This window comes from Marmota monax, unplaced genomic scaffold (assembly GCF_021218885.2).
Source record: "Marmota monax isolate L192 unplaced genomic scaffold, Marmota_monax_Labrador192_F-V1.1 WCK01_AAM20220418_F8-fsc00056, whole genome shotgun sequence".
NCBI classification, from domain to species: Eukaryota; Metazoa; Chordata; class Mammalia; order Rodentia; family Sciuridae; genus Marmota; species Marmota monax.
In genome coordinates this window covers 2,258,209-2,379,345 of record NW_026695212.1, presented here as the reverse complement: position 1 = coordinate 2,379,345, position 121,137 = coordinate 2,258,209, and the positions used below count along the sequence as shown (strand labels likewise).

The 121,137-nt window shown below is 37.8% G+C and overlaps 2 protein-coding genes and 1 pseudogene across 2 annotated transcripts; 1 reads left to right on the top strand and 2 right to left on the bottom strand.

The window, feature by feature from the left end:
* Window positions 1–15,823: 15,823 nt before the first annotated feature.
* On the bottom strand, window positions 15,824–21,357 carry LOC124083949 (heterogeneous nuclear ribonucleoprotein A1-like; annotated as a pseudogene).
* Window positions 21,358–41,643: 20,286 nt separating this feature from the next.
* Window positions 41,644–49,452, bottom strand: LOC131423683 (syncytin-1-like). The gene is made up of 2 exons (XM_058574640.1): window positions 49,342–49,452; window positions 41,644–44,238 (listed from the first exon to the last, which is right to left on the bottom strand). Exon 2 carries the CDS (start codon window positions 44,188–44,190, stop codon window positions 42,349–42,351), a length of 1,842 nt encoding a protein of 613 aa, XP_058430623.1. The 5' UTR covers window positions 44,191–44,238; window positions 49,342–49,452; the 3' UTR covers window positions 41,644–42,348.
* A 5,795-nt stretch (window positions 49,453–55,247) lies between these two features.
* On the top strand, window positions 55,248–120,130 carry Wif1 (WNT inhibitory factor 1). The gene is made up of 10 exons (XM_046430696.2): window positions 55,248–55,761; window positions 56,229–56,368; window positions 92,762–92,870; window positions 102,835–102,975; window positions 103,878–103,973; window positions 104,927–105,022; window positions 109,416–109,511; window positions 115,450–115,545; window positions 116,224–116,319; window positions 119,273–120,130. Exons 1-10 carry the CDS (start codon window positions 55,614–55,616, stop codon window positions 119,392–119,394), a joined length of 1,140 nt encoding a protein of 379 aa, XP_046286652.1. The 5' UTR covers window positions 55,248–55,613; the 3' UTR covers window positions 119,395–120,130.
* Window positions 120,131–121,137: the final 1,007 nt, after the last annotated feature.

The window sequence follows — 121,137 nt, the reverse complement described above, 5'->3', positions numbered from 1 at the left end:
AGGAATCTATTATGGGGTGAGGAAGAGGACAAACGCTTTTGCAGTTAACCTATTTCTTGGCCTGCTGCTACACACGAAGCAACTGGAAAGAAAACTCAAAAATAAAAAACTGATTTTATCACTTCAGTTTCTAGCAGATCAAACAAATGACATATTGATGCTATCACTTCACTTTTCTTAAAGTGCCTCAAGGACATGTTCCCTAGTTTTTTCTACAAAGTTCCTGGTGTTTACTTTTCTTTTTAATTGCTCAACTTCTATTCAACACTAACACTTCTTCAGCCAGAATAAACATTCTGAAAATACAACATAGTAGTGAGAAATATTGGACAAAATTTGTATCCCACATTACTGTGAAAATTAGCCAAGAAAGTTTTGTAGCAAGAGCATCTGTTTAATTTTTCTATATATAATTCAAACAGGTGAGGAGCAATCATAGAATTCAAGTAAACAACGTACATATGTTGTGATTGTTAATTATATTCTACTCTAAATATGCAAGCTAGTGAATTGCCTAAATCATATGCTAAAATCCATGGAGGACATTTCACATGAGTATATGATGGACAAGGGTCTCAAAATTAGGAGATTTGAGTTCCACTCTCAGCTCTGTAATTTATTCACTATGGTAATATTTAATATTTTTATATTGTCACATAGTCTAAAAGGATTTTTCGTAATTTCATTTGATCTTTGAATCTATCCTAACAGGAAGGTATTATTATCTGAATTCTATGGATAAGAAAACTAAAACTCAAGAAGTTTCTGTAATCGGTCCTTTGTGAGAACTAATAAAGATAGAAATTCAACACCACTCCTAGGTCTTCTGACCCTAAGTTCACTGTTCTTCTAGCCCACGTCACGACACTGCCTCACCTGAGTAGATTGTACTGTACAAAATCAATCATTCAACCTTTCATCTTTAATTTCTTCATATCTAAAACGTGGAGGTAGAGCTATTTCATTGACCATTATGTTCCCTTCTAAATCCGAACTTTGTGAAAGCACTTTCTTATAATACTTATTATTGTACTGATTATTATAATTATCTGCATACTTGCTTTATTTCTTATGTTCTTGAGAAAAGGGTTCGTCTCTTTTTAAAATTTTTATCCTTCCCATTTCCTACCTATTGTCTTAGACACAGTAGATAATCATTACAAATGTGTTGAAAGAACTATTTATAAATAGATATTACATGTCACAAAATGCAGTAGAAAGACTTTCAGGTGACACACAAAGAAGAAATATATTTGGGATGGGCCCTCTTGTAAGACTATCTAGAAATAGGGGAGGAATATGACTCTACAAATTAAGCATGAAAACTTAGAAATATTTCTTTTTATTTGGGTGCCTAATTAAAAAAAAAGATTAAGGAATATACCTACAAAGTGGATAATAGTTCAGGCTATTCTAGAAATTCAATTTCATTAAAAAGTGAAAGGTAGTTTGTTTTTGGTGTTTGGTTTTTGGTGCTGGGGATTTAACCCAGGGCTACTTTACCACTGAACCACATCCCCAGCCCTTTATTATTATTATTATTATTATTATTATTATTATTATTTCAGACAGGGTCTCCCTAATTTGCTGAGGGCCTTGCTAAGTTACTGAGGCTGGCATCAAACTTGCAATCTTCCTATTTTAGCCTCCTGAGTCACTATTACAGGTTACAGATGTTTGCCATTGCACCTGGCTTGAAAGGCGTTTTAATACCAAGATTTTCCTGTCCCACACGTGAGCAGTGGTGTAAACAAACAGAACTGAACATTCAGTTTATAATTATACATTCTTTTCAATGAAATCTTTTCTTTAAATGTCATTTCCTTTGTGGTTAAAAGATCTTTATATGAAACAGTCACAGAGAATCACCGCATTTAGGTTTTATAGTACTTTTTAAACTTCAGCTTATGTAGCGTTTGATGTTTCTTATCTGTTCCTCACAGAAGCTTAAGTATAGATAAAGGGGATGGCAGGGAAAGAGTCATTGTTAGTTTTTGCTGATGGGATAGAAATTTTCCTCTTCCCTAACTCATGACTGAGACCTTTCTGATAAGGTGACACTTAAATAGGCATCTGAAAAGAGTGAGGGAGAAAGCCAGGTGGATATCTAAGGAGAGAAGGGAATGGCAAGGGCAAAAGCCCAGAGCAGGACTGGGGATGGCCGGAGGATCATACTTGGAACAGAAAGGAACCAGAATAATTAGCATACAGAAGAGAGTGGGGCACAACCTGGGAAACCAGATCAGCCAATTGGTAGAGCAGGAGTGCAGATCTTGTAGTGTCTTTTAGGCCTCAACAGGACTTCGAATTTCACTCTGAGTGAGATGGGAAGACATTACAGGTTTTTTTTAGGAATGGAGCAATGTGATCTAATGTATGTTTCAAGACCTGTTGTGCTGAGTACAGACTTTAGGAGGGGAAAGAGGAAAACAAAGAAACAAGTTAGGAAATTATTAAAATAATCCAGGTGAAAAAGACTATGATTAAGAACAGGGTAGTGGGGCTGGAGAGAGAGCTCAGTTGGTAGAGTGCTTGCCTCACGTGCACAAGGCCCTTGGTTCAGTTCCCAGCAACAAACAGGCACACACACACACACACACACACACACTCACAAAACAGGGTGGTAATGGGAAAAGCACTGGGATTCTGAATATATTCAATTTTATTTTTAAAAATTTATTTTCAACTGATATATAAAAATATAAAAATTATGCATATTATTTATACATTGTATAATGTTTAAATCAGATTAAACATGCATTTCCTCAATATTTATCATTTCTCTATGATGAAATTTTTCAAAATCCTTTCCTCTTTGTGAAATTTCCAGTACGTCAGCATTATCTATAGTTATCCTATAGCACACCACAACTTCTTGCTTCTAACTGTAGCTGTGTTAAGATCTACCTGGATCTACCTTTCCCCATCCCCCACCCCCATTTTAAAGATAGAGCTTCCAAGAATTTGCTTACAAACTGGATCATGGAGATGAGAGAAAGGAATCAAGAATGATGGCAAGTTTTTAGGATAAGTATCTTAAAAAAAAAAGAAGAAGTTACTATTTACTGGGATATAGCAGCCTGGGACACAGTAAGTCTTTTGAAGACTCAAGAGGTTCATTTTGATATGTGATATTTGTAGCTTCCAAGTAAAGGAGTCTGGTAAGCAGATGTTCACATGAGTGTGGAGTTCAAGGGAGAAGCTCTGGACTAAAGTTATAAATGTGAAAATCAGCAACACATAGGTGGAATTTAAACTCATGAAAATTAGACTAGGAAAGAAAAAAAAAAAAAAAACCACCTGAGAACCAATCTCTGGTGTACTACAACATCTAGAGAAGAAGAAAAGAAGAAACTTGCAAAAAGAGACTGAAAACTAGCTGGCAGTGAGACAGAGGAAAACCAAGAGGTTGATGTTTTAGAAGAAGCCAAGTCAAATTCTGGAGACTTTTCTTAATCACATACTGTTCCTGTGCATAATGGATTGTCCCCATGAAGGCCTAAGGGTAATGATTCCCAAAAAGTTAAAGACCTCAAATAGACGCCTGTAAATTAACAAGTAATAAACAACAACAAAAAAATTAAATAGTTGCATTACAGTAGTGGGGTTATGAATAATGTATTTATTTTAATTGTCTAATTTAATTATAATTAATATAATTTAAATGTCTTAAATATTATCCATGTTTTCAATACAAATAAACTTCATAAAAAAGAATTAATGTCCCAGCTTGTCATTCTTTTCTACTGCTCATAATTTAGGTTCTCTTCTTAGTATTTTGATATTTTGCATAAAAGTCAAAATGGTGCATTTTTTCAAAACAAGAAATAACTGATTGCAACTATCTACATCCTCTAAATTTCATATAAAAAGTTAAACTATGTTTTTTTGAGCTAGATGCATTGTTGTTATTAAAGTCTTTAAAACCCATATGTTTGGTGTAGAGATCTGAGCTGCAAAGCTTTCTACAGTAAGTAGAATATATTTGCAGTTTGGCTCAAGTGGTTATTTTAATTACTTGAACTAAACCTTGTTGGTTTCAATTTGGTGTTTCAGAACTTGTTTAAAAGCCTTTAGCTGGGCTGGGGATGTGGCTCGCCTGGCATGCGTGCGGCCCAGGTTCTATCCTCAGCACCACATACAAACAAAGATGTTGTGTCCCCCGAAAACTAAAAAATAAATATTAAAAGAAAATTCTCTCGCTCACTCTCTCTTTAAAAAACAAAACAAAACAAAACAAAAAAACACAAAAGCCTTTAGCTCTTATACCTCTGCTTTTATTTGAAATGCAACATAAACACCTTAGCCATTATTAAAACCACCATACATGTACCTTGATGAAGACAAATGTGTAAATAAGACTTGTGTTATTCTTGAGTATGGCAGATTTTTAAAAATCCAAAGAGCAGAGAGCCATCTTAGAAAATATATAGGTAAATCCTATTTTCTATTTTTAGGTTAAGGAAATAAATCCTATCAATTTATATTATTTGTTAAGGGTCAATCAGTTAGTTAGTGAGAAAATTAGGGTTAGAACCAAGGTATCCTAGCTTCCAGATCAGTTCTCTACATGATGATGCTGTACTTACAAAGAAAGGAAGTACAGAATAAGAGACATCAGTCTGATTGTAATTCAACTTAGGTCTCTGTCCATTTGTTTGTTTTATATCAATACTCCTTCGGCCCTATCATGATCTCATTCAACTTTAAAACAATCCTATTGATAACAAATGCAAGTTCTCATTTTATATAGGTGATAAAATTGAGAAACAGAATTTAATTTGCTTCTCCAAGATCATAAAACTATTAGATGAGAAAGTACGGAGACCTTCCAAATCCTATTTAATTTTTCTTTCTACAATTATCTGTATTATGAAAAAAAATATTAAAATGACACATCAAAATAGCCTCAAGTTAAAAACAAAACAAAAACTTTTGTGTTACATACCAGTTAAAAAATAAAAGAGGCACGTTGATAGGAAATGTAACAGCTGAAATAATAGTAGCAAGTAAAAGTGTTGCCATAGTAACAAAACTGGCAATTAGAAGCATTGATGTAAGTTTCCTTGAACAAAAATAATCAAATTCTATGAAAGAAAATAATTTTCGGTCAGTTCTTACATAGTTTAAAAACACCAACTGCCTAAGTGCAGGGAATAATTTGAATTTACGTCAGTTTCTGGGTGAAGATGTGGGAATTTTTGTTAACTGGAAACAGAACGTGATCCAATATTATGACACAGCTGCCAAAAAAAAAAAAAAAGAAAGAAAGAAGCTAATGCTGTCCTGGGTTGCAGTGGTCAAAGCCTGTATTAGAGGAAACTTCACTGGATATGCAATGGGAGCATTATATTCACATTTTGGTGCCACATTTTAAGTACACTAAAAAGCTAAAACTCATTTAGCTGAACAGAATAAAAGTTCTAGAAGTCATATCCTCAAAGAAATTTATGTGAAGCTAGGGTTATTAATTTGAAAATAGGGGTTATTAAGTTGAAAATGATTCTTTAAATTTATTCACTCATTCAATAAAAACTAAAAGAACACACAGGATCACCTTGCGGTGATTCTAAGGACATTGGGTCAATGCCTGAGTGGGCTGGAAGGCATGTGGAAGGCTTGATGGTTCTCAAATGTCAATGAACTTCAAAGTCAACTAGAGAAAATGTTAAAAATATAGATGTCCAACCCCTTCACTCCTTCAAGCCCTGTAGACATGCCAATTCTGTAGATTTAGAGTTAATCCCAGCAAACTATCTTCATTCTAAACAATTTCTCAGGAGTTTCTACAGCATGTGGCCTACAGATATCACTTTGAGAAACCCTGGAATGACTGAGAGCCACTGAGGAAAGACTATAGATGTCTCCCAACCTCTCAGTGGGGGCAACAACTGTTAAGTGAAATCAGGATAACTACTTACAAGTAAGCAGCTTTTTTTGGTGAGAAAGATTATTCTTAGTGAGTAGGAAATCCTGTGTGGTTCTTAGAAAAGGATAACCAGTTACAAGTTTTCCAAACAGCTGATCTTTCAGGGATTATTCAAGAGCATACTGAACCAGTCGCTTTGGGTTATGGACAACTTTACCTTCTACCTTGATCTGCCCCACCCACTGACTCAAAAGGAATATACAATTAGCCTGCCCCTCCTTTTCCTTAGCTGATTTGACCAAGGGTGAATAGCAGCCAATCTACTACTTAGTCAGAAAACAAATTTGTCTCTTGATAATTAGAACTAAGAGACAAAAGAGTTATAAGTCACTTGATGGGAGATTGGGATAAAAGGTCATGAACAGTTAATATGAGGTGGTTAAACAGGGTTCAAGCAAAAATAGAGCACAGATATGTGTGTAGAAAACATCAGAAAAGCCACAAGAGAGATGAATGTGAAGAACATAGGACCTCTGAGAAGTCAAAAGAATAAGCTCACTGCCCAACTTCCCATTTCCCAGGTTTGTCTTCCTCAGATTCAGCTTCAATCCCTGTCCTTAGTGCCTTCAGGCTTCTTTGTGTTCTTTCAATGGAACTCTCATTTTCTGGGTCAGCTAGTGAGTTCTGTCCATTACAACCAATAAGATGAGCAGAGACTAGACCCTTCAGGAAAAGCATCTACTCAACCCATTTGAATACAGGATTTTTTACTAGAGATTTGAATTCCAAGCCAGAGTAACAAACTCTAAGCTCATTACACCCTTGGAAGGCTATTTGAGGTACTCAAAATTGAGATTGGCAAACTAGGTTCTGAAATAAACAGTACTGAGGTAGCACAGCCACTGTCTTCTGACTAGGATGTGCACTTTGCAATGGCTTCTATGCTGAATAACCTCCAGCTATCTCTTTCATTCAAGCCATGTTTTCTCAAGACTAAAAATCTCAAAAAAGTGTACAATTGTCCAAACTAAACCATGCACCTGGTTTTATGAGGGCATGGAAAGGAAAGATTTTGCCCCTTGTTTCCTAGTGGGAGGCCCCCACACAGATTCATAGATCTTCTCCTTTAAAAACAATACATGATGGAAGAGATGTCATCTCCTAACAGGAAATTGGTTTTGGTGTATGTATGTATGTATGTATGTATATGTATGTATTGTACCAGGGGTTGAACTCACTGGGCCACATCCCCAGCCCTATTTTATTTTGAGATAGGGCTAACTAAGTTGCTTAGGGCCTTGCTAATTTGCTGAGGATGGCTTGAATTTACAATCTTCCTGCCTCAGTCTCCCAAGTCCCTTGGATTACTGGCATGCACCACTGTGACCAGCTGAAGTTGGGGTATTTTTTTTGATTGGGAATAGATGACAGATACCAGAGATACTTTGAAACAGAGATAAGTAGCAAGAGAGCAGGTGTTTGCCCTCAGAAAGATGATTGGTATTCAACATAAAAAAAAAATGTTTTCTGTTGGTTAGAGAGATGGAATAGCTAGGTTGGTGAAATACTGAACAGCAGCTTTGCCGGGTATTTGTCTTCAAATAATTATTTTAAACTGTAAATTACCCTAAGAGTCCCAGAAGAGAGGTTTCCACCTCAACACAGGCTGCGTTGCAAACAACCCTGCTCTAAAATTGGTTTTATGGTGTCCTGATCACTAGGACAATGCCTTATTTACTTGTTATAGCACACTGGCACACCTGTCTCCCCAAAGAACACAATATCTTGTGCCTAAATCTTTCTGATTATTGGCTACTTAGGGTACTTAGGGTTCAATGCCAGAAAGAGAAGTTGTGTAAAGTATTTGAACAGAAATATATGAACTATTTTAAATAGACTTATTACAGAGATTTTGGGGTCATTACGAAGTCACGAGAAGGGTGAGAAAATTCGGTTCTAAGTTGAGATCCAAGAATGACTCCCAGAACTTCATGAAACTTTTCTCCAAGGGAGTTGACTCCTCCGCCATAATCAGGAAGATAGGCAATCAGGAATCATCCACTAGAACTATGTTAAAAACAAAACAAAGAAAATGCTAAAGTTGCCATCATTCTAGCCAAAATGGAAGCTGCTTCTGCCATTGCAACTGTGTCTTGGCAGCCATTAAACTGGAGACCAGATACTGAAGAACCCCACCCCCCACCCCACCCCACCCCCACCCCACCCCACCCCACACTTCTCTGTGACTGTGTTCGGCATCAGTAAACAACCAAAAGGAGCACATAAGAGGACCTTTGGTTTAGCACCACTTTCCCAAATATGTATAGGTGCAACTAATTGATGGAATCCAATCAACTGTAGAACCCTGGTGGCAAAGAAATGTGGGAAATTTAATATTTAGTTTTTCCATCTACTTTAGTACAAAAAGTTACACTGGAAACAAGAAGAAATAGAGGTTAAGTGTTATATCCAAAATATCATGGTCATATACTAGAAATACTAGCCAGCATATTAAAGCAAGAAAAATGAATAGAAAGCATATAGGGCAAAGAGGAAGAAATAACATGATATTGTATGTGGCAAATCATCAATAACCTACAAAGGAAAAGAAACTATTGAAAATATTAAGTAAACCATGATATAAGGTCTATATAAAAAATTGCTTTTCTCCATACAAGTAATGAACAACTAGAAATTAAATTTCAATTGGAATTTAAATTTTAAAAATGCCATTTATAATAGCAGTTAGAAAACATGAAATGCTCAGGATAAATTTCATAAAATAGATATAAGACCTGAACATTGAAAATTATTAAACATTGCTGAGAGAATTGAAAGAAGACCTGATTATATCAAGAGTTTTATCATCATCATTACCCTAAGTATATGTATGAAGACACCAATGGTGTGACTCTACTTTGTATACAACCAGAGACATGAAAAATTGCACTCTATGTGTGCACTTTGAATTGAAATGCATTCTGCTATTATGTACAACAATTAGAATAAATAATTTTTTAAAAAAAGAGTTTTATCATGCTCACAAATTGGAAGACTTATATTACTATCCATCTTTCCCAAATTGATCTTTAAATTCCATGAAAGTCCAATCAAAATCTCAGCAGGTTTTCTAAAATTAGTATTTATAATCTGATTCTAAATTTATATGAAAAATCAAATAATTTAGAGTAGTCAAAATCATGTTGGAAAAAAAACCCATAAAGCTGGATGGATTACACTACCTGAATTAAAGACATAGTCTACAGTTAAAAGAATCAATATAGTCTGGTATTGATGTATTAACAGAGAAATAAAGGTAAATGGAGCAGAATAGTGATTCTGGAAATAGAGCACAAATGTGTGTTAAATTGATTCTGTAGAGTAGCCAGGTGTGGTTGCAACGCCTGTAATTTCAGCTACTCAGGAAGCTTAGACAGGAGGATCACAGTTTAGGGTCAAACTTAGTGAGACCAGTCTCAAAATAAAATAAAAAAGTAAATTAATAAATAAAAAGCTCTGGGATGTATCTCAATGATAGGGCACTTGCTTAGCATGCATGTGGCCTTGGAATTGATCCCCAGTACAACAAAAAAGGAGAAGAAGAGGAAGAGGAACCGGGAGGATGATGAGAAGGTGGGCGAGAAGGAAGATTGATTTTCTAGAGAAGAGTCAAAGTAATTCAATGAGGAAAGATAATCTTTTTTGACAAATCATGTAGGAACCTATGATCAGGGTGGGGATGAACTTCAATTCTTTCTCACATCATACACAAAAATATGCACTCAAATGGGTAGCCGACCTAAAAACAAATAAAAAATAGTGCTGCTAGAAGAAAATATCTTTGTCACTTTCAGATATACAAAAATTTCTTAGAACACTGCATATCTTAACATTCAATGGGATTTGGAGTCCAGTAGATTCTAGCTTTGCCATTGATAATGTATAGATGTGTTTTTTACTTTATTACTCTAAGTTTTCTCTTTAGCAAGGCTTTTTGTAAGGATTTTAAATAAAATATTATATGTAAAGAATTTAGCAATCTGTTTATTACAGGGCAGATACCATCTAAAGGATAGCAGTTAATATAAACAAAAGTAGTTGTCACATTCTTGAATTTTTATAAGATTTGCCAGGACTCTAGCCTAATTCCACAATTTTAAAGCATCCAAAGGGTGTGACAGGTTGCAAACAAAAGCTGAGGCTTGTATTTTCTTAAAGTTGGAGTACTAAAGCTCTGGTCATTAAAAAAAAAAAAGTGAGAAATTGGATGTCATTAAAACTAAAAACTTCTACTCTTTGAAAACTACCTTTCATAAGATGAAAAGGGAAACCACAGACCGGGAATAACTATATCTGATAAAGAACCAGTATCTCAAACTCTTATAATTCGCTAGTAAGAGGGCAAACTATTTAATTTAAAAATAAGCAAAATATTTGAACCAACACTCCTCAAAAAAATGACGTGCAAATTGTCAATAAGCCAAAAAAGTACGCTCAACATTAGTAGTTATAAGAATAATGCAAATTAAAAACAGTGATATATACCACGCACTTGCTGGAATGGCTAAATTTTTTAAAACGACTGTATCAAAGATTTGGAACAATCAATAATCTCATATATTGTTGGTGGGACTCTAAAATGCTGTATCGACTTTGGATACAATTTTTGAAGTTTCTTATAAAGTTAAACATACAGTTACCATATAACCTGGCAATTCTGCTCCTGACTTTTTGCCCAAGAGAAATGCTACACATATTCACACAAAGATTTAACCATGATATTAGCAATAACTTTATACATAATAAGAAAAACTGGAAACAGAGTCTGCAAACAGGTTAATAAATAAATAGATTTAAGTGCAGCTACTAAAATTGAAACTATATTTGAACTACTCAGTAATAATAAGGCTTGACCTACTGTTGCACACCAATATGGATATATTTCTAAAGCATTTTTTAAGTTAAAGAAACTAGACACAAATAAATATATACCATATGAAAATGTAAACAGAAAAAAAATAATCCATAGATACAGGAGGAAGAATTATGTTTGCCTGGGTTGGGGGGCTGGGTACAAAAAGTGAGCGATAGAAAAAGGCACATGTTTTTGAGGTGATGAAAATTTTCTTTACCTTGATTAGGATAGTGGGAACCTGGGGCACATATGAAGATTTATCAAAATTCACCTAATAACACACTTCCATGACTCTATTTTTTGTAGTTTATATCCTGATAAAAGTTATTTAAACTGTAAAAAAAAAAACCCCTCAATCTATGCTTCTGATCATGAAACTAATTCCCAATTTATACCTTTACAGGAGTATATAACCATATCAACTTTTACTCTACACCAATAAAACCATGATGATAAATCGTTTCAAATTGTTTTCCTATTTGCTATACCAAAGAGGTATCTAATTGACTTGTATTGCCAAGATTTTAGTGAATTGTCTTAAGGACTAACTTTTAAAGAGACAAAAAAAAAAAAAGTGGAGAAACTGATGCATAAGGATGAGCAGAAACAATGAGAGGTAAGAAGATAACCTTTTTTTTTATAGAAGTGACCTTTCCAGTTTAGAGTTTCTCCCCCCCCCCCCACTTTCCCTCTCTTCCTCTCTTTCTCTCCTCTCTCCTCTCTCGTGCATCAAAACTTTATGAGCTATTGGTTCCTCTTCTACCCATTCATCATAATCACGAATGGGTCCACAGTTGTTCTTTGTGACAGTTCTGCATCAGTTCCCTCCTGTAAGCTGCAGCGGCCATTTCAGTCCTTATGACCTCTTTCTACTCTGTTGTAAGTAGTTCAGCTAGGTCCTTACCTCTGGGCTCTCTTTTGAATCCACCCTTCTCTTCGCTGCTAGCTTAATTTCCTTGAAGTAAATTTCTATGTTGGTATTTATACAAGATCAAAAACAAGAAATAACAGTGAAAATTTCAACAGACTGTTTGTTAAATAAAATTCCAATAGCAGTATTCAAAGTACTTCAAGATTGGGCTTGCAATTTGCATTTTTAGACATATAGTCCATTCTTCTTTTTTTTCCCTCTACTCAAACTGTACAGTATAGTGCTTGAAAACTATTATTATCTTTGTATTAACAAAGGCAACACAGAGAGTCAAGTACTTTCTATGTAACTGTATGCAATGGGCAACTTCTGGCACTTCATCAAATATTCAGAAAGACTTGTATTCATATGCCACAGCTGCTTTTGTGGTCTGGTTTCCTTCAAAGCACGTTTCCTTCAGTTCTGTCACCATAAGAATTGGTCTGTGCTTAAATTTATAAAAAGGTCTATGCCTTCTCTTGTTTATTCAGAGACAAATTTAACTAGTCCATTCTCCAAGCAAAGGTTCATGTATTTAAAAAAAATAGGCTTTTTATACTTAAGCAATTCTTTCCTTTACATAGTCTGTTTCAGAAACCTTAGTTATGTTTTCAGAATCATCTTTTTTCAGCTTTCTTGAGCTATCATTGACAAGTAAAAATTGTATATATTCAAGATGTACAACTTGATATTTTGAAATATACACATCATGAAATGATCACTAGCATGAAATAAATCAACATATCCATCATCTCACAATTATCTTTTATCTTTTTTTTTTAATATGGGACAAGAACACTTGAAGTCTACTCTCAGCAAATTCCAATTATACGATGTAGTATTGTTAACTGTGATTGCATTGCTTTATGTTAGGTCTCCAGAACTTATTCGTTTTGCATAACTGAAACTTTGTGCCCTTTGACCAACATCTCCCCGTTTCCCCTATCCACAATCCCTGATAAGCATCATTCTATTTGCTGTTTCCATGAGTCTGACGTGTTTAAATTACATATATGAATGAGATCATGCATTATTTATCTTTCTATGTCTGTTTTATTTCACTTACCATAATGTCCTATAGGTTCACCTATGATGTCTAAAATGGCAGGATTGATGTCTTCTTTAAAGCTGAATAATATCCCTTTGAATATATACACCACATTTTCTTTACCCATTCATTCTTCAATGGGTATTTAGATTATTTTCATATCATGGCTATTGTGAATAATACTGCCACAAATATGGGAGTGCAGATATCTCTTTGTATCACTAATTTCATTTCCTTTGGGATATATGCCCAGAAATAGAATTATTGGATCATACAGTGGTTCCATTTTTAATTTTTCTGGGAACTTCCATATTGTGTTTTCCATAGTAATTACACCATTTTACATTCCCAGAATATACAGGATTCCCATTTCTCTACATCCTCAGGAACACTGTTAGCTTTTGTAGTTTTTAAAATAGCCATTCTAACAAATATGAGATGATATCTCAGTGTGGTTTTGACTTGCATGTCCTTAATGATTAGTGATGTTAAGCACCTTTTCATATATTTGTGCGCTATTTGGAGTCTTCTTGTAAAAGATACTTCTACAAGTCATTTGCCCATTTTTAAATTGGGTTATTTGGTTTGGGGCCATTGAGTTGTTTGGTTTCCTTATAAGCTCCTTAACAGATGTATGACTATAAAATATTTTCTTCCATTTCACAGGTTATCTTTTGTGTTCTGTTGATTGCCTCTTTTGCTATGCAGAAGCTTTTTGGCTGGATGTAATCCCATTGTCTAATTTTGCTTTTGTTGCCTGTGCTTTGGGGGGGGGTCATATAAAAAAATAATCAGCCAGACCAATAGCAAGAAGATTTTTTCCTATTTTTTTTTTCTGGTAGTATGATGTCAGGTTTTATGGTTAAGTTTTTTTGGTTGATTCTTTTGTTTTCTTTGTATAGAGCTGGGATTTGAATGCAGGGGCCCATGCATACCAAGCAAGCACTTTACCACTGAGTTACATCCTCAGGCTTATGGTTAAGTTTTAAATCCTCCTTAAATAGATTTCTGCCGCAGTCTGGCTGGGCATAAAATCACGAGCCACTCACAGCCTTGTAGATTCAAACAGCAATTCTTTATTCCCGAACTCACACCGGCACTCTACACACGTTCTGGGGGGAATCCACGTTCTGGGCAAAATCCCAAATACTCTCTCAACGGGAACTCAAGGAGCAGGTGCGCCTGAGGCAGCAGGATACGTCCTATTCCCAGCAGGGTACACCTTAAACCTGGAACCGCCCTAAACCCGGATTGTCCTAAACCAGGAATGCCCTAAACCCCGATCCGCCCTAAACCCAGATCCGCCCTGGTCCTTGAGCAAGGTCACCTTACATGCAATGTCACTGCAAATGACCTGGGTCATGCCATGCGTCTTTCTTACTTAGCAATGGCCCTCAGCAGATTTCTGTGTATGATATGAGATAAGGGTCTAATTTTATTCTTATGCATGGAGATATCAGTTTTTCCAACATCATGTCTTGATAAAAGAATAATTGTTCTTTGTCTTAAAGTATACAATCTTTGTTAAATTCTACAAATATTTATTGAGTGCCAACTTTGTGAAATATGCTCTACTAATAAAAACCTACTAATTAAATGAAGAGTAGGACAAAAACTTTTTTACAGTCTGGTAAAAGATTAAGATATAAATCTTGAAAATGTAAATTAAAAAAAATTTCATCACTGTAAGAGACATACAAAATGTTGTAGTGACTTAAAGGTACTAGTCACGTGTGGTATGTGAATGAAAGTTTTATGACAAGGGTGATTTTTAAGGAGGTCCTGGAAGGATAGGTAAGATTTTGATAGGAAGAGATGGTTGAAGAAAGATTTCTGCTCAGAGAAATATCAAAGATCAAACCAAAGAATTCAGAGAGTGGGGCATTCAGGAAGGAATCAGTATGCCTATTTAACTAATTATAGTGTCCATAAAGGGGATAGAGTTGGTGATATAGATTAGAAAGCCTGGGGTAGCAGGCTGAGGAGTTGAGACTTGTGTTCAAGTCTATCTAGTAAGTAGCCTATTAGATAGGATATATCGAATGCATGATTTGCATTATGTTTGAGGGTGATTAATCTGCAAAGATGGTAGAAGGGAGAGGGATCCAAAAATAAGGCAGAAATCTGTGAGTTTTTTATTTATTTATTTATTTATTTTATTTTATTTTAGTTTTAGATGGACACATATCTTTATTTTACATTTATGTGGTGCTGACGATCAAACCCAGTGCCTCGTGCATGCTAGGCGAGCGCTCTACCACTGAGCCACAACCCCAGCCCGATATCTGTGAGTTTAACGAAATACTATGTTGAAAAAAAATAATGCACTGGGAGGAGGCAATACTAAGGAGGAAGATAAATAGAAGTAGCACTTTAAAAATTTTCTTGGGGCTTAGAAATGTGTTACAGTTCAAGGAGGAGAGGAATGAAGGCAGACATTAACTGAACACCTATATGACACAGGCACTGGGCTCTGCTGTCCTGCTAAGGGATGCAGGCAAGTTGAGAGGTGAAACAAAGATATCTCCAAGGCTCTCAGATCAGATGATGGGGAAAGTGCTTGTTTCGGGAACAGAAATGGAGAAGTTGGGAGATACTTTCATTTGGATGTGTTGAACTTGATATTTTGGTGGTGCTACGAAGTTTATGTAGGTGATGCTAGAAATTGAAAATAAAAGAAGCAAGCCCAGGAGCCATGCCTGAAAGCATCTAGGTAGTAGAGAGAGGATCATATCACCAAAAGACAGCTTGTAAAGAGAGAAGGATTCTGTGCAGAATGAGACTGTAGATAACCCTTATCATCTTCATTGCAGACACTTTTGAGTGATAAGCATGTACCAGGCTTCACACCAAACCATTTTCATGCATTAATTGTCACAATAAAGGACTATGTGAAAGTTATAAGTATGACTAATTAATTATTAATATACAATTAATAAAAATTAATTTTACAGAAATAAAATCCCACATGATTTCATGGTATGAAGTAAAATCATTTTTACTTAAAATTTTATGTATGAAATTTTATGAATGAAAATCTTATGTATAAAAATTTTATGGTATGAAGAGAGGGACAGAGAGAGTATGTAGGAAGAGCAGTACATGTTAACATCTTTTATTTTATTTTATTTTTTTAAAAAAGACACATTTATTCAGCGTCATGATCAGACTATTACATTTAGCAATCAACAGCATGAGTGCAAAAAAAAAAGTCTACATTAATACCTGTTATACAATTAGTCACAAATACAGTCCTTGAGTTTTTTTTTTTTGCCCATACACATGAGTATTGTCTAAAGCATGTCTTCTTTGTAGCAGCTAGGCCCTGCCACCACTGTGCTTGGCTGAGTTCACAAATCTGTTGTAACCTGTAGCTTCCCTGTTACTTCTCTGGCTCTCCTCTCCTGCTAAGCTTTGTTTCTTACCTGGCAGTATTAAAACCTTCTGCCACTGCCATAGCTACTGCTGCTGGAACCACCATAGCCACCTTGGTTTTTTGGTTTGGCAAAATATTGGCCTCCTCCACCGTAAGGTCCAGAGCTTCTGACTCCAAAGTTCATGGGTCCAAAATCTGATGACTGATTATTGTAACTGCCAAAATCATTGTAGCTTCCACCACCTCCAAAATTGCTTCCACTACCACCCCCAAAGCCTCCTCTGCCTCCTCCATTGTTATAGCTGTCATAGCTGCCACTCCTGCCATAGCCACTGCCTTGGTTTCCATAACCCTGTCCACCACTTCCATAGCCTCTGTTTCCTCCAGAGTAACCACCATAACCGTCATCATTACCAAATCTATTCTAGCCATCCCTGCTGCCACCATATCCACCACCATCACCACGGCTGCCACCAAAGCCACCATGACCACTGAAGTTCCCTCCACGACCAAAATTGTCATTTCCACCAAAACCACCTCCACGACCACCACCAAAGTTTCCAGAACCACTTCGACCTCTTTGGCTAGATGAGGCACTAGCCATCTCTTGCTTTGGCAGGGCTTTCCTCACTTCACAGTTGTGGCTATTCACAGTAAGGTATTTCTGAATGACATCTTATCCAAAGAGTCAGGTGATGTTCTTTGGTGTCTTCTTTTATGCCACCAACAAAGATCTTTTTCACAGTTAAGTGGGCCCCTGGTCTTTGAGAGTCTTCTCTTGAGACAGCTCTCTTTGGTTCCACAACTCTTCCATTCACCTTGTGTGGTCTTGCACTCATGGCTGCACCCACTTCCTCCACAGTGGCATAAGTGACACACCCAAAGCCCCTGGAGCATTTGGTGTTTGGGTCTCTCATTACCACACAGTCCGTGAGTGTTCCCCATTGCTCAAAATGGCTTCTCAGACTCTCATCAGTTGTTTCAAAGCTCAACTCTCTGATGAATAGCTTCCGCAGTTGTTCTGGCTCTTTAGGGGACTCTGATTTAGACATGACAGCAGCAGGAGGATGCTTTCTCTGCGGTGTCGACAGGCAGAAAGGAGTAAACTAACCAATGTATCCACCTGTTAACATCTTCTTCAGAGAAAACTGAGTTGCTCCAACTATTAATCATTAAAATAGAAATTCAGTGTGTATTAAAAATTTTTGAAGGGATATGGTATATCTTTTAATTCCTGGAAAGAAAAAGTGGAATGAAAAAAATAAGTAATAATACAGATATAACAGTTATGTATGTTTATAATCTAAAAACACAACTCCAAAATACATATTTTAAACTGTTAGCAATACATTGATGCTTGCAAATCCATATGCATAGTGAAATATAAACAAACCCTTATATAAACTTCCATATCAAATAAACAAAAATACAAGGATTTAAATGATATGATTTATTCATTTAATTAATACTGGGGATTGAACTTAGGGGCACTCGACCACTGAGCCACATCCCCAGCCCTATTTTGTATTTTATTTAGAGACAGGATCTCACTGAGTTGCTTAGTGCCTCACAGTTGCTGGCTTTGAACTCGTAATTCTCCTGTCTCAGAGTATGACATGACATGATTTAAAAGTGTGAACATATATATACACAGACACGTACATAATTGTAGATGAGTATTGTTTTCAAATGTCTCTGGAACATTATCAAATAAATGGATTTTGGATCAGAGAACAAAGATGATTTCAACAAAATTAAGGAGAAGAAGATGGCGGCAAGGGGAGTGCAGTCAGAGAAATGCAAATCAAAACCACCCTAAGATACCATCTCACTCCAGTAAGATTGGCAGCCATTAGGAAGTCAAACAACAACAAGTGCTGGCGAGGATGTGGGGAAAAGGGTACACTTGTACATTGCTGGTGGGACTGCAAATTGGTGCAGCCAATTTGGAAAGCAGTATGGAGATTTCTTGGAAAGCTGGGAATGGAGCCACCATTTGACCCAGCTATTCCCCTTCTCGGTCTATTCCCTAAAGACCTAAAAAGAGCATGCTACAGGGACACTGCTACATCGATGTTCATAGCAGCACAATTCACAATAGCAAGACTGTGGAACCAACCTAATGCCCTTCAATACACGAATGGATAAAAAAAAAATGTGGCATTTATACACAATGGAGTATTACTCTGCATTAAAAAATGACAAAATCATAGAATTTGCAGGGAAATGGATGGCATTAGAGCAGATTATGCTAAGTGAAGCTAGCCAATCCCTAAAAAACAAATGCCAAATGTCTTCTTTGATATAAGGAGAGTAACTAAGAACAGAGTAGGGACGAAGAGCAGGAGACGAAGATTAACATTAAACAGGGATGAGAGGTGGGAGGGAAAGGGAGAGAGAAGGGAAATTGCATGGAAATGGAAGGAGACCCTCAGGGTTATACAAAAGTACATACAAGAGGAAGTGAGGGGAAAGGGAAAAATAATACAAGGGGGAGAAATGAATGACAGTAGAGGGGGTAGAGAGAGAAGAGGGGAGGGGAGGGGAGGGGAGGGGGGATAGTAGAGGACAGGAAAGGCAGCAGAACACAACAGACACTAGTATGGCAATATGTAAATCAATGGATGTGTAACTGATGTGATTCTGCAATCTGTATATGGGGTAAAAATGGGAGTTCATAACCCACTTGAATCAAAGTGTGAAATATGATATATCAAGAAATATGTAATGTTTTGAACAACCAACAATAAAAAATTTAAAAAAACAACATTCACAAAGTCGTATTCTATAATCACATTGTAAAAAAAAAAAACAAAAAAAATTTAAAAATTTTAATAACTCTTAAAGAGGAAATTTAAACTAAAGTTACAAAGATCCATAAAACTGGTCTACAGACTCAACATAATCCCTGTCAAAATCTCAGTAACTTTTATTACAAAAAAAAAATCCCCCCAAAACAAAAAAAGCCCATCAAGCCAAACTTGAAGTTCTTTTAAAAATGCAAGGGACCAAGAATAGCCTAAACAATAGTGAAAAAGGAGAACTACGCACAGCATTCACACTTCCCAATTTCAAAACTCACTATAAAGCCACAGTCAGCAAAACAGTGTGGTCCTGACATTAAACACAGACATATAGGCCAATGGACTACGGCCAATTGATTTTCATCAGGGTGCCAGTATGTTCAATGGGAAAAGAACAATCTCTTTAACAAGTGGAGCTGGGACAACTGGATATCCATATGTAAGAGAATGAAGCACACAATATATACAAAAACATTAACTCAAAATGAACCAAAAGCCTCATGTAATCTGTGTATGGGGTGAAGGTGGGAGTTCATAACCCACTTGAATCAAAGTGTGGAATATGATATGTCAAGAAATTTGTAATGTTTTGAACAACCCACAATAAAAATTTAAAAAAAAAAAGCCTCATGTAAGAGGTAAGACTATAAAACTCTTAAAAGAAATCAAAGGCCTAGATCTTTGTGACTTTAGTTTAGGCATTGAGTCTTAGCTATGACATGAAAGCACAAACATAAGGAAAAAAAAAGATTTCGTTTAAAATTAAAACCTTTGTGCTTCAAAGGATACTATCAACAAAGTAAAAATACAACCCACAGAATGGGAGAAATATTTGTAAGTTGTATATCTGATAAGGAAACACACACACAAACATTTTATATACAACACACACATTGCTAGTGGGTATGTAAAATGATAGAGGCACTTTGGAGGAAGTTTGGCATTTCTTCAGAAGGTTAAACACAGGATATCAGAGCAATCAGTCAAAATTCTAACATTTCTTCAAACAGCTTGACAAGTTTAATCATTGAAAAAGTCTGGGTTGGAGGAAGTAGCTCATGTGTATGGCAGCCCATGACCCAGGATTAGGGTTACCCACCCATCACAGGCATGTCTGGGTAACAATGAATCTGATGCAGTAAAATGCCTCTGGCATAGTATGGCTGACCAAAATGTGTGTTTCTGGTAAAGAGGGGGTTGAAGAGAAAGAAGCAACTGAACTGTGTATGCCTGTTTATTACCCTAACCTCACTAAGCAGAGATGTCATTCTATATATTCCTTGGGAATGTTAAGACCAGAAGTTGAGCAAAGAGGCCAAGGGATGTTTAGGAAAGAGCTTTCACATGAAAACCAAAGGAGCATGGAAGTTGCATTTCCTCATTAATAACTGATGAAAGGACATAAAGATTTTGCAGGATCTAGATATATACTACCAAATTTCTTTCCAACGGGATTTTTACTAAGGAAGTGTGAGAATGGCCAGTTTATTAAACCTTCAACAGGCATGCCAGCCACTTCAAGTTGCCTGTGTAGTTTCCACTCATCTCTTTTTCAAGAATTATGATGTGTGGGGGGGGTGTGCCCTGTTTATAAATTCTCTTATAATTAGGGATGACGACATGGAACACTTTTTATCAAGGAGATTTGAAACAGAAGTTTGCCAGTGGTGTCTAGACAGTTTTTCTTTCTTATATGTCATCCCTTCTGCTTTCTCTCCCCCTTCTTTTTCCTGTCTGGAATACAGAAGTGATGTTTGATGTGGAAGCATCCATCTTGCAACCCAAAGAATGAGAACCACATGACAAAGATGGTGAGACAGAAACAGATAGGTTCCTTGAAGTCATTCTTAAGCAGCAACATCAGTCCTGCTCTATCTTATCTATGGCTCATGCTATTTATTCAGACAAAAAGCCAAAATTTGCCTATTTAGTGTTTTCAGCTTTGAATTATATTTTCTTATATATTTATCTGGTTTTATTTGCAAATTATCTTATTCGAATCTTTTCATAATCTTTGATTTTAGATGTGTTTCTTTTAAATAACTGGATTTTATTTTCCATATCAATCTGAGTCTTAGACTTTTTGCTAAGAGAATTAAGCTTAATTACATTCACCAGTACAAATTTTTGCACTTACATATTTAGTTCCAAGATGTAGGCATTTATCTTGAATTAGTTTATGCAAACTGGAAATGCCATTGGCTTCTGCAAGAGTGCTGCAAGAGACCCACTCAGCCGGAGATTTCCCACCACCAAACAGATTCTTTTGCTCTGCTTCCCATCCTTTCCTCTTAATAGTTTTCTTTATCCCCACATGTCCCATATGTCTCCCGGTTTTATGTCCAAAGAGAAAAACCACTTCTCTGTGGGTCCTGTTGAATAAACACAGGAGAAGACGTAAAATGTTCACAGCTTTTACTGAATATCCATGTGCCTGTGAGACGGACCAGCTTACAGAGCTGGATGGTTCATGGGTCAGGATGAGGTCCTACGATTGGGCCAGCTTAGGTCAGACAGTCATTTCTTCCAGGTAACTAAGATCATCTGTCAACAGTGATATCTCTATTTGGAGTCTATATTTAGAGTAGAATGAGGGGATGGTTGCTTTTCCCAGAGAAATGAAGGAGTGCTGGGCAGAAAAAGCAGCAAATGACCATTTTAATTGTTACAGAAATAAAAAGTCTATTTTATACTTCCTGAGTTTTAATCCCTTTCCTCTTCTTAGGTATGGACCGTTAGTTTGCTCGTTTTTCTCTGCACTAATTGAGAAGGGAAGCATCCTGTTTCAATTAAGTCATCCTTAGGCCGTTACCAGCTAATTACTAAAATCAAGAGAATACCCTTAAGGATGTGACACCCAGGGCTTTGGTTTTCTTTGGGGGAAGTTTCTTTTTTCTCTCTTCAGTTATTTTATTTTTTAAATTTATATTGTAGTCATAAACTGCATTATTATCTTTTGTTAAAAGACTTTATATAAAGTCTCTGCTTCGAGAAACTTCATTTTAAATTTATAGACCATTTGAACAAATTTAATTATCTATGTTTAACTTATTGATCACCCCAACCCCCTTTTAGCCAACACTTTTCTCGAGTCTAACTTTTGACTGGATTTCTCAAGCAGGACTTTAGTACTTTTATTTGAGAAGACAATCTTGTTTCTGAATCCTTGAGGACCTGAAAATGTCATTCATTCTACCTGATTATACATGACTCGGTAACTAAGGATGAGTGAAACCTCAATGACTTCAGTTACTGAAGCACTGTCAATGAGTAATGATCAAGTAGCAGGATTGCTATATTCTATCTTAATTCATAGGAGGTCAGGATTATTTTGTTTTTAACAGAAACTGATTGTATCTTTTATTTTACCATATATTTAGAGAAGATTTTCCTCATTTAATATGTTTTCCTGGCTATTTTTGAGGGAATTTGGAAAAGAACATCATTGTATCTTTTATCACTATTTTTAGCAGAAGTTGAAATTATCTCTGTGATTCTATAGCTGAGTGCAATGCCTTCAGAGTATAAGCAAAGAAAATATACACTAGGGGTTCCTGTGCTTAGATCTGGCCAACAGGCTCTGACATAAAGGATTGTACTGATCAGAGTCCAATGTAGTGGTCAAACAAGCACAAAGACAGACTAGATAGGAAGGCAAATAAAGTTGCAACAGGTAGACATTTCAAAAGAACAGAGAAAAGTAAGAAATTGAAAGTTAATATTTGAACAAAGATAAGTTCAGTAGGAGTGAAATGATGTGATAATTAGAATATCAAGATGCTGTGAAGAAAAGGGGAAATATCAGAATTGGAAATCACATTGTATCTTAGTAACCTATATTCAAATTTTATTGGAATCCTGTAGTCAACATCAATTTAATCTAATATTGTGCCATCTTTCTACCATGTAATTTTTCTTTCTTATTTATCTCTGACTTTTACCCATGTTACATTGCATTTTCCACTAACTAGACTCCTAAGCAACCTGGTTTTTGAATATTCATTTTCCATGTAAGCAATACTATAATGCTTTTGTAATTATGCAAATGCCGTGAGAACAATGTGCAAGTCTGTTCTGAATTGGAGAATTAAACGGATAGACTAATGTTAACTCTGACTTCGTAAACACTTGCTTTATGTATGCCACGGAGCATTCAGACTCTGATGAAAAAGCTTTTCATGATTCCCTGATTACATAATTGAGCTTTATAATTTATATCCTACTACATCCCCTGCAAAAGATTCCATGGGCTGCTTAATTGTGGTTATGACATAGCCCAGACTCAAATTCTGGTGTTGTAATTCCAAGTTGTGTACTTTGTACGATTCTGCATTGCATCTTACATGCTCTGCTAGACAGTAAATTCCTTGAGGGCAGACACTAAGTAAATATTTGTGGGATCCATATATTTAAAAGGAGTTGTATAAAATGGGGTTATGGCATGAAAAATTAATTCCACTGTTAGGATATAATTCCAAGTTTTCAGTATTTAAGTATATTCTTATTTATTATTAAAGGTACCATTAATACTGAAACCAACTGGAAATAAAGGATGAAAAATCAAAATAGGAATTACATGTGTGGTTCAAAAACATTCAATCAGAAAAATAAAAACATACCTGCAAGCCAAATCCTTCTCCATTAAACTGTGTATGTAGTCATTTTGAATTAAACTCCTCTCTTCAATTTTACCCCAATCTGAACTTGTGCAAGCCCATCTACATATAATTGCAAAATTGGGGACATTCTCTATGGATTTGTATCTTATTCTCATTAAACATTGCATCTTGAACATTCCCCAGGTTAGTCAATTTAGTTATATAATTAGTAATCCATAATTGCATAATATTTTATCTGCCCCCTACTGTTGAACATTTATCTTGTTTCTAATGGTTTTGCTCTTGTTAATATGCTGCAAAGAACATCCTTGCTCATAAGTGTTTGTCTGAATCTTTGATTATTTCCTTAGGATAAATCCTTACACCACCCATATTTTTAGCAGAAAACTAATGGCCTAGTCAAAGAGTTTAATCAAGATATATTAATGAAGGGATCAGTTATAAAACTCCACATCATTTTCGACCACAGAAATGGGATTCTAAATAGAATAAGTTATATGCCATGTGTGTATACTGTGTCAAAACACCTCTTTCATGTTGATTTTAGGATTATATCCTCTATATTTTAAAATATAGAGGATAAAAATTCCAAATATTTTATTATGTACCTATCTGTTGGGATGCCTTCAGTGGCAAATAAAAGAACATCTAACTTTAATAATAATAATAATTTTAAAAAAAGGTGAGAACAGGGTAAAGGGAATTAATAAGGAATAGTGAGACACTTAGGGAAAAGCTCTTCCCACAGCTATACCTGAAGGAGAAAGGGAAGGTTACAGCACCACCAGCACATAGAGAGAGCCTCAGCTACAGAACCAGGAAGGCTCTAAAGGGATCTGTGACCTCAGAGCAGTGCTTTTTCAGGTGTAGTCTTGGATCACCAGTATGAGCAACACTGTTAGAAATAGAAATTTGTGGGCCTACTCCGTCCTACTGAATCAGAAAAGAAGCTCCCAGAGGATTCTGATGTGCTGAAGGTTGAGAGTCATGAGCTTAGAGGAACAAAGCCACCACAAAACCATGGCTGCAGACAGGGAGCCCATGGGGGTAAGTACATTCAATCAGAAAAATACAGCCCGAATCTCCCTCTTTCTCCCTGTAGCTCCTTTCAGTGTCTTTCTTGGCTAAATCCAACTAGAAACTTCAGGGCAAAGGATCCCATGAATCTAACCCATAGAAGACATAAAGGAGGACAGAGGGTGGAGTAATGATGTGGAGGGACAAGAGAAGAATAACCAGTCCAGTCAGTAAGTGGAGAATTTCTGAGTTAAATATTGAACACATTTTAAATACCTTAATGCATGTTTTTCATAAAGAACTCATGAGTAGCTGGGTGTGGTAGTGCACACCTGTAATCCCAGCAACTCAGGAGGCTGAGGCAGGAGGATAATGAGTTCAAAGCTAGCCTTGGCAACTTAGCAAGGCCTTAAGCAACTTAGTGAGATCCTGTCTCAAAATAAAATATAAAAGTCTTCTTTGACTTCTTTCTTTAAGGTTCTGTCATTTTCATTATGTAGATCTTTCACCTCTTTCGTTGATTGCCAAGTATTTTATTTTTTGAGGCTATTATAAATGGGATAATTTACCTCATTTCCCTTTCTGAGGATTTGTGACTGATATATAGAAATGCCTTTGATTTATGGGTATTGATTTTATATCCTGCTACTTTGCTGAATTCATTTACTAGTTCTAGGAGTTTTCTGGTGGAACTTTTAGGGTCTTCCAGGTACAGAATCATATCATCAGCAAATAGTGCCAATTTGAGTTATTCTTTTCCTATGTGTATCCCTTTAATTTCTTTCATCTAATTGCTCGGGCCAGTATTTCAAGAATTATGTTAAATAGAAGTGGTGAAAGAGGGCATCCCTGTCTTGTTCCAGTTTTTAGAGAGAATGCCTTCAATTTTTCTCCATATAGAATGATGTTGGCCTGGGGCTTAGCATAGCCTTTATGATGTTGAAATATGTTCCTGTTATCCCTAGTTTTTCTAGTGTTTTGAGCATAAAGGGGAGCAGTATTTTGTCAAATGCTTTTTCTGCATCTATTGAGATGATCATATGATTCTTATCTTTAAGTCTGTTGATGTGATGAATGATACATATTGATTTCCATATGTTGAACCAACCTTGCATCCCTGGGATGAATTCCACTTGATTGTGGAAACTGGGAATGGAACCACCATTTGACCCAGCTATTCCTCTCCTCGGTCTATACCCAAAGGACTTAAAAACCGCATACCACAGGGACACAGCCACATCAATGTTTGTAGCAGCACAATTCACAATAGCTAAACTGAGGAACCAACCTAGATGCCCTTCAGTAGATGAATGGATAAAAAAATGTGGCAATGGAATATTACTCAGCAATAAAAGAGAATAAAATCATGGCATTTGCAAGTAAATGGATGGAGTTAGAGAAAGAATGCTAAGTGAAGTTAGCCAATCCCAAAAAGCCAAATGCTGAATGTTTTCTCTGATATAAGGAGGCTGATCCATAGTGGGGTAGAGAGAGGGAGCATGGAGGAATAGAGGAACTCTAGATAGGACAGAAGGGTTGGAGGGGAAGGGAGTGGGTAGGGGGTTAGACATTATGGTGGAATGTGATGATCATTATTATCCAAAGTACATATATGAGGACATGAATTGGTGTGAATATACTTTGTATACAACCAGAGATATGAAAAACTGTGCTCTATATGTGTAATAAGAATTGTAATGCATTCCACTGTCATATATAAAAATTTTTTGATCTTTTTATATTTAAACTATTTTTTTTAATGTTTATTTTTTAGTTTTCGGCAGACACAACATCTTTGTTTGTATGTGGTGCTGAGGATCGAACCCGGGCCGCACGCGTGCCAGGCAAGCGCGCTACCGCTTGAGCCACATCCCCAGTCCGTATATTTAAAAAATAAATAAAATAAAATATAAAAGGGCTGGGGATGTTGCTCAGTGGTTAAGAGCCTCTGGATTCAATCCCCAGTACCAAAAAAAAAAAAAAAAGAAGAAGACTCATGAATCAACACTTTTGCTTTTTTTTGTTGTTTTTTTTCACTTTCTTAATAACTTTTGAGTATGATTATTTTAAAATGTTTGTTTCAGTTTTGTAAAATAAAAATAGCATCTTGGTCTTATTTTAATTTGCATTTCTCCACTTAAACTGAGATTATATTTCAAACGTATGCTTATTGCCTTTGCATTCTTCCTATATATTATTTATTTATGTTCCTTGCTTATTTTGCCATTAGTGTGTTGTTTTATTTTTTTACTTTGGAAGAGCTCTTTACTTATATTTCTTCTCTCTGTCATACTTATTGCAGGTATTCTTCTCAGTTTGCCTCTTGTTTTTCATGTTAGATATATAAAAACTTTACATAGTCTAATATTTAACCTTACTCTTTGGAATGTATTCTTTTGCTTGTTCAGCCAATAGGAATAGGCTTTAAAAACTATTTCTTTGGACCATAATGATGATTGATAGGTTTGTATATCATTCCTACTGCTGCTATAACAACTTGTCACTCAATTAATGTCTTAAAACTAATACAAATTTATTATCTTATAATTCTTTAAGTATCTTACAAGGGAGCTGACAAGTCCAAAATGGTTCTCTCTGGAATAAAAACAAAGTGCTGGTGGGGGGTTCATGATGTGCTGTAGGGTTGGGGGTTGAGGAGAGAAACCCTGAACTTGCCTTTTTAGCTTCTGAAGGATGCCTATACTCAGCTTGTGGGTCTTTCATCTACTTTCAAAGCACTTCAACCCAGTCTCTGTTTCCGTTGTTACATCTCCTCTAACTCACTCTCCTGCTACCCTCTCACTGACAAATTCCCTTGTGATTAGTTGAACCCCTAAGGGTAATATCACCATTTCAATATCCTTACTGTAATCCCATTTGTCATATAAAATAACATATCCACAGGAAAGTAGGATGTGGACATGCATAACTGGGGGGCCATTATTTTGCTAACCAGAGCAATTACATCCATCCTAGCCACCTTGTCAGCATGGGTATAAAAGTCCACATAGGTGCCCTGCACTTACTCTCCATTTAATTTTTCTCCATTAAAAATGTTCAAGACCAGCCTCAGGAACTTATCCTCATGTTACAGCTTTTAAAATGTATAAAAATGAGCTGGGTGAAGTGGTGCACGCCTATAATCTTAGGGATTTGGGAGGCTGAGGCAGGAGGATCAAAAGATCTAGGCCAGCCTCAACAATTTAATGAGACCCTGCCTCAAAATGAAAAATAAAAATGGCTGGAGATGTGGCTCAGTTGTGGAAAACCAGTACTGAAAAAAAGGAGGAGGAAGAGGTGGAAGAAGAGGAAATTCTCCTTTATGGGAATGAATGAATGTTTGTTTGCTCTTTCACCTATAATGACTGTGCTTAATGGTGGATATACAAAGAAAAATAGGGTATCATCTTTTCTCTCAAGGTCAAGAAGAAACACAGTTCCTGTAATCATTGTCATGTTTTCAAAAATAAAAAAAAATACAATCAGAAGTTTGCTTGCTGGTCTTCTTTCTTAACATGTAAGCTCACTAAGAACTTGGATTCCATGTATGATATATGTATTTGTGTATGTTTATATGTGCACTACATATTCTGAAAAAAGCATTTGATACAATAAGCAAAACATAGTTTCAAATTTTGGCTCTACCATCAACTTGATGCATGACTTTTTGTGAGAAATTCAACATCTAAAAGGCTTAGTTTTCATATTTGTAAAATGTGGGTAATATTACTCACATCACCAGGACTTTGAAAGGACTAAATTGAGACAACGTATGTGCTCTTAATGTCCCTCAAAATACATGTAAGGAAATTTAGTCACCAATGTGACATTAAAAGGAGGGAGGTTTTAGGAATAACTAGGACATGAGGGCTCTTCCCTTATAAGTGGATTAGTGCCATTATAAAATGCTTTTAAGGAACTAGCCACATTTCCTTTGCCCTTTTTCCCTTCTACCAAATGAGTACACAGCATTTAAAGTGCCATTTTGAAAGCCAGAAGTAGACCTTACTAGAAACAATCTGCTAGCTGCTGGACCTTGGACTTCCCAGCCTTCAGAACTGTGAGAAAAAAGGTTCTGTTCTTTACAAAAGTGCCCAGTCTTAGGTATTCTGTTATAGCAGCAACATGGACTAATACCATGTGGAAATCACCAAGAATAGTCTGGTATGTAGTGAAGCCTCAAATGTGTGCTCAGAATTTAAAACAAAGACAGTGTCTTTATATTACAGGGGGATTAAGAGTATACACTATGAAGCCAGTCTACTTGGTTTAAAATTCCATCTCTACCATTTATTAGCTATATGACCTTGATTGTAAAATAGGAAAATAGTAACTCCCACTTCTTAAGATTGTGACAAAGGTTATATGAATTATATACTACAATATAGTTAGAATGCTTAGAACATGCCTGTCACCTGTTAATGCTATATAATTTTTGGCAGTAATTATGTGTCTCCTTAAAATTGTAGTTCCTCAAAAAGGGGCATTATACTTTATTAGTTATATTAACATAATACAATTATATTAACTAAGCTTATAGTTTTCAGTATAGGGTATTTCAGTCTCTGTTACAGTGTGATGCAGTGAAAGGACCTGAGTCCTTGGTTAACTCACGTTCATAAGCAAGACTGAACAAGGTGGGCTGGTATCTTCCTCTGTAAAAAGGCAACATTAATCTCTGCCTAGCCAGGATTTCTTGATAATCAACATATTAAACAGATATCACAGATTATCTAGGTTTGAATTCTGATTACTATATGTTTACCTTGGATATATTTTGTAGGAAGGGAAAGATAGACCTAGCCTCTATCTTTCCCTTCCTACAAAATAAATGTAGACTATTTATTTATTTAAGTACTGGAGATTGAACCCAGAGTTGTTCTATCACTGAGGTACATTCCAGGCCCTTTTTGTTTTATTTAATTGATCAATTTTTTTGAGACAGGGTCTTGCTAAGTTGCTGAGACAGGCCTTGAACTTCATATATAGATCTTTTTTAATGAAGAAAAATTATTTCTGTCACTATCACTATAGTTCTTAACTCTTATTTAAGATAAAATAGTCATTTTTATTTAGAAAAATATCTAAACAAAGAGTTGGAAGTGCAAGTAGGACCTAACAGCATGTGTAGAAAGGAGGTAATTCAACTAGAGAGATGGCTAAAATGTGTCTAGTGGGAAAATAAGCAGAAATTAAGGATGAGGGAGAACACACAAGAAGGAAGGGAGAATACAAGAGGTGAGTGAATATGTCAGGGACATGAAGCCTGTGGGGAAGGACAGCCAGTGGGAAGTTTAGGGTAAACCCATAAAAATCTTTTAGAAAAAACAAAGTCTAAAGTTCAAATCTATGTTTCCATTTCTTGGACATAAACTCCAGAGTTCACTGAAATGTGATGTGTCTGTACTTTTGTATAAGGGCACAATCCAGCAATGGGACAGGGTGGTCTACCCCACATTCCCCTCTTCCTGATATTTGTGTAGTGCTAAGAGCATCATATAACAATTTGGAATTGCAGGTGGCAATAAGAAGTAAAAATGCATGGTGGTGGCCTAGAGAAGTATCTCTTCTATATTAGAGGGAGTGATTTTAGAAGGAGGAAGATAAGAAAAAATTCCAATATATATTTCCCAGGATTGGAGTAAAGATGATGTGAAACATCTCATGCTATTTCTCTTTGTTTTGCTCTTAATTGATTCATCAAATAAGCATCCAGTACCAAATAAGTGCCAAGTACCATCTTAGGTCCTTAGTGAACAAACAAAAATAATTCTTTCTTGTTGAGGGCCACAGTTTAGTCGGAATGACACCTGGCATTTTGCTAGAGGGAATGGTTGAAAGGTGACCCTGCTCCAGGATTAGGGCGGCTCTGGGATTAGGGCGGATCCTGCTGGGATTAGGGTGGATCCTGCTGCCTTGGGCGCCCACTACTTTGGAGTTCCCCTTGAGTTCTTTCAGGTTCTGGGTTCCGGGAGAATTGGCGCGTGGAGCCCGGTGGAGGGAGTGTGTTCCCAGGAAGTGTGTGTAGAGTGCCGGTGAGAGTTCGGGAATAAAGAGTTGCTGTTTGAACCTACAAGGTTTTGTGGCGGCTCGGTTATTGTGTGCCCAGCCAGACTGCAGCACTTTCTCACAGAATTTAGTTTTGTAGAGGGATGAAGTGGAGACATTAGAAAGAAAGAAATGCATAAGTAAAAGACATATCACATCAGATGGTGATAAATGCTACTGATCAAAATAAAGCAGGGAAGGGAGAATCAGAGTAGGGTGGTAGGAGGTCATGGCTTAAAATAGTAGGGACAGGAAACACCTCACTCAAAAGACAAATTTGAGTCAAGATGTGAAGGAGGTGAGGGAGCAAGACCTGTGAATGCATAGCAGAAGAACAGTCCAGGTAGAGGGAATAGTCAATGCATTGGAAAATCCATTGTGGCTTGAGTGAAATGAGCTGTGGGGAAAGTCATGAGAATGTTTGGGGGGCTGGAGGGATGGATGTTGGGAGAGGAGCATATATGATGTGGAAAGCCTGATGGTACAGGGTGCAGTTCTAACACTGACTGCACATGTGAATCACCTGGGGGATCTGACATTTGATGCAGCCAACCCTGATTTAATGGGGCTGGAATAGGATCTTAGCATAGGTAGGTTTTAAAAGAGCAGCCAGTAATCCTTACATGTAGCAGGGCTGAGAACCACAAATACGAGCGATGTAAAGCATCTAGAAAGCTTTTTCCTGAGAGGGAAAGGAAGCTCTCAGAGTGTTCTGAGCAAAGGAGAGAATATCTTCTGACATAGACTCTAAGAGGATCCCTGGCTTGAAAATGGATGCAAATCCAGTTATGTCTTTCCAAACATGTTACTATTCCTGTTAAAACAAGTCTTAAAACAAATAGAACTGTTAGTTTTCATGAAAATGCCTGGTATATCCTAAATACATGTTAGTGTATTATTTCATAAAAATATGATATTAAAACTGAAGCAAAAATGCTGTGTTCAAGGTGTATGCTTGGTAAAGTTCTATTTAATGCTGTCCTTCAGCTTCTGATAGAAATTTATTGAGTGATACCTGGTGAATTAGGAAAGAACATGCATAGATATATTTTGTTTCTGGCTTCTAAATATGAGAGTAATAGCTTATTGCTTATCTATAAAACCTGGTCTGAGATTGGAAATAACATCTAACCATGATAAAATGTATGAAACCCTTGTGAGGCTTATAAATACCAATGAAGAGAAAGGAAGTTTAATGATAAAAATATTTTCTATACTGGGCCAAATGCCATTTATAACAATTCTCTTGTGAAGTGTTCATTGTCATGTAAATTATGTCCCTTTTTTTCTAATTGCTTCTCTATTTTGCAAAAAAGAAAAAGCATTCTGTTAATAATAGAAAGCATAGATTTCACTTCTGATGTATTTGAGAAAAATACATAAAATACAAAATACATTAAAATATGAGTTTGGACTATTAGCCCTTCCATATGTTGTAACTCTGGGACCTCTATAAAGCTGAAATCCTCTACAGTTTTCCAGAACACATATTTGCTAGGAGAATTATGAGCCTTCCCTAAGTATCATTATTTCAAAAATGTGTGTACAATAATCATTATAAGAGAAATTAGAGTAACAAAAGAAAGAAAGAGCATTTCTTTATAGTATAAGGATGTTAATGAAAAAACAGTAAAAGCTATTTTTTTTTTGTTTCAAAATGGGTAACTGAAATGTGATTTTTTTTTTTTTTTGGTGTCTGAAAGGTGTCTACCCACACACCACCATCCCACGCACAGAATTTCATTTGTTTGAACACATATTTTTCCTTTTCAATTTTTAACATTTTGTTAAGAGAAATGCCAAGCATATATAAAGGTACAGAGAATAGCACAATGAACTGCCCCATATTCATCACCTAACTGCAACAATTTTCTCTGTGGTTATTTCTTGTCCTGAAATTGATTGTGTCTGATATCAGTAAAGTCCCTCCAGATTTCTCATGAACAGCATTTGCTTGGTATGCGTTTATTCATCTTCTTACGTTTAACCTTCTTGAGTCTTCTCACTAAAATGTTTTATTTTTTGTAAACACATTGATGTCTTCCTTTTAAAATTCCAATCTGACAATCTCTGCTTTTTAAATGGAATGTGTAGACATTTATATTTTGTGTAACTAGTAAGGTGATTACCTTTAAGCCTATTATCTTGCTATTTGTTTTGTCATGTCTATTCTGTTTCTTTTTTCTTCTTTTAGATTTTTTTAATATTCCATTTAATCTCTAGTATTAGCTTTGATTTTTGATTTTCCCCCCTAAGATTTATAATATTCATCTTTTTAAAAAATTTTAAAATTTTTTATTTTTTAATTAATTTTTATTCTATTTATGTATATGTGACAGCAGAATGAATTTTGATTCATTGTACACAAATGGAGCACAACTTTTCATTTCTCTGGTTGTACACAATGTAGCGTTGTTACCGCTGTCGACCAGTGACGAGTCCTTGCTTCCCCAATGTTGAAGAATAACACCAGAGAAGCACACCGAGGCAAGGTCAGAGTAGAAATTAGAAGTTTATTAAAGGACAGCAGAAAAGACTTCTCCCGGAGGAAGAAGGGGACCCAAGAGATGGAATCCATGGAAGTGCAGTTGTCTCCCCTTTTTATAGTTCTTTCAGTGATGGAATGTAGGTGGGAAGGCCCGAGAGGTGGGACACAGGTGGGCCAAAGAAGTAATGTGGGCAGGAAAGACTTCTGAGTCAGCATCTTCAAGTTTGCTGGGGGCTGTTCATTAACATTTCTTTGGGATGGGCTCTGGCCTTGGGCTTTTCCCAGACTTCATTAACATTCCAAGAGTTGTTCAGCTTTTCCCGGAATTCATTCTAAACATGGCCTCCATTTTGGATCTTACTAGATATTAGACCCAATTTACCTAACAACACTGACTACCTAACTTTAAATCTGGCTTCAGTGTCACACCAAATGTGCAGTCACACAAGTACCTAGGTAACCTTGTCTATCTGATTCCACCATCTTTCCTGCCCCCATAACCCTCCCCTCCTCTCCCTCTCCTTTGCCCAGTCCAAAGTTCTTCCATTCTTCCCATGCCCCTCCCACCCCGCCCTGTCCATTATGGATCAGTATCCACTTATCAGAGGGAACATTTGGCTTTTGTTTTGGGGGGATTGGCTTAATTTACTTAGCAGGATATTCTCCAACTCCATCCATTTACCTGTAAATGCCACAAATTTATTCTCTTTTAATGCTGAGTAATTTTCCATTGTGTATATATACCACATTTTCTTTATCCATTGATCTATTGAAGGGCATCTAGGTTGTTTTCCATAATTTAGCTATTGCGAATTGAGCTGCTACAAATATTGGTGTGGCTGTGTCACTGTTATGCTGATTTTAAGTCCTTTGGGTATAGACCGAGGAGTGGGATAGCTGGGTCAAATGGTGGTTCCATTCCAAGTTTTCTAAGGAATCAATGAATTTTTCACTTCAGATACTGCATTTTTCTGTGTAGAAGTTCTATTTGTATCTTCCTTATATCTGTCCCCTCTATTTTCATTATATTTATGTTTTCCTTTAAATTCCTGAATATACTTAAAATAAGTGTTTGAAAGTCCTCATCTGTGAATTCCATTATTTTCGTCATTTCTTGGTCTTTTCTATTGATTCGTTTATTACCTATGTATTAGTATGTCCTGTATCTTCACATGCTTAATATACTTTTTTGTTCTCTGATGAAACTTCTTAATTTTAGGCTTTAAATATCTGGGTCTTTAATTTTTTTTAAAGTGCTTGAATCTTGATAACTCCCTTCAAAACAAGTTTTGTTAGGGTGGGTTGTGGGTAGCTTTCATGCTAGAGCTAGCTTAACCTACCATTAAAGGCTGGTGTTCTGGAATCTCTACCAAGTATCTCAGGTCGTCAGCAATTTTTATTCACTTTGGTCATTTAGAACTCAAATGTACCCTATCTCTGAGTGAGATGAGGGAAGTTTTCAGTTTATAACTTCTCAGTAATTTCTTAACCAGTCTTGTGTAATTTCCCCTTTCAATTTTGATCAATGATAAACAGTCACAAGAGGGCTTTTATACAGACTTCTTGGGCTTTTCTCTCCCTTCCTTCCTTCCCATGTTAGTCAGTTTTTTGTTGCTGGGACCAAAATATTCAATAACAACTTTGAAGAGGAAACATTTATTTTGGCTCATGGTTTCAGAACTAGATCGGCTGGTTCCATTGCTCTGGGCTCAAGGTGAGGCAGAGCATCACGGTGGAAAGGCATTGTGGAGAACTACTCACCTCATAGTGGCTGGGAAGTGAAGAGAGAAAGGGGGTGCTGCAGGGAGGATGCACCCTTCCAGGGCATCACCAGTGATCCACCTCCTCCAGCCACACCCCTCCTGCCTACAGTTACCCAGTTAGTCCATTTAAATTAGGATAGATGGATTAGGTCACAGTTCTCATAATCCAATCATTTTATCTCTGAATATTCCTGCATTAACATCAGAGCTTTGGGAGGACACCTCATATCTAAACCATAACCCTTCCTTCCTTTTCTCTTTCTGTCTTTTTTAAACATAGTTCTATGCTCAAAGATTTTTGCTCCACAAATTCCAGCTGCCTCAACCTCCTCTATCCCATTCTCAGAGAATGCCTTGCTCTTAGATTCCCCTTCCCTATTCTATAGTGAAAATTCCTATTGTCCAATGTCTCCCCCCCCGCCCCCCACCCCCGTATGGGGGATTGAACTCAGGGGCACTCCACCACTGAGTCACATCCCCAGCCTTTTTTATTTTTAATAATATTTATTTTCTAGTTATAGGTGGACACAATATCTTTATTTTATTTTTATGTGTTGCTGAGGATTGAACCCAGTGTCTCATGCATGCTAGGTGAGCACTCTACCTAAGAGCCACAACCCCAGCACCCCCCAGCACCCTCCAGTTCCAATTTTGTGTTTTACTTAGAGACAGGATCTTAGGGCATCGCTAAATTGCTAAGGCTGGCTTTGAACTCACAATCCTCCTGTCTCAGCTTCCTGAGCTGCTGGGATTACTGGTGTGTGCCACCACTCCCAGCTTGCTCAATGTTTTAAAATAAATATTCTTGGGGCTGGGGATGTGGCTCAAGCAGTAGTGCGCTTGCCTGGCATGCGTGCTGCCCGGGTTCAATCCTCAGCACCACATACAGACAAAGATGTTGTGTCCGCCAAATACTAAAAAATAAATATTAAAATTCTCTCCCTCTCTCTCACTCTCTCTCACTCTTTCTTTAAAAAAAAAATAAATATTCTTATATTTTGTTCAATTTTCTGTTTGGGCAAATAGAAAGAAAAGTCAAATTGAAGACAAGTCTAGTACCAGTTACTCCATCATAGCAAGCAGAGGAAGATTCAGTTTCAACAATTACCTTATTAATAATTCATAGCCAGTCTTATTACATCTATACCTGCATCCCCACACCTATCTTTTCTGGATATACCACAGAAGCTAACAATTTTAAATTGATGGAGTACAGAATGATGGCAAACTCGATTTTAAGTGGCTGAAATAGGAGCACCCGTGAAGGCTGATTGTGTGCCATAGATGCTAGAATGTGCCATGTGGGCACAAGCCACCTTCATCTCTCCTGGAAATCCACAGTTCAGTTTACAATGAAAATTTATTAAACTGACTTTTGTTTGGTTCTTTTAGAAAGCTAGGCATACAGGATTTAAATAACAGGTTCTTAGCACAAGTATCAATTAATGATTATTTAAATGTTTGATTCTTGCTACCTATTCATGTAGCTTAATTGATTCAATAGTTGTTTGGCAAGAAAATTTAAAGTGTTCTTAATTCATCATCTTGACACCTATTATTTGAATATTATCCAAATTAAGGCATTTTATGAGTTAATGTCCCTCTCAACTATTTTAATTACCTGCAATAAGTGAACCAAACATTTCTACATGTTAAAATTTCCCAAAGCAGTTTCAGAAGGCTACAGAATATACTGTAAATGGCAAAAACCCTTTAACGCCCTAGCCAAAACACTGACCTGTTATAAACACCTTATAAAAGCACAAGAGGCTTGTATTCCCTGTCAATAGAAGTGACATTATAGAACACTTTTCTTCTAGGAATGTGAATAGTGATGTTATTAAGAAAACCAGTTTTTTTTCTTTCTTTTGCTTTCTTAGTAAACTCAGGTGGTACTATAATTCTAGAACTGGCATTTTATTTTGTTTTACTTTAGAGGTGTAATGAATGGAAAACTTAATAATTCACAGTATTCTCCCACTTTAGCACAAAACTTGGGAGGCAATATGGTATACTAAAAGATCACTAGAATTAAGAGAACTAGGTTTTAATTGCCAATAACTTGCTGGCTTTAGTTGAAATGTAGTCCATTCATTGGTGTGAATTCAATAAAAAGGAATTTCTTCTCACACATTTAACACAAAGAAAATGAAATCATACCTGATGGGAATGAGTAGTTTAGTCACTAGGGATCTGAACTGTGTTCTGGGGGCAGGAATGTCATTGGGGGCTTCTAAGGCATAATTCAGGGGTCCTTAACTCTGAGACCCAATACTACCATTTGGTTGTTTTATTTTCTGAGTTTTATTGTGTTGTCCAGGTTTTTTTTTTAGTTATTTATGTTTATTTTTAAATTATGTGCAATAAAATTCACTTTTTTTAAAACTGGTGTACAAGTCTCTAAGGTTTGGTCATGTAATTCCCTTACACAACTGAGATTCAGAATAGTTAACATTGCCCTGCCCTCTGCCCCCAACTTCCCTCATGGTGCTCCCCTTTATAATAAAAGCTTTCCCAAAGCCTTTGGTCTCTTAGAACCCTTAGTATGTTCCTGTTCTGTAGTGACTTCCCAGAATGTCACATAAATGGAATCATAAATTATTCAGCCTTTATGAACAGACTCAAAGCTGCCTTTTTTTAAAAAAATTTTTTTAGACATTGATGAACCTTTATTTTATTCATTTATTTGTATTCAGTGTTGAGAATTGAACCCAGTGCCTCACACATGCTAGGCAATCTCACTGAGCCACAACCCCAGCCCCCAAAGCTGCCTTTTTATAATTGATATTTTGATATTCCCCTTTACAATTCTTAAATAAAATGCATAGATAATACTATCTACTCCAACAGATACAATTTCAAAATAACCAATATAATACCTTAATATACATAAAAATAAAAAATACAATAAAAATATGATTCAAAATGAAAAGAGTCGAGCACAATTATTTTGAAAATGAAGTAATCAGATGCTTGCATCTACTTTAGTAAAAAAAAGGTTTAGTTTTAAGGGAAGTTAGAACTTTAGAATTGTAATAGAGAAAATGGCGGGGGTATTAGGGGTGTGATGATATGATTTTTCTAAAGTTTTAGCAATTCTTGGTAGAGATAGAAACATAACCAAGTAAAATGTTGCTTTCTGACTTTTCACAGAATCTTACTATTCAAAGAAGTAGTGTTTCTGGAAATTTTAGTAGGTGTTAAAAACTGTGTGTTTATAATGTAAAATGCCGCTAGGTTTCTAGGTTCAGATAATTATAAACAGTCTTTTTCATCTACATGAATCTACCGTGGAGTAATCAAAAGACTTGGAACAATCCTTGTTTAGTCCTGTCTAGTGGACAGCAGAGTACCTACCATCCCTGTCTTATAACCTATAGGAGCCCAAAGCACCCTTCAGTCCTTGTAAAAATCAAATAATCACAAGAATTTTAAAAATGATTCCTAGGGCAGCATCTGAGACCCGCTGGCCAAGATGAAATATCTATCATGCTACTCACTAATCTCATCATAGGTCAGTGTTCACTAATCTTCTGGTTACTAGTTGAATTTCCCAGATAACCTTGACACTGAGAAAAGAATGTCTTAAATTGCTACTTTTATGTACTAGTCTCCAGAAATATACTGTTTTCCATATAGGAGATTGTGTTGTTTATATTATTATTTTCTGTAAATTATGATGTTTTAACTCTTATAATTTTTTCTGTTTGGAGAGGGACTTCTCCTCCTGGGGCTAAAAAATACCAGGAGCAAAGACAGCATGCCTTTGATTTGCAGACTAACCAGTCCAGAGACATACCCCACTACTTAGCCCATATACTCCAGGAGGCACTATTCTGCCTTGATTATCTCAGGGCCAGGTATCAGGTAACAAGGACCACTCCTAAAATCCAGAGCCTGCTGAAATTATCCAAACTAGTCAATTGTAAACTGTTTGCCCTGACATGGTCAAAGTCTCTTCATTCTTGCCCCTTCTGTCTACTGACCAATGTTGGTGCTTTCCCAAGTGGCCTGTGTGGTGTGCTCTGCCTCCTGTTTCTACAACTTGTGAATATAATAACAGGTTTTCCTGAGCCTTGGCTATGTCTCATTTTGTCAACATACCTGACTGTCACATAAAAGACATAAAATAGAGATTAATAAAGTATCATTTTTATTTATCTGAGTTCTGATTTAGCCTGAAACAGTCTCTGAAGTCCAGATCAACTTGAAAGTAACAAAATTGAAATTTGTCTACAAAAATGACTTCTTATTTTGTGTTAATTCTATGAAGGTATTGTTCCTTTAGTAGGTCTTGCTTTCACAACTAGCTGATCTTGAAATTTTGAAGGCATCCTTTTAAGAATTCTTGACTGTATATTTTTTTAAACTTTTTATTTATTTATTTATTAATGTATTATTTTAAAAATTTGTTCTACTTGGTTGTACATGACAGCAGAATGCATTTCAATTCATCGTACACAAATGGAGTGCAACATTTCAATTCTCCGGTTGTAAATGATGTAGAGACACACCTCTTGTGCAATCATACATGTACCTAGGGTAATGATGTCCATTTCATTCCACCATCTTTCCTACCCCCATAATTCCTCCTCACCCTCCCCTTTTCCCAGTCCAAAGTTCCTGCCTTTTTCTCATGCCCCATCCCCATGATAGATCTGCATCCACTAATCAGAGAAAACATTTGGCCTTTAGTTTCTTGGGATTGGCTTACTTCACTTAACATGATATTCTCCAACTTTATCCATTTAATTTTATTCTCTTTTAATGCTGAGTAATATTCCATTGTGTATATATACCACATTTTCTTTATCTATTCATCTACTGAAGGGCATCTAGGTTGGTTCCACAATTTAGGTATTGTGAATTGTGCTGCTATAAACATTGATGTGGCTGTGTCACTACAGTATGCTGATGGTATATAACAAGGAGTGGGATACAAGGGTCAGATGGTGATTCTATTCCAAGTTTATGAGGAGTCTCCATACTGCTTTCCAACGTGGTTGCACTAATTTGCACTGACTGCATATTTTTAAAGAGGATATTTACTACTGATACAAGTGCTTTTCAGTGTTTATCTGGATGAAACTGATAACATAATCTGGTATTGTTTAATTTCAATTAATTCTATGAATGGAAAGAAAATGTATCATGTTCAGGTGGTAAGGGCAAGGTGTCTTAGGAAGCTTGAGCATCCTCAAAAATGAGTGTAGGATACAAGACTTCAATTCTTTTTTTTTTTTTAATCATTACTGAGATTGTTTTTTTTTTAATATTTATTTTTTAGTTTTTGGCGAACGCAACATCTTTGTTTGTATGTGGTGCTGAGGCTCGAACCCGGGCCGCACGCACGCCACGCTTGAGCCACATCCCCAGCCCCTTCAATTCTTAATTAAAAGTAAAATTGCAGCTTGGGATATGGCTCATCGGTAGATTACTTGCCTAGCTCATATGAAGCCCTGGGTTTGATCCCTCGCATTAAAAAATTATACTAATAAAATCACAGGCCAATATTTTTTTATTTTTAAAATTTTTTTGGTTGTAGTTAGACACAATACCTTTATTTTTTTATTTTTATGTGGTGCTGAGGATCGAACCCAGTGCCCCGTCCATGCTAGGTGAGCCACAACCCCAGTCCACAGGCCAATATTCTTGAAGAATATAGATGTAACAACAATATAGATGCAAGGAAATCAAATTCAGCAGCACATTAGAAGACTCATATTTCATGATCAAGTGGGATTATCAATAAATAATAAGGCAACTTTCATAATATAGGTTTTAAGGTTAAAATTTTTAAAATTATAAAGTTAACTTTTTAGCATACCAAAAGAATTTTTAGAATCACATTGCTTTCTTTGAGATCCTAGTTGGTACTGTTAAGATTTCCCAATTGATGAAGTTAGACCTATGCTCCCATTGTTGGTTAATGACAAAATTTTATTGCAATATTCAAAAGACAGAGCAAAGTTCCTTTGGAATAAGTTATGTGGCTCCTTGTAAATTAATGATAAATGTTCATAGTATTCATACTGTTAGAACAGATGATTTAAGACTAAATTTTTGCAGACTTCAGACAATAGGAAGAAACTAGTAACTTATAAGAGGAACTATAGCCATCTGGATCCAAACAGTGCATTAACTCTTTTTTTAAAAAAATATTTATTTATTTATTTTTTTAGTTTTCGGCAGACACAACATCTTTGTTTGTATGTGGTGCTGAGGATTGAACCCAGGCCGCATGCACGCCAGGCGAGCACGCCACGCTTGAGCCACATCCCCAACCCCTAACTCTTCCAATATATATTTAACAGACACTCCTGAAGTACCTACTATAGTTCAGTCACTTTGAAGCTGGAAACCTTCCAACCTTCCTTAGTTGGAATCTGAGCTGACGTGGCTGATCAAATAGTCCTTGAATTTAAAAATGTTTCATCCTATGAAGATATTCTATTTTTTTCCCATTCCTTTAATATTGGGCAATGAAATTATTTTCCTTTTTTCCCCTGTCATAAAAAATAGTTTATTTAAATGTCATAGGGATGAAATAGCAGGACAAACAGAAAACAATGGATATGATTTGTGCAAGACTAGATACTCTGGGTTGCTTGGCAGTGCCATCATGTGAGGAAAGAAGAGCAGGACAGCTGCCTGGGATGGTGATGACTATTTGAGCTGTGCTGAGCTTCAGTAATGAGCTGTCAGTGTTGTGATGTGCCGCGTCCAGCCAAAGGAGCCGAGTCCGGCGAGGGACGGCGAGGTTAAAAGGCACACAGGACACCAAGGTTCTTCATCCAGGAGTCAATAATAATCTTTATTGCTAACACGCCTTTTTTTATACCCCAAGCAGCAGAAGTGGAAAACTACCCAAAAGCAGGAGGGAGGGGGGAGAAATTTAGTTTCAACATCTATTATTGTCAGGTACCGAAACCTCCCTTAACAATAAGTCCATCAGACCAGAAAAGGTCAAGGCATTCCCGTGGGATACATATGTCTCAGACGGACAAGCAGGAACAGAAAAACCGCAAGTTCTCCATGGCCTTGTGAGCTGGCCACACTGGCATGCAGAACAAACTAGTGGAGGTAGGGCTCCAGGGGCCAGGGTGGACCTGCTGCCAACAAGTCCCCCTCTTTTGTTTTTTGCATGCCAGTGGGAATCAAGTAGCCCCTGTCTTAGGTCGTTCACAGCCCTTGCGATGCTTACCCGTCTCTGGGAAGGCCCCGATTCCCTGGCTTAGGTCGCACAGCAAGCGTGAAAGTTGCCCGTCACTGGGTACTACAAGATCAGCTCAAGGTGTTATGACCTATCAAGACATTATTGCGGTAAACGCTTAACCGTCTCCACCTACGGGACCCATGACCGTCACCGCCGAATGGCAGATGTGATTGGACCGAGAGATTAGACAGCAAAGATCCTAGTACAGGAAGGCAAGAGGGAGAGGTATGCATAGAGAAAAGATATGGCAGGAGTTCTTCTTTTAAGGAGGACACTCATCTTCGGATAGGTCTGAAGTATATCTCAGAGGGGCGATCATCCATCTTCAAGCGTTGATAGTGAACCTGTATTGGCTTAGAGGCTAAGATATTAATTTGATCCTTAATGAATTGTACTATCTTATTTACAATGCAGGGTCCTATTGCCACTACTAGAAGGAGGCCTAACAATGGTCCCAATAAGGGAAGAAGATAAGGCAAAAATCCATTAAGTCCAGTCCAGAGAGGGTTCTCAAATAATTCCCTCCTCCTTTTTTCTAGGTCTTCTTGGAGTTGTTTAATTTTTGTGCGAACTATGCCAGATTTGTTAGCATAAAAACAGCACCTCTCCCCAAGGGCTAAACAAATTCCCCCTTGATTGGCAGTAAGCAAGTCTAAACCCCGCCTGTTCTGAAGAACTACTTCTGCTAGAGAGTCTATCTGGTCTTGTAAGTCTTTAATGGTTCCCGACAGGGTTTGCACATCATCTATAAGCTGTTGAGATAGGCGGCGGTAAGAATGTATAGCCGTACCCAATCCTGCCGTGCCTGTACCCACAGCAGCGGTTATTCCAAGGCCAACAAGGAGTGGTAAGGCCTGCACAGCTCTCTTGTGTCTTCTAACTAAGATGTCTAGGCTAGGAATGGGTAGGGGTTCATCTCCTGAGATAATCGTGATATCAGGAAGCAGTAATGCCAGAACGCAACCACCAGTCCAATTTGCTGGGAGCCTGGGAAAAGCTAAATTTCCACCACACATAAAAACTGTACCATTAGGGGGACAAATGGGCGGAGTAGGTGAGGAGTAATTCTTTACTAATGAGCAGTTTCCAAAGGAAGAGATTCCAACATCAACATCATAGGTATTATTTTGCATCATGCCCAGAAGGCATGACATAAAACCACCTAGAGGCTGCACCTTAAAGGGTAGCCCAGATTGACATGTGTTGTCATCATCAATGGTATAATTGATGGGAACCGCCAATGGCATGACTGCACCTGCCATCATGCAGAGCCAGCAATCACCAGCAAGGGTAGGGTTGGAACTGTTAAGTAAAGAAAAGGTAGTTTCTAGGATATCTAATGTATTGGCATCTAAATCAGGAAACTGGGATTTGGGCAATATCAAGGGGTGGTATGTAGGCTTAGGGATCTCCGGCTTTAAAAGCTTAATCACCTGAAGGTGTTTGATAGCATCAGTGGGTCCCCCTCCATCAGAGACTCCGATGGGGGCCTGCATGGGCCAGCAGGAAGGTTTACCCACGACGCCCTCACATCCCGCCTCCGTTAACCGAGTCGTGATGCCTTCCCCTCCCCGGTCACCAAGAAAAGGAATATAATTATAAGTGGTCCCCCATTCTCCACGGGTGTTAGTTAGGATGGCCTCAAAATACTGTTTTCCTTGATTATTAACACAAATTGAGGCCGATGTATAACAGGAGATGTGCATTGCCGGGGTGTAATGACAAGTGGCGGGACAGCTTCCAAGAGTCTCGGTCGGATTAGGGACAACAAGTCCGGGCTTATTAACACATACCCATTTTGGTTGCTTAAATCCTCCGATGTTTTCATTGAGTTCAGCCGCCATGTAGGCTACTTTAGTCCCACAATCAATGCTCTGGATATAACCAGAGGGGGCCGAGTGCCGGGGCCCTCCCTTACACTCACAAGGGGCTCCAAAAAGATATTCATGAATATTCCCAGGTGGGGGGTCAAGCCCTCCTTCAGCAAACCTGTCCAGAATGAATGCCACAAGCGGGGTCCAGCTCATGAGGTGTGTCTCGGCACTCACTTGAAGGGGTGAGAACAACAGCGGCAGGATCAGCCATCTTGGGAACTTCATTTTGTCTTGAATTTTCATTCACCGGTCTGGTGCAGCGCTCCGGGATCCAAATGGGCTTCTCAGTTCCTGGGGGAAAAACACATACAGCTCCCCTCACTCTAGCTAAGAGTGGAGCCGGGGGTTGCCACTTTCCGGTGGATAAATCTTTCCACCTTATTTGAGCATCTTGTACAGTGGGAGGGGAAAAGTGGCGTTGTGCAGCCGTGCGCCCTCCAGTGTCAGTGAGTAAAAAATTTAAAGTAAATAAGGTTATGCTTAGAAGTGCTTGTGGTCCCTGACAATTCCGGTATATCTCCCCCTCTTTTGTTTTTTGTAAATAAGTTTTTAAATGTTGATGGGCTCGTTCCACGATAGCTTGTCCCTGTGGATTATAAGGGATTCCAGTCTTATGATTAATTTCCCATTGGGTGCAAAACTGTTGAACCGCCTGGCTTACATATGCGGGACCATTATCGGTTTTGAGGCATCGTGGGGTGCCCATGGAGGAAAAGGCTTTTAGAAGATGACTGATTACATCCTTAGCCTTCTCTCCAGTATGTAAGGTGGCAAAAATGAAGCCAGAATATGTGTCAGTGGAAACATGTATAAAGGAGAGCTTACCAAAGCTAGAGAAGTGTGTAACATCAGTTTGCCAGACATCATTAGGTTGTAGTCCTCTTGGATTAACCCCAAGGGAAGGAGAATGAATAAATGGTGCACAGGTTGGACATAATGAGACAATCTGTAAAGCTTGGTCTCGTGAACATCCTGTGTGGAAGCGTAAAGACTGTGCATTTAAATGAAATTTGTTATGGAATTGTAAGGCCTTATCATATTTGGTCGTCACACAGGAAAGGCCAACAGCATGAGTAGCAGCGTCTGCTTTTGCGTTGCCCTCTGACAAAGGTCCAGGGAGCCCTGAATGGCTTCGGATGTGGCCAATGTATAAAGGATCTCGTCTAGCCCAAATGAGAAGCTGAACTACCTGTAGTTGTTCTGTGATGGTGGATTGCTTTCCAATATATGATGTTGTTTCTATGACTAGAGCCAGATTAGCTACATATAAGCTGTCAGTATATACATTAAGAGGAATAGAACTATAGACTTTGAGAGCTATGATTAAAGCTTCAACTTTTGTCTTTTGGGCCGACTGACCTGACACAGGTTGTCGGAGAATTTGAGATCCATCAAAAATGACGGCAAATCCATTTTTGGCCCCATCTGTATATACAGTTTGGGCCTTTGGAATAGGTTCCCTTTTTATAATCTTTGGGAAGATAATGGGACACCTTTTAAAGCCCTCCAAAAGTCTATGTTTAGGGAAGTGATTATCAATCTGACCCTTGAAGCTGCACAGGAAAAGACACCAAAGGTCATGTTCTTGTTGTAACTTGTGTATCATATCTTGAGTGTAAGGTTGAATAAGTATGTCAAAGGTTTTTCCAAACAATGCATCACCCAAATATTTAGCCTTCCAAATTAAGTTAATAACTAGCTCATAAAAGGGAGTCAATACCCGGGGGTTAGAAGCCGGCAAGTGGACCCAATAAATGGGACCCGTTTGCCAGAACACTCCTGTGGGAGTAATTTTAGAAGGTAGAACTATAAATGACAAGGGCAGAGAATAATCTATCTGCGTAATCTGCATGTCCTGCAGAGCCTCTTCTATTAGCCTCAGTGCTCGTAAGGCTTCTGGTGTAGGTACTGTATACGACGTAGGAGAAGGATCTCCTCGCAAGAGGTCATACAGGGGTTTGAGCTCTCCAGTTGGAATATGAAAGGACGGGCGCAGCCACTGTATTTCTCCGAGGAATGTCTGCCACTGATGTAAAGTTTTGAGCTGATTTATCTGGAACTGGGGTCTCTGGGGAAAGATTTCTATGTTATTAATGATGTATCCCAAATAATTGTAAGGGTGTTGAAACTGCACCTTTTCGGGTGCTATGACCAGCCCTGCCCCTTTTAGAAGGGATTGGAGGACTTCATAAGATTGAAGAAGCCTTTCTTTCTTGGGCCCTGCCAGTAAGATGTCATCCATATAATGAATGAGGTAGAGCTGTGGGAACTGCTGTCGAAAGGGTCGTAAAACCTCAGCTACAAAATATTGGCACATTGTAGGACTATTAGTCATCCCTTGAGGTAGGACGGTCCATTCATACCGTTGGTAAGGTTCCGTAAAGTTTGTGGAAGGCAAGGAAAAAGCAAAACGCTTTCGGTCTCGTGGGTCTAAGAGGATAGAGAAGAAACAATCTTTTAAATCTATAACAATAAGATGCCAATCCTTTGGGATCGCAGTAAGAAAGGGTAGCCCTGGCTGTAAGGGTCCCATGGGTTGCATAGTTTTATTAATAGCTCGTAGGTCCTGAAGAAGTCTCCACTTCCCAGACCCCTTTTGTATAACAAAAATAGGGGTATTCCAAGGGGAGGTAGAGGGCACCACGTGTCCTAACTTAAGCTGGTCTTGAACTAATAGGGAAGCGGCCTGTAATTTGTCCTTAGTTAGGGGCCACTGTTCTACCCACACAGGGTCATCTGATAACCAAGTAATGGACAGTGGAGGTGGCCGCACTTCAGTGGCCCCTAGGATAAATTTCCCAGTCCTCTCCGGTCTCTTCCCCACCGGGTAACCTGTTCTGCTGGATCCACGGGTGATATTCTGCCCTCATGTCTCTTTCTTAGTCCCCTTCCAGGGATCCATCCCATGTCTAGCATTGCATCATTAACAAAGTCATTATTTCCTTTCAAAGTCTGGGTAGTGAGAATAGCCCCCATTTGATGAAGTAAGTCCCTCCCCCAAAGATTCGTGGGGAGTCCAGTCACCACATAAGGCTGGAAATGGCCACTATGTCCTTCTCCATCTCTCCATTTTAAAAAGGAGGCACTTCTTTTTGGTCGGGTCTGTCCTATCCCCTGTAATATGGCCGAGGGACTCTGGAGGGGCCAGGCAGGTGGCCATTGTTTTTCAGAAATGACAGAGACATCTGCCCCCGTATCTAGTATTCCCTTGAAAGCCTTGTCCTGTATCTCAATGGTCAGGTTGGGACACGAATCCAAATGAGCTACACAAAAGGCCTGGGGAGTTCCAGTGGAGCCAAAGCTGACGTCGCCCCGGGACCCACGGAGGGTGTGCCCAGGAATGGAAGCTAAAGGTAGCAGCAGCAATTGAGCTATACGCTCCCCGGGGGGAAGAATAACAATTCCTTGGGTAGCTTCTACTACTATCTTTATTTCTCCCTGATAATCAGCATCAACAACCCCCATAAGAATCTTCAAGCCCCACTGAGTTGCGCTACCTCGTCCCAACACTAGTCCCACCGTCCCCTCTGGCAGGGGTCCAAAAACCCCAGTAGGCAGCGTCCGGGGTCCCATTTGGGGAGTTAATACCGCTCGGGAGGTGGAACTGAGGTCCAGTCCTGCGCTTCCTGGTGTTCCCCTGGGGAGTTCCCAGATAGAAAGGGGTTGGTCAGTGGGAGGCGGCGGAGACGCCCACTCCCTGGGGCACTGTTCTGTCCCTGCACTGCCCCGTACACTTTGGCTTCCGGGCCCGGGGCGGGCCCCTGCTCCCGTTTCCCGACGGTATTGGGTTACCATGGATGTCAAATTTTGACCTGCACTCACTGCTCCAATGATTTCCTTTATGACATCTAGGACAAATTCCAGGCATCCCTCTGCCAGCACCCTCACTCCTTTCCTGGCAGTTTCTCTTTATATGTCCCTCTTTCCCACATTTAAAACACCCCTTAGAGCGGGTTCCCCTGTTATCAGCTTTTTGCATTCCAGTCTTAAGGGCAGCAGCCAAAACCTGACCAGTAATATGAGGCCCATCTATATCTTTGCATGCTCGAATCATGTCATCTATACTTTTGGCCCGGGAGGACTTAATAGCATTTTGGCAGTAAGTGTTAGCGTTTTCATATGCCAGTTGTCTAATAAGTGGCATAGCCTGTTCTAGATTAGGGAATATTTTTCCAGCAGCCTGCATTAGGCGGGCTATAAAGTCTGAATAAGGTTCAGAGGGTCCTTGAGAGATCTTGGAAATTTTTGCTTCAGTCTTAGAAACGGGCAGGGCTTTCCAGGCATGGACTGCAGCTGAGGCTATTTGAGCATAAACACCTGGGTCGTAATTAATTTGTTGTCCTATGGTGGCATACTGCCCAGTTCCTGTCAACATTTCAGCATTTCGCCGTTGATGGCCCGCATTCAGGTTAATCTGAGCCAGCTCGCGGCACCTTTCATGATATTCACTTTTCCACAATAAGAAATCCCCTCCAGATAACACAGCCCTGCAAAGTTGCTGCCAATCATTGGGTATCAGTTGACTGGCTGAGAAGGACTCGAAGAGGGTCAATGTGAAAGGGGCATGAGGTCCATAATTAATGACCGCCTCCTTAAGCTGTTTTATGTCCTTGAAGGCTAGGGGGACATGGGCTCTGGCCGGCTGTCCATCAGCATCGGCGTTTTCAATCATTGGAAAAACCTGAGCCGCTCTAGAACCCCAGTGGACCCCCGCCCGTCTAGTAGGGGCGTCCTCATTCCAATCAGGATTATAGGGAGGAGGTGCGGCAATTGAGGGGGCCCTAGGCACCCTCACATTTGCCCTTTTAAGGCGATGTTCTAGTTCCTCTATCTCCCTTTCTAATCCCTCCTCTTCCTCAGAGAGAGAACTGAGGTCCTCAGGATCCTTTTCGGGCTTAGAAATCTGGAGGCGTTTCCTACCCTCCGAGCCTGAGTCCTCAAGGGGACCCTCATCCTTTAAGGATTCTGCCATTTGCTCTTCCTGCACCTGATTAAGGGCCTGTTCACATTCAGCAAGCTGATCCTTGATCTTTACTTTATCTGTTAATAAAGCATCCTTTACCAACCTCCATAAGGAAAAGGTGGCAACTGGGACACTGTCCAAGCCCCGGTCCCTCAATAATTTCTGAAGGTCATGCCTCACCAGGTCCCAGTCACTATTATTAAGAAATCCTCCTGTCAGAAACCAAGGACAAGCCTGGGCAATAATTTCAACGAATTCGGTTGCAGTCTTAGTTTTTATTCCTGTTCCTTGTGTATTTAACAGCTCTTTCAGTTCGTTGGCCAGACGAACCTTCGCTGTTGAGTTACCCATGGTACGTACCCTGTCTCTTTAAATTATCTTTAAACCAATCCTCCCCCTTCTTTCTTAGAAGGTGAGCCCCGTCCGCTTACCCCTGCTTTCCGGATCTCAGTGGGAACCTCCAATTGCCGCGTCCAGCCAAAGGAGCCGAGTCCGGCGAGGGACGGCGAGGTTAAAAGGCACACAGGACACCAAGGTTCTTCATCCAGGAGTCAATAATAATCTTTATTGCTAACACGCCTTTTTTTATACCCCAAGCAGCAGAAGTGGAAAACTACCCAAAAGCAGGAGGGAGGGGGGAGAAATTTAGTTTCAACATCTATTATTGTCAGGTACCGAAACCTCCCTTAACAATAAGTCCATCAGACCAGAAAAGGTCAAGGCATTCCCGTGGGATACATATGTCTCAGACGGACAAGCAGGAACAGAAAAACCGCAAGTTCTCCATGGCCTTGTGAGCTGGCCACACTGGCATGCAGAACAAACTAGTGGAGGTAGGGCTCCAGGGGCCAGGGTGGACCTGCTGCCAACAGTGATGTACAGTTCTTAAGTGATGCAGTATGCGAGCAGCACAGCAAGAAGAGCTGGCCTGGGGAGGTGACAGCTGCCTACTTTGGGAGAAACTGACTGAAGCAACAAAAGAAACAATCTTTTTCTACTTTTAAAAATAGTTTTTAATTACAGGAGCATCTGCTCATTTTATTAAAAGTCAGGAAATATTTGTGAACAAAGTGGAAATCATTCCCTCGTCTGATTCTCATTCCCCATAGACAGTTGTTGGAAATAATTTGGTATATAATCCATCAAGCATTATATATAAATATGTGCATTAAATAGATAATCATAATCTCTACATCATTATGTACCTAGAGTTATTATATATACATACACACATGTATAGTTTCTTTTTTCCATTTTTTTATTGGTTCATTATAATCATACATAATGGTGGGATTTATTGTTGCATATGCCTACATGCACAGAGGATAACAATATAATTTGACCAACATCATTCCCCATTATTTCCTCTTTCCCTCCCCCAAGTTCCTATCTATATTTTCTTAAAACAGGATTACATTAAGCATAATGCTTGGCAACTTGCACTTTTCATTTCCTTCTTATGACTCCTCTTCCACAGCACTGTGCTATGAGGTGTTTGCTCCTCTCCTTTTCCAAACACAGCTCAGGGTGTAGCTGATATGCTCCATTCTCAGACCCAACACCTATAGTCACCAGGAGAGTTCTGGCTGAGACCACAAGGTGGAGTGTCCTGCTTGCTTGGCTGAGTGAATATCTGGGCACTGACAGGAAGCCCCTTGTCCCTCACAGCTGCACTTCCATAATGAAGACAGGTTACAGCCCCCTCAGACACTTTCTTCTTCCCTGTTCACTGTCGCCCCTCCTTGCCATGGGTAGAAATTTCAGGACCACACAAAAGCCCAGCAGGTCTGGCTAAAAGGTGAACTTGGTTGAGGAGTGGTACAACTATGAGAACTAAGACAGTGCTTGTCCTGTTTGAAGGACAGACACTGTTCACACCATCTGATTATCCCTTTAAAAGAAGGAAATATTGCCAGACCTCTCAATTTGTAAGAGAAGCCAGAAATCCCATTTTTTGAAATGAGAAATCTGAATGTCAAATGTTTGCAGCTAAGTTTTTTTGTTTTTTTTTAAGTATCGTGGTCTTCATCACTTTTAAAATTTTAGAATAGTTTTTAGATGTACAACAAAAATGTCAAAGATAGCACAGAAAGTTCCACTACACCTCATTCCTCATAGTCTCTGTTATTAATATCTTACATTAACATATTTATCACAATCGATGAGCCAATATTAATAAATTACTATTAATTGTTTATTTAGATTCCCTTAGTTTTTAGCCTAAGGTCCATTTTCTGTTCCTGGATTCAATCCAGGATATCTTGTTACATTTAATTGTGATGTATCCTTAGGTTCCTCTTGGCTGTGACAGTGTCTCAAACTTTCTTTGTGTTTGATGACCTTGATCATTTTGAGAAGTACTGATTAGGTATTTTACAGACTGTTCCTCAGTTGGATGTTTCTGACATTTTTCTCATGATTGAACTGTGGTGGTTTTCAGGAGGAAAACCAAAGAGATGACATCCCCTTTTCATCACATCATATCAAGGATACATATTATCAACTTGACCTACTGTTGTTGCCCTTGACCCTGGTCACTTAGAGGAGGTACTGTCTGTCAGCTTTTTCCATTACAAAGTTACTTTTGCCCTTTTTTCTATAGTGCTCTATATGAAAGGACATCACTGCACATCCATAATTAAGGAGTGGGGAGTTATGTAAGACAGTGTCTCTACATAAATTCCAGTAAGCCTCTCTGCTGTTCTCTGTGGCTTTACTTCCTGCAGTTTCAGATACCTGTGGTTAACTGAAGCCCAAAAATATTGGGTGGAGAATTCCAGAAATAAACAACATATATATAGGTTTTAAATTGCATAATGAGTAGCAGGGTGAAATCTCACACCGTTCCCCTTCATTCAGCCCAGGACTTGGGTCAGCATAAACTCAACTGTATATGCTACTTACCCATTAGTTACTTAGCAGTTGGCTCAGTTATTAGTTGATTGCCACATATTACAGTGTTGGTGTTCAAGTAACCATTACAAAGTAGCCTAACATGATGTCTGTCACAAGGCCTGCCTCATCCACTGCACTTCATCTCATCAAGTGAATACTGCATCATCTCACATCTTCACACAGAAAGATGAAGATGGTACAGTCAGACATTTTGAAGGGGAGTGGACTCTACTTTCACATAACTTTTATTATGCCACCTTATAATAATTGTTCTATTTTACTATTTGGTTATTATTTTTAATTTTTAATCTCTTACTGTGCCTAATTTATGAGTTAAATTTTATTATAGATATGTAGATATAGAAAAAAATACATGGTTTGGTACCATCTGCAGTTCTAGGTGTCCAAAGGAGGAAAACTGTTTTTGGAATTCTCAGCATAATCTTCTGTAAACAGCTCCTACCTACATTTGTGGCTTCACCTCCAGCTGCTACCTCCTCCCTCTCACTACAGGCTCATCATGTACAGATTAGCACCCTCACATCTTGCAGAGTGCCATTCTTGGTTCTGTCTTTTTGCTCTCATTACTGGTGCTTTCTGTGTACAGACTCCTGTCTGTCTCCTTGCATGTTTAATTTCCCCTTTACCTTCAAGACTGTGCAAGTACCCTCTACTCTAGGAGGTCTTCTTAGAACCCAGCCTGCATTAAGTGGCTTTTCTGTGGGTCCCAAAATATACTGTGCATGTCCCTATCAGGACATTCATCCCTCTCTAATTCTCAACACTCATTCTCAACACTCCCCTGTTAGTTTGAGAGTTTTTCAAGAACAGGGCTGTCTTTTCACTTGCTTTTCTATCCTCTGTGTCTGTGCAGTGCATACATCAGACACTTAGTAAATGTATTTTGAATGAATAAATGAAAAACACAGTTTCAAATATGAGATTTCTTCTTTGGATTTCCTGTTTCTATCTTATCAAATCATCATGTTCTGCCTTATATTATGACTGTTTAGATGCTTGTCATTTGACTAGTTCCAAATGCTCTGTGAGGGATGAGGTTGTATTTTGTTTTTCTTGTAGTTTCTAGGTCAGTATCCTGGATATAATGAATACTTAATAAATCTTTGTTCAATGAGTGAATGAGTTAATGAACAAATAAATGAAGCTGCAAACATAATGGATGAGCATGAATCACACAAGGAAAGGAAGCATAATGGACTGGAAAATAAAGGGTAGAATTTTCAAACTAAACAAAGTTGATCTGTAATGCCTCCAGTACAGTATTTCTAAATTTTTATTATGTGAAAATAACTGTTGTTACATTTTTATTTGAGTAGATAAATTATAAACATTACTCTAAATGAAAGTTATTTTTCCTTAACAATAAAAAGGATGGAAACAAAGCCCAATTCAGCTCCTTGGTGGATCTTCCCACAAAAAGATACACCCTATGTTTCATAAAAAATAGCTGACTGTTTATAACACATAATATATTCCTTCCCTCCTTTCAAAAGCCAAAATGTCTTAAATCCAAGATTTCTTAAATAGCATTTTTCTTTATATACCTACAAAAAAAATTAGAATGTTTCTAAGTGTCCTTTGCTGGGAAGAAGTAAACAGAAAAAAAAGCATTCTGGAAGGGGAAAATATCCTTACAATAAAATAGATAATTATTATCATCAATACCAAATCCAACTGCTGCAGAAGAGCCTCGCTCAGAGGAAATTGAATTAAGAATGAATTTAGTCCCTCTTTTTCTCTCAACAAAAAGTAAATCACATGGATAGTTCTCAGTATTTGATTAGAACAACCTGTAGAGGGCGTTCTTGCACCAGGAGCCATAAAGAGTTGAGAATTACTAAGGGGGAAAATCTTCAATCAAAACAATACTTCCCTAGTCAAAGAAAATGTCTGTTGTGTTGTGAAATTATCTTTAACTGTGTGACACTGGCATTACTGTGTTAAAGTGCTTCAAAGATTGCCTAATGTATTACTATATTATATAAATGAATATTCATTGCAACAAAGAGTAATGAATTGTTGGACAAGAGCTAAATATTTTAAAGGAAGAATGGCTATGAAGCTTTGGATGCAAAGAGACCTAATTATGATTTACCTATCAGAATAAGGTAGTGGCTAACAATGGGCTTTGGAATCAGATGCTTGGGATTTGCATCCTGACTGTCGAACTGGATATCCACAGTCAACTTGCTAGACTTTAGGAACCTTGAGAATAATAACAGAATGTACTTTGAAGAGGTGTGAGAATTAAGTAAGCATTGAAAAGTGCTTTAAAATTAAGATACCGCAAGTTCATATCACTCAAGAGTTCTTGTCTAACTCTTTTGCCCCCTCCCCATTTTGTCCTATCAATTGGATAAGGGACATATTTCACAATTGAAAAGGTACATTCTGTTCTTTTTCCTAATGTCCCATAGCCTAATGTTTATTTAACTTAATTTATGCACATGTCCAGCTTCTTCTCTATGGTTTCTGTTTGCTTTTCCCTTTTGAGGTACCCATTCTCTACAAAGGACTGAGTGAAACACCACGCCCAACCCCAGACACAGGATCCTTGAGGCATTTGTCTCAGCATCTGGGTACTAAAGAACAAAGAGAAGTAAACAAAGCATTCCCGAGTCTTGAAAACTTTCTAAGTTTCTGAAAAACCTTTTGCTTCTGTGTTCTTTGCACATTCAGGGAATTAGGCAAGAGGCATAAATCCTTCGTGCTGTGATTCCACTGGATAGGTGATGCTGTTGGCCACTGCCTGCCAAGTACACTTCCCGCAGGCACAGCAGAGCCTTGGTCTTATCCCCAATTGCCTGATTTTTCAGTAACTGAACACCCGCCTCCCATTTTTAAAACCATCGCCAAAATGTGAAAATAATCACGACTCCCAGGGATCAGGTATAGCTATCATCCAGGACCTAGGGAACTCTTCTAGGTACTGCTGGGTTATCAGGAAGACAAGTCTCCACACCTGTTGGGTGTCGCTCAAGTGCAGAAAGAAAGTCCTAAACCAAGCCGAATGCCTGCGATCAACACCACTGGACAGTCAAGATTCAAGCGTTAACTGGAAGCGATTCAGAGAAGACTGTGTTTGGAAAACGAGGGAGGAGAGAGAGTGAAGAGAGAATAGAGAGGGAATATACTGTCGGAGAGGGAGAGAGAGTAGAAACTGTGCCTTCAGTTAGCAACGGGTAAAAAGCCCATTTCTCGGCTCATCCCACTCCCCCATCCCCATGCCTCTCTGACCAGAAGAGGGGACGCGTGACGTCCCAGGGGTCCCTTTGAGGGTGCTTCTCTTTGGGCGTCTGGTCCACCCGCGCCTTGGTGAGCTCGCCACCGGGCGCTCCGCAGCGTTAACGCGGACTCCAGGGTCCCCCGCCGCCCCGCCCCCCGCGGCCCGCAGCGCCCCCCGGCGGCGACAGGCTCGACGTCGCAGACCCCACTTCTGGCTTGCACCTCGCTCTGGCCAGCCCTTTCTGCTCTTCCTCTTCCACCGTATTTGACCCTCAGACTGTTGGCGTGGCCGGGCTTGCTGGCATCTCCGGCATTGCCAGCCTTGCGTCTCTGCCTTCTCCTCTCGGCTCGCGCCCCCTCCTCCTGTGCGGCTTGCGCCCGCTCATCCCCTCCTTTCCCCTCCCTTCTCATCGCCTCCTTCCCAGGCTTACTCTCACCGGAGCCGGGAGGCTCCACGTCCAGCAGCTCCGGGTGAGGGCTGAAGCCGAGCTAAGAACTTAAGAACCGCAGGTCGGGTAGGTGCTGCAGGAGTTTCGCCACCCGCAAGGAGGTCCGAAGCAGCATGACCCGGAGGAGCGCCTTCCCTGCCGCTGCGCTGCGGCTCTGGAGCATCCTCCCGTGCCTGCTGGTGCTGAGGGCGGAGGCCGGGCAGCCGCGGGAGGAGAGTCTATACCTGTGGATCGATGCGCACCAGGCAAGAGTGCTCATAGGTAAGGGCCCCTTCCCTGCCCCGTGTCCTCACTCTCTCCATTAAAGGAGGAATACCTGTATTTAATATGTTTAAAACTTAATGTCCAAGGGCTATCGCTACCCACCGCCCCCACCTCCGTTCCATTTTTTTCCATCTGAATGCTAATACTTTTCTCTCAAGAAACGAAGGTTGAGCAAGTGATCTGATCATGCAGCTGGTAGTTACAGCCCTACGTTTTTAGGTGCGTCCAGAGTTTGTATCAATTAATTCCATGTCCATCCCCCCCCCCCCCAAAGCAAGTGTCTGTTCCCATCATCCTTAAGCACGTATAGAGGAAAAGTAATCTCAGTAGGGTTGTGGGTACCAAAGTCAGGTGCTTTGTGGCAAGAAGTAATTCTTTGGTTTTCTTTTTGTATGAAACTTCTGATTTGTATTCTTTCAAGTCCACCTAGTTTGATAGTTTTGCTTATTATTTAAAAAAAACAGGATTTGAAGAAGATATCCTGATTGTTTCCGAGGGGAAAATGGCCCCCTTTACGCATGATTTCAGAAAAGCACAACAGAGAATGCCAGCTATTCCTGTCAATATCCATTCCATGAATTTTACCTGGCAAGCTGCAGGGCAGGTAAGTTCTGGAAGTGTGGGAGAAAAAAAAATGCCCTTTAACATTTCTACTACCTGATGGTAAATAGGAATGATATTATAAAGTGTGTAATATGGTACATTTCATTTTAAAGAGTATTTTCTCATTTGGTCGCCAAAAAAGATGATTCGCATTTATTTAAATATTTTAAGTTGTCACATAAATTGGAGATTCTCAAAATAAAGGGACAAGCAATGCCCCCGAGCTTACTATTCTGATACCACACGTTGTCTTTAGACTACTAGAAATATAAAGACTTCAAATACTAACATCACTATGTCTCTCTGATCATTGTCATTAAAATTTAACATAATATATAAAACACTCATTTTTCCCTAGCATGTGCCGACCATTTGGACATTGTTTATACTTTACAGAAAAATTGAAGGTCTACATAAGTATTTTTGACACAGTGCATTTTAAAAAGCTGATGTGCTAAATGTTTTTCACTGGAATGTGAATGCTGTATATTTCTGGTAGGAGTTCATAGACTGAAAAGGTGTCAGTTACGTAAGAATGTTATAAAACACTTCAGCCTATTGATTTTTAAAGTTACTATTTAAATACTTTCCTGTGGAAAAAAAAAACTGCAGTCTATTTTTATGAAGCATTCTTTTTATTCCTTAGCACCTGAGTGTCTTTTGTACGTTACCTTTTATACATTTTTTCAGTATAATACAAATGGCCTTTTATTTTGGAAAGAAAGGGAGAATAAAAATGCTTATGGGAGTTTAATTTCTGTAGTACAATTGGAGAATATACTCTAGAGGACAAATGGCAAGTAATAAATTCTTTTGCTCATTAGTTGGTAAAATGTGCCTACTATGAAAATCATTGTAGTTATAATTAAAATCACATTTTAGGTCTTTTTATTCTAGAATTACTGGAGTGGCTATTTTCAAGAAGAATAGGATTAAAAGAACATTTTATAAAAAGTAACTATTTTAAATTGAAAACCCACTTTGGTTTCCTCTAATTGCCTGTTATAGTATGGGCATGATCATTTTAGCTGTCTTTTTTCCTTCAAGTTTGTCCTCTATTTTAAATAAATTTTTCTAAAATAGATCAAATCTAGACAGTTCAATGCTTTCATTGCTATGTGGTTAAAAAATAATAACGACGCTTTGGATCCACTGACATTCATAATAGGAAGATCATGTATTCTAGTACTCCATTGTGCAGATAAATTCACTGAGGCTTCTATTGTTCTACAGGGATAATGTTCCTTTTCTCCCTGAAATTCCCTCTTTAGAGATACTCTTTGGGCAATTAATTTTGTAATATTGTGAAATTAATAATAAATCAAGGAATGATCTTTCATTATCTTCTTTTCTTTTTATCTGAATCTGTTTACTTATGGTTGACCACTTGACAGATGGGCTTAGTATTAATTCTATGTTTTAAAGAAAGACATTTTGACCTGTATCTTTATGGATCTTTCTCAACCATTAGAAGGTATCTTGAACTGCATCCCATTAGCTGAAGATGTTTGGTAACTACAGGAGAGGCAAACAATGCCAGGAGCTCTCTCCTGCCTTCCTTGTTCCTTCCTTCCTTTCTTCTTATTCCTTTTGCATATGAGTTGGTCTTCTGAAGAATGGAATTGGAGGCAAAGGCTTCAATTCCATGTTCAATTCCCCTATTGCTTTAGAGCAGTACATGCTAGCAAATATGGGCATATTGTTGAATATAAAATGGATTGGCTTATTAAACAGCCTCGGGAATATGTCTTTTGGAGGATTAGGGAAATAGTGAAACTGGCATAAAGATGAAGCTTCTATCATTCCCCCTCCTGCTTAGGTCCTGATCATCCAGATGCATTATCTAATTTGGCAGGACAGTGTTAGCACCTCAATTAAGTTACTGTGCTCTCTACATTCATTATGCTCTGGGATAGGTTACCTCAGGTAACTACCTGAAATCTGGTGTCTCTTTTCTTTATAGGTGTGTGGGGGGATGATCTACACAATGTCGAACAACAATATGTTTAAAATATTATTTAAATATGATTAATTTTACTCACTAAAGTTGTGTGATTCCAGAACTTTAAGTTTTCGAATGCAAGGACATTTTGAAGATGGGAAAAATAATGACTTCAATACCAATTAAGTAGTTTGAAAGGCATCTATGGCTAAAGCCAAACCACATCAAAACATTTACATGGAAAATGAAAAGTTCTTTCCATTACATAGTTACTTCATCCAAATAATATCAAACACTTAGGTGTTTCAGTAACACATAAACAAAACACATACCTGATTAATGAAATTTTAAACTTTATAGTTAAGTATTTTAGCAACATGAACAAAGTTAAAGCAACTTTAGGATGGAAGACCTAGTAGAGGCAGTAAAGTGTCACCTACTTCCTATAAATTATTAGTCTGGTAAACAAAAGTGTTCTTGGAGCTATATAAAATACATTGCATAGTCTACTTTAGACAGATGCGAATAAAAATTATAGTGAGGTTCCTTTCCCCACATCAAGTTGGTCCATTCTTTTAAAAGTTTGTGGGGTGTTTTGTTTTGTTTTTGGTATTTGAAGAGTTTGTCCATACTCATATGTTGCTGATGTTTTGATGTTTGTGTTAGCTTTTTTACAGGGCAAATCGAACTGAATGAAAAAAAGGCTTGACATGAATCCTTTGAATGGGAAATTTTACTTCCATAATTCATTCTCAGTAAATAGTCATAAACATGGTCCAGAAATGTTTCTTATCTTTATTTCTTTTTCTTTTTTTTTAATTTTTTTTTTAGTTGTAGTTGGACACAATACCTTTATTTTATTTATTTTTATGTGGTGCTGAGGATCAAACTCAGTGCCTTGCTAGTGCTAGGTGAATGCTCTACCTCTGAGCCACAACCCCAGCCCTCTTTCTTTTTACTTTTTAAAATATTTTTTAAGTTCTAGATGGACACAATACATTTATTTATATATTTTTACATGGTGCTGAGGATTGAACCCAGTGCCTCACTTGTGTGAGGCAAGCACTCTACCAGGAGCCACAAACCCAGCCCCCTTATTTTTCTTTTTATACAAGTAAAAGCATGGACATAACCTAGAGGTCCAGCAATAGTAGCAGAACACAATGAAGCAATAATAAGTATATTCTAAGCCTCCGTTTGAGGCCATGGAAAGATATTCATGACTAATTAAGAAGTCTGCAACATAGCATCTTCTGTATTATTCCATTATGAAATAGGTTGGTAGACACAGGGAAAAAACCCTCTGATCAACATCTGATCCTCCAAAGTGTAAACATGGATTACATCTGCATCTATTATGTTTTTGTTCTTCCACAATGAGGATGCATTGGTGTATAATATTTAAAAAATTACATTAAGATATGTAAAAATCATGTGTTTAAAATTGTATGATGTTCTAGATTATAAGTATTTCATCCATTTTTATTATCTGGCATCATTTTCCCACTACACCTTACTCAACAAAATGATAAAAACAGTTGGTTGCTGGGTGTAATCTATCTCTGGATATCAAATAACTCATTCACGTGCATCTGATTCTCACCAATTGTTTCTTCTTTCTTTCTTTTTTTTTTTTTTGAGGTCTCCCAAAACTCTTTTTTTATAATGCTTTCCTGCCTGAAATCATCCTACCTGATCCCTCTCTCTTTCCCTAAAATTCTTGTTTTCCTGGCCTCCATTTTATCTCCTATATAAAATACTCATTTTCTGGTATGCCTCTTTTCCAGGCTTTTAGTTGAGAGAAGATTTTCCACTGAAGAGGCCGCAGCTTAAAGGACTTTCAGTCATTAAGGGGAAATTCTCTTTATTATTGTATGTAACTTTTTAATAGTTAATATTTTTCGATGAGGCATACTTTTTTCCCCCTAAATTTGAGACAGGCAGGGGCCATGAGCAACCATTTTGGTTCTCTAAATTAGGTACTAATTAAACATTTTATTTGGAAAATAACACTTCCTAAAACCAATGGTTTTTGAGTAAAAATTTAATGAGAGGTTTTGTTAGAAAAATCTGAATTCTAACATTAGGACAACGCTACTGATTTCCATATGAACCAGTTTGGTGTAAGGCCAAAAGGTTTTATTTACATAGCTCTTATAAATATATCTTCATTTATAAAGATCATACAGACTTGATCTTAATAACTGTAATATGTTCTATTACCTGCAAAAAACACGCTAAGATACCGTGAATCTGGTACCAAGTTAACAAGGCATCTCTTTTTTTTTTTTTTTTTTTAAATATTTATTTATTTATTTATTTTAGTTTTCGGCGGACACAACATCTTTGTTTGTATGTGGTGCTGAGGATCGAACCCGGGCTGCACGCATGCCAGGCGAGCGCTCTACCGCTTGAGCCACATCCCCAGCCCCACAAGGCATCTCTTTTGATGTTGCCCTTTTTTAACAGTGGTGATGGATTTATGCTGAGCCATCTGTACTAGTTTTCTAATCTCCTTGTGACCAAAGGCCTGGATTTCTGAGATGGATGGCAAAGGTTGGGGTGAAATTGGTAACTGTGGAATAGGAATTCTCTGGACAAAGATAACCAACAAATATTAACTTCAAATCCACCACTTGGATTACTAAGCAGGCTCTAGCCATCTGTACCACCAGGTTGAGATCTTAGAGTAAACTTTTGTCATGTATAGTGTATAGAATTCCTACAACCACTAGAAGTCAGTGGTGTAGCTTTGTTTTTATCGGTTTCAAGATGTTTAAAAATAAGACTTTAATGTGTTGCTATTGGCTATAGGAGAGGAAGAGGAAAATTTAGCTGCCTTGGCATTGAGTGTATTGTAGAAGAATTGACTTTATTGAATTAAACTGCAGTAATATGCTCCTTTGTTTTTCTGGATGACCATCAAAAGTAGAAAATATTAAATACATTGAAGATGCAGTGTATCAAGTGAAACATTTTCCAACGTGTAAAGCTAATTATAAATTAATCCATGACCCTCACTAGCTCCCTTTCAATTAGAAAAAAATCTTGAATTACAGAAAACTGCCAGAAATTGTAACAATAAAAAATAAAACATCAAGTATAAAGAACATTTGAGAACTTTGCCTGGATTGTGGTTCCTTTGTGAATAATAATAGTCAGTACCTCCCCAGTGTAGCAGGAAAATGAGAAAGTACCATTGGCTAAAAAGGAAATTAAAAAACAGGCCATTTTTTTGACAACTGACTCACATTTTTTTTTTTGCAATTTTTAAAAAACAGAATTGTTTTATTGACATGTTGTGTAATGTCAACTAGATAATCCAATCTCACCATCAAAATACCCCTACAGTCCCAGATAGCTTGTTTTTTCAATATGGCGTTTGATATAATGGTCCCATTAAATTTTGGCTACAGTTTGTCATCTTTTGCTTCCCATTGGACTGGTTGAGTTCAGGGGAACTGCATTTAAAATGTTCTTTCCTTCCTTTCTCCCTTGACACAAATCAAGAGTAACAATTCAGGGTGAATTTTAATTCAAGTACTTCCTCTCTATCTTCAAAGGAGCTGCCAAACACCCTTTCCAACCTGAAGTTGTGATAATACTGAGTTCTATTATTTAAAGCCCTGAATGGGTACTGTCCACATTTTTTTCCTAATGAAGTTATGATTGTTTGGATAGTTATAGCCCAAGTGGTTTCCTACCTTTGCCCTCTTGGGGTTTGCCATCATACCTCAATGTGGTTTCATACCACCAAATGAAGGACATACCTTGTTTCTGACCCCTGGTCATGGTTTCCGAGTGGGAATGTGAATATGTTTACATGCTGTGGGCATGATTTTTTAAAGGAGGGACTCATGTCAAAAGGACAGCTTTAAACTTTTCATGTTTTGATTCTGCTCTACTGTGGTATTTTGCATTGTGGTGCTATGGACATGCCACTAGGGATCAAAGAGTAATTCTGCAGAGAGCCCATTTCATTTAGCAAAGCAGGCATGTGCCAGCCATCTGTTCCATTTGCTGATAGAAAACAGCGGTTAGTTTCTCAAACTTTTGCCAGAAAAAAAAAAGGGCTTTATTGCTTAGAGGAGATGAGTTACAAGGCACCTTGCAAGCCACATCTGGTTCTATAGCAATTTACATGGCATAAATGTAAACTTTGTTATGTCTTCCTTCCATGGTGGTGTAAAAGTGTGCAAACAAACCCACTAGTATCCTCTCTGCTTATTCCTGACTTTAAATTACTCACACAAATAAAAGTCTTTAAAATTGTTGTGGTGAAGCAGAAAGGCATGATATCCAATAAGGCATTTTGTTTTGGATTATACTCATTTAGTTTAACTGTCCTTGGTAAATAAAATGGACATTTTGAGGGAATAATTTGGGGGGGAGATTAAGAGTTTAGTGAAAATGTCCTTCACTCTGTTGCTGGAGCTCTGGAGGAGGTTGTGAGATCAGGGCTTCTTTTGCTGTAATAATCCAGCCAACTGGCTATAGTTACATGGGAGTGACTTGGTTCCATTCCCATGGACCCTGGTAGATGGGAGAATCGTCTCCCATGCAGCGATTCTGACTCAAGTACTCCATCAACAAACATGGAGCAACACACAGAGCATACCAAAAGGAATAAACCCAGCGCTGCCCAGAGGATGCTCATAGCGTAGGAAACAAATACTCATCACACTCACCCAAATGAGGTTGGAAAGTGCAGGACTAACTGAGAGCACAAAGAAAGCCACTCTTTCTCCTCCTGAGGGAAGGTGGGTGCCAGGGGTGCTTCACTGAGCTCTCTGAGCAGGTTATGTTCAAATTAATTCTGGAAGGATGAGTTAGATAAACAAGAACCTACCTCCCACAGAGAGGGCTCGGGATGTCCACATACATGGTCTAGGTGATGATGAAGGGCCTTGAATCTCAACTGACAGGAAATGGGAACCCAAGGAAGGGGAGGTCAGGGTCAAACCATGGAGGAAGGGTCTGGAGGCAGAGAAGTGGAAGTAGAAACAACTCAACAGGGGTTATTTCTTCTTTGCAATGAAGAGATTGGACTCAGTCTCTTGCAGGCTTATCCTAGGGATGTGTTGAGTTGATCCTTGATTATGTGTTGGGCGGACAGTGGCTTCTCCACAGCCTTCATTTAGCTCTTTTTCTTACTAAGCTTTTGGAAGGGTTTATGATGATTTTCTTCCCTCCTCCCCCTCCTCCTCCTCCTTCTTCCTCTCTCTGTCTCTCTCTGATTAGAATATGACACTATAAAAAATAACTTTCTCTGAGTATGTAGAACAAAAAAAAATCATTCTAATTTTCTAATGAAGTCTAGAATTTGAATGTAACATAAAAGGGAGCTTAAAGAAGGAAAAACAGTATGATGGTTTTTTTTAAAAAAAAACATTTACTTAACTTCTCTTTTCAATTCCCACACTACTTTTTGAAGTACTGAGGAAAGTATAATAGAAGTATACAAATTCAGCTTGACAGGTTCTCCTTCAGTTTAAAGAACGAGAAGTTGAACACTGGCCCTGGATTTATGTGAAATAAGCCTGCTTTTTTCAAGTATTTGATTTTCTTTTAAAATTTATTACTATTTAAAATCCTGAAGTCCCAGGACACTTACTGTTCTTCTATGTTTTTTTCAGCTAGGCACATGGATGTTTATCCTTCTGAGCTATACATTTATCTTCTTCTGGGATTTTATGGATAAATGTGATGAAAAAATCTTGGAAATTGTCAGGCATCCTTAAAAACCCATTCACCTGAATAAAATCTCACAGGGCAGCTGGTTGTTAAGGGCCTGGGATAAAGGGACACTTTAGTGGGTAAGTGTTTCAGCTGGCAACATGAGAATAGTCTTGCGTTGCCACTCTTGGCCAGAACTTAGATCTTGCCCTGGAATTAAAACATGATTAAGAACCATTCTTTGCCCTTAAGAAAATTAGCAGCTAATTGGAAAGACAGAAATATAAACAGATTATCTTAATAATTTGGGGGTGTGATATTATGGAAGCCCTGAGGTATTCCCAGGCTAGTGTGAGAACACAGGCAAGTACCTCCTGAGCTGAGTCTGACTGTTGAGCTAGCCAAGCAGCAATGGTGAGGACGGAATGGCCTTTAGGGAAAGGAAACAGCACAGAGACCAGACGTCTGATTGTCTGGGTAACTGGGGTTTGGTGTGTGTCTGAAGAGATGGTGCAGCATCAGAAGTGGAGAGGTAGGCAGCACAACTAGGTCCCAGAGGGTGCTGTCCACCATGCAACAGCCTGTGGGACTTGTTCCATTGATAATGGTAGGTCAGTCACTGAAAAGTGGAAAGTGGAGGATGGCAAAGTCAGAATTATGTCCTCAGATCATCCTTCTGGCAAGCAGAGGAGAGCTCAACTAAAAGGAGAGAAATCTGGGATCCCAGACGAAGAGGAGGGAAATAGGAGAAATTTTTAGGAGATAGAATCTGAAAGTCTTGGTGCTAGGAATAGGGAGTGACTCATTTCCTCTGCTTTGCCTCACTCACTCCGTGGCCCTGTTAGCCTTTTTTTCTCCTCTACCTCTGCTGTACGTAAGGATAAGAAACTACTTGATTATCTTTGGTTTTGTCTGACTCTCCCATTCTATGTCAGCTCATGTGAGCAAGGACTCTGTCCTGTTCGCCATATATCTCCATGTGCTGGACAGCTCCTGGCTCCCAGGAGGCAGTTGATAACTCTTGACTGAATGCATAAATAAACGGGGCAGGTCCCATTATTATTCCTGTTGGACAGATAAGGCAACTGAGGCACTGAGGAGTGAAGGCCACACTGCTGGTAAGTGGGGAAGCTCGGATCAAACCTAGGCAGTTGGGATCCAGAACCCTCGTTCTAAGTGCTCCAGGAACACAGAGGGAAAAGCAGCTAATTTTGGCTGGAGCCTTAAAGGGAGGCTTCGCTTGGGAGTATCTGTGACATTAGAACTGGGACTTGAAGGATGTTCATGAATTGTTTAATCAGCTGAGATGGGAGGAAGGCATGAGAAGAAGGGCTGGCAGAGGCAGAGAGAGCAGTTGTGGAAGTGCTTTGTGGGAGAGGTCAGTGGTGTCTGGGGTAGAGGCTGGGCATGTGGAAGGGAAAACACTAGAAGCTGGACGTGGGGGAGGTAAGGACTTGAGGGGCTGGATGTGTGGTGAAGTCCAGATGAAAAACCACTAGAGCTTGTGGAAAGGTCATTTAACCATTTGAGTGCCCATGCTTTATATGAAATATGGTTTGGGTTACTTCTAAATTTCTTCCAAATTCTAAAATACTACAATTCTAGCTCAAAAGAAAACATGTTAAATTATTGAACATTAATGATAATGTCTTCATATGAAATGTAAGATCTGTCTCTAGATTTAAAAAATCAAGACACAAAGATTTATTTCCCCAAAATGGTCTTGTTTGTTGCCAGACTTAAAAACATTTATACTATGTTAAAAATAATAATGTCCAATATTAACATAGAGCATACTCTGGGCCAGCCAGTCTTTGGAGCACTTCATAGCTCATCTCTCATCAAATGCTCACAACCTTGAGTTATAGTCAGGCAAACCAGGACATAAGAAAGTTAAGTGACTTGCACAAGACCACACAGCTAACAATACATTTACATACGTCTTTGTACTTCAGAGATCTTCCTCAGATCTGCTCTATAACTTTTGGGATATCTTCTCACTCGAAAAAAATTATAATTCTGAGAATATTTATCAATGCCTACTATGCCATCGTTCATGAAAAATACAAATTTTAATTGAAGTTAACTGCCTCCAGGAGGTTATCAGCTGGGGAAGAAGAATGCTTATTAAGCATCAATAAGGCTATCATAATAACTGTGATAAGTTCCCAAGGCCAACACAGACCAGGTTTTACATTGCACATGGGGATCTAGCCAAAGGATAGGTGGGAGCCAAAAGCCAACCCACATTTCACTTCTCTGGTCTTTATACCCTGGCACAGAGGGGCTGCTTTTACTTAATTTGTGAAGAGACTTCATATGGACTAGCTGTGGCTCTCACAAATGCCCTAAGGAAAGTGCTGTGAGAGCATAAAGCCAGAGGATTTTGCCATTGTTCAGGTACATTGCACTTGCTTGGATGCTACAGAAGATATTGGGGGTAACATCTGAGCTGTATCTCAAAATGTACAGTATAGAGATACATTCTACCTCAGCAGAATGGGGCTGAGGTAAGCATTCTAGCTAGCTGTACCCAGTAACCCATAGGGAGGTTTGCAGAATGAGAATCATTGGTGTCACTGGAGAATGACAATTATTGAAAATGGTTAGAGTTTATGGAACAGGAACTGAGGAATATGGACCTAAAAAGTAAGCTTAGGAAAGATGACAATAGCTTCAGTAAGCCATAGTTGAATTTGTCTCATAGACAGTGGGGAACCATTGAAAGTTTAAAAGAAAGTAAGAATGTTGTGTGTGTATGAGGGCTAACTTCCGTGGCTGATGGAGGTGGATGATGAGATGCCTGACTGAGGACTAGAAGCCAATTAGGAAGTTATTTGAGGGACCACAAAAAGGTAAGATGGGCCTGAACTAAGGAAGGCAATGGAGAGGGAGGAAGGGAGGGAGGACAATGCAATTGACAAGGCTTATTCAATATGGACATGGGTGTTCATGGCAATGAGGTAATTGAGAACAACACAGATCAATGCATAGTGGTATCTTAACTGAGAAAGTAATTATAGGAGCAAGAGAAGAACTGTTTAGGGTTCACTGACAATGGGGTCCATTTGGGAATTGACACATTTTCTACCAGATGGCAGAATCTGATAGGCAGTTTTAAAAAACTTGAGTCTAGACCTAAGACATGAATAGAAAAATATGGATTCTTGTCCTCCCTTCTTCCCTTCCTTCTTTTGACCTCAACCCAAATATTTATTAAGGTCTTATGTAATGCCAATGTTTATCCGGAACACTAAAAAGACAAATGTAAATTGGATATAAAGCTTGCCCTCAAGGAGATTATTGCCCAAAGTGGAAACAGATATGACCCCCAAATAACCATGATACATGCATTATTTATAATTGCAATATGAACAAGCTACTGTGAAAGTACTGAGGAAGGAGCTGTATTGGAAGAGGAGTGTGTACCTGATAGGGCTTTGATCAGGATGTACCCCAAGGCCCATAACAGTAAGAGATGCACAACTGGAATAACTTTTGCTCTGCTTAACTTCATGGCTTGTGTGTACTTGAGATAATTGAGCCTAATGAATCCTGCCTTCCACTTGCCATCAGTTTTTTGGAGATGGGTATGACAAATGTCACTGCATCACAGAACAAATCAGCTCTCACACATGACACATCTAAAACCACTCTTGAGGAAACTAGTTTGTAAGAGTTGAAGATAGCTTTGAATAAACTTATACTGTAGGGCTTGGTAGGATGCTTTGGGCTTCCAAGTAGTATTTCAGTATCATTCATGGATGTACCACTGGGGGAATTCACATCTGAAGTAGAATCCATGTGGGATACCTCATACTTAAGGCAATCCCCAGATGGATCCCAATAGTCTTGCAGAATTATTCTGGTATTTGATTCTTGTGTACTTAGCGAAGCCATTTGATTTCTACTCTTTGAAGGTTTCATTAATATTCCTATTTTCAGTTAGTACTTGATTAAGATTTGAGATTGTATTTATATTGCTGTCACTTACAGCACTAGCCAGCAGATGGCAATGTAAAAGTTACTTCAGGGAATTTTCCACCTTAATGTTTTTTGAAACTTCAGGTGCCATCTGTCTACCAGACCCATATGGGGTATTGTGCTCTTTATGTTACTCGTTTAAATAGACCATTAATATATTCAGTGGAAGATAAGTATTCTGAAATCTGTGCCACCAATAACATTAGAACTCATGCCGTTTAAGAACTCACTGTCAATAAAAGTGTGAATGATTTCATGACATATTGACTATATATTTCTTTCTTTTAAACAATTGCTCAAATTAATGTAAGAGTCAAATTTCGAGTTATCTTCCCACGTTCATTCAATAGATTCCTTGCCTTTTCTGGCTGTATATTTAAAAGATGCAGAATAGCAGGGTTTGAAGAGATTGCAGAGCTCATCCAACTCAATGACCCAGCCTTTCTCCAATGTATCCGTGAATTGTGGTTTCTTTCACCCTGAATAATCATGTCCAGTGGCTAGAAACTTATTAAGGCAGGGTTTTAAATATATTTCATTGTGTTAACCATAGAGAGTTGCTCTTTGTAAGGAGGCACACTCCTGTCTTCCCAGTGTAACTTGAATATCTGTGTACTCTATCAGTCTATGGGCTTTCATTTGGAGAGTCCCACCTGCATTATCAAGATAGCTGCATTATTTCCTTCATTTGCTCATGGAGGACCTCTAGTTAATTTACTTCTGTTCATTTCCCAGCCAAGATTAGCTCATTTTGAGTTCTAAGAAAGGCTCCACAGAGGCTATCCTGGACAGAAATACCTTGACCTGTGCTGCTGCCACGCTGCCACAAGTAAGAAGGCTGCTTTTCAGGTCCAAGTGCAATCTGTCCTTGCTCCAGGAGCTGTAATCACCCAGAAGGCCACACTGGGCTGTATTCTCCACAGGTCATCTCAGGGTTTTATTGCAGCTTGGTATTCTGTGAAGAAATGGGGATGCTGCCCCTTTTCTCAGTCGGGCATTGAACTGTGTCCCTTGGTACCTTAAGACTCTGTTCCTGCAGCCCATGTTCATATAGATGTCAGGCCCCATCTTTAGGGCCAGGCCTTAGAATCATTCAGTTCCAGTGCCTCTTCCTTATTTTTACCCATCCCTGATTTTCCAGTCTACTGAATAAGGAACTCCCAATTAGCGGGTCCCCTCTATCCCATGCATGCCAGAGGATGCCACAGAAAACCAGAGATAGTGGAACCCCAAGTCCCAACTGAGACTCCCCTGGGATGCCTGCTCACATCTGGAATTCCTCCCTCAACCCGCTCTCTGTTGTCTGGACCAATGGTCATGTTTTAACCCTCCTGTCAGTGGAAACCAGACCATAGGCATTTGAGGACAGCTGTTGTCCCCTTCAAATTGTCTTTTCTATATACCAAACACCCCCGGATTCTTCAGCTACTTCATATTTATCAGCTTTGCAGGGTTTTTGTTTGTTTGTTTTTTCTTTTCTTTTTTTTTTTTTGTACCAGGGATTAAACTCAGGGGTACTTAACCACTGAGCCACATCCTCAGCCCTTTTTTGTATTTTATTTAGAGACAGGTCTCATTGAGTTTTTAGCACCTTGCTTTTGCTGAGGCTGGCTTTGAACTCAGCAATCTTCCTGCCTCAGCCTTCCGAGCCACTGGGATTACAGGTGTGCGCCACGGCACCCGGATGCTTGGAGCTCTTCATCCTTGACTCCTAGATACTGATCAGAAGTATAAAATTCTCACAGGTGGAAGTTATTGGTACTTTATACTCCAATGGTAAAAGAGTTCATTGCTAGAGTTGGAGATTAAGTCAGAGAATTTTGAAATCATCTTTTAGTCTATACACCTTGTATGATAAATTAAACAAGAAGGGATGGAGCACAAGGAGAAGAAAAAAGAGGAGGAGAAGGAAGAGGAGAAAATAGAGGGAAATAGCTAACACATGTTTTCTCTTTGTCAGTCATTGTGCTGGTCACTTGTCTTCATTATCTAATTTAATTCTCACAACAATCTGATGAGATAAATACTATTAGTTTTCCCATTTTACAAAAATGGTGCTGGGCATGATGGTGCATGCCTGTAATCCCAGCGACTTCGGAGGCTGAGACAGGAGGATCACAATTTGAGGCCAGTCTCAGCAATTTAGCAAGGCCCTAAGCAACTTAGTGAGACCATGTCTCAAAAAAAAATTAAAAGGGATGAGGATGTGGTTTAGCGTTTAAGCACTCCTGGATTCAATCCCTGGTACAAATAATAATTTTAAAAGATACCATTTTATAAAAATGGCAGCTGAGTCACAAAAAGATCAAGTGACTTGCCTGAGATCACACAACTAGGAGGGAATGAAACCAGGATTTACACTCGGGCAGTCTGACTCGAGAATCCAAGATAAAATTGCAACTTGAAATCTTCAAAATCAAGATTCTTCTGAGCTGTTATCTTTGTTAATTGCATGCATATGCTGGATACCCTGCTATGTGTTGTGGAACATGATTTTGAATAGAGACCCTGACTAAGAAAAGTTATACTTTTAGAGGTGATTAAAGTATCATGGCTTCAGATTTTCTTGAAGTTGTCATTTTTAGTAGTTTGAAATGATCAAATTTCATGGAATTCAACCTAAGAAGAATTGACATTTATTGAGTGTTTACTGTGAGCCAGCAGCTGTGCTAAGTAATTTACATGTATTATTTCATTTAATACTTGGACCAATTCTATGAGACAAAGTATTGCTTTTTTTTTTTTTTTATCTCATTCAACATATGAGAAGACCAAGGTTCAGACAGATTAAGTCTTAGGCACCTGCAGAGTTTGAGTTTGAACCCTGACAGTCAGTTGCCAAGGTTGTGTGTATATCATTTCACCTTTATGTTGTACAGGATAGGTCAACCTGCCATTTTTTTAAAAAAGCAGCTTTATTTATAGTACTCTAAAAGGCAAATATCACATCATCTAAGTCAAGCTCTAGTTGAGAAGCCGAAGAGAACAAATACAAACTCACTTGACTCCAGATTGACTGATGGTCTTTAATTCCCAAAGTTGGAGCATTCAACTTTCCAAATTTCCTGTATGCCTGCAGGCTTGAGTTTAAAGAATTATTGCTGAGTGCTCTGTGTTGTCCAGGGGTTCAGGATGCATTTCCTCATAACTGAGGGAGAGAGAGTAACTTGGTGCTTCTCTCCAGAATTGAGATAAGAGGGTCATTCTATCATTCTGTGAATAGTATTAGACACCTTTCATTTAGGTTGTGCATAATAGTTTAAAACATACTTCCATTTATATTATCTCATTAAGTTCACTTAGTCTTCCTAATAACTGTCTTTAGCCATGAATTAATGAAACTTTAGATAGCTAAATGTGAGGAATAATTGGTAGTTAGAAACTTTTAGCCAAAAGTAAAAGACTTCAAACCTCAAATAATTGTGCATTTTCTATAATACACAAAAGATATACGTGTTTGTGGTTTTAGAACTGCTTTTGCCTTTCAATAAGAACAAATAAGGGTCCTTTTCAGCTGAAGATATAAGTGGATTTCCATTCCATTCCATAGCAAGCACAGAACTAATCATCCTTCATCTGTTTTTATACTTGATGTTTCAGATATTCTTTGCCATCAATTTCTTGAGAAACTCTCTATACCCAAGACTTTTCTAGAATGGGATTTACTTGATAGAAATTTGTCTCTGCAATATAAAGTGCTACAAGTTCAGAGAGAAGACTGAATCTCCCCTTCTTTTCTGGGACACAGGACCAGAACCAGGACAGGGCATGTGAGGACACTCAGGTTGCCTATGTGGGTCTAGGGGATGAGTGTCTCTGTCAATTACACCCTGCAGGCCCAGCTTGTTCTGTGTCCACTTGACTGAGCCATCAGATGTCTAGAAATTTGGTCAAACATTGTGGTGGGTATGTCTGTGAGTGTTTTTCTAGATGAGATAAACATTTAAATCAATAGTGTGGGTAAAGCAGATTTACCTGCCTAATTCAATCAGGTGATGGCCTTAATAGAACAAAAAAACTGACTGTTCTGTGAGTGGAGAAAACGCCTTCTGCTTGATTGCCTTCAGATGTCTTTTCTTCCTGAGTCTCTAATCAGCTGGCACTCAGTCTGGAACTATAGTATGGGCTCTTTGGGGACACCAGCCCACCAACTGTAGATCTTGGGATTTGTCAGTCACCATAATCATGTGGGCTAATTCCTTACCATCTATCTGTCTCTCTCAATATGTCTATAATTCTATCTATCTGTCTATCTCGAGATGTATCTCCTATTAGTTTGGTGTCTCTGGAGAACCCAGACCGTACACCAGAGGCTAAAGTCAGCAGCCCATGCTAAAACTTGATCAACTTGACCTCTTGGGGCCTCAGTTTCTTCAAGTACTAAAAAAGACACCATTAATTTACTTTTTACAGTGACAGCAAAATGCAGTTGCTTAATGTGTACAAAGTACTTGGAACATGGTAGACACTGGAAAAATAGGGTCTTTTCTTTCCTTTGTATTTATGAGCCATTAGTGTTAGGTGGGAGTCATAAGGCTAGAGAGAGATGGTCTGCCAGACCCCAAGCAGGGAGGATGCTGGCACAGTGCCCATATTCCATCATCAGCGAATGGCGGCCACTCTCTGAACTCAAGAGTGTCACACTGAGCTGGCCTCGGGAGATCTGGCTTCCAGCCCAACTCTCACACCAACTTGCTGGGACCTCAGACAAATATTGCCCTCTATTTCTCATCTGTAAAATAAGGAGGTTTCTTTCAGTTCTATCACGTCTGTGACTTGTTATTTGTCATTATCATTTCTGCATTGTTAGTAGCTTTGTGTTTTAATCCAAATCACAGTAAGAAAAGCAGTTTGTCCAATATGATTACTTGTAACAGAAATAAAATGAACTTGGAGCAGAATTAAATATTTTCAAAATACTGTTTTCCTGAATAATGTTACTAAAATCTACTGAACTCTAGGCAGTTTTTGCCTGGTTTTTCTGTTAGTTTGGTTCCAAGCCATTCAATTTGGTTAATATGGAACTTTAGGAGTTGAGGTAGACAGGACTGCTATGTTACTAATATTTGCCCTTTAAAATTATCCCCAAATGGTAACCACTTTCTAGATATTCAAAATGTTTAATACTGGTTTGGCTCTTTATAAAGAACTGAGAAAACAGTTCTGGGATTTGTCTCTGTTACAGGCTGAGATTTTTACATTGCTAGTTGTCTTTGTAGCAATTATAATTTGCAAAACCCATTACTCAGGAATATAAACTGGACTTCATTAGAGTATGCCATACTTAATTTCCTGGGTAGAACTATTTCTTTTTATGAATCCTAATAGCATTTTATTCGAGTTCATTACTTTTTTCCATCATAAACTAGTACACTTTCTAAAAACGTTTGGAAAATACAGAAGGAGAAAGAATGGAAGAGGAGAAGTCATATATAGTTAACAGACCTAAGACAATGTTAGCATGTTGGTGTTTTTCCACTGAGTAGTTTTTCTATTCAAACTTTTTTGTTTGTCATTTACTTAAGAACAGTTAGGACAGTTTCCCATGTTTTCTGAAACTTGATTTTTAATAATTACATAATATTCTATGATATAGGTCAACAGTCTCCTATTTAGATTTTTTTTTAAAGAGAGAGAGAGAATTTTTTTAATATTTATTTTTCAATTCTAGGCGGACACAACATCTTTGTTGGTATGTGGTGCTGAGGATCGAACCCGGGCCGCACGCATGCAGGGCGAGCGCGCTACCACTTGAGCCACATCCCCAGCCCCATATTTAGATTATTTCTAACATTTCACTACTATAAATAATGCCATGAAGAGCAACGTGATGTATAATTTTTTTTCCGTATTAGGATTACTTCCTTAGGACTGAATCCCAGAAGTGGAATTTCTGAGTCAAAACGTTGGACCATTGTAGAGGCTTTTGGCACATCCATTATGATTGAATGGCTTGTAGTGGCTACTCGATACTTCCAGCACAATTATGCAAAAATGTCCTTTTTAATATTCTTTTGTGACTTAAAAACATGAAGTTTTGTAAGTGGTACTGGTGGCTGTTGATTTGTGCCTGCATTTTTGTGGGAATTTCATACTGTAGGGGGCGGTGGGGGACCAGTACATGGTAAGTAATTCTCCCTTTTCATATGGGACTGTGAAGGTCCTTCAAGGTAAGAGGCTTTGCATAGGGATATTAATTGTGAACACAGTATTCATCAGCTATATAGCGCATTAGACGCTATACTTCTAGTCTACAAATACAAAACTAGTGGATAATTTTTTAAATTAGATGGGTCATTTCTTTTGAACACAGCAAGAAAGTACATTTTTCTACTAAGATTTAATGAATTGGAGTAAACATTTATGAACTTCTCTGTATGTTTCATATCTAGATACATTTATCCATAATATTTTGAAAAACAGCGATTACAATATTTATTTTGCATATTTACTCTTTAAAATTTTTTTATATATTAAGTAGGTTTACTCTGCCACAGGCAAGGGTGTTATTTCCTGTTTTCTTAGGGACAGAGCAATGTGGGATCAGCAGGTAGATCATCTTTAAAATTCAGAGTCATTGTCATTAGTGGCTAGAAGACAGCCCTTTAAAGAGGAAGAATGGGTATATGTTACATTTTGTCAAAATAAGGGAAATCTTAGCAAATAAATTCTTATGGGTATTTGTAAAAGAAGAGACAGGAGCTGGGTGTGTTGGTGCATGTCTGGTATCCCAGTGACTCTGAAGGCTGTGGCAGGAGGATCACAAGTTCAAGTCCAGCCTCAACAACTTTGTGAGACCCTGACTCAAAATAAATAAAAAAGGGCTGGGGATGTAGCTTAGTGGTAAAGTGCTTGCCTAGCATGCATAAGTCCCTGAGTTCAAGTCCCAGTACTACAAAAAGGGAGGGAGGGAAGGAAGGCAGGAAGGAAGGAAGGAAGGAAGGAAGGAGGCTGGAGATGTAGCTCAGTGGTAGACCTCTTAGTTCTCTTTCTGGGATCCCAAGAACCTCTCCCCCAAACACAGCCCCCTCAAAAAAAAAAAAAAGAAGAAAGAAAAGAAATATTAGTTTGCTAGTCAGAGCTTCCAGAGATATATATCTGAGTGAAAGAAAATAAATAAATAAATCTAGGAGCGCCTAAAATGGCCCACGCTGGGCATGATGGTGCATGCCTGTAATCCCAGTGACTCTGGAGCCTGAGGCAGGAGGATCGTGGGTTCAAAGCCAGCCTCAGCAACAGCAAGGCATTAAGCAACTCAGTGAGACCTTGTTTCTAAATAAAATACAAAATAGGGCTGGGGATGTGTCTCAGTGGTTCAGTGTCCATGAGTTCAATCCCCAGTATTCCCAACCCCCAAAACAAAAGCCCAAGAAAAAGGAGAGGAAGCCTAGTGGGTAGATATGAATTATTGTTTATAAACTGTTGGCCTCTGTACTGCAGAACATCTTCTGCAGCCCCTTCAAGCCAGGAGCCATCACACAGCTTCTTTGAGCAAAATCTGCAGTGAGCACACGGCACACAGGGAAAGAGACAGTTCTGGCGGAGGGTAACCATTCTCAGCCACCTCATTGGCTTGTTCTATGCAATTTCATAAATTGGTTATCAAAAAACATAAATTGGTTAAACAAAAATCGGTTATCTAGAAAACATCAGGAACTGGTAAAGGCAAAAGTGTGGATACTTGTGCACTGAATTTCCCTATGTTTCTGAGAAGATTACTCATTATCTTAGGTCACTAATAGCACAGACTTTGAGAACTTACTACTGAGCTTATGGATTCTCTACATAGATATACATGCAGAAAGTACTATATTCTTTCCGAATGCTTCGGCTCTATGGTAAACCTTGGGAGAAATTGAGAAAGGCTGCCTTAGAATTATAAACTCTCAAAGAGAAGAAATCATAAATATTAGTTCGACCACCTCATTTTTTTCAGAGGAGAAAAGTAAAGGTCAAGCATGATGGCGGACTTCTTAAAACTTGAGAGAGAGAGAGAACTGGGAAAAGAGCCGTGTTTTCTGACAGGGAGAGCAGAGCTTTGTATTTTGTTTCTGTCTTGAACTTTAGGCTGTGAGAAGGCCCAACAACATTACCACATTATAATTCAGTCCTGTGACATATGGATGAAAAAAAAGTTGCCTGCAGTTTCTCTGTTGGTATGGACAAGAGGGAAGTCCTTTATTCTCTTTTTGTGTTACTTAGTCCAACACACACACACACACACACACACACACACACACACTTTAATGTTCAATTTTGAAGCACTAGCTGGGTAGGCTGATACAGGCACCTTGATACCTATCACCCAATGTAGTGCTCAGAACATGGTAGGTATTTAACAAAGGCTGATGGAAATGGTTGGTAGGAAGGCAGTTGTGGTATCATGAAAGGTGTGCTGCCAAGTCCTGACTGTGTGGGCTTTGGAAATGTAACTCACCCTCCCTGGTTCTCAGCTCCCCCACATCATCTCCCAGAATTTGTCCAAGTGTCACGATCTGCCATTTTACCTCGAGGGCTTTGTGAATCCTCCCCTGTTTATAAAATTCTCTGCAATACCTTATCATGGAAATTACAACAGCATCAAAAGGAACGACAGATACAGAGTTTTCAGAGTTGAAAGGTGTTTAATAGACAATCTATATCTTTAAAAATAGCACTGTTCTCACATGACTGAAAAGTTGGCCTGACTCTGTGTAAACCTGTTTTTCAAAGCCTGTGTTCATAGATTGACTTTGTCTTTTATCCACTGCCTACGAAGAAAGACATTATGTTAGCACAGTGTGTACTAACCCCTATGTTTTTTTTGTCTTTATCTTAATCTGTTTTGGAACTTTGGCTCTTGCTAGGTGATGAGTTCATCCCAGAATCCTCCAGTCCTAGAATTCCCTCCTCTTTTCCTTCCTTCTTCCATTTAGTGAACATGTTTTGTCTCCCATGATACTAGAACTGTTATAACTTAAATTTCCTTTAAAAGTTACCCAAAGTGATATGGCACAACCAAAAACTGAGGAAGTAAACTAAAGACAGGAAAACGTGAGAGAAGACCAACATGATCCAAAGAAAGGCTTACAGACTTTGCAAAGACTTTACAGACCTCTGCAAAGACTCTTGGGTGAGGACATAATTAGAAATAAATATGGAGAAAATATTTCATTTTTTTTGAAAGAAAGTGATTTTGGAGGGATCAGGAAGAGGAATAGAATACATGATAAGGCCAAGGAATGGGAAAAGTAGAAAACAGAAGTAAGCAATGTCACATCCAGAGCAGGAGGGAAAGTTGACAAGGAAACTTCTTATAAATGTGAGAGTCTTTTAGATGTCACCTGCCTGACAGAGGTTTATGCTTTTGAATGTGGCTCTTAAATGGATTGTTTAGCCTTCCCATCAGATGGTGGAGTCTAGAATTTCCATTTTCTCAGTAAACATGCCATGTGAAAGGAATCAGTATCAATTCTGAAGCAAAGGTAGACCCCTGATATTCCTCTATTTCTCTTTTGAGGAAGGACATCAATTCAGTCTAGCACTTTGTGCTTCTTATGAATTTATGTTGATGTTTAGTTTCTTTCAACAGATATTGAAGCTGCCGGTTCATAGTTTCTAGTCATTTTTTTTAAAGGTAAATAAAGGAGACTTGGTATTCAGGTCTTTTTAGTTTCCAAGCATTCACCAAATCTTGATTCAGATCACACCAGACTTGCTGTACTGCCCTGTATACATCTAGGTGTTCTATTGATCTCTTTCTTTTGATTTTTTGATTTTTTTTAATCAAAATATCTCCTGATATTTTGATTCTTGTTGTCTCACGTGGCCTGTCACAGTTGGGGTCCCTAAGAAGCTCACTTATATTTTATTTAAAAACAGCCCAACAAAAGATATTTAAAAGCCAGATCTTTCTCCCCCTTTATTGTTACTGGTCTTCTCTGATCATCACATGTCTATATGTGTGTAAGACTTAATTTTAGAAAATAAACTGGACCATTGAAAATCTATTGATAAATAATTATGGTCTCTTTTAAGAGTTACATAGAGGAGATATGGAGTCAAACGTCAGATATTTTGATTCAGATGAGTTTGATGGATGCTTTGTGAGTCAATACTTCTTAACTTGGAAGCTACTAGCATATTTACAAGTGGAGAGGTTCTGTACAATGGCAGTAGAGACCCAAAGATCATGTTAGCACTGCTATTTTGAACCAAGGAATCCAGAGGTATGTCAATTTGCTGGGAATTATTTTCGGTAACTTTCATAATATGTTCCAAAGGAAAGAAAAGTCATGATAATAGGTTAAATAATAAAATAAGTACACTGCAGGCTGGGGGGGGGGTAGTTATGGTTATTATAAGGGAAGGGGACAAATGGAAAGATAACTCTTTGATGTGGTCTCCATTTTTTGCTGTTGGCCTTGTATACTCACCTCATTTTAAGTCCCAAATGACAGACTAATCTTCCCTTAGATATCTTTTATTCTGTTATTTTTCCTTTAATTCAGACTTCTTTGTCTCTTTTGACAGATCAGAAATCTTGTTAGTTTTATTTTTTCACTATTGTGGACCTGGGTTGGGTACTTTTCCTCCTAAATCTTCTCTTTCATGCTTACTGCCCTTCCTCCTTCAATGAAGACAATTAAGCTGTGCTCAACAGTCACATTTCTAATTTGCTAAAATAATGGAATTTAGTTTAACAAGAAGGGGGATAAACATAAATCATAGATAATGTAAATAATGACATAATGGCTTCCTAGCCAAGACCAAATCCTTTGAGAACCTCGGATGAGAGATACTGTTGCTAAATAAATACATTTTCATTTATATTTTTAACAATGATTTTTTTGGAAGTCTATTTTTCTCCTGACATTTTTTTTTTAAGGCACACAAGCCACACAAGCCACACAATTAAGTAGAACGTTAACTGGCTTTGATTACACTGCATTTCGTAAATGAATGACTATGGGACAAGGGGGAAATATTTATTATTCTTTTAAGCTTTCCCCAAATCCCACCCTTTAGGTACCTACACCCAAGCCTAGGGGTCTGAAGAGTTCAAGGCTGACAGTAGCTGTGAAAAGTTTCATAGCCTTTTAAGAAAGTTCTGTGGCTGTGTTTGGGGAAGAGATGTATGTATTATGCAGGACTGCTAGCTAATGCAGAGATTGTAACATATGGGATTCATAAAGGTCCAATTACAGGACCGTCACTGTTTGCGGCGGTCTTAACTTATGTAAGTTATGGATTATACTTTCATGAGATCATAATCAAAAGGTTATTCTTTGGTAATGGTGTGTTAGAAGAGCTTTATCCTGAACTTCAAAGCCATCCTCAGAGCCCTGAGAACAAAGGCTGAGAAGTTTGAACCGAGGCCAGAATCAGTCTGTATGAGTTAACGACGTTCCGGACCATCCAGGAGCCACATCAACCCATCCACGTGCATGAACTTTCTCTCATCACATCAGATCAACAGTCATCACTAAAAGATGACAGTTGATCCAGCTTTAATGTGTCTTTTTTTTTTTTAATGAATCAGCTTGACTAACTGTGGTGTCTGCTCCTATTTGCCTCAGACCCGTTTATTTTGGCTGTAAAGTCTGTCATTCACTGTGCTTCTACAGGGTGATTATCATTTGCAGGGGACACACCTCAGAAAAGGAATTGCAAGTACTAAGGAATTTACAGAAAAGAACTCCTAGAAATGAAAAAGTTTATGTGTAACAATCTAATAGGAGGTAATAAAGAAGAGTGGCAGGTTGTCCTAATATTTTGGCATGTTTTAAGTGGACAGCAAAGACTGTGAGGTTATCTAATACCGAAAATGGAAAATCTGCTGCCTCCTTTAGCTCTTAAAATCCTTAAATAAGGGGTTGGGGTTGTGGCTCAATGGGACAGCACTTGCCTAGCATGTGTGAGGCACTGGGTTTGATTCTCAGCACCACATATAAATATATGAATAAAATAAAGATCCATCAACATCTAAAAATTTTTTTAAAAATACTTAAATAAGGAACCAAGGGCTTAAAACTATTACACCAAATAAGCAAAATGCCATTTTGTGTCTTCACACAGAACAACTGTCCCTCTTTTTCCCAGCAGCCCTGCTAACCTCCTGTGTGGGAAACTTTTCCCTGGGTCTTTGGGTGAATCCTGGAATTTCTCTAGTCAAATAAAATTGTCCTCTGATTACTTCACTGCTGTGATTATTCTCATTTCAATAATTAAAGTATCCACTTCTGTGTAGTGGCTCAAGTTCGGATCTCTAAAGTTAAGATTTCTCCCCTCCCTGGGCTGCAGCCTGGAAGGCAGTTTGGTTGGCTGGTCTCACTAGTTCACCTCTGGCTCCTCTGGGGCTAGAAGATTAGGGTGCCTGTGGAGGGCATAGCAAAGAGAGATGAGTGGAAAGAGGCAGGGCATTGTTGTCATGACAGGGTTTCCTCTGGCCCTGGAGGATGTTTAGAACTGATCTTGTCACTCTGATATGCTGTTAATATCTCAATTTGGAAACTTTTTTTATTAATTAAATTGGATTTCCTATCAATTTCAGGATAAAAAGCAAGATTGATGTAAAACAAACGTGTTCAGAAAAATAAGCACAGCATCATTTAAGTACTAGAATATGTGACCTGGCATGTTATTTCTTTCTATTGAAATTGCAATACAGGAAATTAGTTGCATGGGAATAAAATATTAAATTCACTTCAAACAGAAGCAAATACTCTTATATTTACTTAAATGAGTTCAGACAAATAGGTGTTTTTGTAGTTGTTGTTTGTTTGTTTGTGGTGCAGGGATTGGAATCCAGGGCTTCATGCATGCTACACAGGCCCTCAACCACTGAGCTACACCCTCAGCCCTGACAATCAGCATGATTATCAGAGTTACTCAAAGACAGAGACAGACACCTCTTCTGAAGCTCTTGCTGTGGCTAGTGCTATATGAGCCAATGTAGGTGATAAATGTTGCTGGCTTACACCTGTACTTTTTAAACACTCTTCATTGTTTTGTCCTCAGGCTGTCCACAAAGATCAAGCCAGGCCTCAGTTTGTGGATTTTTATCATCAGTGATGCTCAGTAAATTGCTCTAGTTAACAATGCGTGTGTGAGCGACATTTTTTAAAATAGCAAATGAGTAGAGAAGCTTAGAAGATTAAAAGGGACAATTATGTTATATTTTCTAGAAAGGCAGTGACTTTTTCTGAAGGATAAAACAAAATGTATTAGAATAAGTGTCTATTCTTTGAATCTTTGAGTGCTAGTAAGAGTAGTCGTCTAAATTTTGGACTTTGAAAAGCTGTAACCATGAGGTTACAAATCTTTTCTTTTTCTGTTTGACTCAGGAACGGAGGAAACTAATCACCAGAGGATGTCTTGTAGCACAGTATTCTGACACATGAAATTGTAATTACATGAATGAAATAGTCAAATTAAGGCACATCTCATAACCTTTACCAAAGTAACTTGAATGCATTTTTTTCAAAACATTAGGTTAAGAGGAAAAGTCTGTTTTTCTTAAAAAAATTTTTTTATTAAAGAAGTTAATACTATCCATGTGAATTCAATAAAAATATATTAAAGAATTTAAGAAAACTACCTGGAACTAAGACTAAGGAAAATATGCCTTACTTTAAATATTTTGAAAGTCGTCACAGAGAATATCTCTGGATATTTCTAAATTAAAACTTTTCAGATGCTCTTACTTTTTATCACTAGAATGAGACAAATATATATGTTTAGAGATAACTAGATATCTGAAAGAATTGTGAAAGAAATGGAACATTCATTTTGCCCCTTTTGAGCTACTCTCTGTGCTACCTGAGTTTGCGTGTACATTTTATATGCCTTCTGTTCTAAAATAGGCAACATGCTAAAAGGTACCACCAGGTGAACAGCAGGAAAGAGCCAACAAGGCAGTGAGATATGGGTAAAGAACAAATGGACCGCCTGGGGTGGAGGGGTAGTTGCTCAGTTGTTTTTATAGTTATTATAAAAGAAATTGCTTTTAGCACAGTTCCCACCCCCAAGAGAATGAATGCTCAGTGACTGTTTCTGAAACATTAAGAAAATAAATATTCAAATGTTCTTGAGATGAAAAGAGAAAAATACAATAGGGATTTCTTTTCTTTTTTTTCCAAACTGAAGTCTCCCTCTCATCTCCTCCAAAACGCTTACCTCTTACATCTGCTTTCTTAGCCTATCCATATTCTCAAATAATTGTTATCCTTGTTATCTCACAGAAATTCATAGCTGTGTACCCATGCTTCTTACTTTGTTTTTTTTTCCCGCAACTCCTGTTTGGACTGTCTCTGGTCCCCAAAGTGTCACCTGTGCACTCGTAAATGACATTTTCTTTCCTTGGTTCCTTACCTTACACTGCCATAATTGCTCAAGCTGTTCTTCCTCCCAGTGTCTAGGTTTTAGGTTGGCATCACCCATGACTTTGCAACTGCTTGGGTTCTAGCAGTAGTACTATAAGAAGCCGGTGCGTGTCCTAGGAGCGTAAGGAATAAAAGGGGAGCAGAATGCCTACAATGCCCTTTCCATTAAAAATGCTGGCAATCCACCATATGTAGTTCTTTTTAAAATAGGACTAAAAATGTTTTAAAGATTATATTTATACCTATACCCTTTTTTAAACCTAGAGGCAAACTAAAAAAAAACTCTTCTCTGTCTTGCAATGCTTTGCTTTTCTACTTCACTGTTACCCCTCCCTAAAAAAAAAAAAATCCTTAACTTTTGGTTTTATTTAATAGAAAAGAGAATATAGCCCTCTGTTGCTTCTCTGTCTTTAGGAATTTTGAAAGAGAGTGACTAGCCAACTATTTGTCAGATAGTCAGGTCTGTTTCTGGTTTGCATGAGCAATGGTGATTCCAAACCCTAGGAGGAAAAAATGGAAAATGTCTCAGAAATTTCAAATTTTTGTGAAGCCAAACTGTATGATCTCCTGCCAATTTTAGTTTACAAAATTCATGGTCCCGGATGTGTGTACTTGAACTTTCAAGTTTTAATGTCACCATTATATTCCAATAACTTCATTCCCTTAATCTAGCCCACTGGCTGTGGTCTGGTTTAATGTGTATAAAAATGATTTCTAGAACAGAAGAATCTTGGCTCATTGGTATTTTCTCTGTAAGCAATGTTCCTTTCTATGCCAATTTAAGCCAAGACCCATGAGATAATTAAATAACTACTCTATGAGAAGGTGCTGTTGCTTTTCTTTTTAAAATTCTTCTTAAAGATAGTGGCAAAAGAAGACCAGAGGGATAAGCTATTATTGATATCACACAGTTTCCCAGTGATATTGCAACTATATACTATAATTTATAGAATGCAAAACGACTAGAGACTCAAGTGGGGAATATGAACTAGAAGAGCATTGGACAAAAGTTTGTTTCAGAACTAGACCTTGTTTAATTATCTGCTTACATTCTTTCTGGGAACCTCGTTTCTAAGGTTGTGTCCTACAACAAGCATAGAACAGTTACATATCATACACAGATTGCCTGGATATTAAATATCAATGATCATTTGATTTTTTTTCCAAAAGTGTTCTGTATTTTCTTTGTGCACAGCAGAGATTGGCCACACAGCAAAGCAAATATCTTTTGACCCCATAAAAATAAATACACAATTGCTAATCAGAAAAGCTTCTCCCTGTCAGTAGGATCAGAAGCTAATGCCATTTCATCACAACAATATGTTCTGGAATGCACTGGGTTTAGGCTTATGGATACTTTTCAGTGGGTCATTTATTTCATTCATTCAGCAAACATTTTTCAGATACCTTGCTTGTGCACAGTGGTGAGGGAGACTTTATTAATGTGTTGGGGAAAAAAATGTAATCCCATTCTTTTCTATACGGAATCCAAAATTTAGACAAGGATACATGATATATATACACAAACTTGAATAAGTATATATGGTGGTATATGTTTAAAGACCAAGCTGCTGTATGTTCAGTGAAATTCTGTAGAGGTGAAATCACTGGAGTATAGGTATGCTGTGGTTTCAAGCAGGCCAACTGAGCTCTGCAAGATGATCCCTGTTGTGGAATAGTAAGGGATAAAGGAAATTTGAAGCAGGACTGTGGACATACTTATCAAGATAAATGCCGTATCCTAGAGATAAGAGTAGATAAGAAAAGATTGTGACATGGCAAAGGGATGTTTTAATTAGATTTATTGTTTTATATTTTAAAAGATATTTTAATAAGAAAGTCAAGAAGATGTTCAAAGAATGTTATAAAATGCCATATGAGGAAGTAAAGGTTGGGCTGGGGTTAGAACAGGGGTGGGGGTGAGGATGAAAGGACAGGACATAATCAAAAGATGAAAGAATCCACTGGTTTTGGAAGACAATGAACTAGGCTCTGAGTGTGAGCGTGGGCACACAGGTGACAAAGAGTCTGCACTGTAGAAGGTAACAAAGGCAGGGCTGGGGTTGTGGCTCAGTGGAAGGGTTCTTGCCCAGCATGCATGAGGCACTGGGTTCAATCCTCAGCACTGCCTAAAAATAAAATAAAGATATTATGCCCACCTAAAACTAAAAAAATAAATATTTTTTAAAAAGAAGATGATAAGGCAGATGACAAGAGTCTACACTTTAGAAGAAGGATATGAATAGTTCATGTTAAGCGTTGTGTTAATCAGCTTTGAATCACTACAATGAAATACCCAAGGCAACTAATTTATAAGAAAAAGGTCTTACTTAGTTCTCAATTTGGAAGTTTAAGTCCAAGACTGGGTGGTCCTATGAGACTGGACCTCAGGAAAGGGCATATATCATGCAGGAGCAAGTGCATCTGCTTGATTGTTCAAATTTTTAGTCAAAAGCAGACACAGCAAGAGAGATAAGGGTCCTACAATCTCATTTGAAGTCGTGTTTCCAGTGGCCTAAGGGACTCCACAAGGCTCCGCCTCCCACAGGTTCCATCATCTCACAGCAGTACCACCCTGGGGACTAAGCCTAATTACATGGTCCTTTGTGTGTGTGTGTGTGGGGGGGGGACACTGTTTCCAATGATAGCAAGCATCCTTGCCCAAAAGGATAATCTATAAGAGTTTGAGTTTTATGACAATATGAAGAGAGATGGACCAAGGACTGAGAAGCCCAATGAAGGTCAGTAGAGGTGAAATCACTGGAATATAGGTATGGCTCTATCTTAGTGATGGCTAGATCTTAGTAATTTTTTTATGATTGTGAGTGGAGAGGGGGAATATTGAGGAAATGCAGGAAAACCAAGAAATTTGAGGAGAATCAGCAGAGCATCACATAATCCAAAGTTAATGAGTTTTGAGTTTGAAGGATAAAATTTTTCAGAGAGGTAAGAAGAATGCTGAAGAAGAATGTGAAATTGGCATTTTGGGGCCAAATATTCAGGCATCAGATTATCTTAAACATTGGGCATGCTTATTCATTTAGTTTGGGGTTTTAACAGTGCCTTATTTTCCTTTCTTGTTTATTTTAGAAGATTTCTTCTTGCTCTCCATATACAGTGAGGAAGCTATTTTATAGTCCTTTAGTGCTTCTCATACTCAGTACCCAAATATGAGTTCACTTGTATGGTAAAATAGTAGTAGACAGTTGTGAGATTAGATGAACAGTGACTACAGTATAGTAAACACTTAACAAAAATTGTTTAAATTTTTAAATCATCTGGCTTCTATATATTTTTTGTATCTATACATGCCTGACATTTCCTTTGAACAAAGATGGCACCTTTGGTTTTTGAGTGTTCTCCCGTGAACACTTGGGCCAACAACATGAAACTTGAAGTTAAAGGAGGTTTGAGAGTCATGTTTTTTTTTTTTAATAACTGAAATTTTTATTACAATTATATTGAATCTGCAGATCATGTTACAGAAAAAAATCTTTATAATATTTATTTTTCCTATTCATGTACCTGGAATATCTCTCCATTTACTTAGATTTTTTTTAAATGTCTTTAATCAGAATTTTGTAGTTTTTCTCATAGAGATCTTGTTCATGTTTTGTTGGATTTATACCTAGATATTTCTTGTTTTATTTTTACTAAGATACATTCATAGCTGAACAATGAAAGGGAAATGATAATAGATTAATGTAACAGTTATTGTCTTTTTAATCTCAAAGTTTAATTATTCATTATTCATATATAAGAAAGCAATTGACTTTTTTTATCTTTCTCTTAAATGTTTTTTTTAATTTAATTTTTTATTGTTAGTTGTTCAAAACATTACATAGTTCTTGATATATCATATTTCACACTTTGATTCAAGTGGGTTATGAACTCCCATTTTTACCCCGTATACAGATTGCAGAATCACATCAGATGCCCTTCAATAGAAGAATGGATAAAAAAAATGTGGCATTTATACACAACGGAGTATTACTCTGCATTAAAAAATGACAAAATCATAGAATTTGCAGGGAAATGGATGGCATTAGAGCAGATTATGCTAAGTGAAGCTAGCCAATCCCTAAAAAACAAATGCCAAATGTCTTCTTTGATATAAGGAGAGTAACTAAGAACAGAGTAGGGAGGAAGAGCAGGAGAAGAAGATTAACATTAAACTGGGATGAGAGGTGGGAGGGAAAGGGAGAGAGAAGGGAAATTGCATGGAAATGGAAGGAGACCCTCAGGGTTATACAAAATTACATACAAGAGGAAGTGAGGGGAAAGGGGAAAATAATACAAGGGGGAGAAATGAATGACAGTAGAGGGGGTAGAGAGAGAAGAGGGGAGGGGAGGGGAGGGGAGGGGGGATAGTAGAGGATAGGAAAGGCGAGAGTCATGTTTTTATGAAAGATTGAGTCTTAACTCAGAGGTTTCTGCAATTATTCTGCTGATGGGATCAAGTATACACTATGAACCCAGAACTTCAAAGGTCGAAAAAAAAAATACTGGATTCTCTTCATTCCTCCTGATGCTCTGTGATGCTGTGCTTCCTTTCTCCATGTCGACCCCACAAAAGAGTGCTGGAGCGAAGACCCGAGGAATTGTTTCATTTTGCTGTTTAAATGATGTCTTCATCTATTCTGGAAGGAAAAACCCTAATTTCAGCCAAGTCAATTTAGAAGGAAGATAAATGGCCCCCAGTACTCCCCTCTTGATAACATTTGGGTGTCTTTTATACTTCTCCATGAAAAGAAAATTTACTGCATGGCAAACCAGGTCAGCAAAAAATTTTTCAGCAACTTCATTTAGGAGTGAATTATTCTCCTGAATAGGCCTATTCTTTGTTTGAATACAAAGCAATCTTTTCATGCATTTCCCAAATAATCACCCTACTTGCCTCTACCTGAGTTTCCACAAATGTCATTTAATAAAACAAAATGTATTTTTTCCTAATGGACATTTCAGATTCTCCAATATAACTTCTCTACTACAGTTTATGCTCTGAGTTCCTTTTATCTAAGTAATAAATCTGCAATTTGTGCAACTTGTTTCCAAACTTTGAAGCTAGTTTTCTGTTCTCCTTGGCTTAGAATTTAGGTTTTATTTGCCTCCAAAGAAGTGTTTCCAATGGAGACATGGGGTCTAGGGACATTTATTTCATTAAAAAGGAAATAAAAATGGAAAGTTCTGTCTAGAAGTTAAAATACGACATGAATTGATCATTTATTTCATTGGCCAAATTTTATGACTTTTTACTTAAACACATAAGTTAAATTAAGGATGTATTTATTCTCTATGTTGTGGCAATGTATACTTGTAGAAACACTTACATGGTGTTGATGGTTTTGGTAGATCTCTTTACATTGGCAAATGAAACTTTGAAAGAAGTCAGTGAGAACATCAAAGGCAAAAGGCTGTTCAGTTTCGAAGTGGCTTTCAAGTTAGATTTTTTTTGTTTTTTGTTTTTCTGGTGGTGCGGGAATTGAACCCAAGGCTTTGTGCCAATCTACCAACTGAGCTATATCCCCAGTCTAAATCTTTTTTTTTTTTTATGGGGGTGGCATTACTGGGTATTGAACTCAGGGGTCCTTGACCACTGAGCCACATCCCCTGTCCTATTTTGTTTAGAGAGAGGGTCTCATTGAATTGCTTAGCATCGGGCTTTGCTGAGACTGGCTTTGAACTTGTGATCCTCCTGCCTTATCCTCAAGAGCCCCTGGGATTACAGGCATGTGCCACTCACTGCACCTTGCCTTTCAAGTTAGAATTTTTAAGAAGCAGTAAAAACAGCATGTGGACAAAACTTTGTGAAAAAATATACCAAGTATAAAGAAGATTACAAATTTCAGAGATTCAAGTCCCATTACCGTCTTTAATAAGAAGGATAAATACCGCTAGCTACTCTTTTGACAGAGGATTAATATTTAGAATATATCAAGAAACTAAAAAAAAACACCAAAAAAGCAAATAACCCAATTAATAAATGAATTAATTAAAATGAATTAAACAGGGCTGGGGTTGTGGCTCAGTGGTAGAGCGCTCGCTTAGCAAGTGCAAGGCCCTGGGTTCGATCTTCAGCACCAAATAAAAATAAATAAATAAAATAAAGATATTGTGTCCAACTACAACTAAAAAATAAATATTTAAAAAATGAATTAAACAGACACTTTTCAAAAGACAAAATATAAATGGCTAATAAATACATGAAAAATGTTCAACATCATTAGCAAGTAGGGAAATGCAAATCAAAATCACACTGAGATTTCATCTCACACCCTTAAGTATGTCAGTCATCAAGAATACAAACAATAATAAATTCTGGAGAAGATGTGGCAAAAGGGAACACTTCTACACTTTTTGGTGGGATTATAAATTAGTACAACCACTATTGAAATCAGTATGGAGGATCCTCAAAAGATTAGGCATGGAACTGCCATATGACCCAACTATACCACTCCTCTATTTATCCTAAAGAATTAAGTCAGTGTACTATAGTGATACATGCACACCCGTGTTTACAGCAGCAGAGTTCATAATAGCTAAACTGTGGAACCGGCCTGGGTGTCCATCAATGGATGAATGGATAATGAAAATGTAATATACATATACAATGAAGTTTTAGTCAGCCAAAAATAAAAATGAAATTATGTCATTTTCAGGAAAGTGGATGGAACTTGAAACCATTATGTTAAGTGAAATAAGCCACATTCAGAAGGTCAAGGCTTGTATATTTTCTCTCATATATAGAACCTAGAAAGAAAAAAGGAAAATAAGGGTGGGGGTGGGGACCTCATGAAAATCAAAGGGAGATCAGTAAAGGAAAGGGACCAGGGGGCAGGAAGAGGGAAGCGGGGGAGTGTTAGGGAGTGATATTGGCCAAATTATATTGTATTATTGTGTGCATTTATGAATATGTTACAACAAATTCCATCATCATGTATAACTATAATGCACCAACAAAAGCTGTGGAAAGGAATAAAAAAAATGTGTGTAACTACTATTTACATTTCATTGACAGCCCAGTGACCTTATCTTTTAATAAATTAATGAATTCACTCAAAAATATTTTTAAAAAGAAGGATAAATAACTAAAAAAGGTTTATTCCAGCAACTGCTTTTTGCTGATAAGATCCAAGAAAGAATACCCATTAAATGAGCGAAGGTCATCATTGTCCTGATACCCTCAGTTCTTAACTCTGTCCTCTGAAAATGCAAAGGTTCAGGGGTTTTCAGTTTTTGAACTATCATTTTGTTATTGCTAACTGAAATTCAGCTAACAAATGTCCATCTTTCCTGCTACAAAAATGATCTACAGAAGAAACTGAGCAGTTTTTGCCTACAACAGTCTTAGAATTGTAGCAGAAAAATCATGTTGTGCCCTGATTCTCAAAGAAACCAAAGAGACATACTAAAACCTGTGAAACTTGTTATTGATAAGATCAGAGTATTGGCCATCCAGAAAAATCCATTAAACTTAGCTGCATAATGTTTAGTGTCATGTCACTGCTAATGATAAACTTTCAGACCTGAATATGATGGAGTCAGTGCTTCCTAGCCTACTTTATGTGACCATATGGAGACCTGAGCTTTCCTTTCTGGGCTTTGAGTGAAATTCTTTCAGTTCTAAATATTGTGAACACCAAAACTTTTTTTATTTTATTCTTTTTAGTTAGCATTACATTAGGATTCATTTTAACAAAGTTATAAAAGCTTAGAATAGAATTTGTTCTAATTCAGTCCTCAGTACTTCTCCTCCTTTTTCTCCTCTCCTCCCTCCCCCTATTTCCTTCCACCAACTCTAATGATCTTTCTGCCATTTACTTTTGTTTTAATTAATGTCTTGTGGAGATATATATGTATGTGTATGTATGTATGTATGTGTATATATATATATATATATATATATATATATATATATGAAACTTTTGAAAGAAACATTTGGAAGCTACTTTGTCTTGAAGCATGCTTTCAAAAAGATTTAATAAAATTGTTGCATGAGCATAACTACCCTAAGTAGAAGGGGTGAGAATTTCAGAGTCAATGGTTATCATCAGTCACACACCTAACAGCAGGAGACATAATTAATGCTTTTTTAAAAAAGTAAATGCATTAATTTCACCATAAATAGAACTATGTACAGAAACTTTGAAAAGGAGAGAAAGAATAAAACCGAATTACCATCAATTCTATGTAATTGTTCTAATTTTGGTGTTTCATCCTTTTTCTTATTAATAAATATTTTTAACTAAAATCATTTCTTATTGAAATTATCTTAAGTTTTACAAATGCAATTTAAAAGTATCATTCAGAGAAAGTAGATTTAATTTATAATGAGATAAAGCTCAAAGATATGATTATGAGGTAGCAAATGATGACTTATTATATGGTATTTGAAGTTTTTTTTTAATATTTATTCTGGTATTTGAAGTTTTTGTTTCAGCGTTTCTGTGTTCTACCCACTCAGTTTTTCACATCATTATGTGTATCATTAATAAAATGTTCAGAAGAAGTTTGGGCACTTAGTGTTTATTACACCTGTGTTATGTTATTGTTGCTTGTTGTTGTTGGTGTTATTATTATTATTATTATTACTGTACTAGGTAATATAAATAAATGCAAATGTAATTAATTATAACGGCATTCAGCATTAAATTCTCTCATTGTGGCAACTAAAATATGTTTTAGAGCAAAGTATTTTCTGGCATAGAGGGAAATAACAGCTGATAGAAGTCTTTAAAACACCTGGATTCATGAAAATGAGTCCACTTTTAATATAATCATTAGTTTTTCTGCAGGGACAGAAATACTATTCATTCTCTTTTTCAAAGGATTGTATTCCAAATTGAATTACCTTTCCTGACAACATTCCTTTCATCAAACTTCTTTTGGATCTCCGCCTTTCCCTAGATAAAATAGGAATCATCTGTCTTATGGCCCTTGCTCCTCAGGTTCCTCCTAGTGGATGAACTAATAAATTAATTCATGAAACTGTTACTACCTAGAGAATAGTTCACTGTGGTGTTCTGGAACCATTGCCACAATTCAAAGAAGGGGAGATAGTGAGGATTTGGTCAATGAAGTTGTTCCTTTCGGCTTACTGAAACAGGAAGTAGTTTCATCTCACTGCGGTTGTAGACAATATCCCCATAACAACTGTGATTTCCCCTTTGCATTATTAGCTTCCTATGAAGTCCTTAATGCCTAATGCTTTTCATACCATGATTTAAAGCAGAAAGTCATTTGGATGTCCACCATGCATCTTTTTTAAAAAAATAAATTCTTCTTTATTTAGTTGTAGATGGACGCAATACCTTTTATTTTACTTATTTATTTTTATGTGGTGCTGAGCATCGAACCCAGTGCCTCACACATGCTAGGCAAGTACTCTACCATTGAGCTGCAATCCCAGCCCCCATTCATCATCTTTTAATATCTTCCATGTTGGAAAATAAATTCTATACTGCATGTAGGAAAGATCCTATTAACCTTCTTTTAGCCTGTGTTTACGTAATTAATTACTTTAATTAACCCATCCAAATTCTGGATATCTGTACAGATGACTGCAGAACCATTCAACTTGCCTGTTGTGTTGGTATTTGTTTTCTTGATTGATTGTTCTCTTGTCCCTAAGCAAGAACATGTTGTCTCCAGTACAAACTCTTTTAACAAAAGAATTGAGAATCAGTTAAGCATAAAAGCTCTGTAGTGAGATTATGTGTCACTACCTTCAGCATTCATGGCCTTGTGAGTCTCAACTAGTGACTTAATGGGAAAATGAAAATGTTTACATAGTAAAGTTTTATGGCTTGTCATATTGTATTGTTGTTTTGGGCATTTTTAGGCTTTTCTCTCCATAATTAAACTAAGACCTTAAATATAAACTTCTTAAGGGAATGAGGGAAGAAAAATAAATGTTAACAGCAAGATCATTAATTTTGGCCCTTAATGTCTTCTTTTGCCAATAGGTTGCTGTTTTCCTTAGCCCTATATTATAGCCCTACAGATTCTGATCAAAAGACGCATTTCAGATTTGAAAAGAATTAAAAACTGACCCCAAAAGTTGAGATGGATTTTATAAGGGTGAATCAATAATTGTTTTGACACCACTTCTTTCCTTAAAAGCACTTTTCCCTCAATTCTTTCAATAGACAGCAACAAAATAATACTGTTAAAAGACCATCTCTTATGGATGTTTTAGATAAGTGTTCTCAATGTTTTAAATAAATCATTTATTTCCAAACAGAGGGTCTAATTCTGTACCTACAAAACACAGAGGGTGAGTTATACCTGTACAGCATCTTAAATGTCGGAGGCTCCATAGCTCCATGGGGAATATTATCACTCTTCCATCAAGTGGCTGATGTGTTGAAAGTGCATTCTCACTCTCTGTGGTCTCCGTGGTTCTCACTGTCATTACCTTTTGTTGTAGGCAGAATACTTCTATGAATTCCTCTCTTTGCGTTCCCTGGATAAAGGCATCATGGCAGATCCGACTGTCAATGTCCCTCTGCTGGGAACAGTGCCTCATAAGGCATCAGGTGGGTGGTCTTCGCCTTGGAGAAAGGTTTACACTTAAAATGTAATGGTGATGAGAATAATATTCAGAACCCAAATGTCATCCATCAAAGGGAATGTTTTCCTGAAGAGTCGTGTTGAGTTCAGGGCAACCCAATTGTGATTGTTCAGGCAAAGGATTAGGATGAGAGTGAAGAAATGATGGTTTTATAATTTCCTAAAAACCCCAAATAGTCTCAGCCCATACCAGGTATATAAAAGACTTCAGATTGAAAACAAAAAGGAAGGAAGGACAGAGAAAATAAACACATGTGCTGACATACATTCAGTCAGTAAGTATGGACTCATATGCTGCACTAATGTGCAAAGATTCTAAGTAAATGATTGCAGACACCTGCCAGAAGTTTACATGGTATTAAGTAGGAATCTGAATGAGAGAAACACAAGGAAAAGTGGGGAAAAAGGGATTCAGATCCCATCATCCTTCTTTACTAAAAAATAATAGTTTGTAATATTTGTTTTCAGTTTTTCATCTTATGTGAAACCCATTCCTGCATTATCTAATTTGTGTACTTTAAGACCAAAATTATAGCTTCATTTTGTAAATTAGAAAATGAAGAGTTATAAGATAAATATTGATAATGAGCCCACGATTTCTGATTTTTAGAAAGAGATGGAAATCATGTGTGTGAACACATTCATATATTTCCTTCTAGTCTTTTTAAATGAATGTATATTTTGTATAATAGTAATATTGTATATAGTTTGACATCATGATTATTTTCCTTTTAACACTTTATCATAAGCATTTCCTCATGTCATTTATAAATTTTTTCAAAAATTCTTTTTAAATGCTCTTTATAAATCATTAAAGTATCCATTATAATATTCTATTTTATGGATGTACCATAATTTGACAGTTCTTTTATTGTTTATTAATGAGATTGTTTTTAGAGTTTGCATGCTAGAAATATCACAGTAAACATACTTTTAAAAGTAATAGATGTTAACTTCCCAAAGGGCAGTAGCCCAATTTGCATTATTCACCATGATGCTTAGCACAAGGCCCAGCAAAGAGCAGGCACACAGAAAGTATTGTAGGATTAACGTGAACACCAAACTCTTGGTGCTTATCTCATTATTTTGTTCAAATGGATTCTTAGAAGTGGAATTATTGTGTCAAAGGACATGAACCATCAACTTTTTAAAAGGCTCTTAAATTGCCACAATGCCATTATTACTTTCCATAAAAGTTGTACCTGTTGGTACCATGGATAGCAGTGTGAGAGAGTGCCTGGCTTACTATAATCTCATCAACATAGGTCATTAATCCTGTTAACCACCTTGCTGACTTAAAAAGTGAAAAGAGATTTTTTTCACAGCATAGTTTTAATTTGATTATTTAAAAAATTCCTTTTAAGATAGGACATACTTATTTCAATCTAGTAGACAACACAAAATACCTATGTTCCATGCTCATTTTTATATTGAGATAATGATATTCTTATTGTTTTGCAAATCTTGCCATAAATAGATTGTCTTTAATGCACTTTTTCAATTTACCATTTATGTATTTTTAAATTTTATTTTTTGGAGAAGGGGATCAAATTCTGTGTTTTCTTTTTAAATTTTTTTTCTTTAATTTTAATATTTATTTTTTAGTTTTCGGCGGACACAACATCTTTGTTTGTATGTGGTGCTGAGGATCGAACCCGGGCCGCACGCATGCCAGGCGAGCGCCCTACCGCTTGAGCCACATCCCCAGCCAAATTCTGTGTTTTCAAAGTATATTTTCTTTTGCAAGTTTTTTTTTCCTTTCCTTTTGCTTTTGGAAATTAATTCCTAGTCCAGGGAACAGTAAAGTGATACCTTACACATGCTTCTATTATTTTATAAAAATTTATTTTGGCAATAGCCTGAAGCAGGGCTTTCAAATTTGTTTTCTGGGTCATCAGCTTTTCTAGTGTGAGAGGTTGCACTGATTCATGATAGATGCCTTCATTCACTTTAAGTTTTTCTACATGTAGAACTTAGTTACAGCTTACTGTTTAGTTTTGTAATAGTAACAACTTTATTTAAAATAATTGACAACAAACCCCCCTTTTTTAAGAAAAAATTTTTAATCTTACTCTACTATAAGAATGTTAGAATAGTCTTTTCAGATATCATATAAAAGTCTCTTTAGGAGCTAAGTCTATACAATGATCAAGAAGTCAGGCATCTTCCCAAAGGATGTTTTCAGGTTGCAGTGATCTTCTGCCTCTCCCAGTGCATCTGCATTGCTGCATTACAGTGTTGTAAGAGCTGAGAGCTAAATAAACACTTTCTCTAGTTTCCTGGTGTAAGTGCCATTGTGAGTGTAGTCAGGAAAAGTATGAATTTAGTTCTCTCTGATCATCTCAGTGCTGTAGTGACTGGCAGCCCTCCCAGGGAATTTACTACGCATCTAGATGGATTTGTAGTTCTGTGTGAAGGAATGAGTGCTTGTGCTCTGGAGATTTATTCGCCTGACATTTGTAGCCCCAAGGACATTGGACATCCTGTTCCATAGATGTGGATATCCCAGTTCCACTCAGATGGCATTGATGGGGCTTTATTACATCATGGAGACAAGAAAGATGCTACAACCGCCAAGTTCTTGGAATATGATCATTAGTTAGCCTCCTGCCATGTCACATAATGTACCTTTTAAGTCAAAGATAATTTTATATGAAATTTTTCTTGGTCATATTTTTTGACCTTTTTTTCAAAGGAGTCAAGAATAAAATAAATATGTAGCCTGTCTCTCAATTTCCAACTTGTATTTTTGAAAATTTTCTTTGTCTTTTTCTGATTATTAAAGAAAAGGAAGATCAATGCATTAATTACAGTTATATCTGATCAGCTACCAATAAATCTTGCATCTTTGGATTTCTAATTAAGTGCTTTTAACCTAGTTTAAAATTTTTACCAAGATTCTACTTCTCAACATTGAACACGTGATGTGAGAATGTTTTAATAGATCATATTTAGATTGAACATCAATTTCCTCCAGGAGCTCGGGAGGCTGAGGCAGGAGGATCATGAACCAGCCTCAGTAACTTAGCCAGGCCCTAAGCATCTCAGAGACACCCTGTCCCTAAATAAAATATGAAAAAGGGCTGGGGATATGGCTCAGTGGTTAAGCACCCCTGGGTTCAGTTCCCAGTATCAAAAACAAAACAAACAAACAAAAACATATCAATTTCTACTAATTCTGATAATGTACACATTAAAAATAATAAAATTTAGAGGAAAAAGTGGATGACACTTGGAGCAAGGCAAGTTTAAAAGAATAAGCTTTCTTCTGGGACCAGGTGGTATGCTCACATGTGTGTGTGTGCACACATGCACTTTTTTAAAAGAACATGTACTATTTGTTTGCAAAAAAAAAATGCGGGTGCAAGATGTTTATGGGAATTTTAGACTATCGCAGGGCAGTTATTCATTAGCCTCATTAGCTCAGTTACCACAGTAGGAGAGGTGAAGGTACATTGAATTATTAAAAAGTAACCAAATCAGTGTGTCTTTGCTCTTAAGCATCCAGGTAGCATTCATTATTCCACTGGGCTATTTTATACCCCCAAGCTACTAAGCTGTTCTTTTATCCCACAGACTCCTATGTGCCTGAACACTGCGTTGAAAAAAAAGAAAGAAAGAAAGAAAGAAAACTCTTGATCTTTAACAATTATGAAGTGCCTGCCTTCTGGCATCTGAAGAGAACAAAAACAGGAAATACAAACTGCAGGGTGGTTCAGTAAAATTACTGAGTTGTATAACAAAAAACAGTTTCCATAAAGCCAGGGCTTTGCCTCTTTGAACACTGTCTCTGTCATAACATGAAACCCACAGAGCAGTGGTGTTTCTCAACTATGACTTTCAGGAATTCAGTGCGCTTATGTTTGGAGGGACTGTCTCCTTGGTGGCCCCACTTCTTAGCCCAATGTGAAGCCCAAGAGTTAGTGATCAGATTTGCTGAGACACTGAAGGGCTGTCAGGGCAACTTGAAGAACTGGTGGACATTTACGTGGGATAAATTCTAACCATGGAGCAATTTATAATCCTGCAGCATTGAGACTGAGAGCCTGCCTGTCTTTCTTACCTCTTCCTTTACTAGGCAGTCCTCAAACGACTAGAGTTCGAGACAGTATGAGCACTGTACCCATCTCATGGTGGAAGAGGTATTCAATTAGAAAAAGATTGCACTTACTTCTACATAACAGTTAGTTTACGTGCAACCGGTTGTACATCATTGTGTACTTGAATGCCATGTGAGTGAAATTTAATCTGCTTTAGTTTTCCTAAATTCTTTTAATTCATTCAGTTTAGATTATACACCCTAGACTGCCTGGGCATTCACATCTGGCCTAATTTTATTTAGCTTTTAGTAAAAGTGGCTCGGTACTCATTTGCTGGTTGTTGCAAAAACACAACGTGACTTTCCATTTTATTATTCCTTAGAAGTAAAGTGCCTATGCTTTTTCTGCCTTTGATGCCTTTCTTCTATGTGTGTGTTTCTTTCCAGATACATGCTGCTGATATTTTATTCTCTGTACCTCCCATCGTCTATGGTGAATTCCCGTCTTTGTGCATGTGAGCAGAGTGTGTGCCTGAGTATATAAGGAGTGTGTCTCCCATAACCTATATTGGTTCTGTCAGTGTCTAGTTTGGGACAAACAATAGGCTAGGGGCTAAGATTATAAAAAAAAATAAATAAAAATTAGATATGGCTCTTGCCTCTGAAAATTTCATCTTTAGTAAAGCCGCAGACCATAATGAAATCATTGTACTACAATGAAATTTTATATAGAGGTATTCATGAAATATGTAAGTGAAATTATTCAGGCAGGAGGTGTTTGGAAAGGCTACAGAGAGCAAATGCTATTTCATTTTGGCCTTGAAAGTTGAGTAGGGAGGCACCAGGCAGAAAAGAAGAGAAAGAACATTCCAGGCAGCTGGGTGTGCAGGCAGCACACTGTGGACATGTACCACATATTTGAGAAACTGAGAGAAATACAGTTTGGGCAGCATACAGGGTTCACAAAAGGCAATTAATGGAGATGAGGCTAACTAAAGTCAGATTTTGTTTTGTTTTCTTTTAAAATGAAATTATTTCAGAACTTATAAGACATTCTTGTAATTCTTATTATTTAAACTTTCTTATGCATAAAACCTGTGTAAGCAAAAAGAAAGGCAAGCAGAATTTCTAGAAATGAAAAGAAAATTTTCATTTCATATTTTACGGCTCAAAGATAGGCAACTGTAAGTACTACAATTTATACCTTTTTAACTTTTGCTTTTTCATTGAAAATTAATTCATTGAAACTTATGAACAAGGTACCTCCTAACTCCTAAAGTTTATTTTCTGGTTCTTTTCAAACCATTCCATATGAGGGTTCAGATCACAGCTATGTTTACATACCTCCTATATCAGAAGAGATAGATACGTGTAAATAAAGCTTTTCCACTTGGGCTGCTGGATTTTTAATGTGTTCAATTTTTTACTTGGGTGGTTTGGAATTATTCTATATAAATAAGACAAACAAAGATTTTAAGCTTGGAAACTGTAGGATCTTTGAAAAATGAGAAAGAGCTGGGCTCATTGGCACACGGCTGTAATCCTGGCAGCTCTGGAACCTGGGGCAGAATGATCACAAGTTCAAAGCCAGCCTTGGTAGCTTAGCAAGGGCCTGAACAACTTAGCAAGATCCTGTTTCAAAATAAAAAATATAAAAAAGTGAGCTGGGAATGTGGCTCAGTGGTTAAGTGCCCCTGGGTTCAATCCCTGGTATCTAAATAAATAAATAAATAAATAATGAAGGAAAGTAATTTATATACTTTATGTTAATATTAATAGTAATTGGACATAATTTTAGGTTAGAAAGAAAATTCTGAGGGATATCATTTCTATTGCTTTACTAAGAAGAGGAAAATACTACATCTTATATTTAGTTATCTACCAAAATTCCAAAATTTCTTACAGTTTTTCTATTTAAAAACATAAAAGGCTATTTTTCTCTTTTGCCTTAGGCACAATTTAGTATAACTATGCTGTTATGTGTATAGTGCATTTTTTTTTATACTGGGATTGAATCTAGGGATGCTTAACCACTTAGCTACATCCCCAGCCCTTTTTTATTTTTTTTTAATTTTGAGACAGTATCTTGCTAAATTGTTAAGGCTATCTTTGAACTTGTGATCCTCCTGCCTCAGTCTCTCTAATGACTGGGATTACAGGCATGAGCCCCCACATCCAGATGTAAAGTACTTTGATAAGACTTTTTAAATGAAAGACATTTTTTGATGGTGACATAACATTACATTTTTCTTCTTTTTTCCAATTTTTTTTTAGTTGTTGATGGACCTGTGTTTTATTCATTTAGTTATATGCAGTGCTGAGAATGGAACCCAGTGCCTCACACGTGCTAGGCAAGCATTCTATCACTGAGCCACAACCCCAGCCCAACATTATACTTTTCTTTATTCAAGTAAAAGAACTTTACACATAAATTTTATAAAAATTCTTTTAATAGCATTATTATTGGTCTTATGGTTAAATGAGGAAACTCAGTCACAAAGAGTTTAACTAAACTACCCAAAATCAGTGGGTCATAGCAGATTCAAGTTTCTATTGATCTTGTTTTAAACATTAGGCAATACTCTCAGATGACATTTATGTACCTATTGTAAAATTAAAATATATAAAATCTAGTATTATTAAAATACATGAAGTTAGAGGTAGAGAGATTATAAAAGAGATTAAAATCAAAGAATGCAGTAGTAGCAGACCTAAAACAAACATTGCCACTATTTGTAATTCTAATTTAAGTCTCTGTCTTTAAACACATATCAATTTTTACTTTACTTTTCTAAATTTTTAAGTGATTTAAATATTTTGCTATTGCTATATATCTTCAAATTAAATCACTGAAACTTAAACTTCACAAGGACAGAATTTTTCAATTTTGTTTTGCCTACTGAAGCATTTTCAGTGCATAGAATAATGACTGGCACAGAGCAGACATTCAATAAATATTTCCTTTTAAAAAAATATTTATTTTTTAGTTGTAGTTGGACACGATACCTTTATTTATTTATTTATTTATTTTTATGTGTGTGAAGATTGAACCCAGGGCCTCACACATGCTAGATGAGCGCTTCACCACTGAGCCACAATCTCAGCCTCAATAAATATTTCTTGAATGGATAAACTCTATAATTTGTATTTAGTAAGAAAAGAGAATGGTTAACACCTTTTTTGAAGGAGGAGTTACCAGGATTGAACTCAGGGGCAATTGAGTTCAAACCATTGAGCCACATCCTCTTTTGTTATTTTATTTAGAGACAGGGTCTCACTGACCTCATTGTCAGTGAGTCTGGCTTTGAACTCTTGGTCCTCAGCCTCCTGAGCTGCTAGGATTACAGGCATTTGCCACTGTGCCCAGCTCTGGTTAACCTTGAAAACCTTAATGAAAATGACTTATGATGTATTTTCTTCATTGAACTTTCTATTTTATTTTGCAAACTTGTTTTTCTTCCCTAGGATTATGCACAGCCATATATATATATATATATATATATATATATATATATATATATATATATTTAAGTCACGATGTCATCGTCTTTTTTTTTTTAAATAAGTTTATTTATTTTTTTTTTACATGGTGCTGAGGATCGAATGCAGTGCCTCGCACATGATAGGCAAGCGCTCTACCACTGAACTACAACCCACACAGCCATATTGTTTTTGGCATCCCTGCAAGGGCAGGGAATTCTCTGAGTATATTCTTTACTTTCATTGACATAGAGGCCATGTTAGTAAACCATACACTTTCACGTAAGCAAACTCCCTAGATGTTCCCTGAAAACATCTGAATAAAGTTATAACTTAACCAGATTTGCATAAATGGTCTGCTTTGAATGTATCTGAAGATTAGAAGAACTACTAATCTTAAATGAATTTCCCATACACTTAATAAGGAATTTTTTTGATATTTGACATCGAAGACATGTTTTGAAGTTTGACTATGCTGACAAGGAGAAATGAGATAAGTTTATGTACAAGCATCTTCTCATACCAAGATTCTGAAACCCCAAATAAAATTCAAGTGCCTTTTTAAAAGAGTCAGGTGGGTGCAAATTGGAGGCTGCATAAGGACCAAGAAAAAGAAATACCTGGAAACCAATAAAGTTGGGGTGATGGCAGTAAAGTTTGTGGTAAGAAAGATTCTACAAGCTCAGTCCTTAAGTATCCTTTCTGTGTTCTTCCGTCTTTTTATAGCTCAGGGCAATTACTGGTTTACTGATCTATGCAGAAGATTCAAAAGAGGGTAAAGCTTCATAAATGGATAGTGTAAACGAGTTGGAAAAGCAAAGAAGTTTTTAAAAATTATTGATTGACTCCTTTATTTCCTTCTGAAATAGAAATCTGGTATTAGTGACTTTTTTTTTTTTTTTTTTGATAACTGGGCATTGTCATATGTAGGATTTAATTTAACCAAGATTCTCAATGGATGCAATTTTACTTTGAAACTTTGAACGCAGTTTTGGTTTTCTATCTCTTCTTACTTCTGTTAAAATAGCTAAAATTCTTTTTCATCATATAAACCTGGGAGGAAGATTTATGAACCCTCTAAAAATAAAGAAATTTGTATTGGTTTAATATGATTTGCCCAAGCAGGGTCATAGCCATACCTGCCACACAGAAACAAAAAGAAGCAAAATCTCGGGCTGGGGATGTGGCTCAAGCGGTAGCGCGCTCGCCTGGCATGCACGGGTCACTGGGTTCGATCCTCAGCACCACATAAATAAAGATGTTGTGCCCACCGAAAACTAAAAAATAAATATTAAAAAATTTTCTCTCTCTCTCTCTTAAAAAAAAGAAGCAAAATCTCACATGGGTACCTACTGGCAATATTTCTTTTTTTCTGAGAGTTTTATTAATATTTATTTTTCAGTTTTCAGCGAACACAACATCTTTGCTTGTATGTGGTGCTGAGGATCGAACCCCAGGCAGCACGCATGCCAGGCGAGCGCGATACCGCTTGAGCCACATCCCCGCCCAATATTTCTTCTTATTCCTACGAAAGACCTAGAGTCTAGTGGCTCAGCTGGAGCAGTCATCCCCAGAAATTTGCCTAGTTGGTCTGTCTATCAATGCTCACACATGATTTGCCCCCATTTCACCCAATGACTTGTGATTATTCCACAACTGGTGGCCTCCTCGCCTTCTCCGTACAGCAGTGTTGTTGGTTCCCACTGCCTGCTTTGTAGTGCCCTTGTCAACACCTACACATGACTAGTGATCAACAGACCCACCTGGAAGAATTGGCTTCTTATTAGGAACCATTAATTATAAGCCCATCCAGGAGATGATTTCATCACACCAAACACTTCTTCATGTTAACAAGTAGCCTGAGAAAAATATGAACGCATTAACTCAAGTCAATGACTGGAGTCTCGCCTGAGTTGTAGAGTATGTTCAAAGGAGACAGTTTGTCACTTTCAAGCACACAGTATAAAAATAAACTAGGGGGGGTGTTGCTCATGGAGCTTATTTAATGGATGATGAAATATTAGTTTCTAGCTCTTTCTAGATGATGAAGGTGCCCACAAAATGTCTTCTCCCTAATAAATTTATGCTTCCTTTTTGCACCCTTAATTTCCAGAGAAAATCTTTTTGCTTTTTCAAAGATCATACAAGCTCAGACTTTCAACAAAATATCCTCCAATTCTGTGTTAGGAAAGTACAAATGAATGAGTGTCATCCATTCTTTCTCCACCTGGCATGGCGCACAAGTTCTGTGAAGAATGCCCAGATGATCTAAATACAGTCCCTACTCCAGTAGGGATACAAGAAAGTCATGAAAATGTGAACAGTGTTGCTTTGTTCTTTGTGTCTCTTTCCACGATTTCTGTAAAACTGGAATCATCTGTTTCCCCATACCTTCTCTCTTTTTCTTTTAGTCGTTCAAGTTGGTTTCCCATGTCTTGGAAAACAAGATGGGGTGGCAGCATTTGAAGTGAATGTGATTGTAATGAATTCTGAAGGCAATACCATCCTCCAGACCCCTCAAAATGCTATCTTCTTTAAAACATGTCAGCAAGGTAAGCATTAATAGTGACTCAAGAGGCCCATAAGGATTCCAGGTGTGATTATGACAAAAAAAAATTTGTTATAGATTTTTTTGGATAATTATAACCATACCAATAGAAGGGAGGATGGGTAACGTAGAGTCCAGTGACAGTACTAAGACAGACTTTTCTCTGGTTTTGGCATCACTTAAAATTATAGCAACTCCAATTCCCCTTCAAAATGCCCTCCCTTCTTCCTGCTTTACTAATTGAGACTCTCCCGTGGTATCTTTCCTCTCTTTCCTTTCTCTAGTTCTTCACTGTAAGTGCCAGTCATTACCAGCATTTTCTACCTGTCAAAGACAGCACTAGACATTTCCCTTCCAAAAACTTGGTGCCAGTCACATCCACAGAGGAGAGGATGTCACTGTCACTCAGTGTCCCTGTGGGCAAAGACTCACTCAGCACCTCCCTGCAGTGCTCCAGGTGTCCCGTAAGCATGGAAGCTTGACTTCTTTTCCATCTTTATACAAGCTATACAAAATTTAAGCTCTGGAGCCTGTCAGAGCTCTCAAGATGTATCAAAAATGTCATCCCACGCTCTAAAAGTGAATGCGGACAATATCCTTCATTCTTCTACAGTGTGAATTTAAGGAGGTGTGGTAGGTTGATAGGTAGGGATGAAGGCAGGATAAAAATTTGCTTTACCTTTGTCCGTGAGCCCCCTACTGTTGGAAGTAAGATTGCAAGAGGCAAAATTTGACAATGTAGAGAAATGGAAGTGTTGTATGGAGAATAAAGTAGAAGGATCTGGGCACTCAATCTACAGTAATTGGAGAGCTGAAATAAAGATGATCCCTAGTATATTATGTTGGCTGTGACTCACCCAGCATGATTCCAAGGATACCCAACTACCTCGTTTCTCTTTGGTGCAGCTGAGTGCCCAGGAGGGTGCCGAAATGGAGGCTTTTGTAATGAAAGAAGAGTCTGCGAGTGTCCTGATGGATTCTATGGGCCTCACTGTGAGAAGGGTAAAGAACAGAAGCTGGTGTCTCTTGTTTGCTTTCAAATGAACATGTCACAGGAGTCCCACGTGGCTTTTTAACACATCTCCTAAAATTATTTTTTTGGTCACATTATAAAAATTAAAAAACCGTAAAAGAGTTATTTGAAAGTATTTCTTCTGCGAGTGGTTTTCTGTGAAACCCTGTATGTGGTAACACAGGGAGAGAACTTTGGAAAGGGTCAACACTCTGGAGGCCCCCTTCCCACTATTGTACACACTGTACTTTAGCATAATCTTATCAAAGTCTTGAGGTTGATTTTCTCTACTTAAGTTGGCTTTAAAAAATGCCATTGATTTGAAATTATCTATTCCAATTAAAAGTGGCTTGATTCACAATTAAGTCCATACCATAGCTATGAAGTTATTACAACTAAAAGAAAAAAAGGATGAAAATAACTTGTGTAGGAAGTTTGTCCATTTCAGGGAAATTACTTTTAAGATAATTATGTGAAAAAAGAGGCAAGCAAGAGAATGAATATTAATTATAAGATGCTTAAATACCAAGAGCTTATTTGATCAGAGTAAGCAAAACATTTTTTATCTCTAAGAAATAAGAATATTTTTCTTAATTTTCTTCTTTGCACTTATTTTGAAATTGGAAGATCAAGGATATAGGGCAGAGAGAAAATATTTGCAGTTTTAAAAAACCACACCTTAGTCAAGATGATTCTGGAAAAGAAATTTAATCAGGCATTCAAAGTGAAACAAATTCAAAATTATTTTCTAAGAAATTGAGAAGTTGAAAAATAGCCTAATTAAAACCACAAAACATTTTTTTATATAGCAAACTTGTATCTCAGAAGGGTGCACATTTTAGAATCAACTACAAAGCTTGAAGTTGTTGTATTATTGACATTTAAAAATGATTCCACCCTAAATCCCCATTTGGCCTTAATCAGAATTCTCTCTCCCCATAAGCCCTTTGCACACCACGATGCATGAATGGCGGACTTTGTGTTACTCCTGGTTTCTGCATCTGCCCACCTGGATTCTATGGAGTCAATTGTGATAAAGGTAATAGTTTCTTTTTAAGAATCAAGTTTTACATTTTAAATGTTTGATTCAAATAAGTACACTAAATGTGTCATCACTCTATAATCAGGATGTATCCCTCAGGGTAAAGATGACTGGTATAATAATTGAAACCCCCATTTGAGTGTAGCTTAACACAGCAGAATGTTATTTTCACTCACAGAACGCTCCAGTACAGGATTAGGGGGTTAGTGGATAGTGCAGCCCTTCTCCATGCAGTGATTCAGGGGACCAGGCACCTTCCATCTTGTGCTCCTGCCTGGAGTGTTGGAGCTCTCTAGGTCCAGTCAACAAAGTAGAGAAGGGAGATTGCAATAGGTATTTCTTTAAGGACCCCCCCCCCAAAAAAAAAAGCTAGCCCCCAGAAGTGACCCACAAAACTTCCACATCTATTATGGGTAGGAATTAGCCTCCTGGTCCTCTCTGAATGTAGCCAGGATGTCATCCTGGCTGGACAACTGTCTTCCACTGACCACTCTTGTTATGGGAGGGGATCATGGATTTTTGTGAACAGCTGGAAATTTGATATGCCCTGAATAAGTTTTGTAGGTGAGCTTATCAGGTCACATCAAACAGCGTGCTCCAAATTGACTGACTTAAAAGTGTACTGACTCCCAACTTAATACTTGGCTCCAAATCACGTCCTTTAGAGGTTACATGCCTCCTTCTTAGCATTGCAGCAATGGTCAAATTTTGTTCTTAGAGACTGGATTCAGACTTGGCCTTACAATATTGCTGAACAATTCATATTCTGTACAAGTTACCAGTCTATTTTTCCCAGTTCACATCTTGCAAGTGGGAAAACATTTAGAAGTTTCTGCAAAGTGTGTGTCTTTAATGGAGTTACCTTTGCATCTAGAATGCTAATTTTATGAAAAGAGCATTGTTTGGGGCTAATAAAAATGTTTTGAAATAAAATGATGAATATTATTTGAAGAAGAGATGGTGATCAGTTACTACCAAGATTATAATGCACAGTTTCTTTTTTTTCTTTTTAAAGAAAGAAAAGCTATGTAAAAAAATCCTCAGCATGAGTCAGAATAATAACTTATGGTTGTCTGCTATTTTATGACATTCATTATCTAATTGTCTGATTTTACTCTCAACAACCTTTTGAGATATGGAAAGTATTATCCATTTCATTCCCAGATAAGCATAGTGAGGTTTATAGTGCTTGAGCAGCTTAACACAAATTCACTCCTTTCTATGTACCATGGTGCAACCCAGGCTACCTAACTCAGGTCCCAGTTCCCCGTGAGGGTCTCTGGGCTTCAGCAGGTAACTTGCTCTATTTTTGGACCATGTTTTTTTCCTTTGCTAAATTTGGAAGGAAGTTATTGACCTTCCTGTCCTGACCCCTGAATTAACTGAGATAATCTCCAAAAGCATTTCTACATTTTTTTTAAAAAAATGGTCTTTTAAAAATCATAGCATTAAAATGAAAACAATTTTTAAAAATATGTATTCATGAAGACTGAACTCTAATAACACTAATAATAATGACAGACAGTAAGTAAAGTTATTGATTGTGAATCCTCTTTTTGTCTAAATTTAGCATTTGGCATCTCTGCTATTTCTAAATTGAGCATTTCTTCCTGTATGTGTTATTAACCCTTTATTTTTCTTTAAGCATACAGGGGATTGATCCCGGGACCTTGTGTATGTTAGGCAAGTGCTCTACCAATGAGCTACACCCCCACCCTCTAAAACTGGGCATTTCTTACAGCATAATTAAGCTCAGGTTATATTGAAACTGTTAGAAAATAAATCAAATCTTTCAGATAGTTGAATGAAGAATGCTTATATTCACAGATTTAAAGAAACCACTAGTGTGGTCTGCTTATGTAGATGTGGCCATTATTGGTGTGGTCTGCACAGTGGTGTATGCATTGCAATGTTTTACTAATGCTACCACATCTCGAACACTTCATGGTCACTAAAGAGGGAATATATCTATCTGTATTCCAGTATCTTTATATTTTATATTTCAGATGAAAGTTTTCCTACTTATCAGACACCAGTAATTTTTGTTTTGTTTTTGGAAAGTTCATTGAAATTCCACTTGGTCTTCTAAAGATCTGAGAATATTTTAAAAATATTTTTTACTTTCTCAACAACAACAACAAAAAGGCTTTCATTATTCAGAAGACAGTATGGAGCTTCTGAAAAAAAAATGGCTTAGTTACTGGCATAGAGCTAGACTTTAGCACTACATTCTAGAACAGACATTAAAAAACAACTTTCATTGGTCCTTGGGACATGTGCCATAAATGTTAGGAAATGAGTTGTTAAGCATTAGCCAATATATTCTCAGCTCCACTGAAAGTGTCTCTGGCTCATTGTACAATAGAAATTATATTAATCTGTTTTTATAATAAAATACCTAAAGCTGAGTACTTTTAAAGAAAGGAGTAACTAAGCTTACAGTTCTGAAGATTTAAGATCATGGCATCAGCATCTGCTCTCTGGTGAGGGTTTTCTAACTATATCACATCTTGGTAAATGGAATTATTATGGGAATATCTGGAAGAGAGAACATCATATGGCCAGATAGGTAACCAGGAAGATTCACAGGCCAGGCTTACACTTTTTATAACAACTTCCTCTTGCAGGAACTAAGGTCCTATAGAACTACCTTAATCCTTTCTGAGGGTGGTAGCCCCAGTGACTCAACCGTCCTCCATTAGATCCCATTTTTTAAAGATTCCAACACTTCACAATACTGCCACATTGGGGACCAAGATTCCTTCACATGAATCTTTTAGGGACACAAACCATATCCAAATCATTGCAGAAATCTGGAGAAGTGTGGTCAGGGCAGTAAACTAAGAGTGTGGCTCAATTATATAATCAGTTTTATCAAATTTTATTATTCAATTAAGCTACCAGGCTCAGAGCATTTTCCATAACAGTAAGGAGCAGTTCCCACAGGGAAAGGACCACATGGATATTGATCCCAATGTTTCATTTCCTCATATCCTTAGGAGAAACAGGAATGAGTTGGGGGAACAGGACACACTCACAAAAACAACCAGTGATACAGATACCAGCACCAAGTAGCAAAAAAGAGGGCCACGTGAATGGATCTCCTGAATTCTCTACCAAAATGCTTCTGTTCCTCTCTAAGTCAAGATGCTTGGTTTTGCCAAAACAAGTATAGCACTATCTGGAGCTGGGAGATGCTTGTGATTTTAAACACAGCATTTATCACTTAAGAAGCAGGATATTTGTAAAATATTTTAGTTGGAATTCTTTTCCACAAAGAGAGCACACATATAACTTTTGGATTTCCTTTCTGATTTTCCTATTGGAAGCTTGCTTTAGCTTTTGTTCAGCTAGAGCCAATTTTGGCCCATTTTATGTGGGACAAAAACAAATAGGATATATAACTGAAATTGCTAAAAATCCAAACTCTAATTTTAGCCTTTACTGAATGAGCCAGCTTGTCTACTTTTAGACATTCCATTCCCACTCCTCCATTCCCACTTCTCTGTCCTCCCTCTATTTTAGGTGCCAGCAAGCAGTGAAATTCCAGAAACTAAACCAAGAGGGAGGGTTTAGGCTGAATCACAGTATGACTATTAACCTGGATAATGTAGCTAATTGGACTCCCACTAGAATACATCCAGCTTTATCCCTCCAACTCAGCTGCCACCATATCCCTACCTATATGATCTCACAAGGGTCTGCAGTCTTTTTCTGAGTACAGTTATGCTTTTATCTAAATGTCATAAAAGCCCATTTTTAAAAAAAAAAATCTGTTAGATAAAATAAATCCCTGTTCATTTTTTTTCCTAAAAAACAAAAAAAAAAAAACATTGCTTTCTTCTTTGTTGGATCCCAATATTTATGACTTTCTCTCTCTCTCTCTCTCTCTCTCTCTCTCTCTCTCTCTCTCTCTCTCTCTTTGTCTATTCCAAAGTAAGTTTTACCTTTTATTCTTCTTTTATCCTGCAACCAGATGTTTAAAAAAAAAAATCTTGGATTTATAGCATAGCATTCTTCTCCTTTTCAGAGCATTGATTTTATTTAAAAAATTAAAAGGCAGGTTTATTTTATATACTCCATGCCTTTTTTCATTAAGATATAAGCTTCTAAGAATGGGAGGGATAGAATGTAAGTGATATCCTATTATACCCTATTATGTTCTGAAATCGTGTAATTGTAATTTGATGGTAATTGTAATTCGAATCAATTACTGTGAATAACTGAAGTAATTGGTTGCAGTTTTTGTATTTGTAAAGTGGGCTTAAGCGGCTTACTTTATGAAGTAAATGAGCAAGTACAGATGCCTAAGAAACATCATGCACTTTATAGAGTTTTTGTTCAGTTTAACCCATTGTCTAATGCAGCCCCTGGTTGTTCATTCTGACAGCAAACTGTTCAACCACCTGCTTTAATGGAGGGACCTGTTTCTACCCTGGAAAATGCATTTGTCCCCCAGGTCTAGAAGGGGAGCAGTGTGAAAGAAGTGAGTACTGACTTTCCACTTTCTCTTTGTTCTCTGGGAATCTTAGCCATTTTTTTCTAATCCTTTCCTTTACCAGAGGAATCCGAAGCCCAGAAAGAACACATAGTTTGTGTGAGGTCTTAAGTCATTGGTTTCTTTTTGCTAGATTCGTATGCCACTTATTTTGGCTAAACGTGAGGAGAGACATGGCTCATGAGCCTCAGAGCACTCAGAACAAATGGTTTCTGAGTCGGTTCTCTCTGGGTTTGGACTATTCAGCATGTCATATTATTTCTTTTTAGTCATTTCCACTTTGCATTATGCAGAGCCCACAGCTTCAGCCGTGAAACATAGACCAGAGCTCTGAAACAGGCGAGATCTGTCACCCACCTACAGATACAGCAGGGTTTTCCCTGCCACTGGCTGCCATTGCTGCCAGATATCCTGCCAGATATCCTTGTTACCCACCTAAGAGAAAAGGGAATACCCTAAAAAGGGACACAAACATGCATAGCAATTAAAAAAAAGAACATGCTAATAGCACATGCAGCAACATGAGAGCCTCCCACCTGTTCAATGAAAGGAGCCAGACACACACCAGTGCCTCCTGATGATTCCTTAGTTTTGAAGTTCAAGAATAGGCAAAGCTAATGGATGATGATGGAAACCAGAATCATGGTTGGAGGCACAAAAGGATTTCTTGGGGTGCCAAAAATATTCTGTATCTTGATTAATGAAGGGTCATGTGAGTGTTTATGTAAAAGAAAATCAAACTGTAAATAAGATTGGTGAATATTCTGCCTTTGCCATATTTGTTACAATTTAAGGGTAAAAATTCCCCATTGTTTGGGGAATTAATATACCCAACTGCTTATCCTGGCTCTACCACCTACTAGCCATGTAGGACTCAGCGAGTCACTTCACCTCTCTGTTAAACTGAGGAGTGAGTCAACCCACCCCACCCTACGTTGCTCAGATAGTGGGATGCATGCCCAGAAGGAGCTAAAGGAATCAGTGTCTGCTTATTTGCTGTGTCTCTGCCTTTTTTTTTTTACTTTATTTTATTTATTCATTCATTTTTCTTTAATGTGGTGCTGAGGATCCAACCCAGTGCCTCACACATGCTTAGCAAGTGCTCTACCACTGAGCCACACCCGAGCCCCTGTCTCTGCCTTTTTGATGTGTGTTGAGGAAGACTTGTTCAGCATTTCTTGTTTCCAGCTGTGCTTTACCTGTAAAGCATCACTGTGTTGGTTCAGCCGTAGTTTATGAAGTTGTAGTGTATTCAAAACTGAATAATACTAAGTTCTGACTTTAACTTTCAACCTCTAATTTATTTGTGAGTTTTTGTACTTTAATGAGTAGTAGGTGAAGTAACCATTTTTTATAGAGTTCAAATGAAATACTTCTGAAGCTTCCATAAAACATGTAATTAATTGCCAGGATGTGGTTTCTATTCTTATTAATTACCCTTCCCTGATAAAGATATCTCAGAATGGACACCCCTCAATTTTCTCCTCATCCTCACCCCCAGAGGTTGCACACTTAATTGGTTTGTATGTGAATCTTTGCTCATGGTCTCATTTTGTGTAAGGATGCCTTTTCATGCCTTTAGGATTTATACACTTTCTGTTGGCAGAAGCACTGCTTTTATTCTTGTGTGTATGCATGTGCATATGATTTTTTTTTCTCTCTAACTGCATCAAAAATTTGGGTCTTTGAAACCCCCTGACAAATTTGATCACAAATTTTATTCAAAATTTTTTAGGAAATTTCCTGTTTCTCTTAATACCAGGAAAAAATGGAAATGGGTCTTGAGTTGAAAAGTGCCTCTACAAGTATATAGATAAAACAGCATAGTTGAAGTATGTATTCTTATTTTTTAATTAAGATATAATTTACATAGCATAAAACACAACATTTAACTAGTTGTTAAACCACCCAGTACATGCACAAAGTTGTGCAGCCACCACCTCTGTCCAATCCAGACCATTTCAAAAAGAAAACCTGTGCCTATCAGCAGTTCCTCCACATTCTACTCTCCCCCCAGCTCTGGCAACCTCTAATCTACTTTCTGTCTCTTCAGACTTGCCTGTTCTGAACATTTCATATAAATGGGAGCATACAACATGTGGTCTTTTGTTTCTGGCTTCTTTCATATAGGTTTCTTCTAGTGTTTTTAAGGTTCACACATGGTGTAGCATATATCAGGACATCAGTCCTTGTGGCTGAATAATACTCACTGGAATGTATAACTGCATTTTGTTTATGCATTTATCAGCTGATAAACATTTGGGTTGTTTGCATATGAAGACTATTTTGAACACTGCTGTAATGAACATTTGTGAATAAGTTCTTTGTGTAGTCATAAGTTTTCAATTCTTTTGGACATAAACCCAGGAGTAGAATTGCTGAATCATGTGTTTTCAAATTTTTTTGAGGAATAGCCAGACCATTTTCCAAAATAGCTGCATGATTTTACAACCCCATCAAGGTGCAGCAATGTGCAAGAGTTCCAGTTTTCCCACATCCTTACCAATAGTCAGAGGTATCTGGATAGATGGTTGTGTGCTCCTAGATTTCCCAAGAATCTTCAATGAACCTTCAGTTAAAAAGACCACACAGCTTTACTTCCATCGTGTTATAAATAAAGTTTAAAACTAAATTAATGGGTTCATATTATAAAGCTTTCAGTATAAAATGTTCTTTGTAAAGACATTTTAGAATATTGGAGAAAATGATTAAAAATCACTCACCATTCTAGAACAACGTTCTAAGAGATGATGAGTGTTGGCCCAGGTTGTAAACCCCTTTGATCTTTTTTGTCTGTGAGTGTCACAAATTTAAGGTAATTTATCCAACCATCCCATTAGTGGAGAAAGTTTAATGTCTTTGTTTTATAAATATCTTAATCACATTGTACTCACAAGGACTCAACCACTGGTTGTACTAAAAATGCTGTTTAAATTTAGTCAAATCTAGTGTCCATAGGCAATGCTTAGTCTCTTAGGATAAAGATGTGTAATCTCTCAGGCCTACTCAGTTTTCCATTGTCTGTTGGATAGAATTTGGCCACAAATTGTTTTCAGGAAAAGGAAACATAAATATTAAAAACAATTGTAGAATCCTGAAATTTAAAACAATCAGATCATGAGGTTTGGTTTCTATAGTCTTTGAACTAGCAGTGGGCTTCTAACTCTCCTGCAGTTAGTTGCCTTTCTGTTGTGTAAAAACCAGGAGAGAATATCCTCCCTCCTGGCTGAGGTGAAACTAAGTTTCCTCATTTCTATCATTCTATGGACAAGAAAAGACCCATTGGGCCAATGAAATGATTCTTGCCAAGGATCAATCTCTGCAATATTCCTGCTTACCAAGTTCACTCCTCCTTCACTATGGGAAATTAGGGCTCACCAAGTATTTCACATATAAGTAGTCTATCTTCTTTGCCATATAGTTATCATCCCACATTGTGTTTGCTTGGGAGAAAACCCAGTGTGTTGCAGAGTACCGTGAACGATTCAATTTTGTGTATGTCTTGGGGTCAGATGTTTCTTTGATGCAAGTAGAAATTTGGAGTTAGATATTCCTTCCTTTTGGGTAAGAGTTGAGATATTAACTAAACAGTAAATTGTTTTATTAGTCAGATTTTCATTCAAAATGCCTGACAAGAACAATTTAGAGGAGGAAAACTTTATTTAGGGTCCATGGTTTCAGAGGTTCAGTTCATGGTCGGTGGACTCCATTGCTCTAGGCCTGAGGTGAGATAGCACGTCATGGAGGGAAAACATGGTAAAGGAAAGATACTCAGTTAATGGCTGGCTGGCTGGCTCACTGGGAAGGAGAGAGAGAGAGAGAGAGAGAGAGAGAGAGAGAGAGAGAGAGAGAAGAAGAAGAAGAAGAAGAAGAAGAAGAAGAAGAAGAAGAAGAAGGAGAGGAGAGGAGAGGAGAGGAGAGGAGAGGAGAGGAGAGGAGAGGAGAGGAGAGGAGAGGAGAGGAGAGGAGAGGAGAGGAGAGGAGAGGAGAGGAGAGGAGGAGCCAGGAGACAAGATATAATCCCCAAGGGCCAACTCCAGTGACCCACTTCCACATTACACCAGCCTATAGTTACCATTCAGTCTGACCATTTCAAGTTACTAATCTATCAAATGGATCAATCCATTGATCAGGTCACAGCTCTCATAATCTAATCATTCTCACTTCCTGTATTAACACAGATGTTTTTGCAGGACACCTCATATCCAAACCATAACAATGTGTTCTTATGTGCAAACCTAGAAAAAGGGCTTTTTTGGACTTTCTGTGGTCAACAAAATGGTGGTATTTTATTATGAAAGTTGTTTTAATACCCGTTTCTGAAACATGCTTGTTTTAGAAAAAAAAAAAAATCTCAAAGTCTAATGGTATTCCAGGTTTGTGAGAGACCTTAACACCCCAGTATTGTTATGTCTGTATTACCTCCACAATGACTAAATACTGCTTTCATCAATTTATATGTAAATAAAGTCCTTTAGGTAAGTAAAAAGAAAAAGAAAGTGTTTTTAGTCAAGTGATTTTTATGTGGAATTCACTTCTTATTTTTCAAGAATAGTATTTTCTTTGACCATAAGAAGAAGTGTTTAGAGAATGAAAGGTGAGATGGTTAGGGATAGATTTCATTAGCTGTCCTTATGTACTCAGAGACCTTTGTAATTAATGTTCTCCTAAAAGTGAAAAGAAAGAAAAACAACAACAAAATTCCAAACTTGTCCTCTACCAAAACCCAAGCTGCTTGCCAACTTGGAACATCACTGTGCCAGTCACAGGCTGTGGTTTCACACCTGGGAGGATAATACTCTTCTTCAAAAACTTCAGTCCTAGGATGGCAAATTCTAAATTGCAGAGAGAAAATAAATAACCTTTAGAGTAAGAAGGCAGCAAATGATTGCATAATTTTTACCTTTAAAGTCTTCTGGTGGGTCTAAAACTCTGTGATTCAAAGATCTGTGAAAACATTACCAATATTCATTTGGTATGAGATAAAAGAAAAATGATGTATCTTGAAGATCTAAGACATTCCCAGAAAATGTATGGTTGTGCTACTGGGTACCTTTTGTGACCTGCCTCATATTCTCTCAGCCAACCTTTAACTCCTGTCATTGCTGAAGCAACCTGTTTTGCACAAGTGTGAGCTGATTGCACTTCATCTTATCCATTCCACACCTTTGCTCTCCACCCAGAGACATCTCTGAGTCCTTAGAAATCACATACTGCGTTTGCAGCATGAAGTGTGAGGAAATTACCCCTTGGGGCAAGTGGGAGTCAAATGCTGATGAACAAATGCTTCCCCCTCTATCTTCAGACAACTCTGAGGTGCAGCTGATACAGCTCCTTGGAAGGACCCAGCAAAATGGGACCCAGTTGCTCATAGTGGTGACTGAACCACACTTTGGTGTTGACTTTCCCTCCTACCCTGTTTCATTCTTCCCATGTCCCATTCCTATTTCCTAGGCTCACTTCCCCAAAATAAGCTATCTGCTGGCAAGCCCTGCTTTCTGGGGAATCCTAGACTAAGACTTATGAGGTCAGGTACTGGTGTAGACCTGCTTTCAGAACAAGAAACAATCCAAAGCGGAACTCAGAGAAAAGACCATTTAGTGGGTCATGCATAAATCAACTTTTAGTAAGTTATATCTTAAATTACAATTTGTGAGTCAGTTAAAAGATTATTCTTTTAATAAAAATGTGAATGGAACTATAGCATTGGGGCAGTACATTTATGGTGAAAGAAGATATGTATTCAAAGTAGAAGTATTAACCTGTCTATTTCAAAAACAAAACTCAAGCAATATAAAAGCCAGATTAAATCTGAAATGAGTGGAAAATACTGCTTTTACCTCCTTGAAACCTTGTGATTCTTTATGTAATATTCCCCGAATGGAGCTCTGGGTTCTTTGCTCACTTGCATTGCTCTCTATTTTAGGCAAATGCCCACAACCCTGTCGAAATGGAGGTAAATGCATTGGTAAAAGCAAATGTAAGTGCTCCAAAGGTTACCAAGGAGACCTCTGTTCTAAGCGTAAGTACTCACACACCTCATCAATATGGGTTAGGGGGCCAGTGAGTTAGCTGTACTCTCCTACTACAAAATGTCACAGTTAACCTTTCCTCGCTGACATACATGATTCTTTTATGTAGACCAAAGGCACTGTATGGAATCCATGCCTATAACAGAATTTACATACCCTCACAGATACAACTGAACGTTTTAATATTTTTTAAAAATTCACTAGAGGACTGGGGATATGGCTCAAGCGGTACCGCGCTTGCCTGGCATGTGCGGGGTGCTAGGTTCGATCCTCAGCACCACATAAAAAAATAAAATAAAATATGTTGTGTCCACTGAAAACTGAAAAATAAATATTAAAAAAATTCTCTCTCTCTCTAAAAAAAATTCATTTAGAGGTTTTCTTAAGGAAAATAAACTTCCATTGCTCACAAGTTTCAAAATCCTACTGAGAGTTTTTTTGTAAATGAGGAACATGATGCTTATTTGAGGGTCACTCTCAAGATTTTTTCACAAAGTCCCAAACTGACTTTTACCTGGAGAATGGTTTAGAAAGAGAAAAAAAGAAAAAAAAAATTAGGCGATGAAGCCAAAACTAACTCGTTCTAAAGAACTGCAGGAAAAGGAGCTGTGTAATTCTGTTGAAAAAGGAAAGCCGAGGAAACATTTATTTTATCTCCTTTGCTCCAGCTGTCTGCGAGCCTGGCTGTGGTGCACACGGGACTTGCCAGGAACCCAACAAATGCCAATGTCAAGAAGGTTGGCATGGAAGACACTGCAATAAAAGTGAGTTGGAGACCATCTGGGAAGTCAGTCTCTTTCACTTCTTGGCTCCAGGGGCTAATAGACAACCCACAACCCAGCCCCACCTGCCATTTCCTTCTCTGCCCACCATGCTCCCCTCCCTCTCTCGAAACCTTAGATTCTAAGCTTTAAAGTTTAAAAAAGTAAGGCATCATTGTGAAATGTCATCAGCTCTGTAAAATACCACCACAAATATTTTCTAGCTTAGATTGCTAATACAGGTTCATACAGTAATATAGTATGTCAACTATGAAAGATGTGATCATCTCAATTAAGATTTCAAATCAAATGTAGAATCAGTATCTACTTACCTCTGATTTTAAAATTCAAGATTTACCAACTCACATATAATATGTGAAGAGTTTTACTTTTTAAAATTTTTAAATTATATTGGGTATATTTTTAATGAGTCCTTTTGAGGGAAAGGAAAAGTCTGTGAAGCCCTCTATGAGAGAGAGATGTTATAGGAGATGTGTTTTTTCCAAATGTACCAACTACTCAAAATGAAGTAGAAATGTAGAACAAACACTGAACTATTTTATATATGAAATGGAGCTTAATAAAACCAATTATTTAGTAATGGATTAGTGTCTCCCCTGTGCTAAGCAGGAATCCAGAAAATGGGGGGACACATCAATGAAACAGAAAGTGCAGATCCAGTGGAGGGAGAGTTGATTAGTAAGTGAACAAAATAACACAGTCTGTGTATATCTGGCACCCAGAACTCAGTCTCCTAAGCCTGGGACACTGTCCTCTCCACTTGGGGGAAAGGAAGTTCCCAACCATGCAACACCCTTCAATAGCAGAAGTCCAGATGTGGCTACCATATTACATCTCCAAAATACAAGTTAAACAAACCACAGATATTTTTCTAGATCAGTGGTCTCCAAAGAGTGTTGCTCACGGTCCAGTGAGTGTGGAAATTATTAGTTTGGGTGCTGAGGGGAAGTATTACCTCTCAAATTTTTTTTATATTTTATATTATTTTATACATATTTACATATACATTTAATATGTAATTAATTAATTGCAAACTTTCTAATTTCCAATTTTTGTGCAGACCTTACAATATCCACATGTTATTCTGATGTATATATGATGAACTTATATGTGGGTATACATGTTTATTGTAAGGTAGGCTGTTGTCTGGTGGGCACAGTATGGGAAGGAGTGCAGTTCCTCTGGTAAATAGCTCTTCACCCAATTGTAATGGTTGAATGTATCCCTACTAGGACATGCTTTTGGGAAACCTTTGGACTAACACCCCTATAGGAAACTAACAATTTCTAGAGTCATTTTCAAAAGACTAAGTCAAATCTTTTATGCCACTCTCAACTGGATACAAACACCATGGCTTGTCCAGAATCAAAGTGATTTTCCAGAAGTCCTTGAGCCTAAGGATGATCTGAAGTCTGACTATACTCCCCAGGACTCAATTGCAAAGATCTCTGGTCTCATAAATGGGGGCCAGTGATCTCCAAGATGGAGGTGGGGTGAGCACAAGGGCACTGTTTCCACTGATATACCTGGTCACTCTTACAAAAAGAAGGCAAGTTAGGGGTCCTTTGGAATAGAGCAGTAGATGAGCAATTCTATCAAGGAGAACTGCAAGCCTCCAAACAGCACCCCTAGTGTAGACCACATGCTTAATCTTCTGCCATCAGTGTCCCTCCTACAGAGTAAGTCAATGCAAGCCAGGAAGGTGCCCTGGTGCTTGATTCAAATGCAAGTGTGTTTTCCAGGGGAGGCCACCCGGCCAGTTCTGTACTTCAAGAGAATGGAGCTAAAAGGGTTTATTTTAACTAGCGGGAGGTGACAAGGAAGCTCTGAGTCACAGAGTTCTGCTAAGAACAGATTTCCAGTGGGGTGACACGTTGGGAGGTCCCAGGCACCCAGGCATCATAGCAGGAAGGAGGATCCTGGAGGCAGATGTCCCTACTCAGGCTCACCCTCACCAGCAGGGAGGTTTGGTCTTCATGGGTGGCAAGTCAAGCTGCATGGTAGGGATTTACTCCAGCGCATTGTTGGCTCATGTTCTGACCATTCCATGAGCTACCAGCCTACATAGTGACAATTCAAAGAAACATATTCAGGAACAAATATTCTGTTCTCACTAGTTGTTTAATAACATGCTTGCACTTAAAAACCACAAGGAAGAAATGAAGTGCTGAATTTGACTCTGATACACACGAAGATGGTGGTAGATTTTTGAAATGTAATTGCTGTTTTACATCAGTTTTAGGAAACCAAAAATGAGTTAGGGCCCCCCAGCACCTCCAGAAGTTCACAAGTGGAGGGGAGGGAGATCTCAAGTTGTGTAACTGAGTATCACATTCCACTGACAAGCAAGTGGAAAATGAATAGATGCCACCTGACCAAAACCCACAAGTCCCCATTGATAGAAGTCAGTTTAAATAACAACCCGTTCTCTAATACACATAATGGAAACTCTCGATTCTTACAACATTCCTGTATGTATGAGTGCTGTAGCCATACTCTCACCGTGGGATCTATGGGAAGAGCGGAGGTTGTTACATATTGAACTGGATCCATCAGCTGGATTGATGGTTCTACAATGCAATGAAAGGATCAATGACCAAATCATTGATCTTCTGTAGCAGCATTTGAGACTTCAGTGTGAGATCCTTACCAACCCTTGGGTGGAGACTGCTTCCATTCAAACACAGCAGCCAAAATATATAGTGAGTAAGAAACCCAATGGAGGGCAAATTTGACAAGAGTTAGTAAAATGGGTTTCTTTCAACAGAGATCTTGAACCTGTAACATCTCTTCATTCAGGTAGCTTTTTGTGGTCACTGTGGTCTTCCACTCTGGGTTAAAAAGGGAAAATGGATTTCATTTGAATGGTTAATGATGAATCTGAAGAGCCTGTTTTTGTAGTTTCTTTGCTTTTAAGCTGTGAATAATTTTGCAGGGTACAGAGCCAGCCTCATGCATGCCCTGAGGCCAGCAGGCGCCGGTCTCCGGCAGCACACGCCTTCACTTAAAAAGGCCGGGGAGCAGCAGGAACCACCTGAATCCAATTACATCTGGTGAACTCCGACATCTGAAACGTTTTAAGTTACACCAAGTTCATAGCCTTTGTTAACCTTTTATGTGTTGAATGTTCAAATAATGTTCATTACACTTAAGAATACTGGCCTGAATTTTATTAGCTTCATTATAAATCACTGAGCTGATATTTACTCTTCCTTTTAAGTTTCCTAAGTGTGTCTGTAGCATGATGGTATAGATTTTCTTCTTTCAGTCCTTTGGGACAGATTTTATATTATGTCTGTTGATCAGGTTAAAATTTTGTCTTCTCGGTGTATAGTTGGCAGATATTTGCAAAATTACAATGCATTCATGGTGTTGAGGGGCTGGGTCACATTAGAGAGGTTAAATTGGGCAAAAATACATAAATCACAAGGATTTAGATGAAGCAGTTAATCATGTTGAAGTTACAGCATTTCAAATTTTATTGTCATATATTTAGACATTTGTCACATTTTTAATTGCCCTTATTTGTATGCTCTTATACAACATATTTCGACCTTACCATTACTCCAGAGAGTTCAGTATTGAAAAAAGAAAAACCAAAAATTGACACTGTGGTAGTGGCATTTAAACAATATAATATATTGTAAACACAATGAGATAGGGAATATAATGTATGAAGTCTTTGCATTGGCTTGAAGCAATATAATATATATTGTAAACAAAACACTGCTCTTACATAATAAACATTTTATACTGTTTGTATGTATAAAATAAAGGTGCTGCTTTAGTTTTCTGAGTGTTGTATGGAGTGGTCTTTGCATGTGTGATCTGGTTGTTCGCAATTTAGTGGTAGTTAATTCTTTTCAGTACCATAAAAGAGATCCTATGATTCCATTCTTTGCCCCTACCACAGCCCTTATCCTCATCCCTCCCTCCCAGCTCCCTGACTCTGCTCCAGCCATGCTGCATTATACTCTCTTTTTACTGCTTATTTATATCACAGCTGAGTAGTCATTTCTTTCAAAAAGTCTTCTCTAACTAGAACGTGTTAAATAACTATCTTAGTTCCTTTTCTGGTGCTATAAAGAATACATTAGACTGGGTAATTTATAAAGAAGACAAATATATTTGAGTCACAGTTCAGGAATCTGTGAAACCCAAGAGAACACCAGGATCTGACAAGGACCTTAATGCTGCATCATCCCATGGCAGAAGGCAGAAGGGCAAGAAAGCCTGAGAGCAAGGCAGTCAGAACTTGCCTTTGTAACAGCCCACCCTCAAGGCAACTAAGCTGCACCTGCAATCACATTAATTAATTAATTAATTAAGGCAGAACAAATAACTATTTTTTGTGGTAGGGGAGTTACCAGGGATTGAACTCCAGGGCACTTAATCACTGAGCCACATCTCCAGCCCTATTTTGCATTTTATTTAGAGAAAGGGTCTCACTGAGTTGCTTAGTGCCTTGCTTTTGCTTTGGCTGACTTTGAACTCGTTATCCTCCAGGCTCAGCCTCTGGAAATGCTGGGATTTCAGGCATGTGCCACTGTGCCTGGCACAAATCACTACTTCTTAGGTCCTGCCTCCCAACACGGTTGCATTGGGGATTAAGTTTCCAACACATGAACCTTGGGGGACACATTCAAATCACAGCAATATCCCATTAGTGAAAAGTGTTCTAAGCCTTTCTAGAAGTATCAGGATGTCACAAATGAAAAATGCCACCATTTATTAAAAACCTATTGATCTTAAATACATTATATGTGTTATTTTACAATTCTGTGAGGCCAGTGTTCTTGT

Excerpts from the sequence above, each read along its gene's own strand:
- LOC131423683 (XM_058574640.1), bottom strand. The coding sequence starts at position 44,190 with ATGAAAATTCAAGACAAAATGAAGTTCCCAAGATGGCTGATCCTGCCG.
- Wif1 (XM_046430696.2), top strand. The coding sequence starts at position 55,614 with ATGACCCGGAGGAGCGCCTTCCCTGCCGCTGCGCTGCGGCTCTGGAGC. Across the intron at positions 102,976-103,877 it reads CTTTAAAACATGTCAGCAAG|CTGAGTGCCCAGGAGGGTGC; the intron begins GTAAGCATTAAT and ends TCTTTGGTGCAG. Across the intron at positions 103,974-104,926 it reads TGGGCCTCACTGTGAGAAGG|CCCTTTGCACACCACGATGC; the intron begins GTAAAGAACAGA and ends TCTCCCCATAAG.